The 144179-nt window shown below is 35.5% G+C and overlaps 1 long non-coding RNA gene across 1 annotated transcript; it reads right to left on the reverse strand.

Moving 5' to 3' along the window:
• Positions 1-10383: 10383 nt before the first annotated feature.
• LOC106834823 (uncharacterized) lies at positions 10384-76099 on the reverse strand. The gene is made up of 5 exons (XR_011504884.1): positions 76036-76099; positions 59523-59688; positions 52953-53028; positions 33043-33204; positions 10384-10708 (listed from the first exon to the last, which is right to left on the reverse strand). It is a non-coding gene; the product is annotated as an uncharacterized lncRNA (long non-coding RNA).
• Between the last annotated feature and the right edge of the window lie 68080 nt (positions 76100-144179).

Here is a 144179-nt window from a genome sequence, read left to right on the forward strand (position 1 = left end):
CAAGAGCTCCTTGGTACCATATTTTAAAAAAGCAACAACGAAACTCTGAATCTGATAGACTCCATTTCTTTCTCAAACATTCAACTCCGTAACAAGGTAGAGCTGACTCTATGCATCCATTTAATTCCTGTCAAAGGTATCACAAGCAATTTGCTTTCTAATGAAAATAGCAAAAGGACCGTGTCTCATTTTGCAGGCAATTTTTATAGAAGACACAAGGGACTGGAAGACTGGCAACTTACTTTCTGATGGTAGGATTGGCTTGTTGAAAAAAATTATAGAAAGCTCAGATTGGAGGGTGGGTGCAACTAACTGAACCCTTGAGAAGAAATACAAGTCCTTTTTATCCTTGTATTCCCAGTCCTAGGGCAGGGCATTGTGCTCAATTATTGTTTGTGCAATGAATAAGTGAATGCATGACCATACTAGGAAAATCCCCACAAGGATGTTTACTGTAACACTTGTAGTAATCCTCAAATTTTTTTTTTAATACAATTACAGGATCAATGAGGTCAGAGCTTCAAGATACATTTCTCATTTCAACATGTCAAATGAGATGGCAGCGATGGAAAAGTCATTCTTTCATTGAATAAATATGTATTGAGCATACACTATGTTCCAGAAGATGCGCTAGGCTTGTAAGACACATTCAAGAATACTGTACATATTTCCCTTCCCTCAGAGAGCTTCAGAATAATGGAAGAGATAGGCGTTAATCAAATAATCTCTTAAATGTATAGTTATTACTTGTGATTAGTGCTGTGAAAGAAAAGCATAGGGGACTAGGCGAGTGCATATGGGGTCTTGATCTGGTTGGGGTAGTGGTAAAGATGCTATCCCGGAGAACATGGTGCTTGAGCTAAGATATAAAAATTGAAAAGGAGTTGACTATGATAGGGAGTAGAAGGGTGGCTGTTGGGTAGTAAGGAAGAAGAAGATACCAAAGCACTGAGGTGGGTGGGAGAGTAGTTATGACTTAGCAGAAGTGCTTTGTAAAGCTATGCACAGACTGAGCATGCCAAATGGAACTAAGTATACCTGCCTAAGAGTGGATCAGCCTCAGTATGCCCAGACCTCACTTGATTGTCTGAGGCAATGAGACAACCCCCAGCCAAACCAGAGCCGAGATCATAGTATCATCCCACACAGAGCAACCACTACTTGGATCCAACCCAGATAGAAGTGCAGCTTCCTACACTGAGGATTTCTAAAGTCCTACTTCGAGCACTCGCCTTTCTTCAGAACTCATGTGTGCAGTACATGGGTCGCTCTGATGGAATCTCTCCCTTTTTCAATGTGGAGTCTTGTTTTTCTCACAGATTTGCTCCATTTTGTCTATTAGATACCTTAGGAATGGCTCTACTAGATACCCTTTTACCTGGTCTGGGGGGACTCCCACCAAACATGCAAATCCAACCTTGCCATTTCCCTGCTCAAGCTTCAATCATTTCCTATGACCTAAAAACCTCAGATTCCTAGTTGAGCATTTGAACTCCTAATGATTTGCCCCCAGCCTAACTCTTCAGCCTCACGTCTGCCCCTTGCTCTATGCACTTTCTAGTCATATGACCAAAAATTGCTTTGGAGTCCATAAAAATATAGAGTGATCTCTTCTGGTATGTAAGTGACATTCTTCCTGATTAAATTAGTTTTCTCACTTTGCTTCCATGCCTGCTTAATTTCACATTTGTGTCTGGATTCAACTTTGGTTGGATCTCCTCCAGAAAAATTTCCCTGATGGCCACATAAGAGGATGTAAAGAGAGGGGTTAAAAACATGGGCTTTCGATGCAGATAGTTATGATAGTGAATCCTGGATGTTCCACCTACAAGCTGTGGAAATAAGATATTTCTCTCTCAAATCATTATTATTGTTTTTGGTTAGAATGATTTGATACATTCTTCAGTGAAAACTCAAGAAATGTTGCATAAGAAGCACTTAGCAGGGAATATGGGATATAATGAACATTTCATAGTTGGCTCTGATAATTATTGCTATTGTCATTTGTTATTGTTGTTATTTAGATGATCACTCTATGTGCTCTGACATGACATCTCTCATGATATTAAACACAGGAGATTGAAAATATGTTTGCATACCCATGTTTGCCTTTAAACTGCAAGCTCCTTAGGGCACACACACTGGTGCCCAGCAGGCTGAAATATAGACATAGCCTGTGTCTGTTCAGTCTTCTCTATTCTCTAAGCAGTAAATGAACTTTTTTTTCTTTCTGACTAAATATTTGTATTCAGATAATGCTCATAACTTCCCAACTCATTAGCTGTGTAGGTGTTAGAAATTCTTCATTAGTGCCAAGGAAGTAAAGCCAAATTGCAAAGCAATTAGCCAATTGTAATTGCTTATTTTTTCCTTTTGCCTCATTTTAGATAAAGGCAAATTTCTCCAGTTGTCTTTGAAGTTTTTTTTTAAATTCACAGATTCTATTTTGGGTATAAATAGAAAAATTACATCTTTTCAATTTTTTAAAATACACTGAATTCAATAAAATTATAATGTGTGCTTATCTATGAATTCTGGAACAGATAAAAGAGCTTTGGGTAAACTCTTCGGCTAGTCTACAATGTTAAAAATTGTAGGGTTTTTTACTACAATTTTCAATCTTTTATAAGCTTTTCACAAGATTTGTTAAACATCGATTTTATGACATAGGAAACTCAGGAGAATAAAAAGTCATGTACTGATAAAGTTTTAACCATAGAATTCAAGAATGTAGACTCAGAAATTAAAAGGTAAGCCTTTGATATTTTCTTAACAAAATTTCCAATATACATTACTATATAGTAGTAGAAGAACAAGAATGCCAATTCTGATCCATATTAGAATATAAGCTGGGGGCTGGCCCCATGATGGAGTGGTTGAGTTTGGTGCACTCCACTTTGGCAGCCCTTGTTTGTGGGTTTGGATCCTGGGCATGGACCTATACCACTTGTCAGCTATGCTGTGGTGATGACCTGCATATAGAGTGGAGGAAGATTGGCACAGATGTTAGCTTGGGGCTAATCTTCCTCAAGCAAAAGAAAAACAATGTGGAAGATTGGTAACAGATGTTAGCTTAGGGCTAATCTTCCTCAGCCAAAAAAAGAAAAAATGTATATATATATATATATATATATATATATATATATATATATATATTTTGCTGAGAATTATATACATATATAAGCTTTCTATTTTCTTTCCTTAGCTGGATTAGAAGTAGCTCATTCAGCCCCTTTTTTGGTAGGATTAGAGAATGAGTGGTTGCGAGAGGAAGTTGTCTTCCCAGAAGCAGAATATCTCTTCTATATGGGTAAGTATCAACTACACAGTTATTCAGCCTTCATTGCGCTTTAGGAGAGGGGAAAACCTTTTTTTTACATTTTTTCTGTTGTTCATTATTTGGTTTTAATGGATTACTTTCCAGGTTACTCATTGACTTTCAAGTGTTATTATTCCAGGAAAGAGAATGATACATTTTTGAGGCAGGAAACAAAAAGCTATGAGCTGGAAAGAGGCAGAGTCTGAAAAATACAGGAGAAGGAAGGGGCACCTGAATATCAGGGTTCCTGTAACAGGAACGTGGTCTCAGAGAAAGGGCACTTTGTAAAAGAACCTGGAAAGGGAGGGAAAAAAATCAAATGCAAAAAGCACTGTTTTATTGCTGAAAAACTTTCTTGAATAAAAATCCTTCAGGGGCCGGCCCGGCCCAGTGGTTAAATTCTCCAGTTTGGATCCCGGGTGCAGACATGGCACCGCGTGGCAAGCCATGCTGTGGTAAGTGTCCCACATATAAAGTAGAGGAAGATGGGCACGGATGTTAGCTCAGGACCAATCTTCCTCAGCAAAAAGAGGAGGATTGGTGACAGATGTTAGCTGAGGGCTAATCTTCCTCAAAAAAAAAAAAATTGTGCCAACTTCACTAAGAGCCCTCATCAGCCTGTCTTCTAGCCAACAACAGGCCAATGCCGTGAGAATTTTCTCTGTGAGCCAGCTACTGTAAGTGATGCTCCTCTGGAGTTCGTGCTTGAGAAACTGCAAAATCAAGTGGACCCCTGCTCACCTAGAAGGATACAAGAAAGGAGATCCTGCCCCTTGCACTTGGGGGTTAAATCATGATTATCCCCAAGCTCCTACAGCTGAGACAGTTAGGAATGAATATTCCTGATGTACACCTGGTTAGTCACAGATCATGAGTATGGAAATTCATGTATTTTGTACCACTAACTATTCACAAAGGATTGTCACAATAGCTCATGTAACACATACAAGAAGGCTGCATTATGAGGGAGATATTCTATAATTTTTCTTACATGATATGAGCATCGATTGGATTGTATATTAAAGGAAAAAAATAAATATCTCAGCAATTTTAAGAGATTGAAGTGCTTACAGGGAAAATTTGAGAGAAGGGCCTAAATAGCCGAGTTTGAACAGATTCATATATTTCACATGCAGCTGATTCTCTCAAGTAGAAGTGGACCGAGTTATAACAGAGACAAATATTTCAAAGAGAATCTTATGACAATAGAATACGAGTTTCTGATTTCTGACCTAAATCTTCACCCTCCAGTCCTGGAGAGTATTTATTGTAATCTTTTTTCAGGGCAATGCACTGAACTCTCCACTTCTCTCCCTGAGGAATTTTCCTCTCTTTTCAAATTTGAGAAGCCAAAGTGCCGTAACAATTGAGAAACCATTCAGAGGAAGAATGTCTGCTTTTGACAAGTTAGCTTTTCTCTCACTTGAAGGGACCAGAGGAAATCAGCAGATGAAAGGAAAATTGATGAAGCTTTTGGCACAAAAAGTCCTATCAAGGTATGTTGCCTCTTGTGGATCACTTATTTTCTCTCTGCTGTACCTACTACCCCAATTTGTTGACCGTACAGCTCCCCTTTGATAACAATTCTTGGAGGCCTGCTAGATGACCTAGTACTCTTGGGCTGGCTGTGTGGGACTCAAAGTCATCTTGGTACTGCAAGTAATTGGACACTTCATTTCTATGGAAAAATTAATTTTCTCCCTATTGAACTACAGATTAACTGAATTGAGCTAACAAATGTTTCGTTTTAATAAAGTATAGGGAACAATCAAACTTTAATAGATTTTTCCAATTACAAGAAATTTTCTTACCAGAATGCCCACTTCTAATGTTTTACTTAATGCGGGTTTATGTAACCCTGTTTTCAGAAGTGAAGTTAAATGTGGATCAAGGAAAATATTACTAAAAATGATGCACAAGCTTATTTAAGATGGCAGACTGAGCACAGGGTTTTATTGCCTTTTCTCCCCAAACTTCCTTTGGGATTATAGGAAGTTATAAAACAAATAAGAAGACTAACTGCAGGGAAACAAGAAACCAGTGGACCAGAATATTTGAGGAAATCTGGAAAATTTCAAGCAGATGGGTTGATATTAATAGAGAGATTCACAATTCAAAACACAAGAGGTAAGAATCTTTACTGAGGGAACCCTGGAGGTATTGAAATCTGAGCTAATTGCACAAAGGACAGGTGGGACACAGGGCAATTATTAGTGTAATTAATTAAAGAAGTCCATCAGGAATAAGTGGGGCAGCTAGGATTCCACCCTTCTATTACCTCCCTCTTCCCTTCTAATACGAAATGGCAGATTTTTAGTCCCCAGGTAAAAATATCTGAGCTGCTCTCTGTAGAAAGGATTGGGAGCCATAGAGATAGACTCAACAAATTTCAAAAGAATGAAATTATTCAGAGTTTGTTCTCTAACCACAAAGGGATTAAGCTTAGAATTTCTTTTATTTTAAAAAATGTTTTATGAGAAAAAAAGGAGAAGACAACTAGAAAAATCCCAAACTCCAAAATCTTAGGCAACATACTTCTAACTATTCCAGGGTCAAAGAAGAACTCAAATGCAAATGGGAAAATATTTCAAATGCAAAATTAATGAAGCTCTGTTTAAAAACGTGGAATACAGTTAAACAATGTTTTGAGAGAAATTTATAGGCTTAATTTTATATATTAGAAAAAAAGTAAAGACTAAAAATTAATGGCTTAAGCATTCATCACAAAATTTGTGAAGAAAGTCAAATCAAATCCAAAGGATGTACAAGAAAATAAATACCAAAGATAAGAGGAGAAATAAATGAAATAAATATAAATAACAATAGAGAAAATAAACAGCACTAAAAGTTTGTTCTTTGAAAATACCAATAAAATTGATAAACCACTAGGGAGAATATTCAAGAAAAAAATTTAAATGATACTAGTTAGCATTAGGCATGAAAAAGATACAAATAATTCCAATATCAAATGGTAAGACTATAGCATGACCAACTTTAAAATACTAAATTTTATAATTTGGATGAAATAGAAAATTTCACTGAATACTACAAGGGTGAGAGACAAATAAATATAAAATCTGACGACTTTAGTACTTTTTAAAAATTGAATCCATAATTTGAGATCCTCCACAATGAAAATTCAGGACTAAATGACTTTTCCAGGGAATTTTTCCAATAACCTCAATCTTACCCAAACGTATTCCTAGAATAGAAAAAACAAGGATTGATTCCTAATTTTGTATATGGCTAACACAATTTTCACTCCAAATTTTTGACAAGTGTCATTCAAGAAAGAAAGGTATATTATTTTGGCCATTTTTTTCTCAGGAACTTAAATGCAAAAATGTAGCTATATACTAAAAATAATACATTGAGGTAATTAAAATTCACATTAGTGGAAAAGAGAGGAAACCTAAGTAGATAATTTTAATAGATGTGCAAAAAGCAAAAAAGGCATTTTTCACAATATTTAACACCTATTTGTGATTTTAAAAAAACACTTAGAAAATTAAAAATAGAAGAGATTTTCTGAAATTTGAAACAATCTGAAAAGGAATAGTTCCAAAACACTTATGGCACACATTGTGCACAATGGTGAAATATTGACATCTTTTCCCCTGAAATTGGGAAAAGTACGTGAATGCCCATTATCATCACTTCTATTCATGTTTCATAAGCCAAAGAAGATAAACAGAATCACGGTATGGGTAAAGTTGTAAGTATCATTGTTTACAGATAACATGATTATGCAGATAGATAACCCAAAGGAATCTATAAACTTTTAGAATTAATGAATGAATTAGCAAGTTTGCTGCATACGGAACAATATAAAAACTGAAATATGGTTCTATATAACAGCACCAAATATTTAGAAAATGAAATTAATCTTTCCATAAAAACATTCAATTCCTACTAATAAATTTAATACAAGTTCTGAAATACCCCTAAACAAAAAACTGTAAAATATTGTTGAAAGGAATTAAACAGCATTGATAAATAGAGAGATGTACCATTTTCATGGATTCAATCCACAATATTGTGAGGATGCTAATTTTACCTAAATTATGCTATTAATTAAATGCAATATTTTTATTTTTATTTTTTGGCTGAGGAACTTTCACCCTGAGCTAACATCTGTGCCAGTCTTCCTCTGTTTTGCACGTAGGTCACCTCCTCAGCATGGCTACCAACAAGTGGTGTAGGTCCGCACCTGGGAACCAAACCAAGGGTGCCAAAGCAGAGTGCACAAACTTAATCACTAGGCTATGGGACTGGCCCCATTAAATGCAATCTTAATAAAGTATTCCAGCAGGAAATTTTATAGAAATTAACAAGATGAATTTTAAGTTTTAGAAATGCAAAGAACCAAGAATAGTTAGGGCAAACTTGAAGGAGAGCAAAGTTGAAAGATCTATACTAACAGATCTCAAAAGCTATTTATGAAATAGTAACTCTATATACATAATTATAATATATAAATATATGTTTACATTTATTTATAAAGTAATATACGTATATACTATATAATAATATGTATTATAATTTACATTATCTATAAAATTTAAATTATATATATAAATATATATAATCATATATGTGTGTGTATGTATACGTATTTATATATGTATATAAATATGCCCCTGGTCTTTGACTCTGGTTTCTTACAAAGAGCTCCTAAATCCCTTGGAATTTCCTCGGTGATAGGAGCATCTTTGGTTCTAATGAGGTGACTCTTGGGAGGCTCCCCGATGCTGGCTGGTCACTGGAAAGCTCTAGCATAATTAGAATCTTGGTACTTTCAGCCTCACCCCGATTCTCTAGAGAGGGGAGAGGGGCTGGAAAGTGAGTTAATAATCGATCTTCCCTAAGTGATAAAGCCTCCATAAGAATCCCAAAAGCACAGCATTTAGGGAGCTTCTGGGTTCTTGATCACAGCTACATGCAAGGAGAGTGGCACACTCCAGCTACACAGGGACAGAAGATCCTGTCCTCAGGACACTTCCAGAACTCACCCTATGTACTACTTCATCTGACTGTTCTTTTGTGTCCTTTAAAATATCCTTTATAATAAATCAGCAGTAATAAGTAAACTGTTTTCTGGGTTCTGTGAGCTGCTTTAGCAAATCGTTGAACCCGAGGAGTGGGGTTTGTGGGAACCTACCATTTGTAGCCAAGTAGGACAGAAATTGTGGGTCACCTGGGACCCACTACTTGCAATTGGCATCTGAAAGAGAGGGCAGTCTTCTGGGACTGAGCGATTAACCTGTGGGGTCTGCACTAACTCTGGTTAGACTCAGAATTGAATTGAACTGTAGGACACCCAGCTGATGTTGGAGAAAGGATCAGTGTGGGAAGAAACCCATACATCTGGTCACAGAGGTGTTCTGTCTGAGGATGTAAGGGAAAACAGTGAATCTTTCCTATACATTATTGTAAAACTAAGTTTATTAAAGCAGTGTGCTATTGGTGTTATTGGCATTAAGGCATTATCGGCATTAAGGATAGATGAATTCACTAATAGGAACAACTGGAGAATACAGAAACAGATCTATACGTTATTTCATCCCCTAAATACAACAAAGTCTACATTTTAGAATAATATATTGTACTAAATTTTTATGAATTATACCACATATGGTGCTGAGTCAATTAATATCCATTCAAAAAAAGAGTCTGAACACCTATCTCATACTATACACAAAATCAATTCCAGATAGATTACTTGTCTAAACATAAAAAATAAAATAATGAAATTTTTGGAGGAAAATTTAGAATACACCTTTGTGATCTTGGAATAGGCAAGAAAATATCTTTTAGCAAAAGTTAAAATTGCTAAATTTTATCTTAAATTAAAAATTAAAAACTCTCAAAGTTAAAAACTTCTTTCATCAAATGTTACCATTAGAAGAGTGAAAATCAAGCCCCAGAGGGGAAGAAGATGTTTACTATTTATAATTATATATTTATCTCTCTCTATATATATATATCCATCAATGAGCTCATATATAGGATGTATATCCTTAAAAGCAAGCCTCCCGTATCAACAAGAAAGAGACAGGCAACCCAGTGGAAAAGCAACAATGAGCACATATCTTGGACATACACTTAACAAAGGTTTGCCAAATGTCCAATAAACATAAGAAAGGTGCTCAACTTCAACGGTCAAAAAAATATGATTCTATATCCAATCACCAGATACCTAAAATGAGAAAAACAGTAAATACCCAGGCTTGGCAAGTATGCGAAGAAAATTACACCTCTCATAATTGCCAGTGGGACTAACATCACTTTGGAAAGCTATTTAGTAGTTTCCACTAAAACTGAATAATTCCATATTCTGTGATCCTTCAATTCCAGTTCTTGGTATATGTGCAACAGAAATGTGGCATATGTTTATGAAAAAGGATGAACTAGAATGTCCATAATGGAACAATTCTTAATAACCTCAAACTGGAATCTACCCACATGCCCATTGAGAATAGAATGATTTTTTTTTTAGTTCACACAATATAACACTTTTCAGCAATGAGAATGAAAGATTAACCATGAAACAGAATGATAATATGAATATGCACAATATGAATAGAATAAATCTCACAAACTTAACACCAATCAAAGAAGCCGGAAACAAAAGAGGACATACTATATGCTAATTAGAAGTAAAGTTAGTTGATACTCTTGGTAGAAGGGGTAGATTGTGACTTTAAACATTTCTTAGATTTTTTTTCTCTACTCCCATCTAGAGAGGGCTGGAGTTTGAGAAACGCCCTTCTGTCCCTTTCCCAGGTAGGAAAATGCTCTGATAATGTCTGCCCCCCACACACCCCATGAGGGCTTACCTAGTAACAAACCATTAATGTGAACTATCACCTTTTTGATAAATAGGCCTATAAAAATCTGTATGTTCTTTTCTGGTCGTTCCCTTGGGATGGATGTTGTCTGGGTATTTCCTTAGGATACTTTTCTAGGTGGAAAATTCCTAGGTTAAAATATATCATATTTAAATCTCTTGATGATTCTTGTTTTAAAGATTGTGATTCACATACAATCTTCTCTGTCCCCATTGATACCCAGCAATGGGCTTGCTCTGCCTGCCACGATCTGAGCCAATTAATCACGAGTTAGGGATTGAGAAAGGAAGTTTTAATTCAGTTAACCAGCATAATAGGGAAGATGGTAGAGTCTTGTCTCAAAACAAAAACCATCTTCAAGAATTGCAGAATCTTGAGGCAGTTACATAGGGAAAATGGGCAGTAAGGAGAGGATCCAGGGATGTTGGTCTCCAGGAGCAATGGGCTCCGGGCATCACATTGTTCCAATTGTTCCATTCGTCTGCTAGTCATGATGGATACCTTTTAGGTGTGTTTCCTACCTCTGGTCAGCCTGTTCCTGAAGAGAAAGTAACAGAACAAAGTTTTAATTTATCAAGCTCTTGGGGAGTACATACATAAGCAGAGGCCATAAATCAGGAGAGCATGTGAATTTTTTAGAGTGGGTGCAGAGCAGTGAGTAGTCAAACAGAGAAAGGGCTAAAGCCATTTAGCGTAACAAGATGGTTTCACTTTTGCTCATTTGGAACCATTACCAACCTGCCATGAGACCAGTGATCAGGCTAGATTTCCCCTTAAAAAAGGGGACCTGTTTAAGTCACCACTTACCCAGCTTTTCATAGCTACTACCCTCTGATAACCATCTTTGCCTCTTGTTTAAACTGCTAAAAGTACTTTTTGTTTACTCCCGGGGTCTTATAATCCCATCTTCAACTTACTCCCACATATGTGCTATAATGCAGCTTTCAATAAGTGACATTACTCCTTAGAAATCTAGATAAATATCCATTGTAGTTCAGTCTCTCTGTCACATTTATGTTTTTAATAAAACTTTTATTAAGATTGCTCAAATGAGTCTTTTCTCCTTAAAATTAAAAAACTTATCATATCTGACTGATTTTACCTTTTCCAATCTACAAATAAACGGAGTATATAGAAACACAGATGAGAGACAAAAAATGAGCGAGATTCACTTCTCAGTTCCAACTGAAGGCTCTTCCTGAAACCCATCAACATCCGTGCCCATGGGTCTGTGATGCATGGCTTTACTTTATAGTCAAGTAAACAGTTGTTATTGGTGTCTCTATTTACCATGAGAGGAGTCCTGACAAATAATAACAGCTGATTAAGAAATTGCAGTGAGGGAGTATAGAGAGCATACAAAATGGAAGAATTCACGCTAAGGACTCATGAAAGGCACAAGAAAATGGAGTTATGGGTGTAACTGACAACGCCTTAAAGGAACACCCACAGAAACATCCGGAGATAACCAGAGGGCACAAAGACACAGCCAGAGATAACAACACAGTACAACTGCAGACCTGGATAAGATGTGGAAGCACCATAAAAGGGAGAGAGGAAGGAATACTGATGCCAGTGAGCCATCCCGGAGAGAGGACAACACACAACTAGTCGCCTTGCTGATTCCTATGCTGGACCAATCTCCCATTCCAGACTCACTGGACCGTGCCAAGGACTTTGTGGATTTTGGTTGGTAAGCCCTTGCATATTGGATGCTGTGTTTGCTGTTAATTAATATATTTTAACGATACTCATATGATTTAATGTGTGACATTTGATTGAGTCTCTGTAAAGGAACACCGGGCTGTTTTTACCGTTTCCAGGACTCAGATGCTTGCCGGGAGATCCTTGAATTTACCATAATAACTTCTGGCATTGCGGAAAGACACAAAAGCGGGTGGATAATCCATTATTAACCACTCATCACAGGGAGCTGAAGGTGAAATCTGAAGTAGTTCCCAAGACCAGGATGAGGGCAGCAGCAAGGACTGGAAATGGAGGGCAGGATGGAGAAGAGAGGGTGGAAGGTGGACCCGGGTAACTAATGGGAGGAAGTATGAGACCTTTAGCTTGTTCCTGAGGATATGCAAACAAGCCTTCTGACTTTCTTGTGAGAGCTCACAGGTCTAAAATTCTTCCATTAGAAGAGTTTGACTGGAAATCTGAGGCTAAATTTGATCCTGACCCTACTCAAGGACAGCATGGCAACTTGAATAAGTCATTTTGGATTTTAACTTTTCAGTTTATTTGTCCCTAAAAGAAGGTTATACCAGAAGATATCTAATACCTATTTCTGGTCTTCCAATTGCTAGAGTGTTTGTTTCGTAGCTCTGCAGGGAATACAGGGGTGACTTTCTGTGCACCTTTTTGTCTTCATCTTGGAACAGCACCTTGCATTCTTTAGGCCATCATGACTGTTGTGATTTCATTCTTTCCTGCATGCCAGTGGAAAGAAAAAAACAAATGCAGAGAGACCTTAGATGAATATTTTGCTTTTGTTTCCTCCATTTTATGAAGTCTTTCGCAGTCCTGCCATGGAGCACGGCAGGAGTCCATCCAGGGACCATATGGCTTTCGTGCGGTGGGGACTGAGAAAACTCCCAGCAGAGGTTGGGGACTCCGCTCCAAGCTGTTGCTGTGAAGCTCTGAAGCAAAGGAGGCCCTTACTTTTGGCAAAAATCAGGTCTTCTTCCCAAGACACCACCCACATTTTTCTTCGCAACCACAAACTAGAACTGTGGTTCAAAATAGAAAAACACATTTAGAAAAATAAACTGAAACCGTTGAGTGGGTTTCATTGTACTATAGAATCTCAGACCTTTTGATACAAAGACGCATTTCAATATCCCATAATGGGAAATATTTTACAGGGAAAGAATCCAGAGCAATTTTTATATTCTCCTGTCCGAAGGTTCCCTGACCATTTTGCATGGCTCTATTGATTTTATCCTAATTGGTAACTCGTTGGTTTGCTGATATCACAGAGGAGCAAATCAGCAATTGGGAGAAAGAGTTCATCCTTGGTTGTATAAATTAGCTCGGATTGCCGAAACGATCTGCCACAGGCTGGGTTGCTTAAGCAACAGTGATTTATTTTCTCACAGTGCTGGAGGCTAGAAGTCCAAGACCAAGTTGCCAGCAAGGATTGATTTCTGGCGAGACTTTTCTTCCCAGCTTCTTGCTGTGTCTTTCCATGGCTTTCCTTGTGTGTGTGCTAGGAGAGAAAGAGAGACATCTGCCGTCTCTTCTTCTACGGACATCAGTCCTGTCAGATTAGGGGCCCAGATTTATGACCTCATTGAACTTGAATTCCCTCCATAAAGACCCTGTCTCTAAATATAGTCACAGTGGGGTAAGGGCTTCAACACATGAATTTGGGGGAAATACAATTCAGTCCACAACACTGATATTTGATTAATTCTTTTTAAAAGCAGCAATGAAATAAAAATGGATTTTTCAGATGTGGATTTTTTGGTAAGTTTGGATTTAACATAGCAAATTTTTAATTCAAATTTACTAAGTTTTGATGACAAATTCTAACTTTTGAAGCTATGTTCAATAATGTGAACTGCCTTTAACGTTAACTAGAGCAACACATAATTATTAAATAAACTTGCCCCCAGCAGTTCTCACATAATATCTTAGCTAAGCTGAATAGAAATAATTCTCATGACATCTTGAAACGATATGCATTAAGCAGGAAGAAGATGATTTAGTGTCTGATTCCTTGAGACTAGTGAAAAGTAACAGTGGATAACTTGATATGAGGAAACAACATTTTAAAAATATTTATTTAAAATTACAAAATGTGTGTTTGTGTGTGTGGGGGGGGCATTCAGTGTAGGAACCAAAAAGCCATGAAAATCTCTAGAAATTATTTTTCCTAATTATTGTCTGGAAAAAAATCAAATAAACGTTAAATTATGATTTAGGACCCTCAGTTTAAGCAGCTGGAAATGTGTGAAACATATTTGAGAAAAAAAATTCCAACAGAAATTAAAAGGAGTCAGGATACTGTTTGTCTTTCTGAAAAATGTCAATTATACAAAACAACTCATTCTCTCAGCATGCTGGAGAGACAAGCATTTTATATCAGACTAAATTGGTAAAACCACCACTGCTCTGGACCTGCTGTTTCAAGTAATGGATTAATACTGTTGACTGCTCAAAAAATTTCCTAAGTCCAGTTTTGTCATTGTCATAAACAGAAAGCCACATAACTGTTGGCTTGATGTTTTTGATGCAGCTATTATGGTACCTGTTAAATATTTCTTGAGTAACTTCAGATTATATCTGATTAAAATTTCCTCTAGGTAAATGACCTATTAATTTATAGTACTTTAGAGTTGATCTAAATTAAAACCATTTTATTTCATGCATCAGTGCTCAATAGAAGCCACACTCAATGCCTTCTACCCAAATTATACTCATCTTTTTGCTATGACAACTTCCAGAAGATTTAAATTCCTGAATATCATTTGACGAACTGTATCAGGTGGTAACACTGATTATATGCTAAAGAAGTGGGTGTGGGAGGTTTTAGAAAACGGAAAAAAACCCCGATGTTATGGCTGCAGTATTCTCATACTTTGTTGCTATACTTTCTTTAGTGAAATGGCTTCTTCTGTTGTGCTGAACTATTCAATTATTTTGAGTGATTTACACTCAAATTCATGATAAAATGAAATTGTCATCACTATGAAATCCCAGCCTGGAAAACGGAAGAAAAATCTGTTGAATTTATAGAACTGAAATTCAGGTGGCATTTGGGGCCCTTCAGAAAATTTTGTTGGTCAGCAAAGCCAGGCTCAGTTTAGAGAAAATAAAATTTGAGATAAATAAATCTCTTTCATAGGCAACCTCGGATGGCTGGGTCTAGCACCAAACTCACTGTGGAGATTTTCATGACTGCAAATAATGCTGTTGTATTTAAATCACATATGTGTCCTTATTTTAGCCTTTATTATGATTTGTAATCTAAGAGGCAGGATTGCAGATAGAATGTCAATTTAATGAGAGAGTTACCTCAGTTCAGGGCTTTGTTTTTCTCATGCTTTTGGCACAGATGCCAACCCTGCTGGGTGAAACACTACAATTTTGGTTGTTTCATAAAAACATTATATAGAATGAAAGACGATTGATGCTGATGCCTGTCTGTTGTTTGGACACTTGTTTATTTCATTCATATTCTATTTTTTCTCCCTTCCTCTGTCATTCTAATATAAAGTTTATTTTGATCCCATTAATTTTCAGATACCCTATAATCATACAGGTTGACTAGGAAGAGTGTAAGGAACAGTTCTCATTGTTTTGATGTCATCCACATTCAATCTATTGTCTAGAATCACAGATCCTTTTACAAATCCACGACAGAGAAATCATTGCATGCTACTGTTACATCCTTCTTCTAGAAGAGGACAGGCCTTCAAGAGGAATGATGGGGTGAAGCATTACTTATTCTAACACATTAACTCCTGGGCGTCTTCTGAATTCCACAGATTGCCTGAGCTATACACTGTGTCTGTAGTAGCTTTCTTCTCTTTTTTGAACCTTACTCAAACAGACTTTCATCCCATCTCTCCAGTTGGGCTATAAATATCAATTCAGTACTGATGACTCCCTAAATTCTACTTTTATTTGTTTATTTATTAGCTGTCCACTCCAATAGAATCTAATATACATCAAGCCATGGACTTTGTCGATTTTGTTTATTGCTATAGCTCTAAAATATAGAAGAGTGCCTGATAAGTAATAAACACCCAGTAAATATTTTTGAATGAATTATTTCATTATTATCTTTCTTTTTGATGAGTATTTTAAGAGACATTCTTGTGCTATTTAGAATGTCTTCCAAATTCCACGGAAAAAACATCTAAGATGATTACTTTTCACAAGAGATAATTGTCTTCAAAAATACACCCACAGTTCCTAACAGACCTCTGCTTTCTCTCCTAAAGTAACCCTTTATTATACTGCATGAAAATCTACACCCACCTGACCCACAGAAAAGTGTTTGTTGAAAGCACACAGTCTAGAGTTTCAATCTTAACTCAGTCGTAGAATAGCTGTGTGGATTTTGTAAGTCACTGAACATCGGTAAACCGCAGTCTGTAATCAGACATAATTCTTAACTTGCAAATATGGTACAAGAATTAGCGATAGTATACACACAACCAAGATCACAGAACCTGAGCATGAGTCAAGGGCTCCAAAAAAGAAAGATAATTATTTCCATTCATTTTGTTATTATTGGAAAATATTTCAATGCTCTTGATAAGAACAAAATTTAACTAATTTTTCTTAATTACCTACAGAGTTCAAGACATTTTGTTAGGCTCTGTGATGTTGCTGTTTACTTTTGCTTCTGGAAAGCAGCTAGACTCGAGTCCTGTCTGATTTGATGGAGGGTGTCAGTCTTTGTGGGGATGGGTTTCTCTCTCCTCTTTAAGTATAGGACTTCAAGGGTTTCAACTGAGCTGCTAGTGTTTACCAAGATTCCTCCTTCCTATGGAGTCTTGATTTCTGAGTTCTGTCTCCCTTCACCCTGTGATTGTTGGGAGCTCCCAGCTCAGTTTCTCAGCCTCCAGACCTCCAGCTGTGAGTTAGCAAATTTCTCAAAGGGAAAACTGTGCTGATTGTTGGGCTTACATCTAAGCATCTCTTCTCCTCAAGACTCCAATGTCTTAAGTCCTGGCTGCCTTGATTTTTCTCCAGTACCTTCAAACTAATTTGGTACTAAAAGTTTCCCCCAGCTCTTCTTGTTGCCCCTAGTGGGAAAGTTAATCTGAATTAATCTACAAATATCAGAAGGGAAATATGCAATATTGATATTTATAAATGATATATTATTCACTAATTTTTCTCAAAATCATCTTTCTTTCTTTCTTTTTTTTTTTTGCTGAGGAAGATTCCCCCTGAGCTTACATCTGTTGCCAGTCTTCCTCTTTTTGCTTGAGGAAGCTTGGCCCTGACCTAACATCTGTGCCAATCTTCCTCTATTTTGTATGTGGGATGCCACCACAGCATGGCTGCCAATGAGTGGTGTAGGATCAAGCCCAGGAACCAAACCCAGGCTGCCAAAGTGGAGCACATTGAACTTAACAACTAAGCCATGGGGCTGGCCCCTCAAAATCATCATTTTTTAAATAATACCATATCACATTTAATGTTAATAATTTGGTAAATTTCACAAAACATAAGACCAACAGACATAGACCATGCAGTTTAATTTCTATCTGAGTAATCACTGTCACCAACCATAATCAAATTGTTAAAAGCTCCTCTATTGTCTTGCTATCCTTGAGCTTCAATTTCAATTGTTTTTAAATACTTCATATTTCACTCAGGTAGTGAAAAGTGAGGTGGCATATCCCAAGTGAATCAAGGAAGATTTGGGATAATATTGACCAGGTGGCCTCTGAGAGCTGCTGAAGAAAAAGAAGAACCATTTCTCCTTCAAGACTAGGCCAGAAATGCATCTCGTGCAGACAACTTTCAGTACAGATTTGCCTGAACCACTTGTTTACTTAACGTGGCTGACCGGCTGTGAGGGCCTCGGTGTCAGACTACATTAGCATGCATGCACATGTAAAATTAATCAACAGACCTAGCAATGCGCAGTGTAGTCCCCTTAGAGCCTGGGGTTAAACATCTGTCTGGAATTGATGTTTCCTAAAAAGCTTTATGTAATGGCCAGAGGAGCTCAGAGTAGGCACTTAGCTTGAAAGGAAGGGCAACGCAGACACTTGAGGGGAAGTGCTGGGTTTCAGTGGACTGACAGCCTCACCATCCTACCCAAAGGTTACAACCTTAGACTCCAAAAGCTTTTAAAGCTTCTTGCATCTGTGTTGCCTGACTGCCTTTAGTATTAAGCACTTATGACTACAATACTCTGAACATATGTCTTTTCACAGAGTTTCTTTCATGTGGATGAAAATGTTTGCATCTTTCTGAAATATCCATCTTGTAAATCACAACTTTAAGTTTGTTGGATTGGGCTGAACTGTTTGTTTTTTCCACGTTTTGCTAATGTAAACTTGAACCAGTAAGGTTTAGATACATTTTGCAGTAGTTTAAAACATTAGCAAGTTTTCTTCCCATTTGACAAAGTTTGTGATGAGTTAAAAAGCAGCATGGGATAATTGAAAGAACATGAGCTTTCTATTCAAATCTGGACTCTACTACTCATTAGCCGTGTGACTGATCCTGCGTCCTTGTCCATTGACCCACTCTATCCCATCTGAAGAATAGCATCTCTAAGTCTGTAGTTAGGGGGTGTATGGATCCAGTTTTATTTGGAAGGTGCTCTATAAACATGGGTACTCTGGAACAAGTTCCAGAAATCAATCTTATCTCATTGCTACCATAACTAATAGTCCTCAAGAAATGGAGTTCTGTACTGATACCCTATAAATACCCAAATAATTAATAACAAGGGAAGGAACCTTTAAGGGTGGCAGATAACTCCTTCCATTCAGCTGTTTAAATCCTGCTTGGAAAAAGTAGCAAAATGATAATAAATTCATCTTCAGGCAATTTACTTAGAATAGAGAAGATTTAGAGACGTGCATGGGAGAGATTTCCTGGGGTGAACAGATGCATCACCAAGTACCCGGCATTTGAAAGTGCGTCATAGTCAGCTGTCATTGAGTTGAATAGTAGGATTTCTTGTTCAATGCAGTATTTTCACTGAAAGTTTGAAGGTACTCTATTAGTAAAATAAGAAAAAAAGTGATTAAATTTTTATACCTTTCCCTAAATTAGTCTCATTAAATAATGGACTTTTTAAAAAAAGAACAACTTAAAATGAACTCTATATGAGATCTGACAGAATCTTGCTCTGGGAAATGAAGGGACCTGCAGTCATGAGCTCTGAATTTTAACAATATTCTGCTTCCATCACCTGTGACTTTGGGCATGCTAATTAAACTCCCAGAATATCAGTTGCTTCATCTTTAAAATGAGAATTATAAAAGAGATTAACTTCTCAAAACAACTTCTTCCTCAAAGAATGTATGAGAGACTGGAATATTTAGACTATTTGCTGTCTTGGTGGATTAGCAGCTAATTGGAATTTGGGGAGACAGGCACAGTCAGGCCCTATTGTAGATCTCAGGAGTAAAGGGAAACACTGCAGATTTGTGCCTGTGCTAGGCAAATAATGCCCCTCGAAAGATGTCCAAGTCTTAATCCCCAGAATTTGTGAAGATGCTACCTTATGTGAGACTTTGCAGATGCGATTAAATTAGGACCTTGAGATGGGGAGATTATTTTGAATTATCCAGGTGGGCCCATTGTAATGGGAAGCATTCTTCCAAGTGGAAAAGGGAGGCAGAAGAGGTAGTCAGGGCAATGTGATATGAGAAGGACTCCCACTGCCATTGCTGGCTTTGTAGCTGGAGGAAGGAGAAGGTAACATAGGGTGGCCTGCAGAAACCCAAAGATGCAAGGAAATGCATTTTCCCCTACGGAGCTTCTAGAAAGGAATGCAGACCAGCCATCGCCTTGATTTTAGTCCACTAAGACCATGCCACATTTCTGACCTACCAAACTGTAAGTTAATAAATTTGGGTTGTTTTAAGCCACTAAGTTTGTGACAATTTGTTGCAGTAGTAATAGAAAACTAATATAATACCTAACATGGTCCCCAGCACAGAAAATCTCTGTAATTGAAGGACGGTTTAGGTTTGTTAGATGAATAAATGAATGAGTAATTAATGAGTGGATTACTATGATAAACATTTATATGGAGCTTCCTGAGCAATCTGATTAAATGGACCAAAGCTTTTCACTTTTATAGTCTTTCTGCATCCTTTAAATCCACACTCAAGTCTCTCCTTTTTCGGAAGATTACCTCCCCTTTAGGAGCTCACCTCTCAGTCCATCAGCATGTACGCTTGTTCTCCATGGCGGATGCACTGTAATGCAAATATGAGCACACGAGACTATCTGCCTAGAATGGGAGATGCTGCAGAGGAGGATTGTGTGATTTTCATTTCTACCTTCCCAGTGCCCAAGTAAAAATAAAATAGACAGTGGATGAGAGAATGAATGGAATGAAGGATGGAAACCAGGAAATGACTGTGAGTTCCATTTGCTCAGCTCTGGATCAATTGCCTTGGAAAATTTAAACATATTTTAGCCTTTTGCCCACATATAGCACACACTAATTCCATCCCCAGGAAAGAAAGTCTAAGGTCCAATCCAGTCACTGTATCTACTCAAAATCCAGGATCTCCTGAACTTGAACAGTCATCTGCATTTGGTGTGACAAGGATTCCCTGTGGTCTGGCTGCTTGTAAACTGAAAAGACTTTCTCCTACTATGTACAGAATTATATGTACAGTATGTACAGGGAATAAAGACAGGGTAATGATGATATCCATTATAAAGAGGAAGAATGAGAGACTCGGTAATTATTCTTCTGTAGCAATTCTGAAATCCCACCGGGGAGATATTATGAAGACCTCTGAACCCAGAAGAGGAAATAATCTCTGTGGCCCTGACTCTACCGTCTAGAAGTTCTGTCTTATCCATCATGCTCCATGACAATGTCTGAAGCAGGGATAATGCTCTCTTGAGAAATTGTAAGGCTTTTAAAGCCAGCTTTCTGTACATGGAAGTTTGGAGGACCAAAGTTTATTATAAGTCACAAAAAGTCAAATAATTTCCAGTCTGCCCCATGGTTTATTTGGCAAAATTACTCCTTCATAAATTTTGTAGGCTTCTAATCTATTTAATTTCAGTTACATATGTTTGTAATCATACTTAAATTGTTACACATAGTCTCAAATCTATTTTATTTCTTTATTTTCTTACCTCTTTGCCCTAACTTTTAAATTAATTGTAGCTACATTGAAACTACCAAGATTCAGTGGAAAGGCTACACAATTAATCACCTTTGCAGCAAAGCTGAATTTTCCATCATCTCTTGAGCTATAATTTATATACAATTAAGGTTACCAATTTTATGTGTGCAATTCGATGATATTTATGAAATATACAGTTGGGTAACTGATGCCACAATTATGACAGAAAACATTTCTGGCACACCAGAAAGTTCCCTCATGTACCTGTACAGTGAACCTCTGCTCCGTGGACTGCACTAGGCAACTGCTGATGGGCCTTCTGTCACTAGAGATTTTTTCAGTTTGTCTAGAATTTCTTATAAATGAAATCATACAGTATGCACTATTTTGTATCTTTTAATCAGCCTAGTGATTTTGAGATTCTTCCTTGATATTGTATACCAAGCGTTCATTCTATTTTTTGCTGAATAGTATCCTATTATATGGATATACCAAAATATGTTTCTCCATTATTCTCTTGATGAACATTTGAGTTGTTTCCAGTTTTTGGCTGTCATGCTCTATGACCTGTGACCATTTGTGTGCAAATTTTTATGAGAATGTGTTCTCACTTCTTTTTGATAAATGTGGGAGTGATAAATATGGTAAATGTATGTTTGACTTTACAAGAAACTGCCAATGTGGTTATATGGTTTTACATTCTCACCGGCAATTTACGAGTTTCACTTATTCTCTCCACCATGTAATATTGTCAATCTTTATAACTTTAGCTATTCTGGAAAGTGTGCAGTGATTTAATTGTGATATTTCCCATTAGTGATGACTATGGTATGCATCTTTTTATGTGTTTATATAATTTTTTTATCCTCTTCTATAAAACGTGTTCAAATATTTTGTCCCCCTTCTTTGTCCTCTTGAGTTATAGAGTTCTGCATAGTTTGGAAAAAAAAAGATCCTTTGTCAAATTTTATGTTGCAAATATTTTCTCTCAGTTGGTGACTTGCCTTTAAATTCCCATAAGAGTCCTTTATGGAGCAGAAGTTTTTGATTTAGATAAGTCTAGTTTATCACTTTTTCCGTTTGTGGTTTCTGCTTTTTGTGTCTTATCCAAGATATCATTGCCCTCCCCAAGGATAAAAAGATTTTCTCATATGATTTCTTCTAGAATTGTAATTGTTTTAGCCTTTACTTTTATTTATGCATTTATTTGTTTTTCCCGAGGAAGATTTGCCCTGAACTAACATCCATTGCCAATCCTTATTTTTTTTTCCTTGAGGAAGACTAGCTAACATCCATGCCAATCTTCCTCTATTTTGTATGTGGAACACCTCACCAGCATGGCTACTGAGCGGAGTAGGTCCTCACCCGGGATCTGAACCCAGACAGCCCAGGAGAGCATGGAACTTTAAAAACTTGGCCATGGAGCTGGGCCCTAGCTCTTACTTGTAAGTCAATGGTCCACTTGAATCAGCTTTTTGAGTATGATGAGGGGTAAGGATAGAAGTTTATTATTTTGTATATGGATATCAAGTGTTACTTCACTAGTTTAGCAAAATTTCTACATTGAATCACCTTGGAAATATGTTGAAATATCAGTAATATATATCAATATTGTCTATTTATATATGTGGATGTCAATTTTTAGAATCTTTGTTCCATCTCACATGTCTGTCTATACGCCAATGTCACACTGTCTTGTTTACTGACCATTATTGTAAGTTTTGATATGATGTATAGTAAGTACTCCAACTTTGTTTTTATTTCAAAAACTTGTTTCTGATAATGGTTCATTTTTCATTTCCCTATGTTTTAAAATAAGCTTGTCAAAAAGTTCTACCAAAAACAAAATCATAAAACCTCAGCTGAGATTTTGATCAGGATTGCCTTTAGTCTATAGATCAATTTTGCGAGAATGGACATCTTAATATTTTCTGGGTTTTTTACCATGAATATGGTATACATTTCCACTTCTTTTGGTTCTCTTTATGTTACCCAAGCAACGTTGTGTATTATTTCAGTTCACAAATTTTGCTTATATTTAATTAAATTTGTCTCTCAGTATTTCCTATTTTTTATTTTATCAGAAATGCTATTGTTTTTACTTCAAGTTCCAATTTTTAATTGTTACTATACAGGCATATAATTGATTTTTTATATTGCTCTTGTATCCTTCATATGTGCATTAATTAGTTGTAGTAGCTTTGATATTTTCCATGTAGAAAACCATGTCATGTGCAAATAAAGACATTTTTACTTTTTTCTTTCCAAACTGTAAAGTTTCTTTTCAGTTTCCTTTTCTTACCTTCATTATGATGAACAGAAGTGGTGAAGGCATCCTCATCTTGTTCCCGATCATAAGAGGAAAGAAAGCAGTCAATCTTTTGCCATGAAGTATAATGTTAACTATGGAGGATTTTTTTTTTTGTAAGTGTGCTTCAATTTTGGGAGCTTCTTTTTTATTTCTAGATTGGTTAATCTTTTTTTTTTTCATGAGTATGTGCTGAATTTTGTAAGAAAAAAATTCTGCGTCTATTGAGAGAGTCATATAGGTCTTTTTTCTTTCATCCCTTCTTCCCTCTTTCTCTCTTCCTCCCTCCCTTTCTTTCTTCCTCTTTTTCATTCTTTCATATACCTTCTTCAGTTTTCTAGTTGTTTAGGGGAAAATAATAAATTGGGGTTCTATTACTTCATCATTGCTGGAAGGGATTTTTCCTGTGCATGGTTGTGTTTTAATGTGATTTTTGTTTCTCAAGGTTTTTTTCATCACATTACCCACTGTTTGGTGGTTAGAAGCAGTTAGCTTTCCCACTCTCAAAGGCTCTGAATTTCCAGACAGTCTCTCTTTCCTGTTTGTGCTTGCAAACTGGCCAATTTCCTTCTGGATGTGTTTCTTTCTTGTAATATGCTGACAAAAAGATACAATAGTATCTAACAGACATGAATACTTTGATTCTTGTCAGTCTTTTCCCCACACCTGCCAGTTCAGTAGACTTGTGATCTTCCCCCAGGAAATTGTAGGCAAGAGTTTTACCAAATGTTTTGCCATTACGTAATACGGATCGTCATCTCTTCAGCCTCTGATAACAGTTTTATTATTTCTTGTTTCCTGTATGCTATGCCTTTGCCACATGTTTTAGACTTTTTGTTACAAAACATGTCTCTTGAGTTTATCCTAGGCATTGAAATCCAGCTAGCAGTGAGAAACAGAAACAAAGGAGTAGAGAGGGCACACCAGAAGTGAAACATCAATTCTACTCACATTCTACTGGGGAAAATTAGTCCCATGTCACACTTATATTCAAGACAGATAGGAAAATTTATTTAGTTCTACAGTCAGAAAACAGAATAGATTTAATGGTCTGTTAGTCCATCTTTAGTACAATGCTGTAACTTCTTTTCCGGAGGGAGTTACCCTGTAAGTGCCCACTGGCATAAGTCTTGTAAGGCCTCATGACCACGCTCTCCAGTGTGTGGAAGAGGGTTACTGATTGAATGTCAATTGGCTAGTCAGATACTAGAGAAGAGGTTGACTTACTAAGAGAATTTTAGGACTTCGGTGAATCTTATCAGCAAAAAATTTTGCTCTTACATTTGGGCATAGACTGATGATGTTTGCAAAAGAAGAACATAATTTGCTATCAGTCTGAATCCACCAATGGCTAAAATTCTCAGAGTTTTTGAATTCAATGTGTTAGCTCAAGCAGCTGGGGATGGTAACAATTGTTTGCTCATAATTGTTCTTTCAATAGTGTCTCATACTAAACCTTGTTGAGATGTGAGCATTTGAAAAATAATACTGGGGAAGTGCTCCACATAATCAGGAGAGAGTGAAATGCTCGAGTGAATATGTCATGAGTGACCAGCTCGTTGACCCACTCTGTTCTTCACGAAAACCCAGCAGACCCAAGGCTGTGAGAAATACATCAGTGAAGGAAGCAGCATTTGAATAGTGATTAGTGGCTGTATTTGTCAACCGGGATGCTGGTATGAAATGCTGTGGTTGAAAGGAGCTCATAGTTTTTAGGGGGGATTGGAAGAATCCTAGAGTGACTGCACCTAAGTGGAGGCACACAAAGAAAAGTCACTAGGAGAGGCCAAGGAGCTGCCATGGAAGTCAGAATGGTCTGACATGCTGGAGTATTTAGCAGTTTAACTGATTTTTGGTCTCCTAGAGCCCAGATACATAGGCTGTCCAACATATATGATTATTATAACTGGAAAAATCTCAAAATTTGTTTAATTACTACCTTGTTTTAAGACATTATGATAGTGAATTGCAAGCCCTCACTCAGTTGTCAAACTTGTGTAACTTCATGGATCTAAAGCTATTTGAATGAGTCTGAGTACAGTGGAAGAAAGATTCTATGAAGACTAGACATCACAAATATACACTACTGATGTTCCTCTTAGCCTTTCCCATCGGGGCGTGCAGCCATTTGCCGTGGCTAACTGTACACAGAGAAAGGAGAATTACCCACAGTATTATTGTTCTTTATTTGTTAGACATTGATTCTGAGCTAACCCTAAAACAGAGACTCTGCCCTTTATTGTAAGTTTACTGGTGAGAAATGGAACCAATGAAGAACTAGTGAAATGTAATTTTCATTCATTCATTATTTTAGTCATTCATTTAATAAACAAGTTTTGAATGCCTCCTGTCCGTCTAGCTGTGTTTTGTGCCTAGAATAGCGTGGTGAAGAAAATAGGAGAAAAAGTTCCCTGATTGCATGGAACTTACATTCTATTAGGAAGAGGAAAAATAAAAAATAAACACCAGATGTAAATATAAGAAGTAAATTACACTGTATATTAGAAATTTATGAGTGAATTAAAACAGTAGAAAAGGATACAGATATTGGCCATGCTGTGAGTCAGGAGTGGGATACAATTTTAACAAGGGTGATTAGGGTAAAAACTTCAAGCAGAAACCACAAAGATGCGTAGCAGCTATTCATAGGGTTATAATCAGATAGAGAATTACAGACAGAGAGGTGAGCCAATGCAAAGACCCTAAGTTGTAGCCTTGCCTGAGGTGTGCTAAGAACAATGGGAAAGCCAATATGGCCGCAACAATGCAGTTAAGGGAAGAGTGGTGGGAGATGAGGTCAGATAACGCTTATATTTCTGAAAAAGATGGTGAAGCTTTGAAGTAGGTTGATCTGAGTAGAAACATAATCTGACCTGTGTTGCCATTGGAAACCCCAGTGTGCTCTGTCATGCACAGACTTTAGGGGTGGGGGTAAGAGAAGAATCAGCAAGGTCATTTAGAAGGTCCTTGCAAATATCCCGGCAAGAGATGACTGTGGTTTGGACTATGGTCTAGCAGTAGATGTGGTAATATAAGGTTCTGGATATTTTGAAGGTAAAGTCAACAGGATTTCCTGATAGGTAGGACAGAAAGAGAGTAATCAAAGATGATTTCTGACCTAAGTAAATTTGGGGAAGGAGCTGCTATCCTCTGAGATGGGAAATGCTGCGCTTGCAGCAGGTTGGACAAGTTAAATTCAAGATGCTATTAAATCATCCAAATGATGATGTTTGGTAGTTGGATATATAAATCTGGAATTTAGGAGAAAAGTCCAGAAGGAGGAATTTCGTATTGGTTGTATTCAAAGCCATGAACCCGTATGAAATTACAAAGGGGGTGAGTGTGGCTAGCAAAGAGAAGAGGCCCAAAAAGTACTTGGACCTAGGCTATTTCAAATTAACCTTTTAATTTTTTTCTTCAGTTCCTGAGTATGTAAGTGGAAGAGATGTGAGCAACTGACAAAATGTCTATATTGGACTGACCCATGGAATATGAATTAATATGATAGGAAGGACTAAATGGAAGAATCTCCAAAGTAATTCTTGTTTCAAAATGAATTAATCAAAAGAAAAAATCACATTTCAGCAGTGGGAGATATCACACCTTTTATGGCAATGATCAAAACTTGAGAGATGCATAAGTTGTCACTTCCAACAAAATATTGTTTAATGCTCCCATTTGGCCAATGCAAAAGACTTTGTAAAATGTCAATGGGTTATCGTAAGCTTAACCACATAGTAATTTCCACTGGAGCGATCATCTTGTATGTTGGCATAGCTAAGTATAAAATCTCTAGTATTTGGTATTCATATTTTGGTAAAGAAATCTATTTTTTCTTCTGTCTCTATTTCAATAAGTAGAAAAAATGGCAAGCACTTTCTTATCTCCTGTAAGGCACCTCCTCTTTGCTATAGCTCTGAGATAAATTCTCCCAATTTGCGCCACATTTTAGCCCACAGAAATCTGGATCATTATGCCAAACCTCAAATGTCACGCTGGTCTACCACATTGGTGACCTCATGCTTACAGGATATGTAGAGAAAGAAAAAAGTAAGCAGCATATATGCTTTTGTAAGACACATGCATTATTGAAGTTGGGGAGTAAGTCCCATGCAGCCACGAATACTGCTTGAGACACATAATTCTTTTGAGAGCTAACTAGCTCAGTCAAGAGATAGATTAGGTATAGCATAGTTATAGATAGATACAGATATTGATGCAGATAAAGACAAATGCAGGCACTGTGCTTCTTGTTATAGATAAAAATACAAATAGGACACAATGCTTAATTTCAAGGACTCAGATCTTAGAACCCAGAGAAACAGTATCCCCAGCCATATTCAGAATAACATTATGGATTTATGTCTTATATTAAAAAATAAATTTTGTCTGGAATTCAGCAGAGTTGACAGGCATAATCAACAAAAAGACACTATCTAGGCATTGATGTAAAAGTTTTGAAACTTTAAAGACAAAGGCATTATCTTATGAGCTGCCAGAAAGAAAGGAAAGATAAATTATGAAGATAAATAATTTTAACTCCTAAAACCAAGCTCATGTGGAAGAATAATGTAGGAGAAGCTAAACAAAGATAATTGAATTGAAATCAATATAACTGGGCCAAAGTTATTTTTAAATTTAAAAGGAAAAAGTGGGGCTGGTCCTCTGGCATAGTGGTTAAGTTTGTGTGCTCCGCTTTGGCGTCTGGAGGTTTGTAGGTTTGGATCCCGAGCACGGATCTGCACATTGCTAATCAACCATGCTTTGACACGATCCCATATACAAAGTAGAGGAAGATTGGTACAGATGTTAGCTTAGGGACCATCTTCCTCAGGAAAAAGAGGAAGTTTGGCAACAGATGTCAGCTCAGGGCCAATCTTCCTCAGACAGAAAGGAAGGAAGGAAGGAGTGACTGCATTTCAAATCAGGAGACAAAAATAATTTGTTAGCTTATAATCTCTATTGCTGTGCTCAAAGTAAGAGACAATTAAGGACTTAAAGGACAATATAAGTTATGGAAAGTTAACTGACCTTAAATGTTAGCATAAATTTAGTTTTGTTAAGCAAAATACACTAATAAACAGAAGGCTATATAGTGTGACAACATATGAAATTTTTCTTCAAAAAGTTTTTAACCAAAATATAATAACAAAAGATATATAAAAATTAGGAAATATTGTTAAGCTACTTCCTCAATCTTTGTTAATATGAATGAAAAGATATATCTAAAAAAAAATAAGTGAATAAATAAAACAATAGAATTCTCAAGTTATTTTAAAATATTTGTTAACATATTAAAGAATGAATAGATGATGTGCTATAGTATATTTTAAGAACTATACAACAAAAGAAAATTCGGAAAAATAAAAAAAATGTAGGGGCCGCCCCCATGGCCGAGTGGTTAAGTTCACGCGCTCTGCTTCCGTGGCCCAGGGTTTCACTGGTTCAGATCCTGGGCGCGGACATGGCACTGCTCGTCAGGCCATGTTGAGGCGGCATACCACATGCCACAACTAGAAGGACCCACAACTAAAATATGCAACTATGTACTGGGGGGATTCGGGGAGAAAAAGCAGGAGAAAAACAAAAGAAGATTGGCAACAGTTGTTAGCTCAGGTGCCGATATTTAAAAAAAAAAATGTAGTTGCTGCAAATTTAAACATCTATTTTCATGTTACTCCTGTCCCATCAGTTAGTGAACCTATATAATTATTCTAGTTCAAGGAAATAAAGAGCTTAAACTCATTAAATACCAAATAAATTTATTAAAAGAAATAAGAATTAAAGGTTAATTTTTAACACTGTTTAGGATTTTGTATATATGTATACAATACACATAAAAATACACACATATTTATGTATATGTAAACATGTAAGTATACATATTGGAATATGCACTTGTATATATGCATGCATGCATATTGTATATACATCTATAACATATGTATGCATATATCAGGTTACATGTAAATGGCCTTAACTTCCCTATAGAAATATACAGGTCACTGACTAGATTTAAAAAATATTCAAAATTACTTCATTTATAAGTAGAAGACATAAATAGACTAAAAACAAGAGAGTAATTTAGACTTAACCAGGCTTATGTGGGTAACAGCAATGCATGAATTTCTAACTGTGGAATCACATAATACATGTATGATAGGAAAATTACTTAAAAGAATGAAACATTACTTTAAGGAATATAGAATATATGGGAAAAAAACACTAACAATACTGAACGAATACATCTCAAACAATATAGCATTGAGAGACCTTAAGAAAAATGTAAGCAAAGCAAATAGAATTACATCTAGATATAATTGTAATTTCAAATTCCAATTTCTAATTAAGTTATTTACCTTGATTATTAGATCAATATATCAAGATAATGCAATCGAGAGAGTGAGTCGGGAGTATAATAAAATATTGGCCAGTTAACTCATAATAACATCATGTTTAGGAAGGAAAAATATGGCTAGATATAATAAAATAAGTTGGGTTCATAAATGACTGAACAACTGAAACCAAAAGGCTTTGATTAATGGATTGATATCAAAATTAAGGGAAGTTTCAAAGGACGTTCCCAGAACACTTTTCTCTGCTCTGTTTTAAGCAATAGTTCAAATAATAACTTTGAAGATAGCATGCTTATCAAATGTGAAGAGTAATGTCAGTCGGATGACAGAATCAGACTCCAGAAATCATTCATTTATTCAACATTATATAATAATTGCTATTTGATAGAATCACTTATACAAGATGAATGAAAATATATTAAGATGAATTTTAATAAAATCCCTATGTTATTACACTTAAGACTAAAAGGTCAAATGTATAGGAATTCTAAAAATGACTTGGAAGCCTGTCTGAAAGAAATGTTAAGTGTTACAGTTCACTAAAAATTCAATGTCAACCAATGGTGTCTATAGGTACCAGGAAAGCTAATGTGAGTGTAGGCTGCATTTAAAAGCCAGTATAGATTGAAGTGGGAAAAGGATCAACTTTATGGGCCAATAAATAAATAAACAAATAAATAAAGTCCAAGTATAATCAATAAGCAATAAAATACTGTAAAAGTCACTAAAATAATTTTTATAGGATAAATTCCAGTGGATTCCCTGTAGAATGACTATAAATATTAAAAGAATAATTTCTATGTTCTGTAAGCTGTTATAAAGCAAATGTGTATGGATATGTGTGTTTATAAATTAGTAGAAAAATATCCAAAATAGTCCAGACAAATTAGAGTTAAATATCATGTATGAATTTAGATACAGACTAAACAGAATTCAATACATTAAAATATTACTATATGATTAAGTACTTTTAGGGAAGAAAGACCTGTTCAGAATGTATAAATTTTCTGTTCGACCATCAAGTAAAAGAAATGGTACTTTTTCTATAATTCTTTTCTGATCTCCATCTACCTGGCTGGAAGAAATTCATCTTGGCAGCGTTTGGAGCCTCCTCCTCTTGTAGAGTTGGTGAAGGAGGAGCAGGGATGTAAGTTATGAAGAATTAGAGAAGTGTCTTTTAGGTTTTAGTTTTTTCTCTTCATGGCTCACAGGCTCATTGCCCAAACATCCATATTCCCTTTAAGGTCTGTGGATTCATTGCTTCCTTATCAAGCCTGTGCGTGGATTTTTCAATGGTTCTCAAGATGTCAATCTTAGTTATTTGGACTCTGTGTTCTTCCCTATCAAATTCCCTTCTCTCTTAGATGCTGTATATTGGAGCAGAGAAATGGATCTGTCCCGTTTAACGACTATCCTCTAAATCCAGTTCTTTTCCTCTTTCCTAGGGAAAACTTAGACAGTACTTCAGTCCTTCCAGCATTGACCCAAACATACCACTTTCTACCCTTAAAATCCTTTGTTCATGGACTATTTGGCACCATCATTTCATGAGCCCATTTTTCAAAAAGATAAAAATACTTTGTGACATTTGCCTTCTCAGTGCTTGGAAATTTTTCCTTCTGAATCTGCAACTCTATAACTTTTATCAACAGAGAGCTCTACTTCCAAGATCTTAAAGAGACCCAGAGACTTTTCTTGGCAACCTTCTTACACGAGGGGTGGGTAAACTATCAATAGCAAAGTGATCTTTAAAAAATCTGAGTAAGAGCTCAATATACAGATTCAACCACGTGATGATAACCATCAGGAAATTATTAACTTAATCTATCATGTAAGATGTATGCATTTCACAGCTATTATACTATAAATTCGATCATCATTTTATACCACTCTACATTGATTGTACTGTGAAATGCTATAAAGGCCCATGTTATTTCTAAAGATGTGTAAAACAAAAATATATATTGAGAGAATAAGAAATCATTCTATTCAATGAATAAGCACCGATAATTCTTTCTCAAAACAAGATGTAGATAAATTAGAGCACAATCCTGTCGTTCTTTTGGTATTGTATTGGAATTCATGCAATATCTCTAATAGCAAAAAACAAAGTACGAAAAATACAGCATTAGGAAAAAGGAATAAAAATAGCACTTTTGCAGATGATTGTGTATGAGAATATTCAGGCAAATAAATTACTAGAGATAAGAATTTTCAATTAGTCAAACTGCAGTGCACAAGTAATGTTCATATAGAAGAATGATGGAAACAATAACAAAGACATTAGTATTCATTTCCTGTGGCTCCTATAACAAATTACAACAAAGTTGATGGCTTAAAGCAGTAGAAGTTTTTTTATTTATATTTTTGGAAGCAAAATATCTGAAATCAGTATCACTGGGCCTAAATCAAAGATGTCAGCAGGGCCATACTCCCTCCAAAGGGTCTGGGGGAGAATCTGTTCCTTGCCTCTTGTAGTTTCTAGCAGCTACTGGCACCCCTTGGCTTGTAGCCGAATAACTCCTGAATGCATCTGTGGTCACATTACCTTCCCCTCTTCTATCTCTGTGGAAAAATCTCCTGATAATTTAAGTCCTCGTGGAATATTTCCTAGAACTTGACAAATTGTTACTAAAATCAAATTAGGTAAGTATATTAATTTAGTCAAGGATTAACATATTTTTAAATTAATGATGCCAAACTGATCATGCCAGCTTTTAAAATACATCCAAATTTTTAATCGACAAAATCTTCTTTTCTTTTTTTAAAGATTTTATTTTTTCCTTTTTCTCCCCAAAGCTCCCCCCGGTACATAGTTGTATATTCTTCGTTGTGGGTCCTTCTAGTTGTGGTATGTGGGACGCCGCCTCAGCGTGGCTTGATGAGCAGTGCCATGTCCGCGCCCAGGATTCGAACCAACAAAACACTGGGCCGCCTGCAGCGGAGCGCGCAAACTTAACCACTCAGCCACGGGGCCAGTCCCAAATTGACAAAATCTTTTGACGTAATGTTAAAAATAATAAAAAATGACCAGCAGAAAGAAAAGTAAAAATTGCAGAAATTCCAACAGAAAATTCAGTAACTATGTTCCTATGGGCTTTAAATCTGAGTGTAAAGATTAATTTATCCCATTCTTCATTTCGTATGTTGAAATAAACTGCAAGAGATATACCTAAATAGAATTAATTTGTGAAATTAAAGGAAAACAATATAATATTTATTCCAGATCTAAAGAAATTTGACCAATGATGAAAGGAGTGATAACATGAAAGCTATGGTGGATGGGTTTAAGTATAACATTAATAAAGTTTCACAGTAAAATTGTGCCAGAAAGACTTTCAGATTCGAGTAATGGAAACTCCACCTTAGAGCGACTTAAGCAATAATGTTTTTTAATTACCTTAAATACAAGGAAGTCCAGAGGTTAGCAGTCCGGAGTTGGTACAGCTCCATCATTTTACCGAGGACGTGCTTCTACTCCATTGTCTGCAGCTGGTTGCTTCTTTGACTCCAGGCATGTTGAAATATGGTTTCCAAATGGCAACACCTCCAGACATCATGACTGCATTCAAAGCAAATAATCATGAGAGACGTTGATAAAAATGGGTTTTTCCTCAAGTGGTTTTCTTTCTTTTTGTTTTTTTTTCCCCCAATAACAAAAAAATAATTCCAAGAAGTTTTTTCAGGAAACTTTCTCTTAATCTTAGTGATAAGAAATGGATCATATGGCCGCTACTGGCTGCAAAAGTAGATGTCTGGCAAAGAAGAATGAAATCTGTAGGCTTAGATAGTCATGATTACTCCCTGGGCTTGGGCGCTTAACTCTTCCAAACACAAGTGGCATGTTGTAACCAGAAGAACGAGTAGAAGAGCTATTGGTTAAGAACCAGAGAGTGTGCGAGATAACCCTATAATATAAATGTAGTACAAGGTGGATAGTATATGACGAGAAAATAATAAATCAACATGTGGATATAAGCAAACTCTATGATGTTAAAATACACCTATTAAATAAACAGAGTTAAGTTAAATGATGATGTCCATCCATTCATTCATTCATTTAGTAATTAATTACTGAGGGTTTGTATCAGGCACTACAAGTCTTAGGTATATATTAGTGAATGAAGTGATCTCTGCCTCAGTGTAGCTGAAATTTAATGAACCAGTAAAAACTTATTAAACTACAGGAAATCTAGTGTGCTTATCAGTCACTAATGATATTCAAAATAAATAGTTGCAGTTTCCTGAGAGATAAATATTTATTTATTTATTTTTGCTGAGGAAGATTCACCCTGAGCTAAGTTCTGTTGCCAATCTTCCTCTTGTCTTCATGTGAGCCGCTGCCACAGCATGGCCACTGAGAGGTGAGTGGTATGGTTCTACACCCGGGAAGCAGATCTGGGCTGCTGAAACCAAGTGTGCCAAACTTTAACCAGGGCTGGTCCATCAGAGTTAAACCTTGAAACTCACTTACGTCTGGAAAAGTATGGGATCAGTTCTATGAATATACTTCAACTTTTCAAAGATTTTTTTTCTGAAATGTATATGGTAATTTAATGAAAAACTGGAAACAATCAAATATCTAACAGCAGTTTATTAAACTGTGCTTTATCCATGCATTAAAATGCAATACAGCTATTAAGATGTTACAGTTTAGGACCATGAACTTATATAGAAATATGTACGTGAAATAACAATACTTGAAAAAAGCAGATCAAATAACAATACAATGAAACTAATTATACTCTTTCATAGCTCTCAGAGATATGAGCATTCCTCTTTTATCTTACCTTGGCAATGTTTCCTCTTCCTTAGTGGACCATTATCAATACCTTATCTTCTGGAAAGTCTTCCCTGGTCTTTCTCCCAGTACTCAATTAATTGATTATTCCCCTTAACACTAGTAACTTTTCTATTAATTCCTATTTTATCTGTTATCATAATGTCTCGAAATTAGTTTTGTATGGTCCTGTCAATCTTGCTTGTCGACACCTCCTTCATCTCTGTATTCCTGGGATCTGAGATATGACATGTTGTTCTTGTGTCTTCAATATCTACAAATAAGCCTGTCACCAGGAAGGTGCTCAAAAAATGTTCACTGAGTGAATCTAGTGAATGCTCAATAAATACTGGCTAAGTGAATGGATTCTCATAGAATTTTCATCATATTTATCATATTATGATCAGAATTAAATTTCAAATTATTAATAAAATTTAGCATTCATTACATGCTTTTTTTCCTGGAGAAGATGTAATACCTTGACTATTTTACATACCGGATATTCTTAAAACGTGAAATCTAATGAAATATGTACAGAACTTTGAATGCCTTTTTTTTCTTTCTTTTTTTTTTTTTGAGGAAGATTAGCCCTGAGCTGACATCTGCCACCAATCTTCCTCTTTTTGCTGAGGAAGAATGGCCCTGAGCTAACATCGTGCTCATCTTCCTCTACTTTTTATGTGGGTTGCCTGCCACAGCATGGCTTGACAAGTGGTGTGTAGGTCTGCATCTAGGATCTGAAGCAGTGAACCCTGGGCCACTGGAGCAGAATGTGTGAACTTAACCACTGCGCCACGAGGCCAGTCCCTTGAATGTCTTTTTTTTAAGGGAGTGCCCAATGTTCATCTTATCTGGACCTTCCTGAGTGGCCAACTGAAGTCAACATCACACCTGACTCAGCTTTGCTTGGTTGAACCTGCCACATAGTTGGCCAGACTGGATGCTGTTGATGTAGCTGATTATCTTTAAATAACTACTTGCATTCTTCTCTAGTTTAAGATACAGGGTAACTGTGCACTTATCATGTTGTGTGTTTGTTTGTTTTTCATTTACGTGAAAACAGAACAGGGAGGGCCATGGTTACACAAACAGTGAAGAAAGAGAAAAGAGTCTCAGCCTCTTTTATTCCTTCCCTCAATAGATAACCAAAAATGTAGTGTTCACTGACGTGATATCCTTACATATATTGCAAGAGAGTGTATTTTATTTAGATATACTAAAAGCAAAGTCTGCTGAGTCCTCCACTTAAATTAACACTAGGCTTAAACAGAGAAAAGAGCACCGAATGAGATGTTCAATTGAGAATGTCTACATACAAGTTCTGTTAGTCTCTGAAATCAACCGACAATATCCTCGATCTCTATTCCGAAGTGTTAATTCCAGTGCCAGAGCATTTCTCTTTTTTCTTCCATTGTGAAGGTTTTGATGTTTATCCAATAAAGACAACTATCTACATTGCTTTAAATTAATGATTCTCAAAAACTGCTGACAAAGAGACAAATCTAGAAAGTCTTTGATGTTGAATAAACAATACTGTTTTCATTACGTGTGTTTCTACAAACCCCATGAAAAATTAAGTTTGAGCTCCTTTTGGGGACAGAGGGGTGTGTGTGCATATGTGTGTGTGTGTGTGTGTGTGTTTGTGTGTCTTGTGGCGGCAGGGGATGTGGGGGAGTGATATGAAAAGATACAACGCAAAAGACCAAAAGAATTCTAGCCTTTTTCTCTTCACAAAATGGTTTAGGTTTGACTGCCCTTGTTTTTGTTGGACCTGAATAGAAAAGTGAAGTATTTTAATCTTCTTTTTCAAAACATACAGACTTATGGAAATTTAAGTTAACAGCTGTTCAACTGTCAAGTCACCAGCTACATTCAAGTCTGAGAAAAGAAGAAAATCTGTTTAAATGAAAGCTTGTTTGAATGAAGGCCATGAGTTTCAGCATTTGTGTTTGAAAAAAAAAATTAAAGATTGTTACTAAAGTAAAAGATCTTTCCCTAGGATGACCTTTCTTTGTTGAAAATGTTGGAAAATCAATATTCAACATGAAGTAAGAAACTGAAGTATGTCATCTGTAAGATCACCAGAGTGTTGAGGGAACTGAATACCCTCAACTCATGAACTCCTCAAGGCCAAAGGTTTGACCTAATGCAATACCTAGTGCATAGAAAGTGTTCTAGAAAAATGCATATTGGCAGAGTGAACAAAAGGGACAAAGAAATCAAGTGGTCACCTCTTTTTCTTTCATTTTTCAAAGGCCTTATGTAATTGAGTTTTAGAAAGATTAATGATAGTTGGCAGGATATATAGTTGTGTGAAACACAGGCAATGGTTTGAATATTTTTTTTAACAGTTGAGAAAATTAAGATATAAGCTCTCGGTCAAGAGTGGGAATAGCCTGTCTTATTATGATACTGATTAATGGGCTGATTATTTTTCTTCATATGTGATAAAAATCTGTGTTCATACATGTTGTGGTTGAAAAGGTATGATAAGATAATGTGATTTTTTTTCCAAATTAGGCTCTCTGGTTACAAGGCCCATATCTGTATCCCGTAAATGTAACAACCTTGATGAAAACATACTGATTTAAAGACCAAACATTAGATTTGCAGGTGCAGAAAATCAATTGTGTTAATATACTAAAAACTTATGCTCTTACAATGGTTCATACTAAAAAGACTTAGGGAGGACTAATATATAAATAAAATGGCAATGTATTAATTTATAATGGTGACGGTTTCTTTAAGCACCTTCACCCTAGCTGTGTATCCTGTAAACAGAGTTGGAAAGTGTTGGGACTGTAGGCATTCCTGCTGAAAAAGTGAAACTATAGGTCCCTGTGCTCAGAGACCACCCTGCTCAAAGGGGTTCCCCATCCATCATTGCTCTTTTTCTGTTTAAATTGGTCGATGCCTCATGAGTAGGGCTTTGTGATTTTTTTTATACTGTACTGCACTGTTCTCCCCAACATTATGTAATTCCTTTTCTTGGATCCAGCTCCATACCACACCTTTACTTTCAAAACTTTCCCACCATAACCTCTAGAACTGTCATTGTGGGGTTGTAAAAATAGCCCTATCTTCACCATTTGCACTTTTTTGCCGTTAAGTAAAACTTGACTCTCAGATGAAGATACCAGTTTCATTGCTAAGCTCTTAAGTGCTAGCTGCTCATTTCTCATAGTCCTGGGTGGTGAGATATTGTTTCTGCACTCCATACTCTCCAGTAGTACTTCCAGCAATAAGACCTCCACTCTCTTGTAAAACACACACATTACAACTCATTTGAGATCCATGATATTTCACTGTACGTTTCTCGTTGCCATCTTATTGCCATTGTCAACAGAAAAATCCAGTATACTCCCAATTATTTATCAAAAATTTTGGTGACTGGCTCACTAACATTATCTCCACGCAAATCCTGCCGTTACTATCTTTGGTGACACCCGTGTGCCCACGGACTCTCTGTCCTTAACATCCTCATCTCTAAAGACCTTGTCCACAGCTCCAATTCACATCTCTCTCTCTCACATTATGAATTTTGCTATTAATGTAGATTTTTTCTGCTGTGTAATCACTAATTCAGGTATCACATTCTCTGAGTACAACCTGTTTTCCTAGCTATGGTCATTTCAGGACCTCAGTGAAGGTTCCAGTTCATTGCCTTTCTATCATATGGTCCTTGAAGCATCTCATTTTTTGTTATCAACATCCTTTCTCAGCATAAACACTTGCAGTAAATCTTACTCCAAGTTTCTTTTTTAAATTTTTTTAAGGTCTGCTTCTTTTGGTGAGGAAGATTAGCCCTAAGTTAACATCCGTTGCCCATCTTCCTTTTTTTTCTCATTTTTGTTTTCTCCCCAAAGCCCCAGTACATAGTTGTTTATCGTAGTTGCAAGTCCTTCTAGTTCTCCTATGTGGGATGCCTCCACAGCAAGGCTTGTTGAGCAGTGTGTAGTTCCACACCTGGGATCCAAACCAGCAAACCCTGGGACCCTGAAGTGGAGCATGCGAACCTAACCACTACGCAAGCGGGATACCCCTCCAAGTTTCTTTTTGATGATTTCTTCACTGCATTAAAAGCATCAGTTCTTCCCCACATTTTTCAAAACTGGAATCCAGCAATGCCTCCCTGCCCCCAACAGAAATCCCGTTTTACCTCTTACTTCACAGAGAAAATATGACTAGATCTCCCTCAATTTCTTACTTCCACACATGCGAAACTACCTACACCTGTATCTATTTTGTCCTGCCTCCCTCTGCTGAAGCACTTTCACTTGGGGGCTCTTCCTTCACACATCCTCAGAAACCTTCTTATAGAGTTCCCCATTGCTTTTTAAATATTTAACAATATCCTCACAACCAGATCTTTAAAATGTTTGCTAATTATGTATGTATATATATATGAGTGTGTGCATGTGTGTCTGTGTATATATGCATACATTTACATATACAAACATATATACAATTGTTGCACTCAAAATATTTTTGCTTTTTAAATTCAGGGGATTTTTCTACTTTGATTTCTCTTAATATAAATAAAGTTTGAAATAAACTTTTATTTAGCTTACTGAATATTAAATAAATTAAAATGCCTAAAAAGGCTTTATTTTCAAACCTGAGAGCTAAACTTTTTTCTGCACTTTGAAAAATCACAATTGTTAGTTTCCAGATGGCAAGTTTATTCACAAATGTTCTAAAGACAGATTCTTCCCTTTATATGACATTTTCATGTGAATTAAGATCTGTTGTATAAGACTGAAAAACTATTGTTAAAAAGACAGTCCTTCCTCTAGTGAATATATGTGCAACTATCTCCTCTTTTCATGAACGTATCTCATTTTCCACAGTGAGAAATAACACTCAAACTTCTATAATTCTTTCCTACTGCCTCTGCTCCTGCTGCATATATTTTCTTATGATACTGGAAGATTTTCAACTAACTAATCTACTGAGTATACACATACACACACAGGTATACATCCATATGTGTATACATTTATAAACATATGTATGTATATATTCATATGCTGTGCGTATATTTACACACACATTTATGGTGTAATAACAGTGCATATGGTATTTATGTGGCTCTCTCGCACCTGCTATTGTAGGAGCAGCTGTTCTTCTTAAGCCTTTATTCATGGATGTCCCCAGGGGTGAGCCCCATGTGTGCCGAGGAGCTCATTCTCTCCTATTATGTAGCATCTACCACTTTTTCTCTCTCTCTTTTTTGGTCTGGGGGAAGATACTACAGTGCAGAAACAGGTCACTGACTTCAAGAGTGAGTCAGTCATGAGAGCTGATTTGCCCGCTTGGTATCTCTGTAGCATTTCCTACCTATTCTTCATGATATCTGGGACAAGATGTTGATAACCATGCAGTAGTACTAACTCCTATCATGCCACAAGTTTTGGTGCTGTTTCCCAACTCTGCAGAAGCCACAGTCATTATCAGTGCATACCAAAATATACCCTGGGACGTCCCTAGAAGTGAGAATTCTCATCCTCCCAACTTATTAACAGCTAAAATCCAGGACCATATGTGACCTCTCTTGGCAGACACTGGGATTTAAAGTGTCTCCCATGTACCAAGTAGGGTGCTGATTTTGGGATAGGAAGATCAATAGAGGTAAGTCTTGATCTCAAGGACTTTACTACACAACATGAGAGAGAGGTGTGTGAATGACTAACATGTAGTCATGGCTCAAATGAAAAAGGTAGAAAGTGTTATGAAAGAACAAAGGAAGAGATATTTTATTTTTGCCTAAGCATTAAAGTTAGTCACAGAAGACAAAGGCTTTAACTGAATCTTGGATGATTAGAATAAATTCACCCAAGAGAGAGGCATGAGCCAAAGGAGTAAGTCATCAGTATTTATTCAAGTTATGGGGATTACAGAATATTCCCACCTGATTACGGGTTTAAATCTCAAATGTCTTTATGGCTAAGGGAAGTCTAAAGGCAATCCAGCTAAATGTTTGAATACAGAAAGGGACTATTCATAAAGAACATATGTAAAGGACTTGTGTAATCCAGCCTGTGAAAGAAGATTCTGATGTTCAGCTCCAGATAATTGTTGCCATGTTGGAATGATGGGTTGGCAAGAACAGATTTTTTGTTTTACTAGAGAAGCTGCAAAAATATGGACTTTAATGTAAAATATTCCAGTTTTAAAATGGTGGCAATTAATTCCATTTTTAGTTAATTTATTGCATGTTTATTTAATTTTCTTTAAATAATTTTTATTTAATTTTTTGTCCCTGCAAGAGGAAGACTGATAACTGTTTAACCATTATTTCTTCTTTGGGTTCTCAGTTTACAACCAGAAGGTTAGAATATGTGTTCGGTAGATGTACCGTAAGATGCTCTTCCAGAGTTAAGTTTGTTTCCCCTTGATCTGAAGCAATGGGCCAATCAAGCACCATTCTCTTGCCGACAACTTTAGTGTTCCACCACCATTCTTGCCAATCATCCTCTACCCTCCTTTTATTCTTTCCTGAGATTCATTCTTAACTTTATCTCTAGAGAGAGACGCAGTTGGATTTATCTTGGATTTATCTTCTGCCTAAAATTTTTCTTGGATCTGTTTTTACTTGGTCTCTTAAAACTCTTTCTTTGTCTCATTGGCCAACATTTGTTCTTTCCTTCTGAGTTCAGACTATATCCAGGTGGTTTGTATTTCATAACCATTCCCTCAGTACTCAAATTCTGTGTGGCTGGTCAAGACCCTTGTAAGAAAATATTGTCCTCATGTAGGAGAGAGGATGTACAGACAAATTTGGCTTAGGAAGGGTTTTAGAAGAGTTTTGTCTAATATGCTAATGAAATGGGAATATACGGATCTGAAAGTAGGGCACTATCAAGTATTTATAGGCAAGGAATTCACATGATTCAGTTTGAGATTACATAGTAGTAGTATGAAAATGGATCATAGATTGGAATAGGAGGTAGAGAGAAAGCATTCACCTAAAATATACAAATTTATCAATATGAGAGTAAATTCTATTTCCTCAGAAAATTTTTTTTTCAACAACTTCAACCGTCATTATTAACACATTTCTGCAAACTCCTAGCCACTTATTGTCTCTTTCATTTTATTTATGAGTAAGTAATGGTAGTCCCTCTGTCTACCTCATTTGTCAATTTCATTATGGTAGAGAATGTACTTGAATAATTTCAATCATTTTAATCTTTTAACTTTAATAATGTGTTTTTTATACATAGAATAAGGTCTTTGTGTCCTTTATATGTCCTTTGTATGGATATTTTGGTGATTGTCTATGTTCGCTTGAAAAGAATCTGTATTCTGCTCTCTAAGAGTGGAGTGGTCTATAAATATCAATGGGTTCAGTCAGTTGAAAGTATTTTCAGGTCATCTGTGTCCTTACTAATTTAATGTTCTGTCAATTAGTGAGAGAAGAGTTTTGAAGCCTCCAAATATAATTGTTACATTTGTCTGTTTCTCCTCTCAGTTTTTGTTTAATTTATTTTGAAAGTCTACAAATATTTAAGATTTCTTTCTTGATATTTCTTTCTTTCTTTCTTTCTTGATAAATCATCCCCTTAGTCATCATATAATCTCCTTCTTTATTATTGTTCTTAGCCCTTTGCCTGATGTGTCCATCTGATAATAAGATGGCCACTCAAACTTTCTTTTATAAGTGTTTCCATGGTGTATATTTTTCTATTCTTTTGCTTTTAATTTATCTATGTCTTTATATTTAAAATGGATGTCTGTCAGAAAGTATATAGTTGGATTTTACTTTTTCAAAATTTTTATCCAATTCTATGATCTCTGACTGATTTAAATTTCAGGTTTATTAAGGTATAACTGACATATAAAACTGTAAAATATTTAAAGTGTACATTGTGGTGATTTGATATATGTGTATATTGTGAAAGGATACCCCCATCAATTTAATTAGCCCATCCATGACCTCACATACATATCTTCACTTTTTATTTTGGTGAGAATGTTCAAGTTCTACTCTCTTAACAAAGTTCACTTGTACAATACAAAGTTATCAACTATAGTCAGCACTTCTCATTAGATGCGTGGACCTTATTCATCTTCTAGCTGGAACTTTCTCCCACCTCCCAGCCCCTCACAATCACTTTTCTTCTCTCTGTTTCTGAGTTTGCTTTTTTCTTTTTCTCTTAAGATTTCACATATAAGTGCCACTATTTAGAATTTTATTTCTCTGTCTGGCTTATTTCCCCATAGCATAACACCTTTAAGGTCCATCCATGTGGTCTCAAATGGCAAGAATTTTTTCTTTTATAAGACAACCTAAGTGTCCACCAGCAGCTGAATGGATAAAGTGTGGTATATATATACAGAGGCTATTGTGAATAATGCAAAGAATATGAGAATGAAGATAACCTTTCAATATTCTGTTTTCATTTCCTTTATATATATATCCATAAGTGGGACAGCTGGATGATATGGTAGTTTTATTGTTGACTTTATGAGGAACCTTCTGCTGAAAAGAAAGGCAACAGTATGAGCTAGTTGTTACATGTTATTCATGAAAAAAAGAACCTCTGATTGTATAGGAATAGTTTGAACTATAATATGTACTCATCGCCATAACCCCTCCCCTCAGCTCGATGCAGAATGAGCAGGTGAAACTCCCAAATCCGAGCTTCTCCCTGAGGAAAGAAATTTGGAGCATCAATCTCCAAATCGGGTGGAGGGTCTGCGTGAGGGACTGGCCTCTGTATGGCCTATTTTGGAACACAGACAGCAGACATGAGAGGGAACAGGAGATTACTATCTTCTAAAAAAGAAACTGGCAAATCTCTCTAGTTAGAAATTTACATGCACACGTCCAGAGAAGTCACAGCCACAGAAAATGTTTGAGAGGCCCCCAGAATCTCTTTCCAGGCTAACTGGTGAAGGTCTTTCCCTGTATGAAGTCAGTCTGTAAAGACAAGGAGAGGTGGCTATTTAATCAAATGGACAGACACCAATATAAAGTGTCCAGAAACATTAAAAAATATGGAAATATGGCCCAAATAAAGGGAAAAAAATAAATCTCCAGAAATCAATGCTAAAGAAATGGAGATATATGAATTACTTGACAAAGAATTCAAAATAACCATCATAAATATACTCAGTGAGTTCAGGAAAATGATTAATGAACAAAATGAGTGTTTCAACAAAGAGATAGCAAATATATTTTAAAAACCAAACAGAATTTTGGGGCTGAACAATACAATAACTTACCTAAAAATTTCACTAGATGGGTTCAACTGCAGATTTGATTAAGCAGCTGAAAGAAGTGAACTCAAAGAGAGGTCATTTGAATTTATTCAGTCAGAGAAGCAAAAAGCAAAACTTGAAAGAGTTTAAGGGACTTATGAGAAACCATCCAACAGCAATATATGCATTGTAGTAATCCCAGAAGGAGAAGTGAGAGAGAAAGAAGCAGAGCAGTACTCAAAGAGATAATGTCTGAAAGTTCTCAAATCTGGGGAAGCAAATGAACATCGAGATTCAAGACGCCCAAAATATCCAAATGAGAGGAATCTGAAGATGTCCACACCAAGACTCATTATAATCAAAGTGTCAAAAGTCAAAGACAGAGAGAATTTTGAACACAGGGAAAGAAAAGTGACTTGCCACAGACAAAGGAACCTCTATAAAATGATCAGTGGATTACTTTGCAGACAAAAAGAGAGTGAGATGATATATTCAAAGAGCTGAAAGAAAAACAATATACTGCTGACCAAGAATACTACATCTGGCAAAACTATCCTTCAAAACTGAAGGAGAAATAAAAATTTTCCCAGATAAGCAAGAGATGAAAGAATCCATCATCACTAGGCTAGACTTACAAAATATGCCAAAGGGAGTCCTTCAAATTGGAATGAAAAGATGCTAACCAACAACCTGAAAGCATATGAAAGAATAAAGCTTGCTGATAAAGGTAAATATATAGAAAATACAGAATACTGTAATGTTGTACCAATAGTGCATAAATCATTGTTGAGTCTAGTATTAAAGTCAAAGGACAAAAGTATATAAATAGCTATAACTCTAAAAATATGTTAAAGGGTACACAATATAAAAAGATGCAATTTGTGACATCAATAGCATTGTTGGTGTCAGGGAGAGAAGTAAAAGTATAGAGTTTTTGTATGTGATTAAAGTTTAGTTGTTATCAACTGAAAATAGACTGTTAGAAGTATACGATGTCTTATGTAAGCCTTATGGTAACCATAAAGAAAACACCTATAGAAAATACACAAAATAAAATGAGAAGGTAATCAAATCATGTCACTACAAAAAAAAAAAAACAATAAAACACCCGGGAAAACAGCAGGATTGGTAAAGAGAGACAAAAATGCTGCAAGACAGACAAAAAATAATTAAAGTGGCAATAATCTTTCTCTATCAATAATTACTTTAAATGCAAATGGATTGACCTCCCCAGTCAAAAGACATAGCTCAATGGATTAAAAAAAACAAACAAGTATATGCTCTCTGAAAGAGATTCACTTTAGATTTGAAAACACACATAAGCTAAAAGTAAAAGGATCGATAAAAATACTCCATGAAAATTGTAACCAAAAGAGAGTGTGGGGGGGGTCATACTTACATCAGGAAAAATACAACTTAAATTAAAACTGTCAAAAGAGGCAAAGAAGGATATCATACAGTGATAAAAGGGTCAATTCACCAAGATGATTTAACAATTATAAATATATCTCCACTCAATATCAGAACACTCAATTATGTGAAGCAGACTTTGATAGAACTGAAAGGAGAAATAGATAGCAATACAATAATACTAGGGGATTTCAAGATCCCAGTTTCAATAATGGATAGAACTTTTGGAGAGAAGATCAATAAGGAAACAGAAGACTTGAACAACACTATACACCAAACTGACCTAACAGATACATGCAGAACATCCCACTCAACACCTGCAGAATACACATTCTTCTCAAACATATGCAGAACAAGTCACAAAACAAATCTTAACAAATTTAAGAAGACTAAAATCATACCAAGTATATTTCCTGAACACAGTAAATGAAACTAGAAATTAATAGCAGAAGGAAAACTGGAAAGTTTACAAATATACAGAAATTAAAACAATACACTTCTTTTTTGGTGAGGAAGATTGGCCCTGAGCTAGCATTTTTTTTGCCAGTCTTCCTCTGTTTTGTATATGGGATGCCACCACAGCTTGGCTTGACCAGCAATGTGTATGTCTGCTCCCAGGATCCAAACCCATGAACCCTGGGCCACTGAAGTGGAGCACCTGAACTTAACCACTACATCACCAGGCCATCACCTAAGCAACACACTTTTGAAAAACCAAAGGGGCAAAGAAGAAATCAAAAGGGAAGTTAGAAATTTTGTTTTTGTTTATTTGTTTGTTTGTTTTTAGAGAAAGATTAGTCCTAAGCTAATATTTGCAGCCAATGCTCCTCTTTTTGCTGGGGAAAATTGACCCTGAGCTAACATCCATGCCCATCTTCCTCTATTTTATATGTAGGACGGCTGCCACAGCATGGTTTGATAAGCAGTGAGTAGGTCCACACCCAGGATCCTACCTGGTGAATCCTGGGCTGCTGAAGCAGAATGTGTGAACTTAACCACTGCGCCACCGGGTCGGCCCCTAGAAAATTTATTGAGACAAACAATAATGATAAATGCCTAAATGAAAAACAAAGAAATATCTCAAATAAATAATCTAACTTTGCACCTCAAAAACTAGAAAAAGAACAAACCAAGGCAAAAGATAGCAGAAGGGTGGAAATAAGAAATATTAGAGCCATAGTAGACAAAATAAAAAATAGAAAACAATAGAAAAATAAACAAAACTGAGTTGGTTTTTTGAAAAGATTAACAAAATTGATAAAACCATTAGCTAGACTAAAAAGAAAAGGGAAAAAGGGAAGGCCTGGTGGCATAGTGGTTAAGTTCACAAGGTCCACTTTAGTGGCCCGGGGTTTGCGGGTTCAGATCCTGGGCATGGACCTAGACACCACTCATCAAGCCATGACATGGTGGCATCCCACATACAGCATAGAGAAAGATTGGTATAGATGTTAGCTCAGGTACAATCTCCCTCAAGGAAAAAGAGGAGGATTGGAAGCATGTTAGCTCAGGGACAATCTTCCTCATAAAAAATAAAAAGGAAAATACTCAAATACATAAGTCAGAAATGAAAGATGAAGCATTAAAACTTATGTCCCATAAGTGAAAAGGACATAAAAGACCACTATGAACAATTATGCCAACAAACTGGAGAATCTAGAAGAAGTAATAAATTCCTAAAAACATGCAACCTACCAAGACTGAAACATGAAGAAACAGAAAATCTTCACAGATTTATTACTAGTAAGGATAATGAATTAGTAATCAAACACCTCCTAACAAAGGAAAGTCCAGGACCAGGTGGCCTCACTAGTTAATTCTACCAAACATTTTAAAAAGAATTGTCAATCCTTCTTAAACTCTTTGAAAAAATTAAAGAAGAGGGAGCACTTCAATACTCATTTTGTGAGGCCAGCATTACACTGATATCAAAACCAGACAAAGACATTACAAGAAAATAAAGCTATAGGCCAATATCCCTGATGAATATAGATGCAAGAATCCTAGACAAAATACCAGCAAAGTGAATCCAATAGCATACAAAAGGATCATATACATCATGACCAAGTGGGGTTTATCTGGCATGCAAGGATGGTTTAACATCTGAAAATCAATCAGTGTGATATACCATATTAGCACAATGAAGGATAATTATCACAGGCTCATCTCAAGTGGTGTAGTAAAAACTTTTGACAAAATTCAACATCTTTTCATGATAAAAACGTTCAACAAACCAGGCATAGAAGGAAATTATCTCAACATAATAAAAGCCATATATGAATCACCCACAACTAACATCACACTCAATAGCAAATAAATGTTCCTCTAAGATCAGGAACAAGGCATCAATGAGACTCTTATCACTTCTGTTTAACAGAGTACTGGAAGTCCGAGTCAGAGCAATTAGGCAAGAAAAAGATATGAAAGGCATCCAAATTGAAAGAGATGGAGCAAAACTATCTCTGCAGATAACATGATCTTATATGTAGAAAACCGTTAACACACCACAAAATAATAAATAAATTCAGTAAAGTTGCAGGATGCAAAATCAGCATACATAAATCAGTAGCATTCCTATATGCTAACAAAGAACAATACAAAAGGAAACTAATAAAGCAATCCTATTTACAATAGCATCAAAAAAAATCCTTAAGAATAAAGTTATCCCAGGAAGCAAAAGAGTCATACACTGAAAACTGCAAAACGTTGGTGAAAGAAATTAAAGAAGGAACCAATAAATGGAGAGACACCCTGTGTTCATGGATCAGAAGGCTTAATAGTGTTATAATGTCCTACTACTCAAAGTGATCTACAGATTCAAGGCTGTCCCTGTCAAAATCCCAGTGGCATTTTTACAGAAATATAAAAAACAATCCTAAAATTCATATGTAACCATAAAGGACCCCAAATAGCCAAAGTAATCTTGAGAAAGAAGAACATAGCTGAAAACCTCACACTTTGTGATTTCAAAGCATGTGACAAAGGTACATAAATTAAAACAATATTGTACTGATATGAAGGCTGACATAAAGATCAATAGAACTGAATAGAGAGAAATAGACTCACATGTTTGTAGCCAATTGATCTTCCACCAGGGAGCAAATAATACACAATGGGGAAAGGATAGTTCCCTCATCAGAGGGTTTTGAGAAAACTGGTTATCCACATGCAAAAAAATAAAATTGGATCCTTATTTTACACCATATGCAAAAATCAACTCAAAATGAATTAAAGACGTAAGTGTAAGACCTGAATCTATAAAACTCCTAGAAGAAAACATAGGGGGAAAAGCATCATGACATCAGTCTTGGCAATGATATATTGGATATGATACCAAAAGGCACAGGCGACAAGAGCAAAAATAAAGTGGAACTACATCCATCTAAGAGGCTTCTGCACAACAAAGGATACAATCAACAGAGTGAAAGATAACCTACGGAATGGGAGAAAATATTTGTAAATCATATATCTGATAAGGGGCTAATATCTAAAATATATAAGGAACTTCTACAACTCAATAGCAAAGAGCAAACAACTTGATTAAAATATGAACAAAGGAATAGACATTTCTCCAAAGAAGACACACGAGTACCCCACAGGTGTTTGAAAATATGCTCAACGTCACTAATCAAATCAAAATCATATTGAGATATCATTTCACACCTGTTAGGATGATCATTGTCAAAAACAACAAAAAAGAACAAGTGTTGGCAAGGATGTGAAAAAATTAGAGCCCTCGTGCACTGTTGGTGGGAATATAAAATGTTTCAGCCATTATGGAAAACAGTATGGAGATTCCACAAAAAAAACCAGAATAATTTACCATCATGTAATTCATCAGTCCTACTGCTGGGTACCTATCCAAACAAATTGAAATCAGGATGTCAAAGAGCTACTTTACTCCCGTATTTATTGCAGCATTATTCACAATTGCCAAGATGTAGACACAATCTAAATGTCCATCGATGGATGATAGGATAAAGAAAATGTGGTATATACATACAATGGAATATTATTCAGCCTTAAAAAAGAATGAAATCCTATCATGTGTGATAATATGGGTGAACTTTGAGGACATCAGGCTAAGTGAAATGTTTGTCACAGAAGGACAAATATTGTCTGATTTCATTTACATGAGGTATCTAAAGTAGTCAAACTCATAGAAGCAGAAAATAGAATGGTGGCGGGCAAGGGCTGGGGGGAGGGGGAGATGAGTAGCTGCTGTTCAATGGGTATAAAATCTCAGTTATACAAGATGAAAAAGTTCTAGAGATATGATGTACAAGATTGTGCTTATAGTAAACAATACTGGTCTGCACAGTTGAAAATTTGTTAAGAGGATAACTCTCATGTTATGTATTTTTTTATTACAAAAAAACCTTATTGATAGGTTAAGTGTTAAAGATCAATTCACCATCTATGTATGAGGTTCTTTACTCTCAAACTAAATATGATAATATCTAGAAGTTGTATTCTGCATTTTCAAATAAAATAAGCATTGGTTTTCTACTTACAATTGGCTTCGGCCATCTAATTGGTTGTATTTCCTTTAGAGAAACATTCAGTTTAATGACCATTACCTTGATAGCTCATCTCTTGTGGTGCAGTTTCATTATACCTCTGTGGTTTCTTAGACTTCCCTCAGGTTTATGATCTGAACATCCTCTCTTCCATAGCTCTTTAGTCAAGGATGAAATTTTCATTATTTCCAGTGAGAGATAGTCTAGGTGGCAACTGTGGCTCGTATTGTTGATTATGTTGTTATTACTATTAGCAGTAGTAAACATTGATTAAATGCCCATTGTGCAGTGAACGAAGTAGTAAGATGTTGAAAACTGGCATCCTTTTGCAGGAAGCTTTCATCCTTTAAAAGCATGATGAACCCCTCCTCCCCAAAAATATACAGTACTACTTAAATTTGCTTTATGGAACTGTAAAACTGAGACTTGGAGGAAAAGTTAGCTGTCAGCTAATCCAAAGTCCCCTGGTGGGTTTGGGTTCCTATACAACATCCCTTTGCTGCATCAGTGCCTGTGCTTTTCCAGGGAGCAAGATCCGTTATTAGATAGCTCTAAATGTTATACAGTCCTTTTTTCTCTTGAGGTAAAGCCCAGGACAAGCTATGGGTGAATTTTTCTATGACAGAGTTATAGTCAAGGTAACCTCTGAATATTAGGGCCATTATTTTGAACACAGAACACTTATTTTGAACACAGGACAGGAATTGTTTTTACTCAGCTTTCTCTGTACAGAGAGAAAAAAGTCAGATAATAAGGTTGTCAATAAATTATGGGGAAGCAATTCAGCATAAGACATAAGGAAAGTCCATAAGACATCTTCATGATGGTTCGATAGTCTACAGTTGGTGTTTATTTCTTGGCTGAATGGTAGGGAGGAGAAAACTGAGCATGGTAAGAGTGACTGTATTTCCTATGTGTAAACTCCTAACTTATTGCCAAGTTTTTACATAGTGTCAGGCTGAGGACACTTTGAGTTAGAGGCTAATTCAAGGTGTGCACCTGTGATTTAAAGAGATGAATGTACATTTATTAGAACGTGAATTCATAGGAACATAACTATTTGGACATTGTATTAGTTTTCTAGGGCTGTCGTAACAACATGCCACAAACTGGATGGCTTAAACAATAGAAATTTATTGTCTCATAGTTCTGGAGGCTAGAAGTCCAAGGTCATAGAGGTGGCAAGGTTGATTCCTTCTGGGGGCTGTGACTGAGAATCTCTTCCAGGCCTGTCTTCCAGCTGCTGGTGGCTTGCTGGCATCTTTGGCATTTTTTGGCTTGTAGTTGAGTCATGATCTTCGTATTCAAATAGTGCTTTCCCTGTGTGTGTATGTGTGTCCAAATTTCCCCTTTTTGTAAGGACACCAGTCATACTGGGTTAAGAGCCCACCCTACTCCTGTATGACCTCTTCTTAACAAAGTACATCTTCAATCAAACCTATTTCTAGATAAGTTCACATTCTGACATACTGATGGAGTTAGGACTTCAATGTACGAATTTTGGGAGGTATTTAAGTAATGTGTTCAGTGCTTTTAAAATAGCTAATCCATGAACTTTGAAGATCCCTGAAAACTCAAATAGATGGTTAAGAATTTCAAATAAAGTACAATTATAAGCAAAATCCCCAAGAAATATAGCTGCATAACCATGAAATTAATTGGATGAGTGTCAGGATGAAGCTTTCCCATATAATGATTTTGAATTCTCAGAAGTAAGAGAGCACCCAATTTATGGCTTTAATTTTAATCTGTGCAGGATCTATGCTAAGCAAATAAAGAAGTTTTGTTTCTTTGTTTGTTTTAAGAAAGATTACAGAGTTAAGTTTCAATTATATAAATGAAGGGAAAGGTGGTATAGATAATTCAAAATAAAAAATATTGAAAATGTCATTTTTAGTAGAATGGCAACAGATTTATCTTCTAATAAATAGTTTGCTTAGCTTGTTTTTGTGTTACAGGAATTTTCCACGGACAGCACTGAGAGGTGGAAAATGTGTGGTTATGCTATTTATTCACTATGGGACTTAGGGCTTGCAAATTTACTTTTGAACCTATAAAGCTGCAGATGTAGCATTTTTATAGGAAAAGTGGGAAGAATAAGTCAACTCTTGATGATGGTGTGATGATACGTAGGTTTTGCTCATGAACTGTTACTGCTGTTCTTTAGTTTGCTTCCCTCCAGATTTTACTCCCACTCCCCTCGCCAGGAACGTGATTGACCATGACCCCAACATCACTGGTTTTAAGGAAGGGGTAAAGATTATTTGTGAAGGTACCTTTGTTGAAGAAAACATGCAAATACACTCAACGTGGAATACACAAGATTCAGTAAATAAAATTAATAATTTCTCAGATTCATTCTCTAATAGCACTTGTATACAAATTTGTTATAAAAGAGGGTTATATGCAAAGCAAACAAAAAATCAAACCCAGAAGATTTGCAGCACACTTACCTGTTTCAAGTTCTGCTTGCATTGACCAGAACGCACACCTTCATAAAACTTTAAAACTCCTGGCACTTTGATTTCTTGTTTGGATTTTCATATTTATACTGGAGAAATCATTTAAAAAGCATCTGTTCATCAAATTTGGTGGGAGTAAAAAATACACAGATCCCTACTGCATAATGGCAATAACACTAGCAAGAGCATGTCTTTAGTGCTTTTGTGAAAATTTGAAACAAAGCAAAACTTGTTACCCTCTGCGTCAATAAGCATTTGTGCAAAAAATCCATTGCGTATCTGGTCGTTAAGCCCTGTTGAGATTATTTAGCTTTGCGTCCCAAGAATCTAACGATTATATCTTACCTCAAATCCATAATATGGAGGAGAATGAGAAATAGACTTACGCATTTCTAGAAAAATAAATTTTTAAAATATTTCCTTTGTAATATGAGTGTATATGCCTTGTCTAAAATAAGATTCTCTCTCTTTTTTACATTTTAAATTTATTAAGTGAGTGTTAATGCAGTGAATTTCCATAATGGGTTGGTCAGCATCTTTACATAGTAAAAGTGGGCATATTCCGGGGTCTGGCCCTCTGGTGCAGTGGTTAAGTTCACATGTTCTGCATCGGTGGCCCGGGGTTTGCCTGTTTGTATCCCAGGTGTGGACCTATGCATTGCTTGTCAAGCCATGCTGTGGCAGGTGTCCCACATATTAAAGTAGAGGAAGATGGGCACGGATGGTAGCTCAGGCCAATCTCCCTGAGCAAGAAAAAAAGAGGAGGATTGGCAGCGGATGTTAGCTCAGGGCGAATCTTCCTCAAAAACAAAACAAACAAATAAAAATGGACATATTCTCTTTGAACAGTTCTTCCTGCAGTTTTTTTTTTTTTGTGAAAAGGTCGTTAACAAAAATCATTCATGCAATTACAATAGTTGCTTCAACTTACTTATGTCAATATGTTGTTGTCTTAACCCCAAGTTCATTTCTGAGTATCCTATGATGTCAGCCAGCCATCTCCACATCTTTAAAAGCAAAAAAAAGCTTATTTGTTGATTACATATAACTAAGGAAATAAAAGCATTGCAAAAACTTGAAAATTAAACGCAAGCTTTTCAAATAAGATGTGTGACCCATTTATTGGACCTCACTTTGAAAAATATATATGAGTTTTACTTTTTATTTGGCACATTGAAATATTGCAAGATTCTTCATCACGTTGATTTATTCACTTATTCATCATCTGTTTTTCTTTGTTAAACTATGGTTATTTTTGGCCTAAGTGCAAAATGGAAGATATTTTAACAAGTTGTATATGCAAATGCAATTACAAGCTCTGCATCCAGAGGTGTTTGAACATGTTTTCACTTGACATTCAGATTTGTTTAGATACTAAACACAGCAGGTGTAAGTCCACAACCTCATATCTGCGGTTCTCAAATTCCAAACCAGGAAAAGCAGAATTCTTTTTCATAAACTTCTTAAAGGCAAAACCTGACCTCATGTGAATCAATCTGGTTGTAACACCTGGGGTCATTTCCATTTAGTGTGAACAGTGATCTCACTGCACAAATGTTAATATTTTGATTCCTGGCCCTTTGGAAAGATTTAAGGTGGATGCACCATATTGCTTTTCTAAACTCTCCAAAATTCTGAATTCCTAAACAAATCTGACCCCAAGCATTTCCAGTGACAAATGGTGGGCCTGTGTTTCCTCTATCCTTTCCTAGAGGAACTTACACAACTTTGTAAATGTCATGAAGGTATTCATCACAGTGTGATTCTGTTTGTGTGTTTGTTTATTTCTGTAGGTGTGAATCTGACATTATCATAACCCGTTTTGTAGGTAGAGGGACCTATATCTTTTGAAAGACTGAAATTGTTTTTCCCACAAGAGGATTTACAACATTGCAATTAACTCAAAAGAGATTTCCTACATACTCACATGGTAAGTCATAAGATCTGCCGGTAATGTTGGTAATAATTTTGGTAGGACTGGTCTTCATTGTTGTTGATGACAGCAATGGGTATTGTTATTTATGTGGGTTATTGGAATAATTCTTGTGTGACAGGTGAAATAACTCATTAAACATAAGTGTCTTAAAGGCTGGACAACGTAATTCATTCTGCCATAATGATGCATAGGTAAGGGAGGCTAGGATGCTACAGGGTCAGATGAGATTTTGGCTTTTAGATTGAAAAGTTCTATGTTAGATGAAGCGGGTCTCCTGGGAGGCAGTTTCATTATATCCCTGATGTTAGCAACATTGTCTCATAGAAAAAATTTTCATTTCCCTGGTTTCATTTCATTGGTCCTAGCCATATCCATTTGTGCTGCTCTAAATAATTCAATATTTTAGCTCCTAGTAGAGGGCTCCTTTCACTCCCACTTCCTGCTCCCACTTTATCCAATAAAATCTTGGGTTTAAATTTGCTATTGTTTAATATCTTTTAATTTTATTCTCTGGACCTCAGTCTACAATTCATCTGCCTTTTACTACCCAAAGTTTCCCTAATAGATACGATCAGAGCTACTTAGTGATAATAATAATACATTTTTACACAAAAGTAGAATCAAATGCAGCAATTCATATCTTTTTTCACTAACAGTTCTGGGGTATTATAAGTTTTTTCTGCCAACAGCCAGCTGCTTTCCAATTGCCACTAAGACAAGTAAAACCTAATAAAAATGATGATTTTATAATAATTAAAAGTCAAAAAATAGCTGGATCTTTTCCCACTTAGTTGCCAACGCTTAACTGACTTTCTGTTCTATAATTAGTTAACATTTGACACTTTGTTATTTTCTTTGTTTTCCTTGCCTGGTTTTTAAATTACTGTTTTTATCAATTACATATCCTAATGTATCTTAGAAAATTTCAAGCTCAATCCCCTCATATTGTTGCTATGTTTTTCTCTTACCCTATTTTCATTTATTTCAAAGGTATTAAAGAAAATTTATTGAAATTCCCCTGCCACCTTTTTTTTTTTTTTTTGAGGAAGATTAGCCCTGAGCTAACATCTGCTGCCAATCCTCCTCTTTTTGCTGAGGAAGACTGGCCCTGAGCTAACATCCATGCCCATCTTCCTCTACTTTATATCTTGGACGCCTACCACAGCATGGCTTTTGCCAAGTGGTGCCATGTCCGCACCTGGGATCCGAACCAGTGAACACCAGGCCACTGAGAAGCAGAATGTGTGAACTTAACCGCTGTGCCACTGGGCCGGGCCCCTGCCTCCCTTTTTTATACCATGTGCTTAGTAAAATCACTTGCAAGTTTGGAGAGTGAATACCACGTGAGTTCTACTCCTAATAAAATTTGCAATATTGTGAAAAAAGCAGATATACAAAAAATTGGAAAGAATACCATTCTTTAAGATAGGGGTGAGTATGTGTGAGTGAGGAGGGGGACACGAGATACCAAGAGATGAGTGTAAACTGATGTCAGACCTCCAAATGCAAATTATGATGATGATGTTACTTTAAATTCGCTTACTTGCAAACTGGTTAAGATTAGAGTCAATGCTGGGATATGTAGTGGTTTAAAGCAGACCAGAAAATGTTTTCAATTTCTCTCCTTAAGAGATGGAGACATTTTTTATGCCGTTGAATCTGGGCTGGCCTTACACTTTGCTTTAGTCACTAGAATTTGATGAAAGTGATGTGGTAGTTCTGACCCTGCACCTCAAATGGCCTTACAACGTCGGTTTTAATTCTCTCAAAACACTGAAGCTACCCCTGAAGGATTCCGAGCTAGTCATCTTGAGGATAGGAGACCATGCTGTAAAAGGGATCCAGCAGATAGCCTGCAACAGCCATCAAGACTATGACTTGGCCTGTACAGCCCCAGATGAGCTGCCGGATGACAGTGGCCACATGAGTGACCCCAGGTGAGACTATCAGGAGAATTGTCCAGCTGACCTCAGACTGAATTGCTGACCACTGCATCCTGGGCAAATAAATTTATTAATAATTTAAGCCATTTTGAGCCGCCAAGTTTTGGGGTTGGTTTGTTAATGCAGCAAAACTTAACTGAGATAGACAGAAATAAACATGTAGACAAGGCAAGGGGCATTTGGTTTTATGGAAGAAATGCTTTTCAAGTGTTTTTTATGATAATACAGTGTGCAGTTTTCTCTGGAGGTGCACACTAGTTCTACTGTTGTGTTGATTGTACCACAATCGAACTCTCGTTTGTGTCTAAAATATTTGACCATTTAATTAAAAAGGTTATAAAAACTTTTGCAAACAGTTGAGAAGAATCATATCAACAAAATTATTAAACAGGCTGCTTGAAAAAGATAAGCTATTGACATGAACATTTTTCAATTTTTTAATTTAACTTGTATTTGCATCCGAGTAATATGTGTATAAATGCATTTTTCACTCCTACCCTTTACTGATTTCCATTTCTAAAAGCCAATCACTCTCAAGTCTTTTAGCTCCTTCTTCTGCTATTTACTTTTACATTCTCAAACAGCATATTTATACATAATACATTTTAATTTTTTAACTTGAGATAGTATCTTCTGATTTCTTACCACAAGCAAAGAAGATTTACCATTCACACATATATCACAACTTCAACCACACATTCCTCCCCTCTCCCCTTTCCCCCAATATATTTCTTTGGGTTTAATTAATATTCAGCATTAAATGATCATGATTATGACATAAATATTCTTCAAAGTAAAAACATGCAACATGTACTTTCTTACTTGTAATCTTTTTATTTTCTCTAAAGTTAATAATTGCCTACATTATTTATTTTCTTAATCTTCAATGTCCTTATTACTAATTTGTTACCAAATTCTCCTTTGTGGTTGTAAATCTTGTCTCAAAATGATAAGACACATCTGGGAATCAACAGATTCACATTCCTTGTGGAAGAATACTTAAGACTTCTATTTCTCTGTCCAATATAGACTTGTTTTTCTCTAGGCCTAATGGACAACGAGTATCCTAGACTTAGAACTTCCCTTAACCACAATTCTGGGAATTTCTTTTCCTCTCTGCCACGTTGGAGCTACGGTTTCTAGACCTCAGATCCTCTGTCTTTCTTGCATTAATATCTTATTTTGTTGAGCCCATTCTCCAGTAACTTCATTACAAAGGATGAATGAAAATAGAATCACCTTGATGTAGAAATCCAGAAATTCCATAAAGTCTGCAATCTATGTGGATGGTAACACTTAAAGATGGATGGTGCATAGTTCACACAACTATATTGGCAGCTCTGACATCAAGTACATTTTTTGAGACATTGTCTGAAATTATTTCAAATCTATGTTCACATTTGATTGTTGTTTTTTACTGGGTACAGTATTATAGAATAGAAATTATTTTCCTCAGAATTTTTCAAAGCATTCCTGCAAAGTGATCTAGCTTCTGGTCTTGATATTTTCTGAACTAAAAACCTGATTTTTTTCTGCAGACATTCAGAAACTTTTATCCCTTGTCTTCTAAGATTTCTAGTGGTGTAACCTGACAAAAGTCTCATTTTTACGTTTTTTTTTTTTTTTTGAGCTTTCTGCAGGCCGTTTCTATTTGAATATTCACATCCTTTCAGAATGGAAAATTCTGCTTATTTGGTTGTTTGATGTATACTTTTTCCTCTCAATTTTCCCAGCTCTCTTTTTCCAGAACTCATATTAATCACATTCTGGGTGTATACTCTAATTTGTATGTCTTTCTCTCCAAATTTATATCGTTTTGCTTTTTTGTTTTACATGGTTTTTAAAAACTTTTTACTTTGTTTTCCCAATGTCTGTTGTAGTTTTAAAAATTCTGCTGCCATATTTTTAATTTCTAAGAGCTTATTCTTGTTATATTAATATTTTAGAATGTTCTGTTGTTCGGTTGATGCAACATTTTTTCTTGTTTCTTTCAAAATATTAATTATAGTGTTTTTATATGTTTCTTCTATTCCAAGCAGTGTCTCTGTTTCCTCGAAGTTTTTTTTTTTATTTTGTAGGCTTGGTTTTGTTTCTTTCACTTTAGATGCTTTCCGTAAACACTTTCTGATCCTTAGCCAGCTTTCATTTCTAAGAGAGAGGTCTTAACAAATTGGAAAATTGGGTATGTATGAACCTGACATCTTTTGGTGGGCTTCACTGTAGGAAGATAAGAGCGAAAATGTGGCTTTTTAGTTGGAGGACCTCTGTATATCTTTATCTATAGATCTTTTACAAATCTCGATCCATTCCAGAGTTTTGGATGTAAATTGCAAGCTGATGTCTACTTATGGAGGCTTGAACTTCAGCTTTGAATCATTTTCTATTTCTTCATCTGCTCTCCAATTTGCAACATTTTATTGATATCTCACCATGACCAATGATTCTCTCCCATTCATTCTTTTTATGCTTATGGGTTTATGCCTTTGAAAGAAATCATTCATTTTTAATAGAAGCTCTGGGGAAGACCAGAGATTTACATATATGATCAACTACTATGTTTTACCAAAAATTTTTGATACTTTTATTTTTGGTCAGATGAATACTTTTGAAAACTCTGTTAGCAGGAAATACATTAAAATGGTATAGAATTGAAAAGTTATAAGTAGGAAAATGTCTCATTTTCACTCCTGAATTTGCTATCTGCTACCGCTCCCCTGAGCCACCTATTGTTTTCAGTTTCTTTTATAATTTTCTGAGCATATAACACACATTCTACTGCCCTTGGGTTTTTGGCACTGATCAATAAGAGCTGAACATTCTATGCCATCCTCCAAAGCCAGCATTCTTTATTTTGTGGCCAATTTAGAAATCTCATTCTCTCACTGCTAATTCTACCGATAATTTTTTGATTAATTCTTTGACCAAACTAAATTAATATTAATAAAGTTAGGATAGTGGGAGAGTCTAACTTTAAGGACATTAAAATTCTCAATGGAGAGAAATTTCCAAAAAGGTATTGTATAAACAGGCACATACTTGATGTAGATCCTCTTGCTTTTATTATTTTACTTAACTTCTTTATTCTTTTGAAGATGTTGATGTGGTTTGTTACATCGTTGATTCCAAAACACTTCCTCCAAATTTCTTGAGAGAAGGATTTATATTTCTTTTTTCTTGGTGAGGAAGATTGGCCCTGAGCTAACATCTGTTGCCAATCTTCCTCTTTTTTATTTCCCTCCCCAAAACCCCAGTCCATGGTTGTATATCCTAGTTGTAAGTCATCCTAATTCATCTACGTGGGATGCCATCACAGCACAGCTTGATGAGCAGTGTGTAGGTCCACACACAGGATCCGAAACAGCAAATCCTGGGCCGCCAAAGCAGAGCATGTGAACTTTACCACTCAGCCACGGGGCTGGTCCCTGGATATATAGCTTCTGATTCTTTTTTCACTCTTACTCCCCAGCATTCAATCCTCTGCAAAAGTCAATCTTTCATGTGGTAGAAAGTATGCCTTTTCAATTAGGTCTTGGATTACGTGAAAATTATAATGGTTGTGATTTCTTATTCTGTACATATATATTTTTTCTCAACTTATTCTTAGATTGGTCCAAGCACTTACCTCTGTCTGTTCGCTTCATCCCTGGAGAAGCATGGGCAGAGATTATCCTTAGAGAGGTATTGAAGGCGAACACATGTTGTACCAGAGAGGAAATAATGAGAAATGAATCCGAAATCTTCATATGTGGAGCATACTTGATCTTAGTTGACAAAGTTAAAGTAGTTCCCTGTGAAAATCACAATCATTCCTTATAAGGTACATAAAGGAGAGGAGGCTTATCTTTTGTCATTGATGCATCTTCACCACCTAGAACAGTGTGTGGGACCCAACGGGAGATCAATAAATACTACTTGACTGATTGGATTTATTTTTCATTTATTGGATTGTGAGTATGTTGCCTGACAGAGGTTGGAGATGCTTTTACAATTAAACATGTGTCCTAGGGAAATCACAGCCATGAGGTCAGGAGGAAGGAAAATTCAGAAGAAAACTGGGCAAATTAAGTAAAGTTCATCATCAGTCTCGAGGTTTATCTCTTATTTTAGAAACAGCATCCTCAGCAGACAGCAAGTACCTGCTCAGGACAGGGTCAGAAATGTAGAGTCAGGTGGGAAGGAGAAAAACTTTATCAGAAGCAAGAGATCACGTAATTTCCAGCTTAAATTATCTTCTAATTACTTCCCCCAGTATCATCCTGGGCCAGTCATATGTGTAGAGCATTCCCATATAATACTTCAAAGTCCCTGAGAATAATAATAATTATTAATCATATTATAAAGTAATTGTTATTGTTATAATTGCCGTTTTCGATCATTTAATATAGTCCAGACAGTGTGCTAATAGCTTTACGTAATCTTCACAAAACCTCTTGTGAATTATTACCCCAACTTTTACAGAAGAGGAATCTGAGACTAAGCGTTTATAACTTGCCTGAGATCACACACTAGTAAGTGGCAGCCATGACCTGACACCCAGGCTTTCTGATCATAACACTCATGCTCTTAAGCACTAAAGAATTCTGTACTATAAAAATAAAATCTCTGATAATTTACATTTTTTGCTCAGGTTTTCTCAGTTTATCAGAGTTTTACCTCACTTTACATTACAAAATTTTCACCTGGGCTGAAAATTAAGCTTTTCCCACCTCTCAAACTCTATCCTTCTTACAAAACAACTCATGTAACCCTTGAAGTTTTGAATCAAACTAATGCTGGGAGGATGTTTTTAAAAAATATTAGAAATATTGGAATTGATCCCCCAGAAGTTTCAACTCTGGGAAACAGAGGCATCTCCCATCATACAACTTAGGGCTCTATAAATAATGGAGTGATAGAGTCTCACGGTATAGGGAAAAAGTGTCAGAAGTGATTTCTGAGAAGAGGAGTTACTCAATCTGGGAAGGAAAGCAGAAGCCTTTAAATGCTCTGTACTCTAGCCAGCATCCTGATATTGCCTTCATTATTTATGAATTACTGGATTTTTAACTTGAAGTATAGTTGATATACAATACTATATTAGCTTCAGGTGTACAACATAGTGATTCAACATTTACATACATTACAAAATGATCACCACAGCCTGTCTAGTAACCATCTGTCACCGCACAAAGTTATTACCATATTATTGACTATATTCTCTAGGCTTTACAGTACATCCCTGTGACTTATTTTTTTTATAACTGGAAGTTTGTACCTCTTAATCTCCTTCACCTGTTTTGCCCATCCCACCGCCACCCCCCCAATCTCGTGATCACAAGTTGGTGCTTTGTATCTATGAGTTTGCTTCTATTTTGTTTCGTTTTTTAGATTCCACATGTAAATGAAATCATATGTTTTTTGTCTTTCTCTGTCTTATTTCACGTAGCATAGTACTCTCTAGGTCCATCCATGGTGTCACAAATGGCAAAAATTCATTCTTTTTTTACGGCTAATATTCCATTGTATACATATACTCCGCATCTTCTTTATTCATTTATCTGTTGACGGACACTTAGGCTCCTTCCGTATTTTGGTTATTGTAAATAATGCTGCAACGAACATAGGGATGCGTATTTCTTTTTGAATTAGTGTTTTTATTTTCTTTGGATACATACCGAGAAGTAGAATTGCTGGATCATATAGTAGTTCTATTTTTAATTTTTGGGGCAACCTCCATGCTATTTTCCATAGTGGCTGCAACAATTTATATTTACACCAACAGTGTGCAAGGGTTCCCTTTTCTCTGCATCTTCACCAACTCTTGTTATTTGCTGTCTTTTTAATAATAGCCATTCTGACAGGTGTAAGGTGATATCTCCTTGTGGTTTTGATTTACATTTCCCTGATGATTAGTGATGCTGAGCATTTTTGCATTTGTCTGTTGCCTATCTGTATATCTTGTTTGGAAAAATGTCTATTCAGGTCCTGTGCTCATTTTCTAATCAGATGATTTGTTTATTTGATATTGAGTTCCAGGAGTTCTTTATATATTTTGGGTGTTAACCCTTCATCAGATATATCATTTGCAAATATCTTCTCCGATTCACGAGGTTGCTTTTTCATTTTATTGATGAAATTACTGGATTCTTAATACTTTTATAAATCATCTTCCTACTTATTTTTGAATTATTTTATTATGTATATATGAATATATTCTTACTGCTCAAACTTTCCTCTGTTTTGTTTTAAAGAAACTAATAGTATTTCACATTGCTTCCTTCATCCTCCAGACATCTGTTTGATACTAAGAATGCTAGTTTTGTATGAAGAAAGAAAAAGTAGCTGCTAAGTGCTTTTATATGTGCAAGTGACTTCTTTGATGGGCCCTGGACTATTGTATTGTTTTCTCTTTAAGGAAAAGAAAGTCCTACAGCCGTCGCAACTTTGTAATACCACTGAAGTCTAGAAAGCAATAATCTGCAATTAGTCAAGTAAGTGCTATTTCTGGAACATTGAACATTCCTGTTTGGTAGTTTGACAATCTGTCTGTTGAAATGGAGGACAGTCTTTTGAGAAAACTATTTGTAGTCACTGGGTAACGTTGATTATCTACCTTTGCCAGTGCCTGGAAATAGGGAAATCATTGGGAATGACTCAAATTGCATATAAATATTCTGACAAACATACTTGACAATGTTGAAATATACTATTTCTCTGTTACTGGAAAGAAAATTATTTGCTAACGTTAGGAAAGAGATAAATGACATACAAAACACAAACTAGTTCCTTCTTTATCCTTCTTTATTCCCATTGAAAGCTAACATTTCTCCTTCTCTGTAACATGACCTCCCCATGCATGCTCAGAGTAGCTGTTGGCCTCCCAGACACCCCCAAATGGCTCTGAAAATTGCTGTGAAAAAGAGATTTGCCCATTTCCTGAGAACCAGAATGACTCAGAAGCTGAGCGCATATGGGAACAGTTGAGCCTCTGGATTCCCTGAGCCGTTTCCCATTTCTGATAAGTTATTCTCTTCGTACATGAATGTGATTCTCTTCCAGATAACAATCTGTGCAAGAAGGAAAAGAAGAAAGGGACAATTTGGATTTATTGAGACAATCTTCCAGCAGCATTTCATGTACCCAGGCCTTGGAAAATGGCTGAAACTGCATTAGTTTGTGGCAAATGTGAATTATCATCTTTCTATGTCAAGTTGTTCACATCTTTTGATAACATAGCAGACAATAAGTACTCAGAGTATTTATCATGGCACTTAAACCACTCTGAAAGAAACTCTAATACCCTTAGGGACAGCTTCCATTACCAAGATATCCAATATTCATCTTGCCCTGAGTGCAACCTCTAAAGATAAAGTCCCATTTAAATAATCAATTCTTCTACTCACCCCACCCAGCAATGACTGGAAATGACTCCAAAGAAAAGAGGAGTAAGATAATCAACTTTGAAAGAAGCCCTTTTTATCTTAAATTTCAAAGTATTTTTCTCACCCTCATCGTTTATGTTTGCCAGCACATATTGTAAGCAAACATATGCATCAGCACATAGCACTCATTGAAAGTGTCAATAATATTAGGACATCTATATGGGTTTGGTGTTTGTTTAGCAAAAAAACAAAAAAATGAAAAAAAATTAAAGATCATTGAATTATAAAAAGCAATTTATAGTGTAGCTTGATATTCATGATTATTTTATCAATCAAGTCAACTTTGCATTGAGAGGAGAGGAGTTTTGAGTGTGTTCTCATTGTTGGACGTAGGTCAAAGAGTGAAAATTGATTCATGTGTCAGAAAGTTTAAAATGAAAAAAGAGTTTGAGAAATTAACTAGTTATCCTGACATTGCAAAGCCCAACAAGTCTACGTTTACACTGAAACAAACAATGTTGGGGGCCTGGAAGAGCTCCATTTTATGACGAGATGTGAATTACCTTAGTTTGTTATTCTTTGTTGATCAAGAAATTTGGCAGTAATGGAATTCTGCTTCATTACGGTGCTGTGAGAGAAAACCACAGCCAAAGCAACAACAATCAGAGGAATAATTCATGATTATAATAATTCCAATCTTTCATGACACTTTGCCCTCTGCTCTTCCAATCGATCCTTATGCAAACCATGTGCTTTTGGCAAGAGAAAATAAAGACCTATCCATGGTCTTCTAGTGCTTCACAGAAAGTCTGTTTTTCCTTAGTTACATGGATATATGTAACTTCCATGTTGAACTAGTGTCGCTCTAGAGCATATTAGAATCATATGCAGCAAATACTGGTAAATCTGTACCTGTGTCTCCTTAGATTCTATTTCAACATATACAGGCATGACTTGTACTTTCCTGAAACGCTAAGTCAGTGTGTAGCTTCTGAGTCTACAGTTTAGTATTATAGGTCCTAAGGCAAAACTCCGCTCCCTTCAAGATACTGATCACCGTTCAAATAGAGCTAATGTCTTTCTTCTCTGTCCCTCCTCAGCAGGTTTCCAGTCACCCACAGGGCTCCTCTCAGCTTAAAGGCATCAATTTCCTTTTCTAATTTTATGGTGGGAGGACAGATAAAGGACATACTTCCTGAGGCATTTGGGAAGTTTAATTGTACTCTTGTGACTTCGTTTCTCATATAAGAGGTACAATTATTCAGAAAATAATGAAGTTAAGTAAAACACAAGATAAATCAGACTTTAATAACTATTCCTGCTTGTTTAAACTATTTGATTAAGTGATTTACAGCATAATTGTTTATGTATTTTCCTGTTCACCACTGTTGTGTATGATTGTTTATTTATTTACCTAGGCTTTGTTCTGTCGCTCTTCCCACAATGAGACCAAAATGCAACTGTTATTCTTTAATCCTGGTTAATCAAATAAACTAGTGTTTAGCATTGTTAATTCCATGAGGGTAGAGGTGGGGATGGAGGGAGGGTATTTACTTTTTTCTGTTGTAATTTTTGTTATTTCATTATTTGGTAATTACCCAAGAAGTTATTTACACTCTTTAAAGTGGGAGAAACAAGTATTCTGAAGAGATTATGTAATAGACCTATCCAGGTAAAATATTTCAGACTCCAACATCTAAGTTGCATCAAATTTTTGTTTAGGGCGATTGCTGTCCCTCAGGATGGGTAGCAGCTATCGCTGGTAAACCTTTGAGAGGGAGATGGGTACCCACAGAGTGTTAGGTGGTTATTTAGTTTGAATATGATTGGAAGGAAAGAGTGTCGTCGAGGGCCACGCAAAGAAAATAGCACTACTCCTGTCAGTTGAATGGCCCTATATAGCGTGAATCTATGAGGTGAGGGTCATAACTAACTCCTTCATTCTCATTTTTGACATTTGAGTGTGGCAATAGAGACAAGACAGTGTGGGACTATGTGGCATGTGCATTTCATGCATGATTTTCTCTCTTTCTTGGATTGACAGAACAGTTATGAGGGTGTATTAGTCTGGATTCTCCAAAGAAATAGAACTAATAGGATATATATATATATATATATATATATATATATATATATATATATATATTTAATTGGCTCATGTGGTTATGGAGTCTGAGAAATCCCAAATCTGTAGTTGGCAAGCTGGAGACCCAGGAGAGCTGATGGTATAGTTCCAGTCTGAGTCTGAGTCAATGTCCCAGCTAGACGATAGACAGGCAGAGAGCTAATTCTCCCTTCCCCTGCCTTTTGTTCTATTCAGTTCTTCAATGGTATCTTAATCCATTGGGGATGCTATAATAAAATGCCGGAGACTGGATGGCTTATGAGCAACAGAAAAGTCTTTCCCACAGTCCTAGAGGTTGTGAAGTCCAAGATCAAGGTGCTAATAAATTTGATCTTTGATGAGAGACTCATTCTTAGTCCAGAAATGACTGCCTTTCAATTGTGCCCTCAAGTGGCAGAGGGGCAAGAGCGTTCTCTAGGATCTCCATAGGGCACTAATCCCTTTCATGAGGGCTCAGCCCTGATGATTTAATCATCTATCAAAGGCCCACCTTCAAAGATGAGCATATAGGCTTCAATACATTAATTTTGCAGAGGGAAATAAGCATTCAGCCTATAGTAAATGGATGGATGTGGCCCACTCGTATTTGGGAGGGCAATCCACTTTATTCAGTCTACTGATGCAAATATTATTCTCATCCATAAATACCCTCACAGGCGTACCTAGTATAATGTTTAATGAAATATCTGGGGTGCTCATGGCCCAGTCAAGTTGACACATAAAACCAACCATTACTGGTCTGGATTAAGACCTTTTAAAATGTTTGTTTAAACTACCTTTCTTCTAGATCACTTGTCTTTTGATGATCCATGTACATTGCTATGGAAAGTAATTTGTCTCAGATCAATTGAATTCACCACACATTTGCTCTGCCTCTGCACATCCAAGATAAAATGCTCGACTGTAGGAGAAGATGAAGAGCAAAAGCCTTAAAAGTTTGTAACTTGGTATCGAGAGATAGGTGTCCCCTAATTGCAATGAAAGGCAAAATGTAATGTGACATAAGAGACGTGTAAACCATTTTTAAAGGAAGGCAAAAGGAGGAAGAAATTACTTCCACTGAATGACTACTGTAATCAAGGAATATACTCAAATAAGGTCTGAATTGCCTGGATTGTGAAGGATGAAAACCAGAACTTAGAAATGGTTGATTTTATATTATAATAACTATTCCACTTGGAAATGAATTTGTGTCTGAAGCCCAGAAAATTCCCTGGATGAGTAAATGTCAATTGTGGAAAATGGCAGAAAGGGATCACTAATCCTTTCATGGGATATGTGCTGCCACATTTTTGGGGACTGAACTATTCTGATGTAACCCTCAAGGAACTCCCTGAACAGGTGATTCCTAGTTAGGGTAATTCTCACCCTCTCACTCAGCTCCAACCATAAAGATAGAGTCACTCGGAAAATGGGATGCTCACTGAATGCCACTGACCAAGGAAGGAATGTAAATCTAAGAGGAGTCTGGAAATGTAAATATCAACCATTTTTCTACATACAGTGTTCTCTGTATGTAATGTATGTAATGCAGAAGTAATGTTATTCTCTGAAGTATTAAACCTGGAATAATGGCTCAATGAAGCTTTTGGTTACAAGATATATCTGTGATAGGTAGTAAAACATTTATCCAGGAAAGATAGTTTTTATAATTAGCTTTCATATTAAGTGGAAAATTATTGCAGAGTCCTTCCTCCTATTTTCTGGATTGTAATAGAATAAGACTATACTAATCAACACTTCTGTAGCAATTAGTATTTGATTTTTATTGATTCTGCCTCATAATTTTGATCCTTTATGATTAATAGCTATAGTGTATATGTATAGGATGTCAGGAGGGAACAGAAAAGATGGAGTTTTAGCAGGGTGATAAAGAACAATAAGGAATAAACAAGATATAGATGTTCGCCACCATAAAGAAAGTCTAAAAGAGGAAGGAAAAGTTTTCTATTAATATACTTATCAATGAGGTGTATCATTTATTTAGCAGCTGTTATGTATTGGGTTCTGTGCTAGGCACCTCGACATTGGAAGACACATTATTATCTACCACCTTTTATAGGGAAGAATCTGAAGTTGGAAGAAAATTAGTATTTTTCACATTTACACAGACAGCAAGTGATGAAGCCAGGATTCAAATGCAAGTTCAATCTTACTTCACTGGTTCCAAAGCTTATATTCTTCTCAACATACATCGGTCTCACAGAGGAAAGACAATATCAGTCTTATATATTTTGTCATTGAGATATCATTTACATCCATTCACCCTTTTATATACTTTCTCTGTCCTTCCTTGGCCTTATAGTTTTTCCTGTGTTATTGCAATGGTTTCTGAATTGATTTTTCTTACTCTTGTTTTTCATCTATGCTGTTGTCAGTTTATTCCCTTTCCAGTTCAAATCCACCCTTGTTTGCCCAGCTTTGTGATATGATGGCCAGAACTTATAAATATTTCTCCTTTGCCCACAGGCACGCTGTTAGGCTTTGTCAATAGAAGGCACCAGAGAGACACAGCAAAGCCATAGCAGAGGAAGCCTTCTCTTACACATTCTGGTGCTTTTTACTTTTCTTTTTTTCTTAAATCCCAGCAACTAGAACAATGTTTGCCACACAATGAAGACTCACAATAAATGGATGTATGTCATGGATGGATTAGAGCTGTTCCATTGGGCCTGAAAGGCAAAAGCATATATGTCTGGGAGCCACAAGGAAATAAACTTTGCCTTCATATAAATAATAATTTTATCATGATAAAAATGTCTCAACAAGAAACAGGATACTGGCGCATGTAGGTAATTCCTTACAGAAAAGTGTTGCTTGGTAATAGATAACAATTCTAGAAAACAGAGTAAGTCAGAGTGAATGTTAAATGAATGGATGTTGCAGAGTAATTCAAACTCTAGGCAAGGATTTTGGTGGTGGTAATTGTTCAGATACTCTGAACACTTAAGTTTTATCCTTTATTTCATACAAACACAATCCTTTGGGGAACAGTAGTTATCACCTATCTTCTTAAATACCCAATTTTCTCATGTACCTTGTCATTACTATTGTGTTTTTTTCCTTCTACCAATGTCCTTGAAGCTGTATCAGTTATGTAATAATTAAAATATCTGTAGTGAATCAGGAGGCAAGTTTCTCCTTCTAATTTTCAGTTGTAATCACCAGAAAATACATGGCTGCTTGATGGAGAGTACTAGATTTTAATACGAACATATTAATCTCAACATTTCAGTTTTCCCTCATTGCCTCCAACAAATATTACACATTCTCTAATGTTTAGTGGACAATAAATCAGTGTTGTGGCTCACTTAATAGTCATATTAGAAGGGATATGTCCTTTCTGAAGTTTTAGAAGTTGGGCTAAATACTCAATTTTATATATTTGACCCCCCAAAATCCAGATCAGTCTTAAAATAAATAATAAACTAACAACTACACAAACTCTCTGGGGAAAAAAAATAATTTAGTGGGTTAAAATCGCTGATAGATAAAGTGCCATCACACTCTCCAGACCGTATAGCTGTTCTCTCCTCTGCTCCATAATGTACATTCCTTTTCAGCAGCATAAATCTATCTCCTTTGGTCAAAAGGATGATTTAGTCTCCAGAGCCCAGAGGAAATCCTGTTGGATTCTAGGATATGAAGAGTTTTGTAGTTCCAAACAGGAATTTGCACACCAGAAATGGCCAATGGTCCATCCAGTCGAGCATCCTGCTTCCTACTGTGTCTAATGATGGATGTTTTAGGAGAAAGCCATAAACTCACCATGATGCACCTAATTGAGAAATATAACATTGCCAAGGAAATTTCCTCTTAACTCTGCTAGCTGGTTAGTTTATCCCATGGTGCCTGAGGCCTGATAACTATTTATCTCCATGCTACTGTTACAGAGAAAGTCTTATTTTTCCTAAGAACACGCTATTAAATTTCTCATAAGCATCTAATCCTTAATTGAATCTCATTAACCTCTTCTGATTAACAATTTACTGTAGAGTGAACAAGAAATCACATTCCACCTTTTAACTTTGCTTAAAAACTTCCAGCCAAATGTACATAAAATAGCTATCTCTCTCTACATTATGGGTTTTTAATATAACACTTCTAAAAAATATATAACCCTCTGGAAGTCAACATAAAAAAACACTTTGTAATTAGGTATACAATGTATTATTTGGTTATTAAGATACAAGAGAGAAAGTTCAATGTGTGACTTGTGAATGTTTCAAGTGCACTCTGTATTATTTGTTTAAACCTTTCAGGAACCCCATATTTCTCTACTAGGAGAAAATTGCCACTGAGCTAGACTACATTAATATGAAATATGGTTAACAATGTCCTTGCTTGGAAAGTACTAACAACGTGTTAACAGTTTTCCAGGACACTGTGGACAATGTATTTTATTTTTTGACAACAGGGCTGCAAACCACTTCATGGAACTCTGTCAAACATTAAGCTGTTGGTGGAAGGACGGCAAGTAAACAGTCTACGTCATCAAAGGACTCAGCGCATTGTCATCACCTATTAGAAACTGAGCGATGTGGGCAAGGTCAAAATCTTGCATTAGGACTTTGTGCTTCTGTGGGTTAACTGCTACCCAGGTCTGGAGAAGAGGTACTTATATTTGCTGGCAGACTAATTAAGGGGGATGATGTGCCAAAAGAGTTCTCCCCTCATTTTTTATACTTGCGTTTATTCATAGCTGTACTTGGGTTAGTGGTGAGTGAGGCCAGAAGAAACAGTAATCCCCCGACGATTCCCTGACTGTTTTTGCAAAGACAGGTGAACTTATCACCTATTTTTGAGTGAGAAGCCATAAACTCTTCCCAAGTGAGAGTAAAATATTCAGTTGAATACTACAGGTTGTTCCTCTGAATGGTAACGTGAATAATCAAACATTTTGTTTATTAATATGACCAGTATGACTAAAGTGGGGTTTATTTAGACATCACAGGATGAGCATCAAGAGCACAGGACCTCCAAATGGATGTCCTGAATTTGAATACTTGGCCCGTGCAGTCATTGCTATATGGATCAGACACGTCGTCTATCTTCTAGCTGACTTCTCAAGTATGCTATTTGAGGGTTAGAAATTCCAACAACACTTTCTAAACCATTGTTCCCATTGTTACTACTGTTGTTATATTTTCTAATTTATAAATTATATAGTTAACATGAATCAGTAAATTATATGAACAGAACTTATCCAACAATTAAACTAGTTAATTTTGAGATCCAACACAAACTGTGAGTTGTTTGGGGGAAAAAAAACATACTAACAAAACTTTGATGATAATAATAATATTTTATACTTATGCAGAAAATTTTATTGTCTTCTTCACTTGAGTTTCACAAACATCTTATGAGGTCTGGGAGAATTTTTATTATAAAAATTTGATAAAAGGGCTATTTTTTTTCCCTGTAGGAATCAAGATCCTTCAGGAAAATGACATGAACTTTCTTTCATACTGTGTGTTACAAGTGAGTGCTAGACTGAGAAAATACTTCCCACCGTGTCCCTCCCACTGTGAGTGGATATAACACTTCTACTTGAATGCTTTGGAGCTGTATGGTTCTGTAAATGTCATCATCAGATTGTTTTAAGTGGATATCATTTTCTTAAAGCCTGGAACGTGTATGTGTGTATAGACACCCAGGTAGGGTTAAACAGGTTGACTAGAAATTGCTTTTTCACTCAGACTTTTAGTTGCAGGGCAAATCTGCTAAACAGACACTGTCCCAGACACTCTGAGGAGAAACACAGAAATCCACAAACATGAAAACTAATGCAGAGTTAACAAAAATTTTAAATGAACCCAGCATGCACTGGCATAATTAGCGTGAGGACCCTTGGATTCATCATACTTTCCAGGTAAACAGAATCTCCAGGGTTTAGAATAGATTCTGGCACATAATGAATGCTTCGTGATTATTTCCTTGAAAACACACACATACCACATTCATAACACATTGATATCTATTACGTTTGTAGAGGATAACTTCTTGATTGCTATATTTACTAATTTTTTAAAGGTTTATTTTGACTACAGAATTTTATGCTCAATCATTGGAAATTTGAAAATAGAGAAATTTTGAAAAAAAAATCACCCACAGTTCAATCAAACCAAAGACTTTAATCCCATTTACACTTTGGAGTGCCTTCCCTCAGTGCTATTTTGTTTTTATGCGGGCTGATTTTTCTTTTAGTGTGTATGATAGTTCACACATGATTTCCATTTTCACTTTTTCTTTCCTTATAGCATATACACATTTATCATGAGTTTTAATGAACAATATTATAATATCCTATTCTGTGAATAGACTTTGAAATGTGTGGTCTCTGAGGTTTTCCTTTAAAAAATAAGGTTTAAATGAACATATTTAGGAAAAATGTTTTTCTTTATTGAATTTATTTTTGTAAGCTTGGGCCCCAGAAATGGAATTCCTAGTAAAAAGATAAGAACAGCTTAAGTTTTTGATACATCAACTATCTAACTGTTCTTATGTCTTTGCCATCATTTCTTAAACTTTGCAAATCTGGCAGGAGTGCATGTGTTGAATTTGGGTAACGCAGTTCAGGTTTATGAGAATGTTATGATGTTTGAGCATTTTTCATATATCGCATTTCTATTATTTTTCTTCATTTGTAAATTATACACCATCATTTTCTTATTGCTCTTTCTTAATTTTTCTATATTAAAGATATTAATAGATATTTTCTATATTAAAGATTTCTCAGCTACATGTGCTACAAACACTTTCTTCTGATTTTGTTCTTTATATTTTTATTCTTGGCATGTAGACAATCTTGACCTTTATAGAATCAAATCTGATTCTTTGAAATCAAATCTATGAATCTTTTTTTAAATTCTATCTATTTTATATGCTTATTAGTCTTTTTTCTCTGGACTCTAGAGTATAGAGATTTAAAAAAATGCATATTTTTCTTCCAGTTTTATATGATTTAATTAAGTCATATTCAATTCTTTAGTTTATATGTAACTAGGATGGATGATCATCCAAACTGTTTTGTTTTTTCTTATCGTTGTTCCTTTCGCTGTTACTGTTTTCCAACAATCTTATTTTGTTAATTTGAATATCAATCCTTGTTTATTGTATTTACTTTGAATGTATTTTCTCAGGGTTTTTTTTCCCCCTTTAATTTGAGACATCTTTTTTGAAAACTGGAAGTTGTTTAATCTATGTAAAATTTCCTCTACGATTTCCTCCAAATCTTCTAAGTTTAGAAATGTCTCCAATATATCATGTCTAGAAAGTATCTTGTTATTTTTAACTTTAAAAAAATTTATAAGGATTGATATTTTATGTTTTTGAATGCCTTTCCAGTGTCTACTGATTTTTTTAATTCAATTTATTTAAACTAAAAAAACCACAAAAATAGTTCACCCATTTCTCCCAACTCTCACCCCCCACCTCTGGCAACCACTGATCCATGTATAAGAGAGGTCACACACACAAATCGATGTTGCATTTCGTTAAATGAGGTGGGTTTTTTGCTTCTATTGAGATGATCATATGATTTTTATCCTTTGTTTTGTTAATGTGGTGTATCAGATTGACTGATTTGTGAATGTCGAACCATCCTTTCATTCCATGAATAAATCCCACTTGATCATACTGTATTATCCTTTTAATGTATTGTTGAATTCAGTTTGCTATTTTGTTGAGAATTTTTTAGTCTATTTTGATCAGAGACATTGGTCTGTCATTTTCTTTTCTTCTGGAGTCTTTGTCTGGTTTGGGTGTCAGGGTAATGCTGTCCTTGTAAGTGAGTTTAGAAGAGTTCCCTCCTCCTCTATTTTTTGGAAGAGTTTGAAAAAGATTAATATTAATTCTTCTATGGATGTTTGGTAGAATTCACCAGTGACACCGTCTGGTTTTGGACTTTTGTTTGCTGGGAAGTTTGTGATTACTGATTCCATCTCCTTATTAGTAATTGGTCTGCTCAGATTTTCTATTTTATCATGATTCAGTCTTAATAGGTTGTATGTTGCTAGTAATGTATCTATTTTTTTTAGCTTGTCCAATTTGTTAGTGTGAAATTGTTCATAGTAATCTCTTATGATCCTTTGTATTTCTTTGTAATCGGTTATAATACCTTCTCTTGCATTTCTGATTTTACTTACTTGAGTCCTCTTTTTCTCTTGGTGAGTCTAGCCCAAGGTTTGTCAATTATTTCTATTTTTTCAAAGAACTAGCTTTTAGCTTCATTGATCTTTTCAATCATCTTTTTAGTCTCTATTTCATTTATTTCTGCTGTAATCTTTGTTTGTTATTTTCTCACTTCTACTATCTTTGGACCCAACAATCATTTTAGGACTAGTTTTATAGTTCCATATAATCACGTTCTTACATTCTCTAGTTTTGCTTCAAGAAGAAAAAAAAAAACCTGTCACAAAGAAAATAATTTGTGAAAAATCTTTCCTGAAATCTTTTATTTACTAGAAGGAAAACATATGATGCCAACTGCAATTCAATTAATTGAATTAACTTTGTCTTGCTTTTATCCTTTTTTCATAGTTTCCTTCTCTTCTATATCGTTTTTGTCCTTTCCCTCTGTATTTTGCACATGAAACACACTGTATTTTCAACTATCCATTACCCAACATTTTTACAATGGTGAAATCTTGTTACAGAGAACATAGGAAGTTATCTTCAAATAATGGTGATAATAATGCTGAAGGTGATAGAAGCTAATATTATTTCAGGCAGACCAGTTTGTGACTTCACTTTACATACATTATCTTTGAAACGTCAGCTTACAAAAGGCAAGGATTTTGACGGTCTTCTTCATTGCTCCCATTCCAATATCTAGACTAGTGCTTGTAGACAGTCAGTGAATGTTTACTGAATATTGCTGAATAAGTCTCAAGTCCTCCAAACAATGTAGCAATAAATATCTTATTAAATTTTATAGCCATTTTACACCTTGGGAACGGAAACTTATATGAGTTCCATATTTTTCCAAAGGTACAGGACATACTTGAGACAAGTCTGATATTTGGATCTGCTGAACAATATTCCTGGAAAATTCCTTTCATTCCATCCAATTTTGTAAATGCCCAGGAATTTGTAGAAGTATTTTGCACCTATTACTTATACCTAGTGAGCAAGTAAGCATACAGCAGATTCTCTAGATTAACTAGCAATAGCGGGATAGGAGGCTGTATTATAAGAACCAGAAATCAAGCCCAACTTTGATGACAGCCATGTGTTCTCATTTAATCTACACTGCCTGGCATGGAAAAAATGAGATGGAGTTGAGATGTAAATTCTGTATACTATCCAATATTCGTAGTATGATTGTGTGTGTGTATGTACCTGTATAGATGTGTGTATATGAGAGAGAAAAAATGTATTTGGAGAGTGAATTGGAATTTATCTTAGAATTATTTTCTCATGGATCATTGCATCTGTTAGAATTATAGTGATTCACCCATCTAGGAAAACCAGTTCAAATTTACATCCTTCAGAATATATTTATCACTGTCTATCAGGTAAACTTGGTTTCTCACATATCTTTGCACATACATAGCGATGCATATATCTCTGTTTCTTTTTAGCATAATATAATGAATTATTTTGGGGTCTAAGAGTTCTGCGTCTCACCCCAGATAGTGAGCATTCCAAGGAGAGAAAGAAGTGTGTCTTATTTTATATATAGCAGCAATGTGGTCAGGTCTCAATAAATGTTTGCTGAATTAAATTGATGGAGATGTGACAACTGCTTTAGTTACAAAACAATAATAGCTGAAATTTACCAAACACTTACTGTATGCCAAGCACTGGTCTAGGTGCTTCATATATAAAACTCCATCTAATCCCAACAATAACTCTACCAAATAGATACTATTATTATTATCATTCTCACTTTCTTGATGATGAAACTAGGGTGAGAAGGAGACCTGGGATTCAAAATAAGACCCAATTCTCATCAGTTTTTTCTAGTGAAAACTTCTCTTACTCCTACTTGTAGGGTACTGCCTCCTAATGAATTTAAAAGAAATGATTCCTGGCATGTTGCTCACTAGAGCAAATCCAGAACTAGGATCCAGGCCTCAGGATGGCCAATCCAGTGGTATTTATACCACTTCACTAAACTCTGAATTACTCTGAATGGATGAAACTACATCTGTTTTGTTGAAAGTTGTAGCCCAGAACTTGGTATAGGGCCTCTGATACAGCACATGCTAAATAAATGTTTATTCATTGAATTAATGACTAAAAACAAAATCAGGTTCCTTAAATTTCTATAATAATTTGGTCCCAAAGTGGAGAGGTAGCTACTTCAGATGCATAATTGCAGTATTAAGGCCTCTGTTTCTAAAGGAGCACATTCTTTATTGCTTTGTAACCCAATACTCATTAGGAAACTGCATTTATGAGTTTGGATATCAAGTCTTAATAATAAACTGAGCTATTTGTTATAATGACATTCATTCCCTTGTGTATCTAGAGCTACCCCTGAGGACTTTGTAAAATCTGAATAGAGACAGTACATGATTCATTCCTTAGCTAGGCATCTCTGGGGTGTGTCATGATGGTTAGTATTCAGCCACAAGTTGGTGAGAGATATTTAGAAATGTCAGAGCCGGCAAAGAAAATGAAATCTGCAATTGAAAACTCACCCAGAGGTTTCTGTGAGGCTAACTCTTCGGAGATCTGTAAGAGGCAGCACGCCAAGTCTGAGCGCTGTCTCAGCAATCAGATAAACACACGTGTTTGCATGTGACAGTGACCATTGACAGATGGTCTGTGGGAGCCTGCCAGGAAATAGGCCTCGATTAGCACTCAGCTGAGTGCTCTGCTTTATGCAGTGGGCTGCTTTCTGTTTGATTGCTGAGACAGACATGCTCGCTTGTAATACTGGTATGCAGCCACAGTTTGGGTCTATTTATTTCACATTCTCATCAGTTTTTCTAATGGATAATAGTTCCTGAAGGCCTCATTTGGATCACTAAAATACACAATGGGCATACTGAACCTGTGAACCAAATGAGAAAAGGCTAAAACCTCATGCCATGTAAGAAATAATTATCAAGACCCTAATGCTAGGAATCTCTGTTTCCTTTTTCATTATCATTGAAATGGTAAAAAATGTGTTTATCATTGAGTATCTTTATCTCCTGATCATTGTGGTTATCAGGAAGGACAGGGTAACAATGAGAAGACAACGGGACAAAGAGTCCATAGGCATGGCTTCTAGCCAGAGCTCTGAATTTACCTGTCCAGGTGCTCTCTGCCCCAAGTGTGTGTTTACTCCTCAGTAAAATAAGAATTCAATGCCCTCTAGAGGTCTACTTTCTCCTCTATAATTCAATAATATTTTTTCTTTGAAATAAAATTTAGCTTTTCTGGAAAGATCACTCAGCATACTCAACATAATAGTTTTATAGAAAGGAAATCTATAATTCCTCGAATCCCATGTCTTTTCATGCTATGTGGATTAGTTCTTGGGGTTAAGTACTTTTATCTGTTTTAAATACTTGCTATATAATAGGTGTCCTTCAAATATTAGATCTCTTATGGATTTCCTTCTTTCTTCCTCTCTTTTTTCCACATAAGTTCAGCACAGTCATGTAAAAAAGTGAGAAGTATTAAAAATTCTTAAAGTAAACTGCACAATTAGGAATCATTCCTTTGAAACTTCTGGATCTGGCTATGATAACTGGAATATAGGCATGAATTATTCGATCATTAAGCCATGCATCTGCCATTTGTAGAATCATAACTATGGATTATCCAATCATTAAGCCACATATCATCATTATCATTGTCCAGTTATGGATAATACTTTTTAAAATATAGCTCTCTGAAAGCATGTCCAAGGAGCCAGGACTTGAGGGGACAAGATGCCAGAGAGATCAGAGATGCACTGTGGTTAGCCTGATATTCCCCAAGGCTTTTCTTCTCAAAGACAAGGAAACAGCATGTAATGAGTTAAAAAATATAAGCAAAAGTTTTGATAGTTTCACAGTTTCAGGAAGAAGAAATTTAGAAATTTAGAACCCATCAAGGAGAAGCAACCCTGGCAAACTTTCCTGGGTTCTAGTTAAGATTCCTAAAAGGTTATTTCCTAAAACAAAAGCACTGGAAGTGGATGAGGCCTCCCTCAGACTGGAATCATCTTGTTATGGATTGATATAGGTGATCCTCTGGAAGAAAATGATATCTTCTCTGGGAAAAAAAAATACAATACCTAAAGACTCTACAATGTTTCATACACTCAGTCCAGAATTTAAAATGAAATTACAGGCATGCCTGAAGACAGGAATAAATGATAAAAACAAACAACCCAAAATTTAGACAACAGAAGCAGACAGGCTGTCCATATGTTGGAGTTATCAGTCATGAACACTAAAATAACTGTACAGAAGTGTTGAAGAAAATAGAACACAATACAGATCATTGTTCCAGAGTGCTGAAATCTACATCAAAAATCATGAAATTAAATTAGAACTGAAATCAGTAATGACTGAAATTTATAATTTTAATGACCTACACAGAAAATTAGGAACAACAAAAGAGAGAATCAGTGAACTGGAAGCTGGCTAAGTAAAAACATATCCAAATTGACAGAGGGGGAAAAATGATAAATACAGAAAAGACCTTAGAGAGTCATATGAGACAGAATGAAAAGTTTTAGCTTAAAGTACAAGGAGAGAAGAAATAGAAGGAGATGACAGCAATATTGTAAAATCACTTGGAAAGATCTTTTCAAAATTGTTGAAAGACCTCAAAGTGCAGATTCTCAAAGATCTATTAAACCAAAGCAGAATATTTATAATTACACCACACTGAGTTATGTCACACAAAAATTGCTGAAAGATGAAGAGAAAATCTTAAAAGCAAGATGCAACACCTTCAAAGGAGCAAGAACAAGACTGGTGGCTAGCTTTTCAATAGAAATAAAGAAAGACAAATTAAAGATAATAATTATCTGATCAGATTAAAACAAAAACAAAAACTATACACTTCCTACAACAACATGGTTGAAAATTAAAGGAGGAAAGACATACCATGCAAGCACCATTGAAAAGAAAAACAGAACTAACACAAATAAAAGAAATAGATAGGGGCTGGCTTCGTGGCCGAGTGGTTGGGTTCGCGTGCTCTGCTGCAGAGGCCCAGGATTCGGATCCTGGGCGGACATGGCACTGCTCGGCTCATCAGGCCATGTTGAGGCAGTGTCCCACATCCCACAACTGGAAGGACCTGCAACTAGGATATACAACTGTGTACAGGGCTTGGGGGGGGGTTGTGGGGGGGTGGGGAGGGGCAGGGTTTGGGGAGATCAAGCAGGAAAAAAAAAAAGATTGGCAACAGTTGTTAGGCCAGGTGCCAATCCTTAAAAAAAAAAAAAGATTGGCAACAGTTCTTAGCCCAGGTGCCAATCTTTAAAAAAAAAAAGGAAATAGATATATTTGCAATCATAATGAGAGATTTTAAAACACTTTCTTTAAATACTAACAGATCAAGCAGACAAAAAATTCTGCAAGGATATATATAATAAGCCAGATTGACTTAGTAGAACCCTGAATCCCCAGACTGCTCAATACACATTTTTTTCTTTTTTTTTTTTAAAGATTTTATTTTTTTCCTTTTTCTCCCCAAAGCCCTTTGGTACATAGTTGTATATTCTTCGTTGTGGGTCCTTCTAGTTGTGGTATGTGGGATGCTGCCTCAGCTTGGCTTGATGAGCAGTGCCATGTCAGTGCCCAGGATTCGAACTGACGAAACACTGGGCCGCCTGCAGCGGAGTGTGCAAACTTAACCACTTGGCCACGGGGACAGCCCCTGTACACATTTTTTTTCAAGCGCGCACAGAACACTTACAAAATTGACAAAATGTTGGGCTGTAAAGCAAGTTTCAAGAAATTTTAACATTATTTCCCATTCAGCTTGACAGGATTCATTGGTCTTAGATTTGATTGTAAATTAAAAATTACAGGGGCTGGCCCTGTGGCCGAGTGGTTGAGTTTGTGCATTCTGCTTTGGCGGCCCAGGGTTTGGTCAGTTTGGATCCTGGGCACAGACCTAGCACCACTCATCAAGCCATGCTGTAGTCGCATCCCACATAGCAGAGCCAGAAGAACCTACAGATAGAATATACAGCTATGTACTGGGGGACTTTTAGGAGAAGAATAAGGAAAAAAAGAAGATTGGCAACAGATATTAGCTCAGGTGCCAATCTTTAAAGAAAAAACGTTTACAAGACACAATAGGCTTTATCTACTGCCGAATTTATTTAGCTTGAGGAAAAAAATACAAGAGCTGCAATACAGCATGAATGTCAAGAGCACAGCAGAAATCTGAGGCATAGCAGCCCAGGTCGCCAATATACTCTTGGGATGAACATGGTAATGAGGGACAGGGGTGAGTGTGTATAAAAGCACTTCAGCCCAGAGAAGGCAGCCTCTTTGGGATTCCTTCAGGCTTTATAATGTGCTGTTTACATATCCTCCTCATGGAGATGTATGTCACTCCCATTGTTGAGAGTGACTCAATCTCATCAATTAGAGGTTACTCAGTAAACCATCTCAACGATAAAGTACAAGTGCTCAATCAAAACATAGCATATTATGGATCCATTTGCTCCTACAAATTTCTTGATTTATTATTGTAAAAGGATTCTGGCAAGCATCCCCCTCAGCTGTTGCTGGGGCTAGAGGAAAGAACACATATCAACAGTTAACTAACCTCCCAAATAGGAAATCGCTGACATGAAAATAATTAAAGCACCTGCAAGTATTTTGGAATTAAACAATAAATTTCTGAATAAGCCACAGTCCAAGAAAAGAACAAAAGAGAACAAAAAAGATCAAAACTTGTGGGACATAGGTAAAGTTTGATTTAGAAAGAAGTTAGGACAAGATTAGCAAAGTAAACCCAATGAAAATTGGAAGAAGGAAAAAATAAGATATACAGCAAATGTACAACAGAAATCATAAACCAAGCCAAAGGTTATTTCTTTGAAAATTATAATAAAATTGAAAGAATGAACAATAAATAAAATGAGAATACAAAATTAACAATATTCAAAATTTAAAAATGGATGTTATATCATATTTTATACATTAAAAATATTGAGATGATTCTAAGAACATTTGTAGGCTATATATTTGGAAACCTACATAAATTGGACAAATTCCTTGAAATATCACATCTACTAAAAAATCGAATCCTTAACTAAAATATTTCCAGCAAGGAAACTCGGGGCCCAGAAGAGTTCTCAATGCATTCTTCCAAACATTTAACAAAGAAACAACATCAATATTACACAAAATATTTCAGAAAATTAAAATTGTGGAAATACTTCGCAAAGTGTTTTGTAAGATCAAGAGAACCTTGGTACCAAAATATGTGCAAAAAAAAGAGATGTCACAGTCCAATCTTTCCTACAAACACAGATGTAAAATTCCTAACAAAATATTAATAAATAAAACCCAGTAATATACACAAAGGATAATATATTGTAATTTTTTTATTCCAGAAATATAAGGTTTCCCTAACATTTCAGACTCAGTCAATATAATTCACTGTTTTAAGAGAAAAAAAAAGAAAAATCATATGATAATGATTATCTCAATAGATGAAATAAAGGTACTTGATGAAATCCAATAACGATGATGATTTAAGAAAAAAAAAGAAATCTACCTTTACAAAAATATTTGTCCATCCAAAAACATGCAGGTAGCTTTATATTAAATGGTAAATATTGAAAGCTGTTTCTTTGAGATTAGAAACAGACCGATCACTTTCTATGCAACATGGTACTGGAGACCCCAGCTATTGTAATAAAGTGAGACAAAATTAAATATATAAAGAGTGGAGAGGAAGTGATGAAACTCTCATTAGTTATATTTGTTGTTATTTATACATGGTTGTGTATGTAGAAAAGTTAACATGATTTCAAAAGAGATTGTTAGAATTTGTAAATTGAGTAAGGCTGTTGTGTTTAAGATCATGATAAAAAATAAATTCTAATTCTAGAAACTAGCAAAGAGAGATTAGAAAATGGAATTGAAAAACAATGTTTTTTATGATTAAATCAAAATCAAACACTCAAAATAAATCTATGAAAGCTGTGTGAAGTCTGTACACAGAGAATTACAACACATTTTGGACAATAATTGAAAAGACCTAAATAAAGGAAGAGATTTACTAGGCTTCAGGGGAAGGTTCAATATTGTAAGGATGTCAATTCTCAAATAATCTATGCAATTCCAATCATCGTTCCAATAAGTTCCCTTGACAAGCTGATTCCAATAATCTACAAAAATTCAAAGAGCCAATCTAGCAGAGATAAAGTTGGAGAACTTACAATACCAAGTGTCAAGACATATAGTAACAGACATTATGATGATATGGTATTGGCAAAAGGACAGGAACAGACCAATGGATCATAAAACAGAATTTAGAGAAATGAGCCCACATATATAGGTGCTTGGTAAGTGAGAGAAGTATCACTTCATTGCAGTGAAGAAAGGATGGTCTGTTTAAAATGGTGCAGTGACAAGTGGATACCAACAATATTTAAATAATTAAATAAATAATTATTTAATTATTTAAATAATGATTTAAAAAACTCTTGTTTCCTGCTTTATACCGTTCACAAAGTCAACTGCAGACAGCTCTTTCACTTAAATGTGAAGGATAAAGCAACATTGGCAAAAAAACATCACCTAGCTGCTAGGAGATGATGTAAGAAAATATATTCATGACTTTCGGGGGGGAAATATTTCTTAAACTGAAGATGAACAGAACTGACTATAAAGGAAAAGACCGAAAAATTTGACAAGATTAAATTAAGAAATTCTTTTTTGTTTTTTTTAGATACTCTCCTTTGTTTTCTTTTTAAAGATTGGCACCTGGGCTAACAACTGTTGCCAATCTTCCTTTCTTTTTTTTTAAAGATTGGCACCTGGGCTAACAACTGTTGCCAATCTTTTTCTTTTTTTTTCTGCTTTATCTCCCCAAACCCCCCCCTGTACACAGCTGTATATCTTAGTTGCAGGTCCTTCTAGTTGTGGGATGTGGGACGCTGCCTCAATGTGGCCTGATGAGCGGTGCCATGTCCGCGCCCAGGATCCGAACCCCGCGCTGCCGCAGCGGAGCGCGCGAACTTAACCACTCGGCCACGGAGCCGGCCCCAAGAAATTCTATTTATCAAAGAACAACATCAAGAAGATCAGAAGTCAAGCCATAGAGTAGGAGACAAAAAGGCTGTGCATTATAAAGATATTACTAAAGTCATTAGGAAAAAAAAACACTCAGAAAAACAACTGAGTAAAGGACTGAAAGGTCACTCTACAAACAACTACGTTCAAATCGCCAATAAACATTAGTAAGTGTTCAACCTTGTTTGTTATTTGGCAAATGCAAGTGAAAAGCACATTGAAATATAATCACAAAACCCTAGTTAAGTAATAAATAGAAAAATAAAATAAAATACTCAAAAAGATTATGTTTTGGAGAGAATTTGGTGCAACTGGAACTGTCATAAAATGTTAGTGGGAATTTCAATTGGTACAACCATTTTCATAAGTTGTTTTCTATCATCGTCCAAATTTCAATATATGCATAGCCTATAATCCAACAAGTATACTTCCATGGATATGTTCAACATAAATGCATAAATATGTAACCAATGGATATGTTAAAGGCAACATTAATCATAATAACCCAAAGGGGAAATAATGCAAATGCCCATCAAGAGTAGAATTTGAGATATAATTTGTGATATATTCTTCCTAAATATTAATAATATTATCAAATTAAATTTAAATACATACAAATATGCATAAATCTCACAGACACAAATTTGAGTAAAAAGACCATACATTAGCGAGTACATGCTCTGTGATTTTTCTCACGTGAAAATGAAAATGGACAGAATGAGTTGATGATTATAGAAGTCAGAATAATGTTTCTCTTTCAGCAGAGTAACACCTGGGATGGGCCTGAGGCAGTCTTCTGGAAAGCTGGTCGTGTTCTATTTCTCAATCTGGTAGTAGTTACACAGATGTGTTTACTTTTCAATAATTATCAAGCTGTACTATTTTGATTTGTACTCCTTTCTCTCTATATAATACATTTTAAAAATAAAATGAGAACAATATTCTTCCTGGAGCGAAGATGTCATGTTACAAAGCGTCATCAGAGTTGTTCTCTATAAGCTTGAAAAGCAGTACGGTCAGGTACTTCTAATCCCAAACGACAAATTAGAAAATAGAAAAGTATCTAGTTGTGTTTCTTAAAGAATCTGTGGGTAACCAGAGGATTGGAATTAAACCAACGTTCTGAAAAGTTACAACAGTTTGGCTATAGAAATTCAGCCTCTGGGAGGTTAAATGGCTTTGCCAAATTTTAAATAAGATATTTGGTCTTTTTAGCACTGGTTTTATAATCAATTCAGGGAGACCGAGGACATTTAGATGGAGAAAGAGGTGCATGTAAACAATAAGTAAAGGAAATCACGCTGCCAGTAAGATTATGTCCTGAATCAACTGGAAGCTATATCCATCTTACCTCCTGGGTGTGAGGACAGAACAGGAGGCAATAACTCATAACTATTTATAAATTTAAACCAGAAACTCTGCTTCATAGGTGAAGGCTCTGTCTATCCTTGAACTTAAACCCATTCAGAAAAACGGGAAACACACACAGCCTCACTCTTACATGAGTATTCTCAGTTCATCTTATATAATAGTTATATTTCACTTATCCATCTTACATGACACATTTACACATTGAAGTACAGTTGAGAATCAGAAGATGAATAACCAAAGATCTCAAACAAGCAAAAGATACGTCAGCAATAAAGTTCATTAATTTGCTCGCAAGAAAGTACCTCTGAACCTAACTCAGTTCTTTGATTCTTTAATACCTTCATTAATTTGCTTTCCATAAAATTGCAACACCAGGAGTGGGTCTTCTGATATTCTAGAATGCCAGTATTGTTGTTTATGCAATAACTTTATTTCAGGCATTGATTAGTGGCCTCAGTCATTCTATTTGACATGAAAGAGTTTGGGGTTTTTTTGCCACTTTTGCCCTTCTTCACTGTCCCTGAAAACGTAACTCTCATTACACTATTCTTTTGCTCCAGCAACAAATTTCTCCCAGCCTCCTATCTCATCTTGTTCCATGCCAAGGAAAGACAAGAGCTTTGCTTGGATCTTGCAGAAGGATCCTCTGAAGCAAGTAGATCTTTCCACAGAAAAAATATAAATTTAAGGTTACCTCTCCCAGCTTAGTGGGAAGGGCAATTAAAATTGCTGGACAGAGGAGCTTTCCAGAAGCACTGGTTCTGAATGATCCAGTCAGGGAAGATGAACACTGCAGGAGCCCACTGGACCAGGGGCCTTGAAGCCATTAATGCTGAGAGCAGGTGCAACTGCAGGGGACAGAACTAGAATGAAGAAGGAGAGCCAGTAGCAGTTAATATTTTTTATTAAAATGATTATACTGTTTAACATTTACAATATACTAAATTTGTGTTTTTATTGTCGTTTTGAAATGTTTATACATTTTTATGTTAGATATGCATTCATTTTTCATCTTATTGAATTTGCTTCATGAATAATTTATTTTATGAATTATGAATATGACACTTTATATTTTCCAAATATAAGGTTACAGAGATATAAAAACACTTTATGTAAATATAAAAATAAAACATCAATATTTTGATATGTAAGTATATGGGTATATGTATATACATATATAATTGATAGATTAGCTAGACGGATGGATGAATGCGGATCACTACAAGACACAGCACATTTAAAGCAAGAAACTTGGAAACAGAAGGTAGGTAGAGTCAGGTTCTCTGAAGGCAGTGACAAGTGACAGTGAATCTAACAGTGATAGAAGAGAGAAAAAATATATCGAAAGGAGATACAAGAAACAAAATGAAGCCATCCAGTTAAGAGCTAATATGCTATACTGAAGACATCTCTACCATCGCCTAGAATAATTTTCATAGTCATAATGATGACCCTGAGGAATATGAAAAATATTTATTGCACTTTTTTAAGTAGACATCAAATACTTTTGTTCTGGTTTTACAAGAATAGCTGGGTTTCAGATGTGTCAAGGAAACTTGCAACATTAAAAAATAATTTATAAGACAATTTTCTGAATACTTAAAAAATGCACTCATCTATGCCTCCCTTTTAAACCTACCCCCTATCAGAGGTTCCTTGAGTTTTTCCATTTGAACAGAAGAGGCTTCCTTTTGTTAATGCACTTTTGTTAATTGCACGCTTAATGAATCTCCACAGGAGGCCCAGGTTGAAGAGGCAGCATTGTGTCCTCAAGGAAATGTTTCTCAAGCTCCTACTGACATATGTCCTCAAATGAACCCTTCTTTTTTGACCAAGGCTCTAACAGTGTGGCAACGTGGAGAAATTCAACACGGGTTATGCCCCTCTATTTATAGATATTAAAATAAATAGAGATATATGAACTTGCTGCTTTCATGTTGAGTACCAATCAAGAGAGAATTTTATGAAGTAGAAAAATATCACTGATTTTATAAGCCCTAGTAAAAATATTATAAACAATTTTATATTATTTACTATTTTATTTTCGGAAGGGATGGCACCATGAGGACTTCTATTGGCTGGAGAAGTGTCAGTGATAGATTTATAGATTTATTGGGCCAATTAAATGGTAGGCTTCATGCACCTTGGTTAAACAGGCCTGTGACCAGGCAGATTCTCAGTATGGTCTGAAAAGATGAATAGAAATTTATGAGCACTTGTGTTTTTAGCATAATTATTTCAGAGCTTAGTTAACACATAACTGCAACACTGTTAACGAAGACATACGAAGTAGTGGCTAACGCGTTTTTATTAAATGCGGGAGCAGACTAGTGTGATCTAGCGACTTATATGGATTCTATAATGCATGTTTTAAAAGCTTTCTTGTTACATTATACCATAAGCAATAACTCAAAATTGGCACTATAAAGCAAAGATTGGGGGAGTTATTTCAATGAAAATAAATAACTTGTAATTATCACATCTTTAATTTTGACTCCTAGTGTTTACCATTGACCTTTTTCTTTAAGCATATTAAACATACTGAAAATGTCCTTAAACTACTAATTTTCTTGGTAATGTTTTTCTTACACCAAACGAAAAAATATTAAATTCTAGCCAAGCCAATGTCCACAAGCGTTAGATTTCAATTAGTGGAGACCTGGGGTGTGCATTTTGCCTCAAGAAAAAGTACTTAAAAATAGTAAAAATTCAACTTTATAAATGTCAAACTTATCCAGCAATTCTGTAGAACAGTAATGATTGGGGAGTGAATGTACACTATTAAAGTGTTTCATCAGCTTTTCAGATACTACTTGGATGCTGAGTTGCTGCAAAGACACCTTTTGAAATGTCAGTAAAGGAAGGACTGGATGCATTTCTGTAGAAACCATCTGGTTTTTAAGACCTCATAATTACTATTTACTGTGTGTTCACTGATCTCCAACTTGTTTGATGGGCACAACTATTCAAAGCAAAACTAAAATTGAACAGAGATACAAGGGCCATGTCTATTTATAGATAAATTTCAGGTTGGTTCTCTCTTTCGATATAACATAGGCAGGCTCTGCTAAGTGGGAGTCCTGTGTGCAAACGTGTAGGTGGAATGAGCTGAGATGCAGAGGATATCAAGGATGTGCATGTTGCCAGTAGCCACTATCAAAATTTAAAAGGATCCAGGGAATACTGATCCCCAGAGTCCCATAGTGCAGGCTTATACCATCATAGTTTCACAATAACATAAATTATATCATTACTATTTTATTAGAGTATTACTAGGGGGCCTCCCATATTGACAGGATATTTTATTATTCAAGTTTATTGCTATTACTAGTTAGGCACTTCCAAACCAGAAACATGTGATCCTCACTTTTCTCATTTGGGTCTTTTAATTTTATTTGCACGTATAACATCTGCTTAGCTCAGAGCAGCAAACAAGCTATTAAGAATTTGCTGATAATAGAAGCCTCAGGTTTTTATTTACATATGTTTCAAAGTCTAAAATATAACTCAGAACCCATATACACATAAATGCAAATGCACACAAACATGCATTCTACTTCTAGTCCCTGTAAATACTTAATAATTATTTATTTATTTAATTTTTTTGAAGAAGATTAGCCCTGAGCTAACAGCCACCACCAAACCTCCTCTTTTGTTGCTGAGGAAGATTGGCCCTGACCTAATACCTGTGCCCATCTTCCTCTACTTTATACGTGGGACACCTGCGACAGCTTGGCTTGACAAGTGGCGCATAGGTCTGCACCTGGGATCCAAACTGGCAAACCCCAGGCCGCCAAAGTGGAGCATGCAAACTTAACTGCTGCACCACGGGGCTGGCCCCAGTAGTTATATTTTAACATTTATCTCTACCAGAGATTTGCCTTTTCATTTCTTATCTTGTTCCTCAAGTGGAATATGTGTCATGGGGAGGGTTGTAGAGTGGGTTTCTTAGAAAGAGATTTTGCAATGAAGGGGGACTTGTAGATTTATTTGGCAGCGTTTGGGAGGTTTACCAATAAAGAAGTTGGAAAGGCAGGCCTGAGCAAAGCTGACCTGGGAAGCAGTTCCAACTGAGATTTACCTGGCCCTGTAAGAAGCTCTGGAGCTGAGATGACCTTTCCGAGTGGTTACTCCTAGTGAGGGTGGAGAGCAGGGTTAGGAGAGGAGCGATAGCCGTGGGTAGGGCAGTTCTTATGGCCAAGAGCAGTTCCCAAGGGTGGATGCAATTGGCCAGCAGCACTGGATGTTTCCAACAGCTGGGGCACAGCTGTATCACACCTGACATGGCACCAGTTTTCACTCCAGGGGACTTTAGTTTTATGTGCTTAGTTCATTCCTGCATCCCTAAAGTTTTGAACTGTGCTTAGCAGATAGCATGCACTCAAAGAATAACTGCTGAAAGAAAACAAATACCTATCAAAACCTTGTACTTTATAGCTTATTAGATCCATAAAATCCTGACAAAATAAGCTATGAATTACAGTACAGACTGAGAAAGAGAAAAACTGTCTTAGTGTGTCCTTATTAAAATAAAACTTAGATACATCATGTTTGATATAAAACAGAATAAATGTTAGAGATCAGTGATGATTTTTCCAACATGCTTTCAGTAGACAATGAAGAAAAACTTTGGAAAACATTAATACTATATCCAAGGAACTCTCATTAAATGGGAAAAGAAGATAGTATAGATGAGAGCATTTGAAATTTTAGAAATCTCAATAAATGTCTGTGAATCTAGTAACTTTGGAAATAGATATACCAGTATATACTAACACGCTTCAAATGAAAGTGTTTTAGGGGACTTCAATTTACAAAGCAATCATATGTTAGATTTCTAACTATAATCGTAATTCATTGCTTAAGACATTGTAATATATGTCTGAATTGTAAAGTTTTATTTCATGTAACTGAATAGAAATCCTCAAAATACTTGTTTACAAGCTCAACTAATTCATCCATTCTAATAAAGATTAAATCTACTCAAAAACTATTTGTGTTCATTTCTGTAGATACATGTTAATATTAGAATGATATAGAAAAGAATATTATAGCCCCGGGACAAGCATAGAATGCTAACATGTGAAGCATTGTATGTGTGTCATTCATAGAGGGACAAAAATATCAGACTGGCCAAGTTTCTCCTGGCAACATTTAATGTCATAAGAGAATGCAGCAATATTAATAAGATATTCTGGGGAAAATTGTTTCAGCCATGGAGCGCACAGTGAGCCAAGCTTTCCTACAACTATCAAGTCTATAGAGAGCTCTGTACCTGTTAAGAATCAGGGGATGTTTTCCCAATGATCTCTTCTTGAGAGAACTACTTGAAGATAAACTAGACCAATCAAGGGATGTCCGGGGAAACTATTACAGCACTGGTATTAGACATTTTAAAAATGTTTAAGTGCAAAACTAATACTAAAACAAATGTGGGATTAGGTTGCAAAACATAACGTAACTATATATGCTATGACAATGTAAAAATAACACAAAAATTTAGGAGGAAAAGGGATAAGGAAATTAGGAGATAGTGTAAGTTCAGTGTTTACTTCTCTAAAGCTGACAAGTCATGTGATAGATTCATAAACATTTAAAAGTACTGAGAAAGATAAATATTGTGGAAATGGGGTAGAGGAGGACAGAGAATTGAGGGAGGGGGAAGAATAATGCTAATTTATCATTAATTATATCAGGTAAATAATAGGTTAGCTAAAGAAATGTCTAAACTTTCATATAGCAAATTCTTATATAATATTATTGTATAAATGTAATTTTAAAGTGCAAAGTAAATACAAACATTCCTATATATTAGGGAGCCTACATACACACAAGGCTGGTTCAACATTTGAAAATCAATTAATGTAATGCACCAAGAAAATTCATATAATCATGAGACAAGAATCAGCCGAATGAGACAGGGCCATCAGCAAGGCCCCTGGCCTATCAAGATAAGGCCCCTAACCAATCCCCAAGCTAGGAGAATCAGATAGAGGCCACCAAGATCTGCATTCTGCAGTTTCAGGACTTCTCCCGGCTTACACATGCGCCCTAGCACCCAAGAGTCCACTGAAGGGCCACAGCCCCATTACCGTACTAAAAATCACACCCAGGGGTGGAGAGCTAGCATGCTAATGATACATGTGTCGAATGTAGTGCATGCTATGTGACAGTGCAGGCACAAGCACAACCCCACCTCTACATGCCATGACAAGGCACTCCTCCCCAACCCTTGTGTAACCAAAGGCCCACGATCCTGTTCCCTAATGAGCAGATCACCTGCCCCTCTCCTTTCTACGCTGGCTCCCTGTGCCTCTCCTGTGTGCAAGCTAGTAAACTTTTACTTTTATACTCTCTTTTGTTGTCTCTCTTGATTTCCATCCTGGGGGACAATAAAAATCCAATGTGCCAGTAACAATCATATCAATCATTGTCAAAAAACACTTGACAAAATACAAATCTTTTCATGATGAAAACTCTCAGCAGATTAGGAACAGAGGGGAACTTCCTCAACTTAACAATGAACATCTATTAAAAACCTACAGCTTTGGGCAGGCCCCATGGTGTAGTGGTTAAACCCAGTGTGCTCTGCTCCAGTGGCCCAAGTTGGCAGGTTCAGATCTCGGATGTGGAACTACACTACCCATGAAGCCATGTTGTGGCAGTGACGCACATACAAAACAGAGTAAGATTGGTACAGATATTAGCTCAGGGCTAATCTTCCTCAAGGAAAAAAAGAGGAAGATTGGCAACAGATATTAGCTTTCAGTAAATCTTCCTCACCAAAACAACAACAACAACAAAAACCTACAGCTAACATTATACATAATGGTTAGACAGTGGACACTTTCCCCTAAGTTTGGTAATAAGATAAGGATGTCCTCTTTCACTGCTTCTGTTCAACACTGTTGTGGAATTCTAGATAATACAAAAGGACAAGAAAAAAATAAAATGTCTGCATAGTGGAAAGGAAGAAATAAATCTCTCTTTGTTTAAGATGGCACCATTATTTAAGTAAAAAATACCAAAGAATCAATTAAAAAAATCCCATAACTAAGTGACTGGAGCAAGACTGTATATCAACAGTGAATAATTGAGATTAAAAAATATCATTTATAATAGCACTTAAAGAATTAAATATTTAGGTATAAGTCGAACAAATATATAGATAGGCTATATACATGAAAACCTACAAAACATGATAAAAAAATAAAAGTTGATCTGAATAAATGGAGAGATATTCTGTGTTCATGGATTAGAATACTCAATATTGTTAAGATATCAATTCTTCTCAACTCAACTTGATATCTAAATTCTACACGATCTCAATCAAAATTAAGCAAGCTATTTTGTGGGACAAACTCATTCTAAAGTAAATTTGGACATCAAAAATCAAGAATATCCGGGGGCCGGCCCAGTGGTGTAGTGGTTAATTTCACATGCTCCACTTCGGCAGCCCAGGATTCCCAGGTTTGGGTCCTGGGTGCAGCCCTAGCACTGCTTGTCAAGTCATACTGTGGCAGCACCCTACATAAAGTAGAGGGAGATTGGCACAGATGTTAGCTCAGGGCCAATCTTCCTCAAAAAAAACCCCCAAAATCCAAGAATATCAAACCTAATACTGAAGAAGAACAGAATTTAAGGACTTACACTACCCAATTTCAAATCTTACTATAAAGTTACATTAATTGATATATAAAGATATAAGGTTGAGATATAATGAAAGAAAAGACATAAATAAAGACAACAGAATGAAGAGTACAGAAATAGATACACACAAATATAGTCAACTGATATTTGACAAAGGATCAATGGCAATTCAGTGGAGAAAGGATATTCAAATAGTATTGGAACAATTTGATGTCCATATGCAAAAAAAGAAAAGAATCTAGACTCATTTTTATACTTTCCACAAAAATTACCTCAAAATGGACCATAGAACCAACTATAAAATACAAATTACAGAAGTTCTGGAAAAAATATAAAAGAAAAAGAAATTCTGTATGACCTTGGGTTTGGTGATGAATTTTTAAATACACCAATAGGAGGACCCATGAAAAAAAATGATAAGTTGGACTTAAAAGTGAGAATATCTGGATTATGTCATTGTTAAGAGAATGAAAAGACATGCCACAGACTCTAAGATAATACATATCTCATAAAGATATTATATTTAAAATATACAGGGGCTGGCCCCATGGCCGAGTGGTTAAGTTCGCACGCTCCGCTGCAGGAGGCCCAGTGTTTCGTTGGTTCGAATCCTGGGCGTGGACATGGCACTGCTCATCGGGCCACGCTGAGGCAGCGTCCCACATGCCACAACTAGAAGGGCCCACAACAAAGAATATACAACTATGTACTGGGGGCTTTGGGGAGAAAAAAAAATAAAATAAAATCTTTAAAAAAAATACAAAGAATCCTAAAAAGTCAACAATAAGAAACCAGCCAATTAAAAATGAACCAAGAAGCTGAATAGATACTTCATCAAAGCGGATATATGGATGTCAAGTAAGATTATAGAAAGAAGCTCAGCATGAATTGTCATTAAGGAATTGCAAATTAAAATAACAATGGGGAGCAATTACATACCTATTAGAAGAACCAAAATTCAAAAAAAGTACAATACCAATTGCTGGCAAGAAGGCAAAGCAACAAGAACTCTCATTCATTCCTGGTGGGAATTCAAAATAGTACTGGCCACTTTGGAAGGCAGTTTAGCAGTTTCTTATAAAACTAAACATAATTTTACTATATGATTCAACAGTTATGCTCCTTTGTATTTACGCAACTGATTTGAAAACATATTTTCACACAAAAATCTACACACGAATGTTTCCAGCAACTTTATTCATTGCTGCCAAAAATTGGAAGCAATCAAGATGTCTTTCAACAGGTGAATGGATAAACTAACTGTGGAACATCCATATAATGGAATATTATTCAGCAATAAAAAGAAATGGGCTATCAAGCCATAAAACAATATAGATGGGTCTTAAATGCATACTGCTAAGTAGAAGAAATCAGTCTGAAAAAGCTACATGCTGTATGATTCCAGTTTTACGATCTTCTGGGAAAGGCAATAATGTACCGTTTTGCTGAGGTTTGATGGGTTGGAGATGAAAGTTGAATAAGTAAAGCACAGGGGGTATTTTAGAGGAGTAAAACTATTCTGTATGATACTATAAGAATGAATACAAAATATGAAGAATTTGCCAAATTTGTAGAACTTTACAAAACAGAGAGTAAACGTTAAGGTGTGCAAATTAAATATATTTAGGAAATCAGGAGGTTTTACTGACGGAACACAGAATGTGACAAAAGAATCTAAATGTATTACAGATGAATGAAAGAACTTCACTGAAAAGGGTGGGGATAAAGTGCTAACCTATGTAAGTTTGAAAATGAGCAGAGTCCGGAAGTCTAAAGGCAAAAGGAACAGTACATAAGCACTATATCCTAGTTGATAAGTTTGTTTCCCACAGGGAAGCATGACTCCCCACTCTTTAAATTTGGGCTGTCTATAGTGTCTTTCTTCCAAAAATCACAGTATAAAAAGGGGGAATAAAAGAAGTAACTTTACAGGGGAGAAACCTAAAAGACACTATCGCAAGCCAGGTGATCAAGGTTGAGACCAACAGTGATTAATTTTGTTGATAGCATGTGTTCTCACTATGATGGGATGAGAACTGAACTTTACCTCTGTGGGCTTCCTCCCCAGAATACATCATCTCAGTCTAAAAAAAATTAGTTAGCTAAAAAAAACTTAGTCAGAAAAACATTAGATTAATCTCAATTGAGAGACATTCTAAAATATCCTTGACCAGTAATCCTCAAAATTGTCAAGGTCATCAAAAACAAGGAAAGTTTAAGAAACGCCACCAAAGTGAACTTAAGGAGATGCGACTTTTTAGTATTTTTTAATACAATGTGGCATCCTGCATAAAAATCCTGGAAAAGCAAAAAAGGATATTAGGAAAAACTGAGGAAATCTGAATAAAGTATAGCCTTTAGTAATTATAATGGATCGATATTGGTTCATTAATTGTGACAAATGTTTCATAGTAATGTGAGATGGGAAGAATAGTGAAAATTGGTTATAAGTCATATGGGAACTTGTTATACTTTCTTCCAAATAATTTCATAAATCTAAAACTCTTTACAATAAAAAGAATTACCGAATAAAAAAAAAAAAGAATTGCCGGGAAATTTGGTGATGGCCTGTGCCCTATATGATATTAAAACATATGAAAAAATTTCCATTATTAAAACAGCTTTTTTCTTTTCTATACTGACATGACAATTAAACAAAATAAGAAAGTGCAAAATTAGATTATATTCAGCAATATAGAATATCAAAAAGAAAAACTCTAAAATCATGGGTGAGAGGAAGAATTGAGCGATATTTAATGCTGCAACCATCTGGTAGTCATGTGAAAAAAAATGAAGTTAGATTAATATCTCACAATGTACAGGATAAATTACCAAATAACTCAAATATTTAAATGTATAAATGAAACTATACAAGTATTAGAAAAAGATATACGCAAATTAATTTATAAGCTTCATGTATGCAAAGTCTTTCTAGTTCTCAAAACTCAGTCATGAAAGATATGATTGATAAAATTTTCCAGATAAAATTAAAAATTATATGCATGGTAAATAAAACCAACATATACATAAATAAGACAACAAAAAAGAATAAGATTGCCAATTCATTAAAAAAAATCTAATATATAAAGAGTATTTAGAAATTGATTTAAAAAAGACTATTTAATTGAATAATTGGAAAAAAAGTGTAGGATTCACAGAATAGGGAACACAATTGAATTTTAACCATATTTAAATGCCACCAGATTCTTTCTTTAACAAAAAGGAGGGGGCCAGGCTGGTGGCATCATGGTTAAGTTCGTTCACTCTGTTTTGGTGGCTCAGGGTTTGCAGGTTCAGATCCCGGGTGTGGACCTATACACTGGTCATCAAGACAGGCTGTGGCGGTGTCCCACATACAGAAAATAGAGGAAAAATGGCACAGATGTTAGCTCAGCAACAATTTTCCTCAAGCAAAAAGGGTAGGATTGGCAACAGATGTTAGCTCAGGGCCAATATTCTGCACCAAAAAAAGGGAGAAATGTAAATTAAAACAACACTGAGAACATTTTCCACATCGGATTGGCAAAAGTCTGAGTCGAATAATTGATTTTTTAGTGAAATTATGGCAAAATAAGCATTCTTTCATATTGCTGTTGGGAACATTAATTTGTACAGCTCCCATGAAGTGCAACTTATCAATATCTATCACATTTACAGATGCATATACTCCACTGACCCAGGAAACTCCGTTTCTGAGAATTTGTTGTACATATTTCTTCACCCAGATGGGAAATGGTTTATAGGAGTATTCATCCTAACTTTGTTTGTGAGAGGAAAAGATTGTTGAAAAATTATCCATTAATAGCAAATCAATTAAATAGCTTTTGATACATCTATATAATGTAATATAATGCAGCTGTAAAGAATCACAAGTTCTCTCTACACAAATATGAAATGAGCACAGTTATCTTGAGTGGTAAGTGACAAAGGAGAGTGCAAAAAAGAATTTTATCATGTTAGGAGTATATAGTTACATGTCTATGTATAGGCATAAATAAACTCTGGTGAATATAAAGCAGAAATAAAAGTAGTCACTTAAAGGAAAATTGATGGGGAGAAATGGGAACTAAAAATATATTTATATATGTATTGTTTTTAATTTTTAACAATGTAACCATATGTTCTCACTCATAAGTAGCAGATAAAAACAATGCCAAATAAACACATGGCAACAGAGATTGGATTGATGGTTACCAGAGGGGAAGAGGGGAGCGGAGGAGGGAGAAAAGAGTGATTAGGCACATGTGTGATGATGGATTATAATTAGTCTTTTGGTGATGAACATGATGTAATCTACACAGAATTTGAAATATATTATGACGTACGTCTGAAAGTTATATAATGTTATAATCCAATGTTATTGTCATAAAAACAAAAATTAAAATTAAAAAAGATAAAATAAAAATAATAATAGAAAATAACAATACAAATGCATGTCTATTTTAAAGAAGTAGTTATTGGACTTGCTTTGGTATTGTTACTGATTTCATCACCAAAAGTATTGAAATGGTTGTGTACTTAAGCAAAATCTACATCTTACCAATGTGAAAAGAAAACATGATGAGTTAATGGTGAAATCACCAATATTAAAAATATAACAAAGCAAAATAATGTATTTGGGAAAAACAATGTCTATACACAGAAGTTTCCAATGGAACTCATCTTAGAACCACAGATAGGGTCAAATTGTTGTTCTTGAAGGAAAATGTATTATCACAAACTAGCCTTACTGATGTCTTATTAAATAAATACGTATGTTATGTTTTTGATTGGGGTAAATTTTTTATTAGTTTAGGATGGATCTGTACTCCTCCCTGCCACTGAAAGTATCTAAATGAATAATGTTTGATGGTTGAAAAAAACTTTCACAGACTATAGAGGATAGCGGCTGCAAAATAATGAGTTTAGTGTCCTTTGGTCAAAAAGTACCGGAATTAAAATACCATCTTCTAAATTTTTATAAATTTTTAAAGTTTTTACTGAAGACTTGTCAAATGTCCTAAATGTATGACTTCAGTAAGTCATTTTTGTTTCAACCTTTTCCAATGGGTTGTGGCAAAGATCAGATGATATTATGTGTATAAAAGCACTTTGTAAATTTCAAGGCGCCAGATAACTATAAGTTATTATTATCACACAGTCATTTGCTAAATTGTATGCTAGGGTTCTCAAAACAATGAATGGACTTTCTAAAAAGAAGTCACTTTTTGTTCATTAGGACAAGAATTAGTAACACCTTTAAGCCTTGATGTAGTTGTCATCACTAGATGCTGCTGACATGCCTGAGGAATAGTCACAAAAAAGATGACAAAATATGTGGGACCACTAATAAGAATTGAGGGCAGGACCGTGGAAGAAGGAAATCAAAATTAAAAATGAAGTGAGAAGGAAGGAAAGCATATGGTGACAAGAATCTACACTGTGTTTCAGACATAGTTAACCCCTGCAGATTTCCAACTGAGATTGTTATTTTAAAAGTCCTTTAAATATTTGTTTATTATAGTTATAGAGATCATCATAGTAACTTTCCAAAACTTGGAGGAAAAATGTGAAAATTAATGAACCTTAAAGATTATTTTGAGATAGATTACACAGAATTCTGTTAATAATAATAACAATATATAGTAATAGTTTATGTTTTTATCCTAATGAGCTGGTTTAGCTACTTTTTCTGGTAATCCTGTCTTCCAAGAATATAAAATGATAGTTTGAACTAGCATGATATCTGTGCCTTATTATTTTCTGGTTTCTTTTCTGCTTAATGTATTGATCCAACTCTGTGGTTGCTGATATATCATTCTACTCTCTCACTTATTCATATGCCAAGATAGATGATGTTTTTTCTACATTCAGAATTCAGTTTCTTTGAATTTGTCCCAGACTCTGGAATGCTGACTGTCTTCTGAGGAGTTACTTATTTCGGAACATGAATAAAGAGACTCTAACTGTCTGAGTTTTTCTGAGGATAGATAAGACTTTTACAGGTTTTGGAATTACAATGATAAATTCTTATGTATATACATGATGTTATCACATCACAAAGAGAACAAGAGCTGATAAATCAGTCCTTCCCTCAGTTGATTCACAGCTTTTTCACTAGGGTATGGATTTAATCCAAATTGATCTTTGCATACTTTCATCAACTCAACTAGACGAGTTCATAGTAAACAGAGAGAAACGAGGATATATTGAAGATGAAAGGGTTTTTGCATGTCTGGACTAACCTTGGGCAATGTCACTCTTAATAACAACAGATGGTATTACTCCCTCTGAAATCCTGTTTGCTGATGTTATAAATGGCTACAAATTTGGATTTTTTTAGTGAAAGCGCTGACAAAGACTGTGCTAGATCGTCTCACAAGATGGCATTAACCTGCATTCCTGGTAACAGTAAAGGCAGCGTATTCTCATTGTGTCGTAATGATGTGGCATTGCCTATAATCTAACATCTAAGAACATTTCAAATGTACATGAGAAACAACAAGAAGCTAGCATTTAGTGAATTATAAAAGATTACCATATCAGCAAGATGTAGAGTCATGGATAACTATTTTTTTTTCCTGTATGCAATAAAACGTGAAATCTCCTTTAAGTTTCAAAGACAGAAAAATCAAGAAGAGTTTTAAACTGGGATTCAGAAAGAAAAAAACTCAACTGGTCTGGCAAAACTCTCTAGAAGCTGTTTGCTTATGTGTGGTAGTTTCCGGTTTTGAAAGTTAATTAGCACCAAAGAGAGCAGCAAGGGACTCAGCTGGCTGCAGGGACCCTCCTTCTTCAGCAGTTGTCATGTTGAGGAAGGTCTCTCAGGGATTGCTGGCCACTGACAGTTAGCTCTCATGTCAGTCATGTCAAATGCCATACTCATAATTACAGCATGTTATAATTCAAAGAGAATGTATGGGTTGTAATGATACAAATATGGTTTTATATATATATTTTTATATATATATATATATAATATCATATAATAATGAAGAAACTGAGTGCCAGGGAAGATGAATAGAACTTTCCATATAATGCTACATCCCAACAGTAGATAATAAGTGAATAGCTAATTATGCCTAGAACTCAAATTTCCTTATTCCTAGTTAAGCATTGTTCCAACTTCATCCCTATTTCTATTACAAGAGTAGTGCAGTATTAAAAGAAGTGATTCTTAGTATTTTAATGGTAAAACTAACTCTCGAATTTGGCAAACTCTTTAATATGCATTATCTCATCAACAAACCTCTGAGGATTTAATGATTAGCTGCTTTCACAAAAACCCCAATGATGCCAATTCAGAAACTGAAGGAATAAGGAATCTAATATATATATATATATATTATATATATATAATATATATATATACACACACACATATATCTCATAGTATGTCAGAGACAATATGTACAAAGCTTTTATTTCATTTTCATAAGTCTTGAATTTAAGTTTTTGTATTAGTATTTTTATGCATACAGGAAACAAGGTAAAGAGAAGAAAAATAACTTATCCAAGTCACATAACATGTAAGTTATGAAGTTGAATTTGAATTCACCTTATTGTTAACTTTCCAGCTGAGCAAGCAAATAATTTGTCCAAGGTTAAGCAGTAAGCAGCAGAATGAAGTTTCAAATACAGGATTTCAGATTCTGTATCACTTGCCTTTTCCATAGCATTGCACTTTAGAGTTTTTCCAGAAGTTCCTCAACATTTTTTATGAGGAGAAACTATTTTTCAGTTTCTAAAGCCTTGAAGTTCTGAGTGAGGTATACATGTTGCCAATATGGATATTTGTAATGAGTCTCAGAAATGAGAATTTGGCAACTTTAATCAGCTTCAATGCCTACAAGATATAACACTCAGATCTCCTCTTAAGATTTATATTTGGTTAAGAATTTTTATTATATGTATTTTCATGTACATTAAATGACTTACATGTATAGTCTATCTGCTTATCTATCTGTCTACCTATCTATCATCAGTTTAACTCTGTTAGGTTGACATGGGATAAAAACAGAAATCCAGGCACATTTCTTCTGTCCTCACTTAAGTAAATGTTGTGAAGAAACACTTACATATTATCTTCTGTTACATATGGTTATTCCCCCAAGAATTAATGCTCAAATTGTTCATATATAATATTTTGTAACTTATCTGTAAAAAGGGATTCACATTGAAATTTCTAAGCTTTCTACTCAAACTATATTCTTCTGGGTGAAAAAATACTAAATTTTGAGAAAGAGATTGGAGGATCTGCCAGGATCTCAGCCATACAAGATAAGGGACAGTTATGTTTTGGTAAAGGAAAGGTAAAAATAGGTAAAATCATACTAAAAGTATAATGGACAAAATGTTATCAAGGAATGAAATTTAAGTGTGATCTTGAAAATTCCCTGAAGATATTGCCCCAATATGCATCTACAACATAGGGTCAGTTAAAGGCAGCTCAAGATATGGAAAGAAATATAGTTTTGGAATTCAAGAATGACACAATTAAAAAAAAACAAACCTGCACTGTGATTCAAAACCACTTAGAGAAGCACAGGATGAACTTAGTAAACAGAAAAATAAGTCCAGGGGAAAATTTTCGGAAAAACACCAGTGAATAATGACCTCAATCCGAGCTTGTATGTCTACCATCGCCAAAAGTCAATGGAACCTTGCACATTTAAGTTACATGAGTCAAAGAATCGTTTCTGTCACTGGCAACATAAGGAGTTTTGTCTAAGATGGTGGTTCAGAAAATAAATGAAAACAATCCTGATAATTAAAACTTATCTGAGCCACTAATATAAATAGGAGACATGAAAGCTCTTACTGGTATGTTTGTGGTAATAATGAAAAAGAGAAGGTGGACTTATACAGTATCGTGGAGTTTGTAAAAGGGCAATCTGAGATCTCTTCTAACGTTAAAATTATTTTATATTGTTACTGCATCCAGGATACAAAAGTCAAGATTATTTGGCATGAGGAAGGATTAAGAAGCCCAAGCAGAAAAGATTGCATCCTTATATGAGACCAAAGGAGTCCAAACATAGAATGTATTGCCTATTTTATATCAATACCTGGAGAAAACACAGGATAATAATTAATGCCAGTAATCAAGTAAAATGCAGAGAGAAAAATACTATAAGAAAATGCATGGGATAGGCAATGATGAAGCCATTTCCAATTATCCTGCCCACAATAATTCTCTCCCTCCTCTGAATTACTATACCACTTATCATCCATACCATTATTTCCCATCATTACTGATGGCCGTGCAATGCTATGTTTCATATTGTGACATACACTCATTCTTTCTTATTAGATTGCAATCTCTGTAATTGCAGTTTCAAAAGACAACTTGTTGAGGTGATGAAATGCTCATTGTCTTGATAGCAGTGGTGATTTCATGGCTGTATGTATATGTCAAAATTGATCAAATTGCAGAGTTTAAATATGTAGAGTTTGTTAAACTTCAGTTACAAATGAAAACATTTCAAAAAATGTGGACTTGGTTTCACGTTACTTGGAGACCTTACTGCGAGGCTGAGAACCAGAGAAGAGAGGAATAAGTGAGAGTCCAACTGAGCTACAGAATAAGTGCAGCTTTAGAGGTCACTTTCTTGAAAAGGATGACCAATAAACAGTCCCACACACAGGATCCCATATATTCTGTGCTCCAAAGTTAATGGGGTTACATGAAGGACATGGTGGCAGAAGCCTTTTGGCAGTAGTGATTCTTGCTGTCAGGTAAATGGAAGCTTCCAGACATTTCTTTCTGAGTTAATTCATGGATTGACATATGTTGAAGATAAAGGGTCCAGTCTCAATCCTTGGGGCTTTCTGATATTTAGAGGTAAAGCAGAGGAAAATGGTAAAACAAAAGAGACTGAGAAGGAGGAGCTCATGAAGTAAGAGAAAAAAGAGAGAATGTGGAGTTTTGAAAACCATGAGAAAAAAAGTACATATTTTACTAAATACAGGACTACAATATACAGCGTAGGGAATAGTCAATAATATTGTAATAACTTTTTGTGGTGACAGATGGTCACTACATTTATCATGATGATCATGTTTTAATGAATTCAAATATTGAATCACTATGTTGTATACCCAAAACTAACAGAATATTGTATGTCAACAATATTTCAATAAAAAGTAATTATTTATACATTAGGAATTGTTTTCAATTGACCAGGTTCCTGTTGTCTATACAAGTGAATTCTTTGCATAGGTGGGTATCTATAGTGATGAATCTTTTCTCACTCATTAAATGTGTATGTAAATATAAAAGTAAACATAAATAAATGTATGTATTGTGTATATACATACATATATGTATAAATTCCAGTACACTAAGAAAAAAACAAAAATAAACAAATATTAGTATTTTTTCCTGCAAAAAAAAAATGCCTATTTCTCTTATTTGCAGTTTTAGAAGCAACAAGTTGGAGGTATGGAGAAATGTTTGCATATTTGTAAGCATGAAACATTAAAAATTGGAATTGTCTTTTTTACTTTTATAAAGGAATTGTATATATCTGTTCATTTCTTGGAGGAAATTTAGCTCTTTTTACAGAGTTTATTGTAACTAGTAGTAACGGTAAATATAGCGGTCAATTATATTTCATTATCCATTTTTGTTTATATTCTCATAAAAATTAAATATGAAATAGTGAGAATTGTGTATATATTGTATATGGCATCCCATAAGGAAAGAACAAATATCTTTTTAAATTAAAAAAAGAGTAGACTGTCAAATACTGTTGACAAATCAGCTAAAATTAGGGCAGAGTTGGAGCTCATTCCTGGTATGCGCCACCCTGAATATGAGACAATAAGATTGATTCTAAATCTCCCCTGCTGGTGAGGATAAGATTACATAATCTGCTACTAGTCTTGGTTATGGTTGGCTCAGTGGATGGATAGAACTTGCACCAAATACCTTTGAAGTTTGAAAAGGCTGGGACAGGGGAAGACTAAGAGGCAGAGCCATTTCTTCTCTGCCCCTAAACTCATGGCATGTTAGTGGCAAAGCAGCCATCTGAGAAATATTTGTTGATTGATTACCACATCAATAAAAGCAAGGAATTCGCATATGACAATAGGGTTGAGTATTTCATATGACTCATCTGGGAAAACGAAGGGTAAAAATATGATTAATGTCTAGGGGATTTTGAAGGATCTGAATTGCCTGAATGCAAATATCCTCATTAAGTGCTTGATTATTAGTATGTCGAGGATCTCTTTAAACTTCAAGGAGACAATTGTGAATATATTAAGGTACTAAGACTAATGATAAAAAGGTTAATACACTTTTGGATCTAAAGTGGCAGGATGGGCTGGACATATATAAATAGGCTTGAAAAGAGTTGAGAAAAGTTGAAGAGGGATAAATCCAGAGTAGAAATTTAATATACGTTAATTCCATAAACATTTGGAGACAATCCTATACCATTTGAGGTAGACACAATGGAACAAAACACCATCCTCTTATAAACTCCTCCTCATTTCCCCCTGAAGAACTTAATGATGATCCAAATTGGCAGGGCACAACTTCTCAAGGACTTAGTAACAAAGAATGTTTCTCCTCTCTTTGGGAAGATTGTCTTTAGAATCAAGGACGCAGCTTTGGAGTGTACCTGGCAGCCCAGACCAACTGAATCAAACCTGGAAATGATTGAGTAAGGGATGCTGTGGCCAGATAGCTTTCACCCACAAATGGAAGAATATAGATTTTGCTTATGGTCGAATGATTTGCATTCCATGGGTAAAAATACCTTTGATGAAGAGGAAGGAGATTGTTTCTACTGAAAATCCTAAATTTGTGTCCAACTTATATCATCAAAATGCCCCCCAATAAAGTTTAGTTCATTTTGAGATTGTTTTGTATTTAAAATACCTTATAACTTGCTGAAAATAGTATTTTACTGAACTGACTGTTTTCTATCGATAGAAATGATGCAATTATATATTAAATAGTTATCAGTCAATGACATTAATAGCATTTCATATTTTTGCTTAATGTTCCATTTGATTAAAAATAACCTCCCTATTTTTACCTCCTAAATTAGTAATGAATAGTATATCTCAGGTCCTAGATATCTTCAGAAGTGATTTATGTTTACATTTTGTATAGATAATTTAGCACAAGTGATTGTTTCTTTTTGAGATATTTAATATGAAACTTAAGGATAGCTGGATAGTTATAAGCCATGTCTATATTAACAACCACTCGATAAAAAACATTTTATATCAAAGTTGTTTCATCCAAATCCACTTTTGGAGTCCAAGTACTTTTATAAAAAATATTATTAAATCACTAAAACTTTAGTTGACTAACAATTCTAAATTTTCTCTCTAGGATTGCCATTCTTAGCCAATACGTGTGAATAACTTTTATTCTCTAAAAACTATCCACAGAAATAGATTCTTGCAAAGAGGGTTAATTGTTAATATTTTATTTGACCTCATGGGACACTCAATGTTTTCCACATTCCAGTGTCAATGTGCCAGCACCCCCTGGTGGGCATTATTAAAAATAAAATTTAATTCTACTGCTAAGGTTAAGGGTATTCGATTGTAGTGGGTTGATTGTGTTGGAGTGCATTTACACAATGCCGATAGCTTTGTATTTTTGATGAATATTATCAAAAGAGCATCATGTAACTACAAATATCCTAGTTAGGATGCCACCACCTATCATTGCCCTGAAATGTCTATGTATTTTAAAAGTTTACATGTGCATTTTTGTGTTTTTATATATGTATGTGTGTATAGAGTAATATGAGTTACTCATCACTTAAATTTGTTTGAAAAACATTTTTTATTTAGGTTTGTGCTAAGTATACTTGCAATTATGGACAGAGTCTTCACTCCTAACTGGGATTATTGCAGTGAAAAAAGCATGAATTTCTGCAGGAGACTGATTTTATTTGAACTCTAATTGTCCCAATTCTTAGTATTTTGATCTAGTTCAAATTACTTACCTTTTCTGAACCTAATTTTCTTCATCTATAAAACAAGGGTAAATATACACGCCGATTATGACAAAGTAGAAATGATCAAGCCTCTCCCCAATTTTTTAGGTAGAGAAATTTTCTGGAGTCCCATGGCATCTGCGTTTAACACAAGTCTTTAAAATACATAAACATATACAGATTTTTATTATTGAACATCAAGAATGATGTAAAAAAGCGAAGTAATTCTAAGCATCGAAATGCAATATAGATGGTGTTTCAGGCTGAAATAAATGAAAGGTGAGCAACTAGATGCTTATTTTGATAGGAATAAATTATATACTTTTTCTGTATTATCCAAGGGTACCTGATATAGGTTAGTTATTGAGAAATTTACAATTAATGGTTATCAGTTGATTAATAGGATGTGCAGGAGCTCTAAAAACCAAATCAAGTGCTACAGCTTGTTAATGAAATGGCATTAAACTTGGCAAGGTTTATATAAATGCTTTTCTGTGAAATTATTTGCAGATGTGAAAGAAAATCCCTTTAAAATTCATTCCCAAGATGTTAGACTATCTCTATATGTACAACTAGTTGTACAAATTTTGTCAGAATTAAGAGATGATTTAAAAGGGTAAAGTGAAATGTTATTATGAAAAATGAGTAAAAATTTAAGAATATTGGTCTAGTTTCTTCACAGCAAGGTTTTGAGAAGGATTGTTGAATGCCTGAAAAGTTGGCATAGACGGATTGTGACGCACGAACTACTCAGAGTGCAAGGGACAAAAAGAACGGTGGAAAAGCAGACTCCATCTTTTGCAGTTTATGTCCTGTGATATCTGCAAACTATCCAGAAACATTGTTTCGGTGAGTGAACTTCAGAATTCCTTGGTTTCATGCTTTAGAAACAATCTGGTTTATGGTTCGTTGAACAAAGTAGATCTCCTCTGACCGCAGTGGTTTGTGGTAAAGCCTTTCACCAATAGATTCCCATGTTCCTTTCCATTGGCTATGTCCTTAATTTACCATATGTTACATGGTATGTTTACATATCTTTTAATGCTTTTATATTGTTCTCATTGCAAGATGGGAACTTCCTCTGGGCATCAGCACTCCATTTCCTTTTAATGCCACATGTTATAGATAAACCAGGTCAGATTTTCCAGTAAGTTTGCACTTGTTCTGAGACAGAATTTCCCACATATCTGTGGCCATAAGATCCACCTCGAATGTTGTGAAAAATACAGATTACTTGAATTTACCCTAGAGAACTGAATCTCAGTTTTCCTCTGGAGATGCTTGGAAATTTATATTTATAAGACACAACCAAATTTATTCTTATGGTTATTTAAAGATTAGGTCTATTTAATTGATTTGATTCAGAACAAATTTACATAAAGAAAATGTGAGCACAGAGAGCTCAATTTAAACATTAAAAAATACTAGAGATTATTAAACAAACAGTGAAATTGTAGCCATGGTCTCTTTCCCATCACTTTAAGTATCATTGTTCACCCTTTAAAGTAGGATAATGAAATGTACGTTTTCTCCAAATTGCTGTAGGTTTTAAATAGGAAATGATCAACAGATAAATTAGCAATTCACCATTTTTATCTTCTTATTTCTGGCTCACAGAACACTTCCTGCCAGAGTGAGAAATTACTAACATGTCAACAGTTTTGCAGTTGTTAAGTTTAGGTAAATGGATGTCCTGATTCCATAAAAATACTAAAAACTTGAGGTTTATCAGTTAGCAACTGTATTAATTTCCTATTGTTACATCAGAAATTACAGCAAATTTTGCGACTTGAAATGAAAACATTTTTTCTATTCACGGATTTCCTGGGGCAGAATTCCAGCAGATTTTAACTGAGTCCTCTACTCAGGGTCTTAAAAAGCTGAAACCAAGGTGTCAGTCAGCTAACTACTAATATGGAGTCCTTACTAGGGAAAGATATGTTTCCAAGCTTGATCAGGTTTTTGGCAGAATTCGCTTCCTTGTTGTAGGAGACTAAGGTCCCCATTGCCTTGCTGGCTATCAGCCAGGGGCCACTCTCAGCAACTAGAGGCCCCTCACAGGTCCCTGCCATGTGGCCTCTTCTATCTTGGCAACAGAGAATTTCCTTCATGTCAAACCATTCTTATACTTCAAATCTCTCTCATTCTCTTTTGCTGCCCACAGAGGAAACTGCTTTTAAAGGGCTCCTGTTTTTAGATCAGTCTCACCCAAATAAGCTCCATATTTTAAAATCAATTGATTTGGACTTTAATCACATCTGCAGAATTCCTTCACAGTAGTACCTAGAGTGGTGTTTGATTGAGAATGGAAATCTTGGGGTGCCGTCTTAGATTTCGGTCTCCTACAGCAGCTAACATTTGAAGCATTTTTTCCACAAGCAAATGATCTAAAAATACATCACAAAGTCTGCCACTAGATTCTTACTGGACTTCCACAGTTTGTATTAGTATCAAAATGAAAGAAATAATAGTTCTAAAGAAAAGTCAGGAACTACTTTGCAACGTTGGTTGAAGAAATGTTTCTACACAGAGATTTATAATCTTTTGTGGTCAAGAAGCTCCTTGAGAATCTGATGGAAGGTTGGAACTTATTCCCCACTTCCCCAAAGGTAGACATACATTTCAAGGTTTCCTAATTAAGAGTTGCTGATCTAAGCAAAAAGGAACAAAAATGAAATTAATCAATGTCTGTGTATGCCTTTGATAAGAGTATTATGAAAGAAGCAGTAGAGAAAGGGTAATTGGAGAAGAGTAGAAAAATAGAGGAGGAATTAGAAAGAAAGGTGAAAATGGGAAGAAAGTCTAAAAGATGGAGAAAGGTGTCGAGCAGGCCTTTAAGAGTGATTTCAGACACCAATGCATGATCCAGTACCAGAAAATTTTACCACTTCAGTACATGATAGGATTTACAGATGAGTTATTTCAAAATGGGTAGTTTGAGAGATTTTATTGACATATTTTATTATAATATGATATAATGAGATATTTTGTAATTGTACAGTCATGCGTTTTTTAAAGTTGGGGATACATTCTGAGAAATGAATCATTTAGGCAATTTTGTCATTGTGCGGACATCATAAAATATACTTACAGAAACCTAGATGGTCTAGCCTACTGCACACCTAGGCTATATGGTACTAATCTTTTGAGACCACCATCACATATGTGGTCCCTCATTGACGAAAATATTGTTATGTGGGACATAACTGTATGTCACGACATTCTGGCATTTTAAAGTCCAGATTGTGAATTCATTTTTCTGTATATTAAGAAACTCTATAAAAAGAAGCATTAGTTAGAACATAAACTGCCAATTTTGTAGCGCTATTCAAGGGTCACTAAAATGGCCTCCTAAGAGGAATCATAGCATTGTAGTGGGAAGGACACACATTTTTAAAGCCTGCAACTCGAGTTCAGACAACCCCTCTGTCACTTCCTGTGTGCATGACCTTAAGCAATTCAAGTCAACTTTCTCTGTGTCTCACTTTCCTTATCCAAAAACATGAGATCTACTTCCAGACACTTTTGTGATAATTGAATGATTAAATGTCTGGCTCATTGGAGGTGTTTTGCAACTGTGTATTTCTTATTTTCCCAAGAGTCTGACTGCTGGCTAGTACTATTCCTGGAATTTTATGATTTCCATACTTTTTGAGTTTCATGTATAGTATCTCCAGAAGTTACCAGTTTAATATCTCCAAGATATGTCCCACTAATCTACCTATGATATTCATACTTTATTTTGAAGTCATTTCTTTCAATTTTTTTAAGAGCTATGAGAAAGTGGAAAACTTTGTAAGTAGGACTAGATAAAGGAGAAGACAGAAGCCATGACAAAGAGATGAGGCTGGAGTAACTTGTGGGGATTCTGGCAGTTGGATACCTGGGTGGGTCAGAACAAAGGACACTGAAAACACACTACATCTACTTTATGATTGAGCTCAGGACCTTCTCTACCTGCCTTGGTCTAAATGCAATTATGTGTATGCTTTAGTTACTCTTTCTCAACTATAGCTTGTATACTTCTTTAATAATTCCAAATAAATTTATTTTTACTATGCCCTATATTGAAAAAACAAATAAACAGACAAAGAGAGATGAAGCTATATCTTTGGAATTAGGGCTTAGAAAACATTCATTAAACATTCATTAGAACATAAAACATTAAACTAATGTTAACCTAAGACTGGACTCATTAGAGACAATGGTTCTAGTAAAACATGTATTTTAATGTAGCTCTTTTAGAAACTTTTCTTTTGGTGGCAAAGAAAAGAATTTCTTTAAAATAAAACAAAACAGAACACTGGTTTACAAAAGGCTATTATAATCAATTTGCCAATTCATAATGACTATATCACCCCTTGAGATAGATGCTATAGGCAGCTAAACGCACAAAATTTTTTGAAGGGAGAAAACAAAAGACTGAATTTAGTCTGACTAACAAGAGACTAGTTATTGAGGAAGAAAAATGAATTAAATCTTCCTTTGTTTGCAAACGAGTTTATGTGTCCACTTGGAGAACCTCATTCTTTTCTGTTCGTACCTTACTAGTTAATGTGTCGCTGTAATTTATCACACCCTCATGACCCAAAGGAATTCTGACACCTTGGAAAGTACCTGAACTAGACCTAAAAGACAACTTATTCATCTGACAGAATCATGGGGTTTGGTTCTCTGTTTGTAAAACACTTGGGCTCTAAGTGTTGAATTTTCCCATTATGACCAAAAAAAATAAAAAGTAGAATATCACATGGAATGAAAGTAGAGGAATTTGCTGGAGAAATAGATCAAATATCCTCAGTGGATAACTAATGGCTGCCACCTCCAAGGTCTATGAAGGAAGATTTGATTTCTTTCTCCCAAAACCCAAAATGGCAAGTCCAGGATGTGTGTTAATGTGTAACAGTGATCATCTTACTTCATTGCTCTGTGGCAAATGCATGCCTGGTTTGTGGAAAGTTGAAAATTAAATACAGACATCAGAAGGATGAGGGTGAAAGCGATTTGTTAGGTGTTTGCATTGAGATGCAAAAGAACTCCCACTAAGTTACATGTTGTAATAATTAAAACATTGCTTTGAATTGGTTTCAAAACTTAAGCAGATCCAAAAAAACTGGAGAGGGAATTAAGAACTAATTACATTAAAGTACTGAAGATCAATTTCTCATGGGTTGGTAGCTTCACATTCTTGTTTCTTTAAAACAGTGAAGGCAAATATTACATGGAAATATCAAAGGATGCTTTCCCAGGGCTCTGCATTATTCATCAGTAATAAACATTTTTGTAAGAGAGTTTGAGTTAACTTATCTTTATTTTAGTAATATACATTGCACCACTATGAAGTTTGCTACTCCTTTTAACAACAACAAAAAAATGCCTGAAGACATTTATTTATTAAAAGAAAATGTCATATTGGAAGTATGACAGACTGGATTTCAAAAAGGTTTTTTCCAACTCTGAGAGGAAGATGATATTCATATGTGATCAGTAAAATCTAATCAAATCCAGTCAGCATTGCTTTTATCTTTTTCTTTTCTTCTTCTTCCTGAAGAGTAACAGTGCTATTCATTAAATCAACCATATAGTGGTTCGACCCCATGTTTCAAAATGAAGTGAACTCTCTGTCAATTTCTTTGGGCTTCTCAGTAATTTTGGAGGTCCTTCTTGTTCTCACATGCTGGAAAGAGAGAGAGTGTGAGCGAGAGTATCTTGATCCTGATGCAGAATGCCATATTACTGTTAATCTTGTGACATTATTGCCTATGCTCTACCATGCTATAGCATTTCTTTCATCCTGTTGATCTTTACTCTTCCTCTAAAAGATTGATCCTTCTTTGTGACACATGAAAGCAAGGCTGAAGGGTATTTTCTAAAACAAACTGTACTTGTGGCGACTAAGACAAGATGCCTTGCAGGTTTCCAGCTTGAGGGAATGTAATGGAGGAAGGGTTCCAGCTGCTTGCTGCATTGAACAGAAACTCATCACCACGTTGAAAAAGTTCACATTTCCCATGGGCTGTTCCAAACTAGCGACTGAGAGTGTCAGCTATACTAAGGCAACCTTGTTCCTGGAAGACGTAGTGCACTCAGATGACTCAAGAACTTCTTGGTGGCCTTGTCAAAACTTCCTTAGTTTGCCAGCTGTCTAGAATCTCTACAGCACCTCATCTTCCCTCTCTTCTTCACTGGGGGTTAGACCTGCATTGTGGTGTGACAGCTCTCTCAGTGTTTCATGGCTCCTTCTTCATTTTCTTTCTCAGAGTCCTCCTAACAAAATTATTTCATGGCTAATTTGGCCTTGAAGTCTTCCTCAGAGGACCCGGACTACCACAATCTTTTATTTAAAGTTATATAATAATACTATTTATAAGGCAGAGAGAAAGAAAATAGGAATATTTTCAGGACTTTTTTCTTTTACAGAATTATAGAATATTTACAGAATTTTATATCTGTACCAACAAAAATGGGTCTAATGATAGGAAGAAGACTGAGAAAGTTCAGTTTCATCTTAGAATGCCAGATCCCTCTAGTGATAGCATATTTCAAATTATGAGGGTTTTTTTCCCTATTTTTTGGACTTTACTAAGCCAGATCTTTCAGGCTATCTAAACATGCTTTTCTGGTGTATTTAAAGAAGTATTGAATTTAGAGTTTATATCTGAGTTTACAGGCAGGGCATGGATGAGTTGAGCCCTATCACATCTCCAGTTTATTCCAACTGTGTTATTTGATGTGACTTTCTTTTTGCTTATCTCTAGCTCAGCAGCCAACCTTCACCAAATTAAAGGCAACACAACCTGCTAACATAAAAGATAAAAGCATTCCCATCTAACGGGCTCTATTGACATCACTCTTTTCTTCACAGAGAAAAACAGTGTTCAGTATTGCTTTTTCAGAGTTATCTGGAAAATATATGTTCTCCTGCTGAACACCATGCAAGATGGTGAGCAAGAGGAAACAAAGTTTTCGAACTTATTTTAAAAGCGTTTACAAATAAAATGTATAATTAGAACTCTCAACAGTTATTTAAACAAATTGACTCAAAACATCAGGTAACTCTTGAACTGAATGTAAAGAGAATCTCTATTCTATTTGTTTTAAAGGGACAGTTTTGTAAATCAAGTAAAATATTTGGTGGATACACACACAGACTCATAAAATTTTGGTATATATATTACTTTGTGTATGATTTTTAACCATACTGATTGAAATTGCATAAAATTTAGACATATTTAAAATTAAATTTGAATCAAACTTTAGTGGAAACTTGAAGCCTACCCATTGGAACTAGGGGATCATAGTTTGAAAAGTCACTGAGCTATTTATATATATATTTGAGATACGTATAGCAGATTTATATATAAGAAATATTTATGATATCCTTGATCACATACTTTCCTTTAGAGAATTGTGCTCTAAGATTATGCTCCCACAGAGAAAACAATGCCTAGAAATCAATTAAAATGGGAATTGGGATGAGGCACAGTAATTCAAATAGATGTCCTGTTTATATTTTGCCAAAGAAATCTTTTGTTTAGATTAAATTAACATAGAATATTTATTTTATGCATGTACCAAAGCAAAGTTTGGTAGATTTTTTTAATCTCACTGAATTAACTTGATTTCATGGAATTTTGGAAAGAGTTTTCATTCTGTTTTAGGTCTGTGCAACGGGGTACTTTGTTTTTTCAGGCTAGGTCGCTTCTCTTAGGAAGACAGACCTCAGAATGTCACCTTGACCTCCCCAAGTGCATATGTCTTTAATTAGGGCCATTTCTTTCCATATTTAATATCTATTTAAACATAGAGTGTTATATCTAGCATACGTGTGTGTGCATGTGTTTGTGTGTGTGATCTTTGTTTTCAAGGATAATGCCACGGACAGTAGTTTTGATCAATGTGTGGATGTGGTTGGGAAAAAGCATGCACCATTAACAATGCTTTCTACACTGAATAGATTACATTTGTGGTTGCAGGAGCTATTTGAAAAACCTGTTGTAATTTGCTTTTGTCTTTCTCTGTTTGGTGTGAAACCTTTGCCCAGAGAGAACTAATCTATTTTGAGGTCAAGGCTACCTCTAATAGGGAATTCTGCTCGTTTACAATGTAGGACATGCCAGCTACAGGAGCTACAAAGAGAGGGCTGGTAGGTCTGTTCCATTATTGCTGATCCTAATCCATCATTTAAGCTGCGGTAGGATTTATTGGTAGAATTGATAAAACCATACAAAACAATTTTGCTAAAGCATAGCATGGGCAGATAGAAATGGACATTGATTGGAAGGGCAAAAATAACACAATGCTCTCACAGTTTGTGGAAATGAAAGATGGTAAAAACTCATAATTCTTTCGTTGTTAAACTATGCACCCAGTGAATGCACAGTAAAAGTGAGATGCGGTGTTGATGTTGTGTTACATGGATTATATTTTTGAGTCTTCTGAACTCTTTAGTTAATAGACAGACATTGAAAGCTCTGCTGTTTGTTGGTGCTTTTTGGCAATGATTTTTGCTTCCACTTTCTAAGTCTTCAGAAATATACTGTGAAGATTTACATTCATAACAAGTAAGGAACCCTGGAGGGAGGGTTGTAGCTATGAAATTTACCTCTTAAACCCAAAGCATATCTTTGGCAAGGAAATAAGTTACATTAAATTTCCCCAAAACCCTCCTCACCTTTGAGAAAAAATAATGTCCTTAATTCTACCAAAGCACTGGAATGCTAGGTCCAAAAATCTGCCAAGAAGGGAAAACTACCAGGTGTCTAAATGGCAAACATCCATGGGATACAGTTGAATGAATAAAGATGAATGAGGATGAAACATTTAGTTTGAAATGAATTCAAGTGAAAATTAAGCCAGACTATGACTGAAATATAATTTAATCTGTTCATTTTGCTCTAGTTAACCCCCACATATAAAAATATGCACTGAGAAAACAGGAACTTGGTATAATATATATTGTAAAAACATATGGTAAGTATCCAAAGATAAGTGTCAACCTTAAAACCAGGCAAACACAGTACTCCCACTGGACACAAATTAAACCTGGGAAGCCTGTTACGTGCACGGCCAGAAAAAATATGCCGTATATTACAGGAAATGGGAAAGATAAACCAAATAGGGAAAGATAAAACACAAAGTTGCCAAAGCCCACAAGACCTTTTACCAAAATGGGCCCCTTTCTTTTACAGATGGGTAATCCTACCTGAAATGGAAACTCACAAATTAAGGATTGGCTTGGAGTACAATGCTCTTCAGTTTTTATTTCTTTGCTTTGTTGTTGCTTTTGTAAGGAAACAAACTATCAATAGAAGCACAATTGGAGGTGGGATGGGATAAAGGGTGAAGCCCTTCACAGATCATGGCTGTGGAAACATTTTCTCTTTGTTTCTAGTGGGAAATGATCGGGGTGCTATTTATCTTGGATTTTCTGAGAGTTCTAATTTCAAATATTCTCCTCTGTGCTGGAGTTTGAGGCTTGTACATAGAAAATTCAGTACTTGCCCCTCTCCGAGAGACTATACATATATTTTATAATATATAATATACAATAATATAATAAATGTGTGTGTATGAGAGAGAGAGAGACTTCTTTTAATAAGTTGACTCCAGCAAAAGTTGAGTTGAGTTGAAGCCTTGAGTTGAAGGCAGTCTAACAGCAGAATTCCTTCCTTTTCAGGGAACGACAGTCTTTTCTCTTAAGGTTTTCAACTGATTGGATGAGGCCCACCCACATATGGAAGGTAATCTGCTTTACACAAAGTCTACTGATTTAAAAATCATTCACATCTAAAAAACACCTTCACGGAAACATCTAGACTGGTCCTTGACCAAATAAGAAAGCACCATAGCCTAGTCAAATTGGCACGTAAAGTTGCCCATCACAGTTACATAGGGATCAGATTTACCATTGTAAATGAAGATAACATAGAAAACTAAATACTTTCATGAACTTGTCATCCTATGAATAGGTGTTTGTAGCAGGGAGAGTTAATGTTTGGCAAATATCTTTTAGCTCCTTGTGATTCCAATTTTCCCAGGAAGAGTCCACTAGTACTGACCAATGGATTCTACTTTTGTCGCCTCTAGACTGAAATTATCAAGAGCTGGTGTATATTCTCCATTTCTTTGTTGTTGTAAGATGGAGGAAGGGTGTCTGACCGGCAGTAAAATTATATGAGAAAAAGTAAATCTGTATTTTGTTTCACCAACCCAGATATCAGGGATTTTCTGTTATATCAGCCTGGTTAAGATAGTGGAATATATTTTCTATAAAAAATAATTCATTCTTATTATTAAAAAGATCCTCTTTGTTGAAAATTTTAAAAAAAGAAATAGAAAGAAGGAAATTAAGATTAGAGGAGCATTTCTTATATCTTACTGCATTTTCTCCAATATTTGAATCTATATACTAAGTCAAAAATACAGTTGTTCTTAACTATGACACCTTCACACAGACACACATATGAAATTAGGAAACACATACACACAAGTTCTGTCCTTCCATTTAGAGACATAACATTGCTTATTTTGCTTGATTTCATATCCTTAAAATTCTTCAGAAGTGTAATTAGATGATCATTATGGATATTCTTAGGAAAGTCTAAACTCCAATTATTTCATGTTTATATTGTTTGCAATGTTATTTTAATTGTAAAGTTGTCAGAAAGAAACACGCATATCATTAACAAGATCATATTACCAATTCACCCCTTTAATATCCAAATGTTACATTGCTCGTTAGCCAGCTTTCTAACCTTATCATAGGTAGCCATGCTAAAGACATTTCCATTGTTTTAAAATATTTTAAAAAGTGAATAATTATGCATATATGCAAATTTGTATTCTGCAATTAGAAAAATTGATAACTTAATTCCACATGTTTAATAAAATTAACTATTTTTAATACTATATTTTATGTAGCAAATATTGTATAAAAATACAATATTTTTATTTTTATGACTAAAAGCATTATTGTAAAAGTTCAAATGATTAATTTTTTTTAAACTGAAACGTGAATGGTTTATTTCACAGTGATAGCTAGATCTTATATATTAAAGTTTTTCAATTGCAATGGAAGATACAAAGCTAAATATCTGTGATTCAGTTGCTGTCTTTTAGGCAAAAAACCAAAATAATAGAGAAAAAATATCTTTGTCAAAGTGGATTGTTGATAAGTATATTATACAAATTGATGACGTTTATTGTCCTAATTGGTATCAAATGTTTTACTACATCAATATTTTCCATACTTTCCTGTTTTTGTCAAAATTTATTTATTTTTCTTTGTTTTCAATATCATGCTTGGTGGCAAAATTTATTTCCTCGAAATATTGGAATTTTACAAAGCATGTTTTAAGATTTTCTTATTTTGACTTCAAACATTTTACATATTATATTTCAAAATCCAAATATTTGAGTATTTTGAGAAATCTTCAATTTCTAAAATTTTGAAATCCTCATGAAATTTTTTCCTTTAGTTATTGTAGTACTTAAAATATGACAGAGATTTATACTAGGGTTTTTATATTTATTTAGTTCTTTAGGAAAAAGATTTGTTTTTAAAGCTATTCATATTTACCAGTATGTATATCAAATTTTATTAAATTTATTTCAAATACAAATGTAACTAAATATCACAATTGTGTTTTTATATCTATGAAATGATTTTTAAAATATAGTTCAATGAAAGATAAAATTGTTTAAATACATCCTTTAAAAAAATTGATTTCCTGATATGTTGTGCCACAATTTTAAATTTCATCATATAAATTTCACTGGCTCTTTTCCAAGTATGTAACAATTCACTTTAATAACAAAACTTCTGCTTAGATGCTTGAAATCTCCTATTTGATATATTAAGAGAAACTTAAGATGAAAATTAAATAATTAGAAAGGCCAATATTAAACACAAAATTAAATGAATCCTCTGCTTAAATCTCAGTTCTAGTTATTGAAACTAAATTCAGCACAGCCGACTGAAGGGTCGTATTTGCTTCAAGTTTAGTTACTTGGATTCCATGTATGCAGTCTACGTAGCATATGTAAACACTATATTTCAAAGCATCTGATGCGGTGTTGCCAGTTGCAAATTGAACTACAGATTTGTCATCGTTCAATGCATCCTGCCTTATTTCTTACTCATAGGTGGTAAATTTAAGACACTTTCATATTTATTATAATGTCATTAAAATAAAAACTAGGGGCTGGCCAGTGGAGCAGAGGTTAGGTGCGAATGTTCCGCTTTGGCAGTCCAGGGTTCGCTGGTTTGGATCCCAGGTATGGACATGGCACCGCTTGTCAAGCCATGCTGTGGTAGGCATCCCACATATAAAGTAGAGGAAGACAGGCATGGATGTTAGCTCAGAGCCAGTCTTCCTCAGCAAAAAAAGGAAGATTGGCAGCAGATGTTAGCTCAGGTGCCAAAAAGGAAAGAAAGAAAGGAAGGAAGGAAGGAAGGAAGAAAGAAAGGAAGAAATTTCCATACTTCACCCATTTAATAATTTAATTATAAATAGATTTTCAAAGTGATTTAGGTAAATAAAGTATTAGGGTCAAAAAAAAGTAATTCCAGCTGGTCGCACATTTGTCCTCTACCAAATTTAAATCTGCAATGTAAGAGCTGTGACTATGAGGGTGGCTGCTGTTTTTTCTCAGGTGCTGGATATGGCTTCTTAGCCTTATCTTCACTAGCCATAAAAGGAATCATCTAGCCCTCTCTGATTTTTAAGGTAAAGGTGAAATAACCCATCTATTCTGAGGCTTCTGCATCTGTAGATGCTTATCCACCTGAAAATGAGCGTGACTTGGAGTTAGGAAAAGAATTTGATACTATTCCCTTAATTGTTCTACTGAATCATGTGAGAAGCAGAGAGGAGATTTCAGCTGCTTTGGAAAGATTGGTAAACTAATTAGATTTTTACTGTTTTTGGTCATTGACTAATAAAGTACAAGTATCTTAAAGTTCACCTCTCCAGCTTTGTGTCGTGGAGATGTTGCACATGTACCCCTCCATACATGTGCTGGAGATACGTGGTATAATTTTCCCAGAAAAAGCTATTGAAGCAAATTATATTTTTCTAGATGAGTTACATAATGTAACCCTTGTAGATGAATAGAGATGAAAATGATAAAGAGAGGGATGTTCAGTGAATGGACTCAGATGAAGAATACCTCTTCTGGGCCAGCTCTACCACTCCTAACTGACCTTGAGCACATCACTTAGCCAGTTTTTTATAAAAATAGAGCTATAAAACCTGTGAGATGATGGATGCAAAAATAATCTAATACCAGTGACTCAAATGGCACATCCTTGTTTAAATAACTTTAATGCAATCTGACACATCCTTTAAAACACATGAGAAAAACCAGATAATGAAGCTCCTGGTTGCAGTAATAATGTATTTGTCTATTATCTAACTAGTCTTTCTTGAGAAAGAACTGTATTTGACGCAGCCTTCTGAATAGTTGCACCAATATTTTTATGCCCCTTTTATATGTATTTTTCTTGGATAGGTGATATTCTTCTTTTGAAGCTTTGGCAGTATAATCGAAAGAGCGCTGGAACTGGAGAAGGAAATCCAAGATTTTGAGTCCCTGTTCTAGCACTTTCCAGCTGGCTACCTTTGGGCCAGTCTATCATAGCCAGTTTCCTCATCACTCAATTTTATTGTAAAGACAAAATAAGGTACCATACATGACAGGTAGGTGCAGGCTGTAAAGCTCTATTTAAGTATGAATTGTTTTCATCATGTCTTTATGGACGAGGAAAACTTTCAGTTATATAATGGATTTTTAATTAACAAACTGTAAACTTGATTATAATTTGTACCAGCCTTGGGCCCTTCTGTGTTTTTTTCCTAATCAACCAGAAACTGTTGTGTAAGAGGTTGAGGGAGAAAGGAAGCCTGTACTTTGTTACATAGCCTTTGCATATGAAAGGAAGAAATAACTGTTTCAGATCATAGCTTCCTTGGGTTTGCACAGCACAGTGTGGTTCCATTCGAGGTTGGTGCTGTGGAAGGTGTTATTGGTCCTAATACATTGTTTTGCTTCTTAAATGAAGCTGACCTCTGACATACAAAGTTGCTTTTATAATTAAAACAAACAAAAAAAATGAAAGAAGGAAGAAAGTAAAGAAGGAAGGAGACAAAGAAGGAAAGGGAAAAGTGTAAAACATTGAGTCTTGATCTCTGGGACTAATACTGGAAAAAGGAATCATAAAATAAGAACCACACAATATTGCCATTAACTGTGATGGAGCATTGTTTTAAAGTCCTACAAATATAAGTACAGAAAGAATATATAAAACACAATAACACGCGCACACGTACACACATTTGACAGACTTTGACTAAGGGGGAAAACTTCTCTGAAACAGATGTTTCTTTTTCCCCTTTAGAGCAAACATTCTATTGAAATTCTTCACACCAGATTTTACTAATTAATCTGGAAAAGGAAGTGATGGGTGCTGCTGATGCTAATCACAGGAAACAGACACCAAACCGCGGTCCATTTTTCCTGTCTCTGACAGCAGCATCTGGCTCTTTGGCAGGCTCTGTCAACCTTTGCATTGATGTCCTAGGAGCTGCCTTGGGTCTGTCAGTTTCCTAGGACGTCGCCGTTGGGCTGAGGCTCACCACATCATTTTATTTTGTTGTTGGTCACACTGGGTCTCGAAGAAATTCTTCCTTCTGTTTCTGGAATCACAGAAATATTATATACAAAGTCAACCCAACGATGTTTTTCTGTAATGCTGAGATGTCCATATAGGTGTTTTACTTTTTAAGGTTGAATGAACTTAGATATACTTGGAATTTTAGCCTAGAAGGAATGGCCAAATGGAGGAGAGTAAAATACTACTTAAAGCAAAGCAAGACATTATTTAGAGGGCCACAGGAGTATCGCATGGGCCCACTGACATAAAACCAAGCCAAGGAAGGATAGCAGGAAAGGGAGAAAACACTCTTAAATTAAGAGTCTCATTACTGGATTGCTTTGCCAAGGAAACAGAGGACCACCCCAAAGTGGAATTAGACTCAATTGATCAAGAATTAAAAATCGAGCATAGAGGAGAAGTGGGAACACAAAAAGGATATCCCTCCAAATTGCAAAATTTATAAATTATAATTAAATTTAATGTAATTGTGGAATCTCAGAATGTTTCAAGTAGAAAACAGTTCCACAAGTTAGACTGTAAGACATCAGTAGCAATCATCTTGAGAAACTTGTATTTGTTGTGTATTTTATGTCATACATTTAATTTACATAATTTATTTAATGATCAGAGCCCTGTGAGTGCTTTTGGGTAAGAAAAATACCAAGATTTAAAGAATAATTAGTTATTAAAAATCTGAATATTCTCACTTCAAAGAAGACTTTTGGTTTAACTTCAAAATATGGAAATGCTTTTCAAAAGAGATTATTTTCATCTTTTTGATAGTAGAATACACGTATTTCACACTATGAAATATTCAAACTGTATTGAAAAACATAAAAATGAAATATCTCCCATTTTCTTTCCCTCACACAATTCCCTCTGAAGAGAATCCCCTATTGACAGACTGATCAATATGCTTTCTATGCATTTACATGTGTGACAAGTAACTCCTTTTCTTAAACATAAATAGGATCATGATACATGTGTTCTGAGACTTGATTTTATATTCAACAATATGTTCTGAAGAAGTTTCACTGTCGATTCATAAAGACTTCATTGTTTTTAATGGTTGCATCATATTCTATATTGTGAAGATGCTGAAGTATATAATACATAATTCCCCTTTTGATGGCCACTTAGGGTGTTTCCAATTATAAGATAATATCACAATAAACCTCATACTTAAATTATTGTGCATGTGTGAAAATATTTATCAGAGATAGTACTGTAGAGATGAATTTTTCTGAATTTAAGGATAGAATCATTTAAATTTTTGGTATATATTACCAATTTGTCTTGTTAATATTTGCTAATATACACTCCATCAATAGTGGAGGAGAGTTCTTATCTTGCCACATCATTTTTCAGCTCTTTAAAATTTTTGTCTATCTAATGAGATACGTCGTTGTAGTTTTTAATATATATTTCCTTCACTATGAATGAGGATATAAATTTTTTTTGTTCAACTATGATTTGACTGGTTAAATCTTGTACTCACTTTCCATTGGAGTATATGTAATTTTCTTAGTTATATATTAGAATACTGTATATTGTGCATATTAATCATGTTTATTAAATGTGTTACAAGTTCTTTTTTAAATTGTAATTTATGTTTTAGTGCTTTTAATAGTTCAATCCATCGTAACAAAATTTTAAATTTTGACATAGTCACATATGTTTGCTTATTCCTTTCTGGCTTTTGGTTTTGGGCCTTTTTGGGAAGAATTTCCATAATCCAAAGTTACCTAACTTTTATTTGATATTTTTCTTTACTGGTTGTTTGGTTTTTAGTTCTTTAACACATTAGGTGTTTATTGCTGTGTATGACGCGGGGTAGGCTTCTAACTCAATTTCGTTTTCCTTCATTATAGCCAATTTTTCACTAATTATTGGCCAAGCAATAATTTCTCAAATTATTTGAAATTCTCCTTTATCTTAAATTAAATCCCCTTAAACAAGTTGAATTTTTACTCTATTCTGTTTTGTTTGTTGATTTTGGTATTTCTGCAGCCCAAAATGATAAATGCTATAATTTTGTAAAAGTACCTAGTTTATGAGTGACTTAAATAAAATACTCTTTTTGTCATAAATAATTATCCATTTTACTTAATTTTTTTCTTAAATTAAAATAAGAAAAACTACCAGTTTGTAAAAAGTCCTATATTCCTATATCTTCAAACAAGTCACCTGTTTTGAAAGAACTGCCATTATTTCAACCAAAATGGTGAAATTAGAGGTGGTAGAATAGACATGGGTAAATTAAAATCGGTATAGCTTTATTTTCTCATTAAGCTGAATCATGTCTAGGAAGCCAAGAAAGCAAAGCTACATCCTGAGTTAGCCTGAGTAATTTGAATGCCAATCTGTTGACTTTCTGGCATTTTCTGTTAAAGTGGACCTGGTATCCTCAATTGCAATATTTAAACCTAAGTACACTGAACAGTTTATGGGTCTTTTTTTGAATGATTTGCAAATTAACTGTGAAGTCTAACAACTATCGTCATTTCATCAGTGATGAAATTTCTCTTAGGGCAACTCTTGGCTGAAAAGAAACTTCAATGGATGTTATTCATGTGTATAAGTATGCCAGAGAGAGATCCAAAATCCATTCCTACTTATCACACCCCATTAATAGTAAAAAGAAAACACAACCCATTTAGAAAATTGCTTTCTTTTTCTTAGAATACTCTGTTTGTGAATAATGTATATTTATTGGGATGATTTTGTTACATCAGTCAAAACTAAATAATTCTAGTCATGTTGGGGATATTTCCATTTCTTTCTTTCATTCCTTGATGCATTCCTTTCAAACACATTAACTGAACATCTAATATGAGTACAAATGTAATCAGGTTTTATCAGGATTAATGGGCAACTGATCAAATTTGCATGGCAAAGAAAAAGCTCATAAGGGTGTCACTACTGAATGTTGTATTATATTTCTTGGGATTTAGGAGGGGCTTGGGACACTTAAACTCTCAATATAAACTTCTCCTCCATAGCCCAAGGGAAACCCTCTGAAAAAGTTCCCAGGTCTTAAAGTCATTAGAAAGAAGTAATGAGAAGCTAGGACATGGGCATACTAAACTGATAATGGGATATGAAGAGATCTACTCAGAGGACAGAGAGTGTTCACTGCACCCAGAAGTACAACTTTGTATTTTAGAAGTACATATAAAGATGAGCACCTCAACATGCTTCTGTATTAGTTTCCTATTATTGCTGTAAAAAATTACCTCAAATGTAATGGCTTAAACAACACATATTTATTATTTTACAATTCCAGATATCAGAAGTTCAAAATGGTCTCATTGGGCTAAAATCAAGGTGTTGGCTGGGCAGCATTCCTTCTGGTGGGTCTAGGGAGAATCTGTTTCCTTTCCTTTTCTAGTTTCTGGAAGCTGCCTGTATTCCTTGGCTCATGTTCCCTTCCTCCACCACCAAAGTTAGCAATGGTATTGGTCTGCCCTGTGTTCCCATCCTCACACCTGCTGTTCCCCTCTGCTTCTTTCCCACATTTCCTTCTCTGATTCTGACTCTTCTGCCTTCTTCTTTCACTTACAGGGTCCCTGGTAATTACATTGGGTACATCTGTATAATGCAGAATAATCTCCCCATTCCTATCTCAAGATCCTTAATTTACATCTGCAAAGTCCCTATAGCCTTGTAAAGTAACACATTCCTAGGTCCTAGGGATTAAGATTTGAACATCTCTGGAGGGCCAAACAAATCTACTTTCTGATTATATCAGCCAAAGCCAGTTTCAGTTGTATGCACTCAAGAACTGTAATTGAAACACCAGGGTTTCTAAAACTCTGCTCAATGTACCCAAAGATGGCCTCAAACCTGCTGAGTAGAATTATTTGAAAGTGGACCAGTGAATCTGCATTTTCTTTGCCAGGTAATTCTGGTTTGCAGTAAATATCTGAAACCATGATTTTAATGTTGCATTTACAACAGAATAGTTTTTAAGGCCTCTTTTCCTTCAAGAAGGCGCCTACAATTTATATTTCCGGTTCAAAGAAGAAAAGTTTATGAGGCGGCGTGTTTTAATGAAAAAAGCCTGGACTTTGGAACCAGACTTCAGTTTGAATGTTGAGTCTCATCCTTTTCAGCCATAAACCTTCTCGGCTCTATCCATTCACACTTAAGATTGATCCAATCCCTTTCTCTCCAACAGCAGTTTTCTCATCCATAATATGGGCAATATCATTTATCTCAATAGACTAATATAAAGATGAAATAAGATATTTATATCACAAATAGTATCTAGAATATGGTAGGTGTACCGAAAAACAGTTCTTTATCAAAATGCAGCACAATGCGTATATCTATAAAACATAATTACCCCATTAACTTAATATATTTAATACTTCTTTTGTCCTTCCCAGACCTTCATTTTCTAACTTTCCTTGAGTCCGCACAGAGCTGTGGAGATTATCTGAACCCCTCCTTCCTGTCCAGATGTCCTTTCTCTCCACATTTTTACTTCAACAACTTCCGGATGCAGCCTCTGTTGCCTGTTGATTTTTGTTCGAGGTTTTTGATTAAGAGGTTGTGGCATGTTAATCTCTGTAATGCATTTCTCCGTGGATTTTTCCAGCCAACCTCTCTTTCATCTGGACCTCCTTTACCTTCAAAGGCACCATTCAGGGCCAAATCTGAGGTAGGTTTAAGGCCTGGAATAAATCACATGGGGAAGCCCCTTCCTTTCTGGTTAAAAGGAGAAAAGGAGAAGTGATAAGACATAAAGGGAAGGGGTCCCTAAGCTTGAGAAGCATGAAGGCAAAGGCATCAGTATTCCAGGTGTTCAGCTTCTGTGCTCTTTAAAATTTGTGAGATGATTGTATATATTTACTATTGTGCTCTCTGAGATTCAAAACTGTATAATTATCAAATATTTTAATAAATAAGCAATTAGTTCTATAGGCTTTCTAATGCTATTTCTAAAAAAACTATCAGTAATATTCATATTTTTCCTCAAAAGATTATTTCATGGTAAATCCTAAGTTATGACTACTAAAATACTGACATATACATCTACAGTTGGCATCAGATGAGCTTGTTCTTATAAAGAATAACTGAACTATATTAGCATTGGAGAAGAGACTCAACCACATTGCAATAATATAGCCAGCAAAATAAGTAAAACATCTGGTCAACCAGCTGTATTTTGATGTATATAATCCATGAAATTGAACTAATTTTTACGAATGATTTTCCTCCCTCTGCTTAAAAATATTGATCAAAACTCCATTTGCTTTGGAAAATAGATTTTTTGTTTTCTTTATAATATATATGGAAATGGATCTCAGCATCTGTGTCAGAATTAAAGAATGGGAATACGGATACCCTAGCCGGTGGGTCACCCTAGCAGGTGCTATGTTGAGAGTTTTCAGGTCAGTTTTAGATAACAGAATATCAATATCAGATATACCACAAAAAATTCACTCACACTTTTTATAAAATATTTAATAATTTATTTGAACAATATATAACCAAAGTCAATCTCTTTGTTCCTTTGAAAACAGGTAATCTAAACAAACTTCTAAAAAATCAGGATACTCTCATTCCCTTAACTGTTACCCAGTTGGAATTAATCGATGTTTTTTTTGGTCAGCATTTATAGAACTACTCCTTTTACATTCTCTAATTAGCTATCGCTATTTCCATTATTCTTATATGTAGCTGAAATACCCACAAGGTACTACTAGTGATTTTTAAACATTGTCCTTCAGTATCTTGCCCTATGAAGAAATAACACAAATTATTAGTTTCCACTTCTTGCAAGGATAAGAACCACCTCTTTTAACTTTTCTTCCTAAACTGTTAACGAAGGTAGAATGTAAGCATATATTAAAAATATACAAATTGATTATAGATAAACATAAACTGAACAGTGGTTCATGCTTTGAATATTCTCTCTCCTTTTACATTCTTGGAATGGAATGTCTTGGAATGTCTTGGAATACTTGAATATTCCCTCTCCTTTTAAGCACCCCCCCATTTTTCTAGAATATACAGGAATCAAGATATTATTTTAAAAAACCAATAAATTTTTTCCTCAACCTGATGTTTTGCTTTCTTTTAAATTATTAGATATTAAGCAACTGCCATATGCCCAAAATAGTACGGGAGACACAAAAAATTTACAAACAAGTTTCTTGCTCTTGGAAAAAAAAGAATTAATTCTCTTCTCTTTCTTAGCCACTGACTCCTCTAGAAGTTATTCAGTAATGATCTGTGCCATAAAGTAGTAAGGAAATTATTCCAGATAGACTAGAGAGGAGTCACCATTCCTGTTTTCTTTAATGTGACACCCCCAAGATCTGTAACATCCTGTAATTTGCTGTTCTCCTGAAACATGAATTTTAATCCTGAGCTGCTGGGCAAGGGTGGGAAGGATTCACTTTCCTAGTGAATATGAGCAGAGGGTTTATTGTGAGTGGTGACCATTAGTGAAAAGGAGGTTTAGAGAAGAGAAAGGAGCCAGAAGGGAAAGAACTTCTCCCGCTCGATATTTCACTCTACTGAAACAGAAATAAGGGGAGCTGAGTATTTGCCATATCCTCACTAAAGCGGGGATAAAGGCCTTATATTAAGTGCCACCCTCATGTTGAAGGGGAAACAAATGAAAGGAGGGAGTTGAGACCATCAGCCAAGACACAGCAGGTTTGCTGGTCTTGGGTGAATGTAGCAGATGTTGGTAGCTATATTGGACTGAGGAAGAAGGGAGAGGGTAGTGACCTGCAGAGTACCAGTCCTTAGGGGAGGGAGTCAAGCAAGAGAAAGATCCGACAAGGATAGCAGGGAAAAGACATTTGCAACTCATGTTTCTGTTTTCTCAGTGCTACTGCCTTTGAGGGGTATGTGTGCATTTGAAGTTGTATATATATATATATATATATATATATATATATATATATATTTGTGCTTGAGGAAGATTAGCCCTGAGCTAACATCTGTACCACTCTTCCTCTACTTTGTATGTGGGATGCCTCCACAGCGGGGCTGATGAGCGGAGTAGGTCCCACCCAGGGGCTGATGAGTGGAGTAGGTCCGCACCCAGGATCTGAACCCGCGAATCTGGACGGCAAAAGCAGAGCATGCACAACTTTAACCACTCAGCCATGGGGCTGGCCCTTTGAAGTTATATTTTAGCATATAATTTCATCTAAAATTGAAGTATGGGATTGATATCAAAGGATTTAAGTGTTTCCATAGATGTCAAGGGTCTACTCTAGTAAATTCTATGCCCATCTTTCAAAGAGGCTTGGATAGGTAGATGCACTCACCCATCAAATGGATTACTCCATTTTATTAAAATGTAATCTGTCATTCCCATTACTTTGTAAAATTCACACAGACACATGCATTTACATCTTTTTTCTTCCACAAGCTCAATTTTAGGAGACAGAAACGAATTTGTCAACACTTTTTGAAAGAAAGAATGAGTACAAAACGCATTGCTTTTAATGCAAGATGGAAAGGAAACGTGAAGAAAAGGCGAACTAGGAAAATACATTGTAACTGTAGTCGGCAAGGGAACAGATTGAAATGTTGAAAAAACTAACAGCATCCCCAAGATTTGATGTCTAGGTGATGCAACCTGTATTTACAAGTGGAGAAAGCAGCCTTCGTGCGAGCAGCAAATAACTGGGCTCCCTGTTATTTGTTGAGCAAATTACTGGGAGCTGAAAAATAAGAGGCATGCAGAATCATCTCAGCGCTGACTTGTTCTGCAAAGTCCAGGGGATGTGAGAGGTGAAAGCTGTGCCTGGCAAGGAATGAGAGATATTCGTCAGGTTAAAAAAAAGAAAAAAAAAAAAAAAAAAGGCTGCCACCCCGCCATTGCCTATTAAATAAGTATTACAATATAGGCAGTGGCACCTGGGTTTTACTCAAAGTGAGGGAGAGAAATCTGAATCTTGGCAGATGAAAGCAACAGTCATGCTGAAAATGTAAACACACATACAGAGATACACACACACACACAGCATATAGTGTTTTTCGTTTGTTTCTCTTCAGGCAAATTAGAGTGTGGACTTCCCAGCTAATTACTCTTATCCTGACTCCCAAGAAGTCAACAGCCTTTTCAATAACTTACAGGTGACTTATTTTTTTTCCTGCCAGTTCTGCTCCGTATTTAAACCAAAAAGGCAGATTACCCATTTATATCAAATTATGCATGACAGTTTGGGGAGTGGGTTGTATACTTCTAGGAAAGGCACAAAAAACAAGCTATTCTGTTTCATCGCCAACACCACTTTCAGTTCTGGAGGCAGGGGCTTTGTAGTTTTTAAAGATCATTTCTCGCAATTCCATTTGTCTCCTTGTGAAGAACTCGGAGAAATTTACCTCAGAGAGGTTTAAAGGGATTGTAAAAAGCATGCCCTCCAAATTTGCTATCTGTTCCTTTAATTTAGAGGAAGAGAGAAAAGCAAAAGACAAAACAAAAACAACAACAAAAAGGACAAAACAGAAACCAAATGATGACAAAAATTACCGTACGTGAAACAACTTTCGTCATCCTGCTAATGATGGGATTTGTTTTCTCCACAATTGGCAGCTCATTTTGAATGCCATGTGAGGTTATAGACATAGGTGATTAACTAGTGTTGTCAGGGTGTGCTCCTTTCTGAGTTGTATGTATCACTTCCCTTGCCTCTGGGCATGCGGACTTCCACCAGGTTGGTGGGAGGACCCACAGTTCATGGCAGACAGCTTAGGCTGTGTGGTAATATATTCAGCCTCTACCAGAGCCAGAGTTTTTTTCAGAAGGAAAAGGTGTGTGCCCAAGAAAGCATAGCCTTGCTCTATAATCTGAACAACATTACCCAGCCTTTATTCTGCGTTTTGATCTGTCATAGAATCGACTGGTTCAACAGGGTGGGGGGAAGGGCCGCTTGTACTTTGGCCATAACCAGCTGCAGATGCTTTTCTGGCCCTGGGACACAGGGCCACACAGTGGACAGCCTTTTGGTCACCTGGTAAATGTAACAAAGCGGCTCACCCAAATGTGAAACCTGTCAGCTCCAAAATCAAGTGGCCGTTACGTAACAATAAGAGGTACAAGAGGCAGCAGTGAGTTCTTTGTCTTCCTTGTGATGTCATGACACATCCCAGATCACTTGACCTCCAGAAACTTTCAGAGACAGTAAGCTCCTCTGCTTTCATGGATTTTTTCTCTCACTCTCTTGGATGTGTCTAAGACATCTTCTGCTTCTTTCTCTCGAAATCCAATTAACATGATATTTTCAATGCTGTGGACCTCTAGGCAGTTGTATGGATTGTGAAATGGTTCTCCCCAACTAAACTGTGTCTGAGAGCAAGAGGGCTGAGATAATCCTGAGGGAAAACACTGAAAGTATATATTCCTTCGAAATGACAGCAAGGTAGATGTAGAGACAGGAACACACTTCAGATCTGAAAGTGCATCGAGTATCGAGGTTATACTCATTTGCAGCATCAGCAGCAACTGAAGAGTTTATCTGATTATGTTCATTGCTAGTCCTCTGCTAGTCTCCCAAACCTATTTACTGTTGCCCCAGCTGAGCTGGAGAGCTAGAAGGGATGCGACTGGAATCACTGCCTTTGCAAATTTCACATCCTCGCTACTGATGGCAATGTCTGTGATTCCACTAGGAAGGCAATTATTCTTATTTATGTTGACATGTAAAGGAAGTTCCAGAGACTTCTATATGACCTTTCCTATCAAAACAGCCTGTGATCCAGGGAGCTAAACTAGGAGCTTGTTAGTTGCTAAGAACATATTTCAACTATGCCTTCAAGAACTGGGAAAGTAAGCATGTAATATTTTTGGAGTCCGACAGGGTCTATTATGATATAGACAGATATTACAATGCCATTTATTACTGCACCTTGAAAGTTGCGTCTCTGGATCACAGTGGCTTTCTACATACCCAGGAATTAAAAGAAGCTAGGAACCACAAGCAGAAAAAAAATCCACAATTTTCTGAGTATTTCCTTGTCTCCTTCCTCATGGAAGAAGATTTACACAACTAACATTATCTGCAATTTAACAGTTACATCCCGAAGGTTATCAGGTCTCTTCTTTATTGAAGGGTCTGTGAGTTCATGAAATAATTTAAGAAGAGAAATTGGGTGAGATGTCATAAGTCCTTACCATGGTTAGTTACAAAAATCAAGTAGGACCTCAGTGGGATGTCCATCTACCCTGCAGCCCCTATGAGCAGTTAAGCACTCTCAAATACCTCTGCAGGTCTCACCATTCAGATAACTGTGGGGAGCCTGCTGCCTCTCATGGCCCACACACTCAGCTTACCTCTGAAAGTTATACTGCTCCGTGGCCTCTGAAACTCTGCTATCCTTTCATTCCCATTCTGTCAGGGAGAGCATTTCAACTGCCTCTTCTCCCATCAGCTACTAAAATAATTTTTAGAAATGCTTGCATTCCCCCCACCAATGTGTTTCAAAACGACTTGGTGTAGAGGGTGCTTCTAGGTCCTTTGTGGGATCATAGTTTGGTTGAGTGAATGACTGAGCAAGAAAATTTCACTCAATTATTCTAATCTCCCGTAGTTTCTTGATTCCTTCCACTACAGTCTGCCAAATGATTTTGTCATCTCAGTGCTGTCATGGGACACTAAGAAGTTCAGGTTTTAGCTCCTAATCAATACACAGGATCTAGAATTTTTGGTAAGTGCAGTCATATTGCTAAAGTCAGCTATATCTAAAAATTACATTTTTCTCTCTTTCACCAAGTACTCTCAGGACGTATTTTCAAGTGTTGACCAGAACTTTGCAAATTAAATTAGCAAAGTCCTCTAATGTTTTTGCTATGTAAACTTTTGTTTCCAAGATAAACTGGGAGCTGATTCTAGTTATAGAAATGGAGACAAAAGAAGTGGAAGTGGGAGGGTGGCTCATGAAGAAGATTCAGTTCTTCTTGTGGAGTAACTCCATCAGCGGAGGAAGTCATAAAGATCTTCAAGGAAGGCAGAAGTTCTTTGAATGACAGAGGTGGTTTGGTGAGTGAGCATTGCAGTATTCCAAATGCACTGCATCATGCCCGGTAGCTCTGTCTCCATTTCAGGATCCCACTCTTTTCTGAGTAATGTCAATTTTCACAGAAGGTATTAGGAGAGACTGTGAATTTGACTCATTTTAGAATGCAACAACACTTAGGCTTGAACTTTGCATTTTTTATTATTTTAGTTGTGCAGCTGCTAAAAATTAAGTTTCTTTACCACAGTCCTGGAAAATTCCCAGGTTTTTGTTATTATTACCTTTCCAACTATTCCGGGATGATAGCGTGTCATTCTCCTTTTGTTTTTCAGCTGGGTACGTCTATTCACAGTAGCTGCTCCATATTTAGTCCTCAACATTTCATTTCCTTCTTACTTTTCTATAGCAGTGGCCACTCACTTTCCTCAAAGCCAACACCCAGTGAGCACTTAATCTCAGGCTATCACCAGTAAGAACTTAAATTTCTGTTCCACCTAATATCCCTTCCCTGAATCTTAAATGAATTTTCACTTAGCCAGATAACCAAGACCAGATTATCTGATTTCCCTGAAGAATTCTTGCCTACAACCCACACCCTGTGCCAATTTCTGTACCAGTCAGTGTTCCATGATGCAGAAATCAGAAACAGACCCCGCTAATTTTTACAGGAAAGGCCTTGTTAGGAAATAACTGAGGTAGGTCACAGAATCCCTTGGAAGAACCAACCTCAGATGTTGAGAAAGAAACTAGAGGAGCTGGGTGTAAAGTGACCAGCTCATCCTGGTTTTCCCAGGACTCTCCCAGGTTTAACACTGAAAGTCCCATGTCTGGGAAAACCCTCAGTGCTGGGCACCCTAGCTGGATGGGTACAGTAGCAGCTCAGGGCATGCCACAGGAACAGCCTGGTTGTGCTGCACTGTCACCATCATTGGATCTTGAAAACTGTCACTGACTCCACTGAGACCACTGTCTCTTGAAATTGCCCCACTGCCAAAATTCTAGATAGTCCCACCAAAGATTTTGGCCACTGGTTGCAGATTCGATATTCATATCCAGATCATCTGTTTTGGTATCTTACCTGGCCTCACTAACTGCCAAGGGTCAGCTTTTGAAGGATTTTTAGCTTCTCTTGTTGGAAGTCCAGCTCTTGGCCCCCATTAGAGCTTTCATGAGCCTAGGCAGACAAATAAAAAAAGAAGAGGCAAATTCTGTTATCACTGTGAGTAAACGAGAAGATGGGTCAAGGAGGAGAAACAGAAATGTACTGGAGTCATAAAAAACTCATGTAATAGGGTGTTATGTAAAAAATGCAAATTTGAGGAAGCTTTATACATCTGTTTATTATGCAGTGATAGGAGCTGACAATGCCCTTATACTATATGTGATAAATGAGCACAAGGATGGACCGATTCGGCATTCACCACCCAAGCAAATCCCCCAAATGTTAGAGTAGGAGCTGCTTAACCCAGATCACTGACATCTTTGGTCACTGATTTTGGCAGTATTTGGTACTGTTATTTTCAATAAACATTGTTTAAATCTTTAAGGGAAATTAGAATACAAAATTAAAATTCAGTTGAAAATAAGGTATCTCGTATAATTTTTCTGAAACATTGAATCTGAATTTCTGATTAGTAGGTATTAGAGGCAATCATATTAAATGGACAATCAGCTGGAAAACACTCCTTTCTCAGTTCCATGGAAATCTGCCTGTACCATATTGTGTATGTATTTTTCTCTTCCTTGACATTTAGTTGTCACGTGTGCTAGAAGGCTGGAAAGGAAAGATAAAAGCTATTGAAAGTTCTGAACTTCTAATTAGCTTTCAGGGAGTTGTTAAGCTACTGGTTAGGCTGAATGTATTGAAGGTTATAAGAAATAACCTCCCTAAAGGGTTTAGCTTTTACTTGATGAACTGAAATATAAGAGTGACTTTGAGATAAATATTAACTTCAAAAACTCAGACAAAAACACTTGTGCTCACTCTCCACATATTCCATTTCTAAGACCTTTTCATGTTGTTGACTTCAGGGGAAAAATAGTGTAAATATAACAACAACAAAAATGGTATTCATGGTTGCAATGAAAAAAGTCTATATCTATATTGATATCTGTATATGTCAATCTTTAAATTCCAATATTGAGCAATTTTTAAAAATTTCATTAAGATATTACATTTATTCAGTTTTAACAGAATAACCTTCTTCAATCATGAAATCAGAAAGAAATTTTAATAGAAGAAAGATAACCTAATGACTTTAAATCTTAGGCCTTTCTACTTGGTGAGTTTTGTAATGAGAGTCTGATAACCCCAGCTCAACATTTTCAACCATATTGTCCAAATGAGAAAAAGCTTGCTCTATAATCTTTTCAAACATTCATGTAGATGTTTATTAGATCTTTTAGCTGCGATTGGCACTGTGTTCTCTGTTGCTGATCTCCAGCTTACATCTGAGAGAGGTAGGTCAAATATCATTATAAACCAGTTCCAACCTTTGCCTGGGAGACCAAAGGTGTTTATAAATAGCTGTTCTTTAGGTGCCTCCTGCACGTAGCTCTAGAAGGATATGCATTTATTGTTGCACTCATTTTGTGCATTATTAAATGAAGTAGTGGAAAGACGCATAAGACATCAAGTATAAGGTGGAACCATTAACAGGCCAACAGCACAGGCCACATTTCCTTTTCAGCAAATTCTGACAGCTTTAGTGTCTACAATATCATGGCCTATTTTGGAAGAGTTGCACCTACTCAGGCTGAATTAAAGGTTACAAATATCAAAGTGTAACTCATCAAGTGGTAAATATCCCTCGTCAATCAGCCAATTACATGTTGTACTTATGCAGACATGTTGGCTCTTCCTTGAGTGTTTCCCCTTGTTTAAACTGGAGAATCAATATAGCTCCTTGATGTGGTAAAAATACTAATGAAGAAGGAAAAAATGATGTTCTGAATGTTTTTCCTCCATTAATCCTAAGAGCAGTTACTAAATTAATTTTAAAGCATTCAATATGACAATGGCTGAATGTTTGCTGGATGATGTTTTAGGTCAGTTTTGTGGGCTTGTTTGCTGGGAGAGTACAGACCCATTTTACTTTCATATAAAAGTTAAAAATCTGCTTTAGAATGATTATGTGGACATAACACACCAAAAAATAAAAATACAGGTATAAAAAATAATGGTTAGGGTCTGTTTTATTTTAACAGGCTCCACACAAGAAAGAAGTAAAGCACAGAGAAGGTGAGAATTTGCTCATACGGAGACTTCAGTTCTTTAAATCAGAGTAAAATATAAATTAATTCCCTTTCCATGAATTTATATTTTGATACCTTACTTACAATAAAGTTTTCTTATTGGGGCATCTTGAAGACAATCTAATCAAAGACTTTTCTTCCACTTTGAGAGTTTTATAAGCCTTCTTGTTTTATGTAAAAGATCCAATGAAGTATATGTTTCCTACATGCTAAGGTAACATTTAGTGTCTTATTTTAAATCATTTTGTTATATTCTCATTCTCTTCGTGTATACACTTTGTATAAGTGGACAGGAATGGCACGAGGACTTTAGTTGCTGAGAATGGCCTCAGGTTAGGAGCAAGTAAGAAAACAGGAACCTCAGTCCTACAACCACAAGGAACTAAATTCTATCAGTAATAGTGAGCTAGGAAAGGGGCCTGTGAGCCTCAGATGAAATCACCATCCTGGCCAACACCCTGATTGCAGTGTAGTGAGACAGATCAGAGGCCCTAGCTAACCAGTAAGCAGATCCTGACCCACATAAAATGTGAGATAATAAATTTGTGTTGTTTTCTGCCACAAATTTTGTGGTGATTTGTCATACAGTAATAGAAATCTAGTACAAAATATATACTCCTTCATGTACCTTGTATGCATTTTATTACTCATCAGAACACTGCTGGCCTATCCACTGAACACCAAGACAAATGCAATAATAATTAGTTGTTGCTGATATTTGATTGACTTTTTCATAGACATACCATAGTTGTACACATATTTGCTATAATGTAGTTATGAATACATGATAAAATGTATTTTATTTAATAGCTTGTTACTTTGAACGATAACTTTCAAATATTTTGACATATGGTAAATAGGCTTCCATTTGTCCTCCAGCTCTGTGTCCTGCAAATATTATCAGTGGGCAGGTTCAACATCTTGTTCTAATATTCACAGTGTTCTTCACTGTTCCCAGGCAGAGTTAGCAGGTCTGTCCCCTGTGCTTCCTCACAACACTGTCTCAGCCTCCTGATGTCATAAGAATCATGTTGAATTATAATTTGTCTATTAGTAGGTCTTTTGCCCCTGCTAGACCATAAACTCTTTGAGAACAGAGACCTTATCTCAGTGTCTTTGATCAATAATACCAAGCACAGCACTTACCAGCCAGCAGGTGTTCTCTTAGATGCATGTTTATTATTTTTTTTTTAGATTTATTTATTTTTACTTTTCTCCCAAAGCCCCCGGTACATAGTTGTGTATTTTTAGTTGTGGGTCCTAGTTGTGCTATGTGGGATACCGCTTCAGTGTGGCTCGATGAGCGGTGCCATGTCTGCGCCCAGGGTTTGAACTGGCGAAACACTGGGCTGTGAAGTGGAGCGTGTGAATTTAACCACTTGGCCACGGGGCCGGCCCCTCTTAGATGCATGTTTAAATAAATGAGTGGAGGGGCCGGCCCAGTGGCACACCTGTTAAATTTGCGCATTCCGCTTGTGGGCGGCTCGGCGTTTGCCGTTTCAGATCCCGGGTTCAGACATGGCACTGCTTGGCAAAAGCCATGCTGTGATAAGAGTCCCACATATAAAGTAGAGGAAGATGGGCATGGATGTTAGCTCAGGGCCAGTCTTCCTCAGCAAAAAGAGGAGGATTGGCAGTAGTTACCTCAGGGCTAATCTTCCTCAAAAAAAAAAAAAATATATATATATATATATATATATATATATATAAATGAGTCCATAGGGGAGTAGACATAAAACCTTCACTTCGATCTTGATTTTCAATCTGCCACAACTTTGCTTCTTCCAAATGCTCCAAAACACACAGTGAAGACAGATGTAACTATCTGTCTTAATAAAGGGCTGATCCTGTATTTGCTTGCCAAACACGCTAAGCATTTACATCAAATGATCCAAACCATAGGTTGTTGTTGCCCTGGAATTTGGTTTCCTGGAAATATTAATGAAAATGATTGTCTCTATTCCTTGAAATTTAATTTATTATTACTATTTGGTAAGTTTAATCAATTTTCCATAAAACTAAATTTGAGCCTTCCGATAGTGCTATGAATGATTTTTGTCAGAAAGAGTAGAGGATGAGATTAACTAAGTCATGCAGTAAGCTAATGAAATTGAATGGCTTTGGCCAAGATGCCCTTGAACAAGGCATCATGGTTCACTGTTATGCGATACATATATGTTCACGTACTTACACTTTTAGAAACATCTAGGAGATTTTCTGTCTAAGAAAAACAACAGTCAACAGAAATCTGTCATTCCTAAACTGGGATGCACTAACCTATCTGTCAAGAGTCGAGTACAACTCCATCATCCCAAGTAATCTAGACCCAGAGTCAACCTTTAAAAAGCGGAGAGAAATCAAAGCACTTGGAACGGTAATAGAAATTTTTTTTTCCTTTCTTGTCTCACAGAAATTTGTATGTGACATATTCACGTAAAGAATTCCAAATGAACTTGACAAAAGTTTTGACATTGCTTAGCGCTCCCATAAATGCTTGTAGTAATTATTTGTTTGGGGTTAAAAATTGTTCTTAACTATATCATAACATTTTATTTTGGTTAGCAGTAATAGCCATTTATTATAGTAAAATGCCACAATAAAACTCAAGGTATAATGAGGGAAATAGAGATCATCCATGTGACACAATGTCATAATGGCTAAGAACATGGATACGAGAGCTTATCTGCCTGGATCCGACAGTGTGACCTCAAACAGGTGACTTTGTTTCTTCCCTGCCTTGTTTTTTCAGCATTTAACAAAAATACTCACACAATTGATTCTCTTAAGGATTAAAATCTTAATGGATTTAGAACCTGTCAGGCCTGGCATATAGTGTTACTTGGTACGTTTTAATTTTATTATTATTATTATTATTGTTGTTGTTCTGGGAATTCAAAAACAAATAATTTTCTTGATCTTAAATCAATTAATATTTTATACTACTGTTATCAGCATTATTACTAATTTCAAAAATCCCACTGGATCCTACTAGAGCAGTTGTAGATATCTTTTCTATAAAAACTATATTGGAAACTATATTGACTTTAAATTCTGACTTTTTTCTTTCATGTAAAATACACATTATCTCATAAATAGTAAACAGTTTAATTTTCTTTTATATCTAAGTTAATCTTTAGATGCTAAGTCATGACTATCACTATCTTGGCACAAATATCACAGAGGAATAATTTTCTATATCAGAAGTCTAGAAGTATCATCAAACAGTAATTGTTTGATAAGAGCTATATATTTAGACTTAGTTCTGAATGAAAACTAGACCCAGGTTTAAATCTGCTCACCTCACCTTTGTCAGAGTTCCCACTGAAACATCAAAAGATGGTATAAAAAGAAAAATTGATGGCAGCGCCAGAAAGTAGGGAAAGACGACATCTCTATGCCCAAAAGCCTGAGGGAATGTGGGGAAGACATCGTTCAGGGGATATCTTTGCAGAAGTGTCAACAAACACATGAGTTACAACATGAAAAGAAATTGATTCCAGATCTCGGCAGGAGTGAGAAGGACAAGGCTGGAACTGCGGAGAGAGAAGGGACGGGGATTCTCAAACTTGGCTGCACATTAGATCACCAGAGGAAGTTTTCAAAAATAAGCACGTTCAGCTCTCATCCCAGAGCAATTAAATCATAATCTTGGTGGTTGAGGGGAGTCCATACATTGCTTTCTTTGTACAAACTTTCCAGATGATTCTATTTGTATAGAGATGGTTATGGGCCATTGGTCTAGGAAGCAAACATCAAATATACTTGTGTTTCCTGGGAAATACAAGAGTGCCACTATACAAAACCCAGCTGTTAGACTTGCTCACAGCTTATACTTCTTGTTGGCAATGAGCTGAGTAAAGTTGAAGGTTCTACTATAAAGAGAGTTCACATCCAGTACCAGCAGCCCTGTGAGAGAAGATGCGTGAAGGTGAGACAGGGCTAGGCATGGACCCATCAAGTGTTTGTTATAAAATCTGAAGCCTTTATAGCAAATGCTCGAGGAGAAAAAAGCGAGCTGACTACAGGTCAAATATATCAGGCAAAATAATAAATATAAATTGTTTAAAGGTTCTCATATTAAAACTCATATAAGGATGCATAAAAACAAGGTCATGCCATTTATAGACGTGTTATAAAGATAAGTGTTAAAAGTAAAAGAAAAAATACGTCAGGCAAATGAAAACACAATATCACTCGTAGTCTCAATCCACTATCAATGTCAGATAAAATGAAATTCAAATCAAGAGCTACTGAGAGGGACAATGATGAGTCATCTTATATTGATAAAGGATGGAACCTACAAAGAATTATCAAAACTTTTTAATGTACTGAATAATGTTGCTTCAAAATATACTGCAGAAAATCCATGAGAAAAATAAGGAGGTCTTTCAATTTGAATGAAATATAAAATAGTAGAGACAAACACTTCTGTCGCTCTTTGTATTTTTCACAGACTATTTTTCGAGAAAAGACGTACTCCAGATATCTGCAATTAGTTTGATTATTTATTCATTAATCTAATTCCTCAGAGTTACGTGGTTACAAAGCAGACGACATTCATCAGAATAAAAGGATAAACTTGGTTGTTAAAATGGATGTTTCATGCATAAAATTTCATTGAATTTATACTTAAAATACTAGAGTTAAGGGGTTGGCCTGATGGTGTAGTGATTAAGTTTGTGTGCTCCGCTTCAACCACCCAGGTTTCACTGGTTCAGATCCTGGGGCATGGACCTATGCACCGCTCGTGAACCCATGCTGTGGCAGGTGTCCCACACATAAAGTAGAGGAAGATAGGGATGGATGTTAGCTCAGGGCCAGACTTTCTCAGCAAAAAGAGGAGGATTGGTGGTGGATGTTGGCTCAGGGCTGATTTTTCTCCAAAAAAAAAAAAAAAAAGAAAAAAATACTAGAGCTAAGTAAATTTTTAAGAAAAATAAATTAAATTTTAAACATTCTGCTCACTTTAACTTCTGTTTTCCAGACAAGCTATGCCTTATAGTTTGTATTTTAAGTACAAAATATGCAAAAAATTAAAATAAATACACTGACTCACTATTTACGTATAAAATTGTATAAAATGCATCCACTAGAAAACTAGGGACTGTAGGCTTTCTATGCAGTTTAATGACTATAATGTTAAAATAAGTCATTAAAACAAAAAATGAGTCTAAATTTTCAAAATATTTAAAATTTAGTATTTTAAATTATTTAAAAAATTGATCTGCACCTTTTCAATCCTCATCCATGATAAAGGAATTCTTATAAAGGAATTATTTTATAAAGAAAAATTACAAAGGAAAAGTTGCACATAGATGGGCACCTAAGAAGGGTCTCTCTACCCTGCTCCTTTCAGGGTAAATTCAGGGGTGTGAGTGTTAATACTTTCCTTTGTAGTCCTAAGAAAACTGTGAGCCTCTCAGAAATCTTGATATTCACCAAGGCCACAGAGAAACATGACATCTTGGTGGTAAATTAGCATCTAAGAGGTCTGGGTGAATAGTCTTAAAGAATTCATGCATACTTTAACATTGTATGGGGAAATTGTAGCCAAGAATTTCCTGAAAATGTGGGACCTTTAGAAGTGCTGAGAGACAGCATGGTCCAGAAGAGATTGAGCCTAAAAGAATACGGAAGACATGGATCTCACTCACTACTGGGAGGGCACAGCAGGGACCATGGACATCCATCAGTAGCTGATGCCAATGCAGGATGCTCAAATTCTGGACAGGGTGGACCACTCCTCAACCCATGCTTGCACTCGGTGCTCCAATGGAATGAAGTACAAGGGAGCAATGGCTAGAAAGAACAAAAGATGGCATAAAACTGATATCAGAAAAATAGACATTTCCAACTCCTCTCCCTCCCCCATCTAAGAACTCTTCCCATCAATCTCAGAAAAACTGATCACCCTTAGGGGGTCAGATAAAGGAAATGGAGAAGAAATATGTTAAATTTGATTATAGTTTTACAAAAATGTCTGTATATTAAACTTGGAATTATTGCTTCCTTAAAGTAGCTTGATTATGAGTTTTCTATCGTTAGTAAAACAGAGAGTTAATTACATTCACTTACTAGAAAATTAGCAAAATCATATACCTGGACATCTGAGTTGTAACTCTAAATTTCAAACCTAGCAAACATTTATCGCTGTTAATTATCTGATCAGTAATGATTAGTACATCTCTCACTGATGATGCTCCCGGGATGTTGTAAAAATCTGCTAATATATTGCAAATATAATAAGAATGAATTGAAATGTGATATTGCAAATATTGCAACACACAGAATTTTTCATGAAATTGATGTTGGAGAACATATAGGGGCACACACACACATAAGGCACTGAAATATGTGGTTTTTGCTATTGCATTTTTTTACAGTCAGGTTTGCTGTGGCATGACTGAAGAACAGTCAAATTCACCTTGTAAGGTGTGCAGGTTAATGTGTTTCACAAATATTTGTAGTCGCATAACCAGCACCATAATCAAAATATAGAATATTTCCATCCTCAAGAAAGTTTCGTTTTGCCCCTTTGTTGTGTTTACATATAATTTTGACTAACAGAACTAGAACCAGGTCAGTTACAAATTGAAGAGGAAAAAGAACATATACATAGTGATGAGAAAGAGAGACACAAGGAAAGGGAATGGATTCAGTATTGGTAGATCAAGGACAGTCTATTGATAGCAATAAAACCTTTTAATATTTTTTACAAATACGAGCTTCTTTTTTTTTTAATCATGTTTGAAAGTTGAACCGAAAGGTTGAACCTGTTGTTTCAACTCTTTATGCCGTAACGCTGAAGTACTGTGGTCCTTGGTAAAGCAGTAATACAATAGCCTTGAGTTAGATCCATGCCTTGCATCTTACCTCAAAACATCATCATCACCATCATCATCACCATCATCATTGTCATCATCATCATCATCACTGAATCGCAGGGTACTCCTGGAGTGTAGTGGAAACTGAAGGTCTGAGGTTAATGATTCCCTATGTGTCCGTTTCTACTACAGTGCCCCAATCATCACACCAAGCTGCTTTCTGTAGCATCCCAAGTTGCCTTAAGGAACTGATCCAAGTAATGAGGTGCTTGCTTCATCCCTGCTGTACAGTATGCTCAAGTACTAAGATGATTTGTTTCATTCCGTGTCAGGATAATAAAAAATCTAAATGGACTTGAAGTTACAAAAAGACTGTACTTGTTGGAGTAAGACGCTTGACATCTGTGCATCAATCTCTTGATAACTGAGTGGTGAAGAATCAGCCCGCCTGTCTCATTCATTGGATTTTATCAGTCTCTATCAAGGTTTTATTTTGTTTTGATTTTCCTCTTTTAGATTATCCCCCTCTGTTAGTTTTTTTTTTTTTAACTTCACCTCTGATAAATTGGAAATTGTTTCTGAAAACAAAAAGGTGTCTTTTTAATTTTATGAATAAACAAAATTTGATGGTGAAATCAAGGTCACCTTAGATATAATTGTATCCATTTTTATTCAGAGGGGAAAACTACTTCTGCCACCCTCCATTTTGAAAGAAAGCTCCCAAAGCATATTTGGAAATAAAATTTGTTGTCCCTTTTTCATGGCTTTTTCCATAACCAGTTGATGTCAAATTGAAGTACACTAAAACTTTGGAAAAAATAGTAACTTTGCTTTATTAAAAGTGATTTTTTCTTATAAATCTATTTTCAAAGTCAAAGCATTTTATAATTATAAAGTATTAAATTATTCACTAAAAATAACTATGTCTCATTAAATTAATACTAGTGATATATACAGATATAAAACTGTCCATTTGCAAGAATCTTACAAGATAAGCAACAGTAAGAAAATTTCATTTTCAATGTAAAGGAATGAGTTATATATTCATTAGCTGATGACGTTGATTTATTCTTTCATTTATTTGTATATTGAATTCCTACTCTGGGAGAGATAATGTTTGTGTAAAAACAAATATAGCACATAATTTTTGCTCTTGATATGTCTATAGAGGATTTGGGGAGGCAAAATAAAGTTCTACCCAGCTAAATAGCAACGCACGAGGTGGAAAATTCAACACAACACAAGGATTGGGAGCAAGAAGGTCACAATTAATAATGGAATATACATTACAGAGTGTTATAAGCGTCAGATCGGGAGAAATTCATGAGGCTTAGAATGAACTAAAATGTTACCTATGGAGAAGAAATGATTTGAGCTGAGTCGTGAAGAGTGCATCACTTTGATAAGTATCAGAAATGGTATTTTCAAGTAAAATATAGAATTTAAAGGTTTATAACAATAATTGAGCATGCACACATCTTTCCTATCATATATATTCTATGGTAGGCATTATCTTCATTTTGCCAGAGAAGAATTTAGGGCTCATAAGGCCAATTACATTGCCCAAGCTCCAACTGCTAGTTTGTGCCAGAATTCATTATGACCGCTAGGGCAAAACCTCCTCTTCTGGCAGTTACGGCCACCTCGTTATCTTGGGGTAAGATAGTGGAAGCAGAGAAAGGTCTAGATTACAGAATATTGAATTTTATTGACCTAACATTTTATACAAATATTTTGGGATAGGCAATTTGTAAGCAAAGGAGTATCTTTCACAAGACACTCGTTAGCGGAAATGCATTTACACACTGGAACACTGTAATCACCACTCATTTCCTCTGCTTCCTATGCCTATAACTCCTTAAAAGTATGGAGCAGTGAGGACCCCTTTCAGGCTTTCAGATCTGTCCTATAAGGGCTCACTCAGAGACCTACGGACCCTTAATAGTCTGAGGCGAGGATCACTGTTCAGTCAGTCCCGTGGACTTCTGATGTATTGTGGTGATGTGTCTCTTCAGATGTGTGGGTGGCAATATCTAGCGTTATCAATAAGAACATATAGTCCTTTATAGTGGAGGGAACAGTAGGCTTTGAAATAGTTTTTTGGGTTTGGATTCTGTCTCCTCCCTCACTTTCTGTGTGACCTTGAGTTAGGTGTGGAACCTCTCTGTGTCTCAGTTTCTATGTCAGTAACTACCTGAAAGTTTTATTATATAGACTACATGCTTTCATAAATGTATGATGTTTACTGCAGTTCCTAGTACATACCAAATGCTCAATAATCATTAGTTATTTTTATTTTGGTCATTAATAAATATGTAAGGATTAAGGAAATGCTAGATGTCAAGAAAAATATCAGATGACTGATTTATATTATTCATCATAAGACAGAGAGAGGAATGTTTATCTTAGGTAAAAAACATTTTACTTGATATATAATAATCTACTGAAAATATCAATATTACTAATAATAGCTGCCTTTTAATGAATGTCTATAACGTGTCAAGCACAATGATAAGCATTTTATGTAAATAACACAATGAAATGGTTATCTCTGTGTAGTGATAGTATGAGTAATTTTTTTTGCATCACATTTGTATTCTATAATGAACATGTATTACTTGGTTAAAAATAGTTTACCCAGAGTCATTCTAACTAGCAAGGGATAAATGACATTTCTGAGCTGTAACTCACATTACCCTTTTCTCTGTGACACGGTCCTGAATACCTGTTGTATTTTCAACCACAGATGGTATCATTCAGTGCTGTTTAAAAGTACCTCTCTTCATAAATTCTGTAAAGTACATAAAGATCCTTTCATAAGAGACATAGTTGTGTGTTACTCTCTATGATGGGTGTGAATGTATACATTTGTTTTTGCTGGGAAACTGAACATTTTTCAAGGATGTGTGAATTCAAAATTTATTATGTGGATGAATGATGTTTGTACATTATATTCTTTTTCTTTCTAAAATTTAGTGAAGGACAAAAAAAATAAATTCCAACTCTTAAATCATTTGTGAGTACTAGAATGTAAAATTATGGCATCTTTAAATGGTGCTTATTATATATGGAAAACGGAAAAATGGAAATAAAAATATATCCATGGAAAGTTTAAACTAAGTAAGACAGTGATAAAATAATTTCCAACCTTGAAATTTCCTGGCCTTGGTGGTGGTGGAGAGGTTGGGGAGTAGGGATATAAAAAAGATATAAGCTGAGAAAATAAAAAACTTCTTATTAGTAACAAGGTACTGGAAATGAATTATAAGATAACCTTAGAATCAGAATATCAATTTAGCCACGGTTAAAATAGAGAACCTATATTTCAACTGAAATAATTTACCCTGTAAGCTAGACTTTCCTCTGGATCCTTAAGTATGTATCTATGCAGCAAGAGGCATTTAAATCTATGATGCTGTAACTAAGGAGACAGGAAATTTTAAGTCAGTAATTTACTTATTTATTTACTTTAGAATATAATTGGAGAAATAAAAGTGAATGATTAAAATATAACGTATACCTATGCATTACAAGTAGTCTCTCATATCATTAATCTTTAGAAGTCCTGGTTCATTAAAAAGCTCATCAATTTATGACAGTAGAAAATTTAATACAACAAATTCTGGAAAATATACATAGTAGGAAACACATTTTTGATAAGTGTTATTTATAGTGTTTTATATAATCTATATATTATACAAATATCTACATTATTCATGCTATGTGCATTTATATATAAAGATAAATTAAGATGCGTGAATGCATGCGTGTGTCTGTATATGTGTACACATATATATTTTCATGTGTATATACGTCTACATGCATGTATGAGGTGCATATAATAATTTAAACAGCAGATTATTAAATATAGTATGAACATATTCTAATTTTAAAAAG

The sequence above is a fragment of the Equus asinus genome, chromosome 7 (assembly GCF_041296235.1).
Source record: "Equus asinus isolate D_3611 breed Donkey chromosome 7, EquAss-T2T_v2, whole genome shotgun sequence".
In the NCBI taxonomy this organism is placed as follows: Eukaryota; Metazoa; Chordata; class Mammalia; order Perissodactyla; family Equidae; genus Equus; species Equus asinus.